Source organism: Mesoplodon mirus, assembly GCF_964341445.2.
Source record: "Mesoplodon mirus genome assembly, chromosome: 10".
Lineage (NCBI taxonomy): Eukaryota > Metazoa > Chordata > Mammalia > Artiodactyla > Ziphiidae > Mesoplodon > Mesoplodon mirus.
Window position 1 is genome coordinate 19355637 of NC_138986.1, and position 122178 is coordinate 19477814.

The 122178-nt window shown below is 36.5% G+C and overlaps 1 protein-coding gene across 3 annotated transcripts; it reads left to right on the forward strand.

Annotated features, from left to right (window-relative positions):
• Positions 1–7910: 7910 nt before the first annotated feature.
• Positions 7911–98200, forward strand: SHPRH (SNF2 histone linker PHD RING helicase; the record flags this gene model as incomplete). Of its 3 annotated transcripts, none has more annotated exons than XM_082634383.1 (30): positions 7911–8074; positions 17852–18515; positions 21097–21226; positions 23093–23311; positions 25842–25920; positions 26562–26712; positions 27874–27982; positions 28586–28842; positions 30320–30979; positions 32263–32514; positions 33336–33414; positions 35285–35448; positions 35566–35822; positions 36975–37096; positions 45041–45129; positions 47250–47342; positions 54628–54735; positions 55707–55849; positions 58942–59115; positions 59431–59493; positions 68034–68259; positions 69980–70123; positions 71247–71348; positions 74106–74177; positions 75680–75868; positions 90252–90344; positions 91059–91145; positions 91928–92106; positions 94624–94704; positions 96012–98200. In XM_082634383.1, the coding sequence occupies exons 2-30, from the start codon at positions 17880–17882 to the stop codon at positions 96106–96108; spliced, it is 5055 nt and encodes a 1684-aa protein (XP_082490509.1). In that variant the 5' UTR covers positions 7911–8074; positions 17852–17879. The 3 variants fall into 3 exon arrangements, with proteins under 3 accessions (XP_082490509.1, XP_082490511.1, XP_082490510.1); XM_082634384.1 differs by lacking the exon at positions 7911–8074 and adding an exon at positions 8121–8482; XM_082634385.1 differs by lacking the exon at positions 96012–98200 and having other exon boundaries at positions 94624–94708.
• Positions 98201–122178: the final 23978 nt, after the last annotated feature.

Sequence of the window (122178 nt, forward strand, 5' to 3'; positions counted from 1 at the left end):
CACAACGTTCTCCAGGTTTGTCCATGTTGCAAATGGCAGGATTTTCTTTTCTTTTAAGGCTGAACTATATATATATTCACATTTTCTTTATCCACTCATCCACTGATGAACACTTTAGGTTGTTTCTATGTATTGAATATTGTGCATAATGCTGCAATGAACCCCACAGAAGTGCAGATATCTCTTCAATATACTGATTTCATTTCCTTTGGTTATATACCCAGATATGAGATTGCGAGATCATATGGTAGCTCTATTTTTAACTTTCTAAGGAATTTACAAGCTGTTTTCCATGATGGCTGTACTAATTTACATTCCCACCAACAGTGTACCAGGGTTCCTTTTTCTCTATATCCTTGCCAACATCTCTTTTGTCTTTTTGATAATAGCCATTCTAACAAGTTTGAGGTAATATCTCATTGTAGGTTTGATTTCCACTTCTCTGATGATTAGGGATGTTGAGCACCCCTTCATCCGTATACCTGTTGGCCATTTGTATGTGCTCTTTTGATAAGTATCTATTCAGGTCCTTAGCCCATTTTTTTTAAACATCTTTATTAGAGTATAATTGCTTTACAATGGTGTGTCAGTTTCTGCTTTATAACAAAGTGAATCAGTTATACATATACATATGTCCCCATATCGCTTCCCTCTTGCATCTCCCTCCCTCTCACACTCCCTATCCCACCCCTCTAGGTGGTCACAAATCACCGAGCTGATCTCCCTGTGCTATGCGCTTAGCCCATTTTTTCATTGGGTTTATTTTTGGGTTTTATTGTTTGCTTGTTTTTGCTGTTTAACTGATTGAGTTATTTATATATTTCAGGTATTATTAACCCCTTACCAGTTATATTGTTTGCAAATATTTTCTCCCATTCTGTAGGTTGCTTTTCCACTCGACTGGTTCCTTTGTTGTGCAGAAACATTTCAGTTTGATGCAATCTCATAGAAAAATAGACAAATCTCATTGTCTGTTTTTGCTTTTGTTCCTGGGCTTTTGGTGTCATATCCAAAAAAATCATTGCCCAGACTAATGTGAAGAAGCTTTTTCCCTATGTTTTAATCTGGTAGTTTTGCAGTTTCAAGAATTATGTTTATTCCTTTAATCTGCTTTGAATTGGTTTTTGTAGATGGTGTGAGAGAAGGGTCCAGTTCTCCCAAAATTTATTGAAGAGACTATCTTTTCCTCATTATGGGTAATTAGCATCCTTGCCAGAGATCGGCTGACTGTAAATGTGTGGATTTATTTCTGGGCTCTCTATTCTGTTACACTGATCTATATGTCTTTCTTATGCCAGTACCATACTGTTTTGATATAGCTTTGTAATAAAGTTTGAAACCAGGAAGTATGATACCTCCAGCTTTGTTTTTTCTTCTCAAGATTCTTTTGGGGGTCCATATGAATATTGGGATTGTTTTTACTGCTTCTGTAAAGAATGTCATTGGGGTTTTGATAGGGGTTGCATTGAATCTACAGATGGCTTTGGGTGGTATGGACATTTTATGAATTCTTCCAATTCATGAACATAAGATGTCTTTCCATTTATCTGTGTCTTCTACAATTTCCATCATCAATGTTTTATAATTTTCAGTGTATAAGTCTATGTCTTTTGTTAAGTTTATTCCTAAGTATTTTATTATTTTTGTTGCTATTGTGAATAGAATTGTTTCCTTAATTTCCCTTTCAGATAGTTTATTGTTTGTGTATAGAAACATGACTGATTTTTGTATTTATGTTGATTTTGTATCCTTCAACCTTACCAAATTCATTTATTAGCTCTAACAGGTTTTGATGGTTGAGACTTTAGGGTTTTCTACATACATAATTATATCATCTGCAAATAGGGATAATTTTACTACTTTTCCAATTTGGATGCCTTTTATTTCTCTTTTCTTATTTCATTGCTCTGGCTAGGACTTCCAGTACTATGTTGAATAGAAGTGGTGAGAGTGGGCATTATTGTCTTGTACCAGATATTCAAGAGAAAGTTTTCATTTCTTCCTCACTGAATATGATATTAGCTGTGGGCTTTTCACATATGGCCTATGGCCTATTTTGTGTTATGGTAAATTCCTTCTATACATATTTTCTTGAGAGCTTTAATCATGAATGGATGTTGAACTTTGTCAAATGCTTTTTCTGCATCTATTGATTTTATTATACAATTATATTAAATACTTATTATACCTTGATATAATTATTATATATTATTACTAGGTTGTTTGAGATTTTTCTTGTTTCTTGATGTAGGCATTTATCTCTATGAACTTCCCTCTAAGAACTGCTTTTGCTGCATCCCATATATTTTGGTATGTTGTGTTTCCATTTTCACTTGTATCAAGGTATTTTTTTTATTTATCTTTCCATTTCTTCTTTAATTCATTGGTTGTTCAGCAGCATGTTGTTTAATCTTCACTTATTTGTAAATTTTCCAGTTTTCTTCTTGTAATTGATTTCCCACCTCTGTGGTGGGAAAAGATGCCTGATATGATTTCAATCTTCTTAAGTTTATTAAGAATTGTTTTGTGGCCTAAGATAGGATCAGTTATGGATAATGTTTCATATGCACTTTAGAAGAACGTGTATTCTGTTGCTTTTGGATGGAATGTTCTGTGTATTTCTGTTAAGTTCATCTGAACTAATGTGTCATTTAAGGCTGATGTTTCCTTAATGAAATTTTGTCTAGATGATTTATCCATTGATATAAATTACTGTATTGCTATTTCTCCCTTTAGTCTGTTAATATATGCTTTATATATTTTTATATATTTTTATATATTTTATATATAGGTGCTCCTATGTTGGGTGTATAAATATTTACAAATGTTAAACCCGCTTGTTGGATTGATCCCTTTATCATTATGTAATGCCCTTCTTTGTCTCTTATTATAGTCTTTGTTTTAAAGTCTATTTTGTCTGATATAAGTATAGCTACCCCAGCTTTCTTTTAGTTTCCATTTGCATAGAATAGCTTTTTCCATCCTTTCATTTTCAGTCTGTGTGTTTCCTTATATCTGAAGTGAGTCTCTAGTAGGCAGCATACAGACAGGTCTTGCTTTTTATCCATTAAGCCACTCTAGGTCTTCTGACTGAGGAATTTAGTACATTTATATTTAAAGCAGTTACTGATAGGTATTTACTTATTGTCATTTTGTTAATTGTTTTCTGGTTGTTTTATAGTTCCTCTCTATTCCTTTCTCCTTCTCTTGCTCTCTTCCTTCGTAATTTGCTAACTTTGTTTAGTGGTATGTTTAAAATCCTTTCTCTTTAAGTTTTGTGTATCTACTATAGGTTTTTGCTTTGTGGTTACCATGAGGCTTACATATAACAACTTACATCTGTAACAGTCTGCATTAAGTTGGTAAGAACTTAAGGCTGATAACGTTCTAAAGCTCTACATTTTTACTCTCCCCACCCAACATTTTTTTATGTTTTAGAAGTTACATCTTACATCTTTTTATCTTGTGTATCCCTTAACTAATGATTGTAGTTACAGTCCTTTATCAGATGAGTCTTTTGCAAATATTTTCTCCCAGTATGTGTCTTGTCTTCTAATTCTCTTGATATTGTCTTTTGCAGAGCAGATTATTTTAATTTTAATGAAGTTCAGCTCATCAATTTTTTTTTCATGGATCATGCCTTTGGTATATTATCTAAAAGTACCATCATCACCATACCCAAGGCCATCTAGGTTTTCTTCTGTGTTATCTTCTAGGAATTTTATAGTTTTGTATTTTATATTTACATCTGTGACCTATTTTGAGTTAATTCTTGTGACGGTAATTTTGGTATTTTTAAGGTATGGAATGGTTTCCAGGATTGGTGTCCCACTTTATAACATTACGCATATGGGAAATAAGGATTTGATTTACATAAACTTGTTTTTTAAGCATCCAGGAATCAATTAGTTCATAAGCTGGAGGTCATTTGCTCAAGTGGTTTCCAAATATCTGTCTTTAAATTGGTTTCACTAGAGGTACCTGAGATGGTTGGATGGATTTGGTTTGTTTTTTAAAAATTAACTCTCAGGAGCTAATAGTCAAGAGGGGAATTTATGGCACATGGACATAATTGATCATTAGATACTACTATCATGCAGTATGTAAAGTATTTAAGTTTAAGAGCCCAAAGAGAAATTCATCAAATTTACAGGATTTAAAGGAAGTGAAACTCATACCTAATTTTGCCATTGTCTCCAAAATTGACCTAAAAAACACACCAGTGCTGATGTCTGAGCATGGTGCTAACCTTCTAGTGGATGGAAGCTTCAGAAAGGTTCTTTTCCTCTGGCAAGCATCATTTTATGCTAACACTACTATGATTAAACTTCCTTGGGATTTTAGGTTCATTCTGAAAGTGCTACATCACATTTGTACTTTAAAATGACGCATGATAGAAATCTTTTAAATATTCAAAAAGTATTTCACTTCTATTTTTGTCAGAATTGCATAATAAATATTACTTAAGTCATAAGCATAGAGAGGCTTATCTACAATATTACTATTCCTTAATGCTCAGAGGCCATATTGACAAAATCAGCTGGAAAAAAATGCAATTATGAAAAGTAACAATTGGGAATGGAGGTGGGGAGGGACTCAGAAGGGTACCAAGGATACAGATTATATTATCTTCATTAATAAACACTGAATACAATCTCATATCTTTCCTTACCCAACAGACCCAACTTCAACTTTCTCCTTGTGCTTACCTAATTTACAAGCATCGCTTTATTAACACCCAAAACAAGTACTTACAAAGAAATGGTGAATTCCCATTTCCTTTTGTCCTGAGTTCATGTCCAATGCAGCATTTTATGTACAGATTCCAAATTTTGCTTTAGGAGAGGCAGAGTTTTCAGTTTGCAGGTTGAGCTTGCAGCAGGGGAGATAGAACAAACTTTGGACTTTGAAATAAATTTGACCTGCAAATCACCAAGGAAAAATTAAAATGAAAGTTAACAGTTAAACCTATCCATGACTAGCCCGAGCAAAAACTGTGAAGTTCTAAACATTGTGTTCAAGTCACACACCTTCTGACCCCCAACGTGGTCAAGCTACAGCAAAGCATGCCCAGTCCCTATGATACCATTTCTTGTTTGTTTGACCTGGTACTCATTCACTTCAACACAGCTGATCACCTCTACCAGCACCAATTTTCCAAAACAATGTTTCTTCCTCTCACTGTTAGTACTACACACACTTTAACAATGGCTTTGGACATTGTGATTCATTCTGAAATAGTGACTTTGCCCTTAATATTTTCATTCTGTCAGGAGGAGGAAAAGCAATCCTAAGACAGATTGGTAGTAAGGAAACTGGAAACAAAAAGTCACTTTTGACAAAAAAGTCATCTTTGGCAAGCCTCAATCACACTGAGTGGCCATCAACTTCACTTCCACAGAGCAGGCAAATATAAGTAGAATATGGAATAAACTTCTCAAGCAATTTTATTAATGATCTTTCTATTAAGGAGTGCTGGGTCTGAATGATCCTTGTTGTTGATATACACTGCCCTGTGTCATCAAGTAATTACACACCTCTTGCCTTCATTTTTCCCATGGCAACCTAGAAAGTTTGGTGAAAATTTGTTCATTTTTATTTGATAGACAACATGACTTAGTAATAAGAGGAAATAGCCTAGACAGAGAATCCAGAGGAATTCTAGATTCTCTTGTTCTCTGAGAGCCAAACTGTGGCAAATCACCAAATTTCTGAGTCACAGATTCCTGTTTAAATGAAAAATTTAAATATCTCATATTATCATTTTAGGATCAAATGGAAAAACAAACATGAAAGGGCTTTGCAAAACGAAGTTCTACTCCTAAATGATCAGTCATGCTTTTCTGCCTCCAAAGGGAGTTAAATTTACATTTACTCATTTACTACCTCTCAACCATTCCTCCTCCTTGAGAACAACTTAAAACATTGTTTTCTAAAATTGATGACCTGAGTTAGGGGCAAGGTTAGAATAAAGCTACTGTCCCCAAAAGGAACTGGATCTATAGCTTTGGCCTAGTGGACCACACAAGGAAGCAAGCGGTCTGACTTCAGCTACATTTACAGTTTCAGGAAGAAGCAGTTGAACTCTATGTACACTGAGTGGTTCCCTGACTGGTTGATGTCTGATCAACTGATTCCCACTTGAGGAATGCTATTAGATCTTTAGCATCTAATGGGTGGATGAACTGAGTGTTGTCAGGGGTGAACAGCTATTTCACAGCTGGGAGCTTCCAGAATGCTAAGGTGCAAAAATGAGCTCTGGTGATTCTAATATGAAAAAACATTACTTCATAGAGAACTTTTCAAAGACTACACAGGGCACTTTGCAAATACAGGATTGAACACACCATTGGAAAATTCAAGAGGAAGAATTTTTTTTAATTGTAAGCACAGGATACTGTATAGAAGTCCATCTCTGTAGGTGAAATTACATCTCCAGACACACAACTGGATCTATACTTTAATATTTCGTACAGGATAACAATAATGTCTATAGAGATTAATTACCCTGATCAAGCTGAACAAAGAGGAAATGATGCTGTGCTTATTTTTAAATATTTCTGCCTGGTACCAGCTGAACTCAGTCAAATTATGAGCTTAATTTTCTGCTCCAATGGTGAAATGTGACATAAAACTATCAAAGATAACCTTTTACAGCACAATAAACGTTTAAATATGGAGTTTCAAATTACACTTCCAAAAGAAAGGCTCCATTATGTCTTGTATCAATACTTAGTAAAAGGATCAGTTCTCCAATGAAGAGGGACTCTGCTTGCCTACTGCTCCAGCACTAGCACTTCTTTTTCAACTTGCCTTACGAAGACTTGGATAAGGTCACTGATTTCCACTGAATTCTACGTGGTTTCATTTATGCAAATGGCTTCTCTTAGGCTATTTTAGAGGTCTAAAGAATAGGGACCGGGCTTCCCTGGTGGCGCAGTGGTTGAGGGTCCGCCTGCCGATGCAGGGGACACGGGTTCGTGCCCCGGTCCGGGAAGATCCCACATGCCTCGGAGCGGCTGGGCCCGTGAGCCATGGCCGCGGAGCCTGCGCGTCCGGAGCCTGTGCTCCGCAACGGGGAGAGGCCACAACAGTGAGAGGCCCGGGTACCGAAAAAAAAAAAAAAAAAGAATATGGACCACTCTGGACTATCTCCGCAGCCAACGGATGCTCCCATAGGCAAGAACTTACTTTTGTCCTTCTGTGATCACACAGGCCAAGACGCCACTCCACAGCATAGTGCTGAGTCCCTATTAGGTACTCAATCATTGAGTGCCCCATGTTCCTGAGGGTTATTTTTCAGGCTCTTGGCCCTGAAGTCTCTCCGTTATGCCAGTTATCTAGGCATAAGCCTACCTCCAAGAAAAGTGGCTACCACTCAGTGAAGAGAAGGAAAAAGACTGAGATATTGGAAGGCCAGCTTCAGCACAATACGTGTAGTTTTTTCCTCATCTTAAAATATTTACTCACATCTCCCTGGAAAGTCTTTTAAAATCACTTTTCTGAGGGAGATAAGCTTCATCCGTAATTAATTAGTGGCTGCTTTCCGGAAACAATTTAAAAGGTGCATTTGCAGAATTCTCTTCTGGCTTTTTATTAAAGCCACAACTCTTAACATCTATCACTCGCTTCAAGCTAATCCCACTCCCTTCCACAGGGAGCTTCGCTCCTTCAGCCGGGAGCCCCGCTCCCTTCTAAATCCGCTTAGAGCCCCGCCTCCTCCGTAGAGGTTCCAGCCAATCCTGTATTCTCCAATATCTTGGTGTCGAGCTATCGCGAGACTTCAACCGTGTCTTTCGAGAGTCTCTAACCGTGTGGACTTGCGCAGAAGACACTCATGAAGCCACTGCCGGACAAAAGGGGCGGGGCGCTCCCACGTGCGCGTTCACCTTGACCCCACGCTCCAGCGCGCGCCCGGCACCTAGGAGCTGTGGTTTCTGGGTCCCCCCGGGAACCGCAACACACACCAGCCTAAGTCGCGCGTGCCTGCCTCAGGCGGATGTTTGCTGGGTGGCGAATGCGTGCCCCGGACCTTGGTGCAGAGAGGCTCTAGGGGCTTGGAGAACGAGTCTAGGTAGGCGCTTGGGTGATGGAGGGTCAGGGGTCAGAGGTCGGGGACGGAAGGAGTCTCTGCACAGAGACGGAGGTCGCAGGGAGGGAGGACTCTGTTGTTCTGGAGTCCTGGAAACTAAAAGGCAGAGAGGGAGCCGCAGCGCGAGTCCCCCCGACCCTTCCCCATCCCAGACGTGTGGGCCCGTGCACCGCCGCGGCTCCCCCGGGACGAGGTGGGGCCGTGGGAAAGGAGACTGTGCTTCTCCCCGGGGGCTGGGGCCTGCAGTGTCTTGTTCGAGCGCCCCGAGGGCTGTGATCGCGCTCCTCCGCCTCGCGGCAGCTTGTTTGCCCGGCCTGCTGGGAGCGATCGGCGCTGACAGCCCTCTTCAGACTCCTCGAACCGCTTTTGAGTCTTTCGGAAGAAAACTGAGTGGGTATCACCATTCGCCGCAGATATGCCCCTGGAGACTTGGAACTGGGCAGCTGCCTAGCTTCTTGGTGGGCGGGGTTGTAATGTAGTAAAGGGGAGGCCGAGGCCAAGTTAGTCTGAAAGTTCTCAGTTGCCTCTGGAGTCATATTAATTACATTCGCATTCAAAACCACCAGTGCACATTGTACACTTTGACTCCGTGGTAGTTGCTAGTTTCCAGAACCAAGGTGTGTTTTCTGATGATTGATGGTCACTGTCAGATAAACAGTATTATTAAATAATGGCCACTAGGCTTGTGTCTTTTTTCTAAGTGACTTGACATTAGCCATGAGGTAAAAATCCTAGATGTTTGGTGTTTTCCTACTTGTGTTTAAATTAACTTGTGGCTTTAACGGAACAAAAAAATAATAATTTTTATTTTTATTTATAAAGTCATTAAAGCTATTTTTTACTATTCGGTAGGGTGATAGCAAGAATGATGAAACTCCCATTAATTGAAATAATCCATAATATCTATACTGTCACCAAAAAGACTAGTTGATTATGATCAGTAATCATGCTGGAAGCAGTGTGGTAGTGAACAGCTGTGGGGTAAGTGTTCCTGTACTGCAAAAGCTGGCACTTCCTGGAGTTTACAAGGTCCACTTAGCCAATAAGCTGGCAGTTGAGAATAAAATAGTTTAGTTTTGAAGGATGCTATACATATGTTTATATATACTCTTCTTGTGCAGCCTAAAGAACTGTACTTACAGGATTATTAAAACAAATCTTTTATTAAGAGTTCAGGCTAGAAAGATTTGGGGGAAACAATCTGCTGGTGAAAAATATTATGAGGGCATTTTCTAAGTATCTGTGACTAACATATGTTCTAGAATTCAGTAGATGAAAATACTCTCAGCCTACTGGAATTATCACTACAGAAGAAGATTGTGGTAATGCTAGGTCACTGAGAACTTTTCACTTATCAGTAGTGATTGGGCTTCACTTGCATAATAAGGCTTACCTTGGACAGCAATATCTCAAATGTATATACTCTTTGTTCCCCTAATAGCCTAAACCCAGGCCTACCGTGGATTTGTGGTAATTCAGGATTGGTATGTGTCTTTTAATGAAGAGCTAATAATTTGGAGAGGAAAGAACCTGAATAAGTTTAATTGATATCCATTTGTTGTATTGTCTTAGTAACTTAACATTTTATGTTTACTCTTCTAGCAATCTATCTTTGTTTTCTGTTAAAGATACAGGTCAGTCAGTTTTCTCTGTCTCATTCTGGGCCAGAAATAGTAAGGAGTAGTTTCACACTACCTATAGTCTTTTAGAATATGGTTAAGAGAGATTTTTCCAGAAAGAAATATGAGTAAAGTACTATCCTAGGTCCTTAAAAAGAGAGAGGGTATTCAGAAAATTACAGATCTTTGGTTCATGTTACTTTGTATCTCATTTCCATCCTGACGCTGACCTGGCATTGTGAGTACAATGCTGAATAGGATACTGTTCCTGCCCAGTTTTCAAGTAGTTCAAAGTCCAACAGTTAAGAACACTGTAACAGTTGGGATCAAGGAGGAGAGGCCCTTAACTCAGCATACCTGGTCATGGAAGGTTTTGTGGGGAGATTAGGACAGCGATAGGCAGAAAAGCATGAAAGGGCATTTCGAGCAAAAGACTTTTTACATCTAAGTGAGGGACAGTAAAAATGTGGTCCATATAGAAAACTGCATATAATCATGTTATACCCAAACACTGATATTTAAGGGGGAGGAAGAAGAAGCAGAATCATCAAAGATGAGATTCCTCTGGTATGAGGAAAACAAGGAGAAGGATTTAGAATTGGAATATGATTAGAGATATATGGAATTTTACCAGTACTTGACTTATTAGCTACCAGTTAACATTATGGTTATAAGTAGCTTTGATCAAATATTATCTTCTTTGGTTCAAGAGTTATCCCTAGATAGAGGTCTGCTAGAAAAAGAGTCAACCAAAACAGGATGGTGGGGTGGAGGGAAGGCAGATCATGAATGTTTGCTCAGTAGAGAACTGAACAAAATAAGAGCCTTGCTAGAAATCCTGGTCTTTATTTTTCTTCAACTTATCATTGTAATTGACAAATACTTCTATAATATTAGAAGAATCAGATTGGAAGCAAACATCTAAAAGAATGTGCAGATTATAGTGGTATATATCACTTAAAAGATACTGGATGAGCCTTACCAGAGAAAAGAACAGAGAGTTGAAGGAATGTATTCTGATTCAATAATATCTCTATTACGAGACTGTTGTAAGAGAAAGGGCACATATTAGCCTCTCTTCGCAATTGATTGGCTCAAAATGGTCATGGATTACTAGAGATGCAGCACCCGTTGAGCAGACATTTCCCATCTATACTATACTTTAGAAAGAAAGAAGTGGATTTTAGTAGGCAGCTGCTAACAATAACGAGGTTTCTCAAACTTGGCTGTATGCTGGCATCACCTAGGGAGCCTAAAAAATAATGGAGGTAGTGCCTGAGCCCTGCCCCAGAGATTATAATTTAATTGGCTGGGGTAGTACCAGGCATCAGGATTTTTAAACTTTCCTCCAGGTGATTCTAATGTAAGTCAAATTTGAAACACACTGATCTGTAGTCCCCCATCCGGCCACTTTAAAGTTCGGTTATTGTAAAATATAGTTTATAGTGTTCTCGGGGTGATGATAATAGCAATGACCACTTACTGAATATGTGCTAAATTTCTGTTGCTGTGCTCTTGTACATACACAAAGAGGCTAGATAATTTGTACGTGCCAAGGCTAGAATTAGAATCTATTGATAGTACTTCAAAGCCCACATTCTCTCCTGTAAACCAGATTGCTTTGCAGATGTGAGACACTTTAGCCAGTTGCTTTGGGGGCTTTTAGAATTAATGGTTCCATAATTACCATGTTACTAATATTACTGTGATTGGTGTGATAGGTTGTGTAACTGGCCCAGTTCCCTCCCCATCCCCTACCTCATATCCACGCTCTTTGCCATGAGCAGTTCCACCGATAAAGAAGTGTAATATATACCCCCACCTCTTGACTTTGAGTCCATCCATGTGCCTTGCTTTGGCCCGTGGAACCTTAGTGGTTTTACCCTGACCAAATACAGAAAAATACTTGTTCGGTTGGATTTGTACTCTTACACCTCAGTCACTGCCATAAGAACGTTCCTGGGTTTGTTTTTTTTTTTCTGGTCCCAGGAGAAGGATGAGGGCTACATTAAGCAGAGCCAAGCTGCTTCTCCCGAAACCTAGCCCAGATCAGCCAACCCTCAGCTAACCTGCAGATCTGTGAGAATAAATTATTGCTGTCTCACGGCAGAGCTTTGGGTGATGCGTTATACAGCATATTTATGACAGTAGCTAACTGATAAACTGGTATAGCCTAACTTCAGCAGAGTGACCCAATTCCAGTATTCCAACCTGTGCTCTGAGGAGAACTGGACACAGAGAAGCACTTAGGTTATTAAGGGCTTCCTATATTATTCTGATCTCTTATCCAAGATAATAGAGACGATAAGATGCTTGAAAAGTAGTTAACTATAGTCAGAGATAGATCACCACCTGCATATTCATAAACCAAGCACTGGTTGAGGGAGTGGAATTCTCATGACTGACTTAGACCAGCAATGTTTGATAGACATTTTGCAATTATGAGAGTGTTCTATATATTTACACTGTCCAGTACAGTAGCCACTAGTCACATATGGCTTTTGAGCTCTTGAAGTGTGGTTAGTGAGAATGAAGAGCTGAGTTCAAATCTTTTTTTAACTTAAAGTTGAATTGCCACAGGAAGCTAGTGGTATCCTTATTGGACTGCACAAACAACTTCCTTGAGACTGTGGAGGAAACCACTCTTCTTTTAAGTCACAAGGCCAACGTGTTCCTAAGTAAGAGAAAGGTTCTGTCAACAAGGAAATGAGGTAGATCTTAGGCAGATAAGTAATATTATTTGTTTCTTTCATGGTTATTGTTCTATTCAGATCTTCTATTTATTGGACCAGTTTTATTCATTACATTTTGTTAGTAAATTACACATCTTATCTAGATTTTTCAAGTTTATTAGAATAAAGCTATTCTTAATATTCTCTTACAGTTTTTAAATCACTTCTGCACCTACTTTTTGTCTTTGCTTTTTAAATTAGTTTTTTTTAAATTAATTTATTTATTTTTGGCTGCATTGGGTCTTCCTTGCAGCGCGTGGGCTTTCTCTAGTTGCGGTGCGTGGGCTTCTCATTACGGTGGCTTCTCTTGCTGCGGAGCACAGGCTCTAGGCACGCGAGCTCTAAGCGCGCGGTAGAGCCACAACTTCAGTAGTTGTGGCTCATGGGCTCTAGAGCGCAGGCTCAGTAGTTGTGGCTCACGGGCTTAGTTGCTCTGAGGCATGTAGGATCTTCCCAGGCCAGGAATCGGACTCGTGTCCCCTGCATTGGCAGGTGGATTCTAAACCACTGCAGCACCAGGGAAGTCCTGCTTTTTAAATTAGTTTTATTAAGGTAAATTACATGCAATAAAATTCAACAATTTTACATATACAATTTGATGAATTTTGACAAATGTGTACAATCATGTGATCACCAGTAGAACATTTCTGTTACCCCAAAGGTTTCCCTTCTGCTTCTTTGCTGTCAGTCACCTCTTACCACTTCCTGGCCCCTGGTAACCACTAATCTGCTTTCTATCACTAGATTTTTACTTTTTCTAGAATTTCGTATAAATGGAATCATACACTATGTAGTCTTTCACTTCTGGCTTCCTTCACTTAGTATAATGTGTTAAAAATTCATCTATGTTGTTATATGTATCAATAGTTTATCATGAGTAGTATTGCATTTGTTTATCCATTCATCAGGTGATGGACATTGGGGTTGTTTCCAGTTGTAGGCTTTTATTAATAAAACTGCTATTAACAAATTCAAATTTAAGTCATTTTTATGATTCTGTGTTTTTATTTCTCTTAGGTAAACGCCTATGAGTGGGATTAATAGGCTGTGTAGAAAATATATATTTAATTTTGTAAGAAATTGACAGACTTTTCCTGTTGAAATGCTGGAGAGTTCAGTTCTAGTTCTTCTACATCCTCAGTCTTTTAAATTTTAATCATTCTACTGGATATGTAGTTTCTCATTGTGGTTTATGGGTTGAATTTGAAATGCCTTAATAACTGATGATGGTGAAGATATTTTCATGTGCTTACAGTATTTGCAATGTATAGATCCTCTTTGGTGAAAAGACTGTTCAAAATTTATGTCCATTTTTTTAATAAGGTTGTTTTTCTTACTATTGATTTGCAAGTTGTTTATAAATTCCACATAGAAATCTTTCATCAGGTATTTGTTTTACTAATATTGTTTCCCATCCGCAGCTTCCCCTGTCATTTTCATAACAATATCTTTTGAAGAGCCAAAGTATTTAATTTCATTAAAGCCTAATTTATCATTTTCTTATAGTCTCTGCTTCTTGTGTCCTATTTAAATTTTTTTTTTTTTTTTTTTTGGCCTAATCCACTGTCACTTAGATTTTTCTCTTCAGTTTTCTTCTGGAAGCCTTACAGTTTTAGCTTTCATATTTCAGTTATGATCCATTTCAAGTTAGTTTTTATGTATGTGGGGAGGTAAAAATCAAGGTTCTTTTTTTTTTTTTTTTGCATAGAGATATCTATTTTTTTTTTTTTTTTTTTTTTTTGTGGTACACGGGCCTCTCACTGTTGTGGCCTCTCCCGTTGCGGAGCACAGGCTCCGGACGCGCAGGCTCAGCGGCCATGGCTCACGGGCCCAGACGCTCCGCGGCATGTGGGATCTTCCCAGACCGGGGCACGAACCCGTGTCCCCTGCATCGGCAGGCAGACTCTCAACCACTGCGCCACCAGGGAAGCCCGAGATATCTATTAAAAGGGATATTCTTTCCGCACTAATTGCCTTTGAATTTCTTTCAAAAATCAATTGACCATGCCATGTGGGTCTATTACAGGACACTTTATTTTGTTCCATTGGTCTATATGTCTATCTTTATATCATTACCACACTGTTTTGACTACTGTCAGTGTAAGTCCCGGAGTCATTGTTAAATCTTTCAACTTTCCTCTTCTTTTTCAAAATTATTTTGACTCTTCTAGTTCTTGGGAATCAGCTTGTCAGTTTCTACAAAAAAAAAAAAAAAAAAAAAAAAAAAGGCCTGTTGGGATTTCGAATGGGATTACTTTGACTCTGTAGATCAATATTGAGGAATTGACATTTGGGCATCTTGATTCTTTCAGTCCATAAACATAGTACATAGTATGTATATCTCTATGATTATACTACTAGGCTCTTTTCTCTCTTTTTATGTAGACTTGACAATTTTCAGAATAAAAAAATTTTTAAGTTATCTTTTAAACAACTGTGAAAACAAGAGAAAGAGACATATTTATGCACATAATTTTCATTCACAATGCTTTTTATTCCATTGTGTAGGTCCAGATTTCCATCTAATATCATTTTCCTTTGTGAGGACTTCCTTTAACATTTCTTGTAAATGTGGGTCTACAAGTGAATTCTCTTGGCTTTTGTCATTTTTTTCACCTTCATTTCTTTAAAGATACAGTCAGCCCTCCATGTCTGCAGATTCTGCATCCATAGATTCAGCCAACTGCGGATCGAAAATATCCAGTAATATAATTTGCTTTCCTAAAATTGCCAGTCAGTTTTTTTAATAACCACCTTTTTGTGTTATGACTTTCTGATTCTGTTTCATGAAAACAATATGTTATCTCCCTGAGGATGTAATGATGTTGACTGTTTTATAAAGTTCTTATTCAGATTGCTCCGTCTGTTTGGGTGAAAGTTTCTTTGTTCATTTATACTCCTGTTGGAGATCCCTTCATGTTTGTTGACTGTGAACTCATCTTTGAGGTTCAGATTCCCCGCTTTACCTTTCATTGTCTCTGCTTATACAGTTTGCTTAAGGGGAGGCTCAGAAGCAGATGTAAGACTTGTTTTCTGTTGTATTCAGTGAGGATGGGAGATTGGTGAGACCTCCATATAGGCAGAGTCCATTGTCATCCGCCTTTTTTTCTTTAGTCAGTGGCAAAGGACATCTTTCTGGTTTAGGCACCGCTCTCACCAGAAAATAGATACCCCCATCACAGCTACCTTGTCTTTGGGAGAAATAGGGCAGGTAAGGGCCTGTAGGTTTCCACTTTATTGTTCCACTATCATCTGTACTGTAGCCCTGGACTCACTTTGGGTTCCACTACCAGGTCCCCCACCACTGAGCATGGCAGCCCGCTTGATGATGCTCCCATCTTTTGTGCTAATACATTCACGCTGTCACTCAGCTTTCCAGTCTGATTCCCTCTGTGTCATCCTTTAGGAATACCTCAAAGCTCCTGGTCAGCTGAGATTTCCCCTTGTTTTGTATTACCTTAAACAGGGCTAGATTTGGAGCAGAGTAATTAAGGATGGGGAGTTAGTGGAGGTAGAGGGATGTAGACTGCTCTGTGTGCTCAGTTTGTCGTCAAGAAACCAAAACACAGCTTATCGTCTGTATTGAATTAAAGACCATGGTTTGATCTATACTTCTTTTATATCCTCTCCTCAAATACAGCACGGTGTTGAATACTTACTGGGGACTCGGCGAATACCTGACTGGATTTTATTTAAAAATGGAATTACTGAGAATATTTCTTTTCTTTGTTTTTCTATATATGTTATATATATATTTTTAACATCTTTATTGGAGTATAATTGCTTTACAATGGTGTGTTAGTTTCTGCTTTATAACAAAGTGAATCAGCTGTACATATACATATATCCCCATATGTCCTCCCTCTTGCATCTCCCTCCCTCCCACCCTCCCTATCCCACCCCTCTAGGTGGTCACAAAGCACCGAGCTGATCTCCCTGTACTATGCGGCTGCTTTCCACTAGCTATCTGTTTTACATTTGGCAGTGTATATATGTCCATGATACTCTCACTTCGTCCCAGCTTACCCTTCCCCCTCCCCATGTCCTCAAGTCCATTCTCTATGTCTGCGTCTTTATTCCTGTCCTGCCCCTAGGTTCTTCAGAACCATTTTTTAAATTCCATATATATGTTAGCATACGGTATTTGTTTTTCTCTTTCTGACTTAACTTCACTCTGTATGACAGACTCTAGGTCCATCCACCTCACTACAAATAACTCAGTTTCTTTTTATGGCTGAGCAATATTCCATTGTATATATGTGCCACATCTTCTTCATCCATTCATCTGTTGATGGACACTTAGGTTGCTTCCATGTCCTGGCTATTGTAAATAGAGCTGCAGTGAACATTGTGGTACATGACTCTTTTTGAATTATGGTTTCCTCAGGTTATATGCCCAGTAGTGGGATTGCTAGGTTTTATGGTAGTTCTATTTTTAGTTTTTTAAGGGACCTCCATACTGTTCTCCATAGTGGCTGTATCAATTTACATTCCCACTAACAGTGCAAGAGGGTTCCCGTTTCTGAGAATATTTCTTAAACTGCACTTGAAGACAAATTTTGTTTATACATCCTTTTTTTTTTTCCCCAGCTACATGGTTGGAATAAATTGGAATAGGCACCAACCATCATTATGACTTTGTGATTTAACTTCCCTGAGTTGTTTTATGCTATGTATAGGAATTGGCTATTATTTTGGGAAACGTAGTTTAGGGCCTACCTTATATAGGCTGCTTTTAGCCCAGTTTCCTCTTTTGAGTTGACAAAGCTTTCTTTTCTTTTTTCCCTATATTTTTAAATTATCTTCTTTTATTGTCTCTGCCTTATTTCCCCTGGTTGCCATCACCACCTTATTTCTTACCCAGCTATCCCTCTTATTCTTTTTATATGCTGATGCACAAAAAGAAATACATTTATATGTTTTCATCTTCCGCTTTTGAAAAAGAAGATATATATTTTAGGGATTTTTAAGTTATGGAAGAGTCAAGTGAAGTTTTGTTAACTCTTTGGGATTATAAAACAAAATTGAAATTCTGTGGTGATGATACGAATCTAAATGTTACTAAAAGTTTTCAAATAAGCACTTCCAGGATATCTGAGAGATTTACCTTACTATCATGCTGCTCATTAAATGTATTTTTAGATTTTATTTTATTTTAAACAACAAATTATCTATATTAAATTTATCTGTAAAAGACCAATAAGACCATTAGAATTTATATGATACATGAGATTATAGTCAATGTGTTCCAAAGCTGTATTTATTTAAAAAATTATCCATTACTTTGTGTGTCTCTGAAGATTTCATGTTATGTATGGGATTATTTTTCTCTGCTGAATTTCTCATCTGGGAGTATTTAAATACTAAAATCCTCTCTTGGAATGCCTACTGTTGCATTTGTCTTCTAGAATTCATATTTACCAAGATAACTTGAAAATGAGCAGCCGACGGAAACGTGCTCCTCCAGTGAGGGTAGATGAGGAAAAGCAACAGCAGCTTCGTTGGAATATGCATGAGGACAGAAGGAATGAACCTCTCACCTTAAGTGATGACGAGCAGTCCTGCCCAGGTTTGGACTCCTCTTCTGCTCACTGCATCATCCTAGATGATAGTCTAAAGGAAGAAGTGTCTCACAAAGATACGAAGAGGTGTTCAGAAGTGGTGAGCGTCTCAAAATCAGTTGAAGAAGAGACTGGTGGCATTTTTTCCCCTTTGTCTCTAAAGCTGAATATTGTGATTTCTCCCTGTCACTTTGATAATTCTTGGAAAGCATTTCTAGGGGAATTAACTCTTCAGCTTCTTCCTGAACAGAGTTTAATTGAAAATTTTTCTGAAAGGAGTTTTACACTGATGAGTTCAGAGTCGAGCTATCAGTTTGTGGTCTATGTTCATTCAGAATGCGAAGATACAGAGAAAAAAGAAAGAGGACTCAACGAGCCAATCAGTATTTGTGACAAAGGTATTCACGTGGAATCATCCTTCAGTGGTGAAATGTTAGAAGATTTGGGCTGGCTGCAAAAGAAGAAAAGAATAAAACTTTACCAAAAACCAGAAGGAAATCGCATTATCAAGGTAAGCAATTTCTGTAGTGTCTTTTAAGGTTCTTTGGCATCAGACAGCCCATTTTGAAATTAACTTAGAAGGAAGGTCTGGAAAGCCAGCAATAAGCCTCTCATTATTAAGTGTCAGAGTACACTTTATTTGGGACATTCAATAACTATAAAAAACGTATATTATAGCTAATCATTTTCAGGCTGTTCTTTTTTCAGCATCTTCCTGATTCGCCCTTTCCAGTTCTACTCTCAGTGACTTGTTTTGGTCCTCGTTATCTCTTTCTCTTCCTGTAGCAATCCTTTAATATTGCCTTTTCAACTCCTTCAATTTCCTTTGTTTCTGGGCTGGTATGATATGAATGCAAATGGAATTCTAGTCTATTTACTGCCTCTAGAATTAATGATAATCTGGCATATAAGTCTCTCCTTGGATAGGCCTTTGTCTCCTTCTCCAGCCTCAACTCTTTTTTTTTTTTTCTTTTGGTGTGTGTGTGTGTGGTTTGTTTGTGTTTTTTACCTTTATGGTTTGGCATCCATGGGGTTTTTTCTGTTTTTTGGTTTTTGGGGGTTTTTTTGCGGTACGCGGGCCTCTCACTGTTGTGGCCTCTCCCGTTGCGGAGCGGAGCACAGGCTCCGGACGCGCAGGCTTAGCGGCCATGGCTCAGGGGTCCAGCCGCTCCGCGGCATGTGGGATCCTCCCGGACCGGGGCACGAACCCGTGTCCCCTGCATCGGCAGGCGGACTCTCAACCACTGCGCCACCAGGGAAGCCCCAGCCTCAACTCTTAATCACTCTGCTTTTTAGTTTGTCCCAGAAAATGCAAATTACTTTGTTTCTTGCAGATACCCTGCTGTCTTTTTGCATCTCTGCTTTTGCTCTCACACTTCCCTCTGCCCGGGTTGTTCCTTCCTCATCCCTCCTAACTCCTGGTCATCGCTTAGTGTTCAGCTCAGAGTTTACTTCACCTGAGGAGATCCTTTCTTAAACTCCATGGATGGTGTTACATGCTCTTCCCCCATAATATCTAACACGCATGCTTATTTTTGCCTTGGTCACCTGTAATGTACTTATATTTTATGTCTTTCCCCCTCACTAGACTATGAAGTTTTTTATCTTCACAGCCCAGTAAAATACCATGTACTAAACAGATTTTCAGTAAATGAATGAATAAATTTACCATTCATTTCAGGCTCTGCTATTCACTAGCCAAGTAACTTTTTGTGAATCATTTAAAGGCCTTAATTTCAGCTTCTTTTTGTACGAAATGTAAACAGTACTCATTCTTTTTACCTCATACAGTTGTGTTGAGAATCGGGTGAGGTAATGTAAGTAAACGTAATTTGTAAACTATGAAGCAGGTTTATATGCCTTCATGCTAGAACTTGAAAAGAAATTCTAAAATGTTAAATTCACCTCTGTTCAGTTGAAAACTGTGTTATACATTTCTCACATTAAAAAACAATTATATTGATAGCCCCATTTATAGTTTCAGAATTGACAGAAGGCACGGAGAAAATTTAGAAGCATTGGATTGTAATTAATTCTTCCCTGAACAGTCTACCTATACAACCAAGCATTCCCTCCCTTTGCTGATAGTGAGTGCCAAAAATTGTGGCTCAGGGATAACAAGTATGTAAGAATTCATGGATTGTATGCCTGTATTCTGTCTACTTCTCCCACCCCCACACCAAATCTTGATCTGTTCTGTCTTCCCTAATCCCAATTTTTATAAACTTTTAAACACTTATTGCTGCTCTAGCAAGCCATCTCTAGGTACAAAGCAGAATATAAGTAGTGAAAAATAATCTTTGCCACTTATTCCTATATAATGCTGGTTGATTCTTGTTCTTTAGTGAAAAAATATGAGAATCTCAGTGATTAGGGAATCAAGCTCAGGATAATACAGGAAAATGAAGGAAACTGTGTTTATTGACTATCTACCATTAGGAAGTTTTAAAGTTGTACTAAGTGGGCTATCTCATATAGGCTTCTCTCCATTTGGGTCAGAATAAATCAATAATTTTGTTTGTTTATTTAGCTCTTAAATATCAATGCCAGTATTAAAATTCAAGTATTTTGACTACAAAACTTCATACTACATTGTTTCACTAGACTCAAGCTACATAACCTTAATCAAGGTCTGTTTTCCTATACATTTTAGTGTTTGATCTAGTAATAGGGATTCCAAAACCTAACCGTGCTTAAGAATCCTGTCATGTGCATCAGAATCTTCTGGGGGAATCTGCATTTTTAACCAGCTTCATTGATTATTCTGATGATCATCCAGTTGGGAAATCATTGACTTGGTTGTTAGAATTGGTGTTCTCATCACAGTCTCCCAGGTTCAGTTCCAGTTAAGGAAATATTTTTTTTCTAGCTACTTAAATGGTGCATCACACATAGTAGGTACTGCATTTGTAGAATGAATTTGTTATTGAAAGTGAAAACATCTAAGGGAGATTTGGTAGGTATATATTTAGTGCTTGTGGGGTAAATACTGTGAATACCTTTAAAAATGATGATGTTAAATGTTTTTCTTATATCCTCAAAAATGGTATAGTACAATCAAAACTATTTTTATGTTGATTAATTCTGTGTAGGTTGGAATTTATCTTTTGGAAGGTGGCCTAGCAAAACTAGATTTTCTGAGTGACGCAAACTCAAGAATGAAAAAGTTCAATCAACTCATGAAGAGAGTGATGGAAAAGTTATACAATTTTATTATTCCAGGTAATATTTAAAGTAAACTTTAAAATTGCTACTACTGAAGAGCTGTGGGCTTTCCCCCAAATCCTATACATAACAACCAGAAAAACAGCTACGAAAACTGTAGTAAAAATTAAACCTTCATAAAATTCCTATATGACAAAATTATACATATCCGAAATACCCCTACTTCTATAATTTTTGTCTTTATTTGCTTAATAATGTGCTTAGCTTTTAGTAATTACTCAAGAAATATTTATGGAGTCAATAGGCAGAATTTAAAGGGATCTGAGCTGATTGGAATTTTTGCGTTATTCCTGTGCTTTTTTATTTTGTCATGGCCAGAGATTCTTGGCTGGCCTTTATTCCACCTCTCCTTTGCAGTCTGACAAATAATCTCAAGACCCTGCTTCCCATAAAGACCAGTTAACTTTGCTACTGTTTCTTGGCAAGATGTTGTATCCTTGGTCAGGACTGCAGTTTCAGAGTTGTCTGCCATTGGTTCCCAAGGGAGAGTGTGGATGGCTTGATGCAGCCCATCAACACTGCTGGAAAAACGGCTCAAATTCTCCAAGTCCTGCTCATGGTGGGTCAGCCTTATTTCAGGTGCAAATTATAGAACATTTTTATACTGGAATATTTGGGAAATCAGTTTCTGAACTTGGTTATTGAATTGTTTCTGCAGTATATTTTTGCAAAGCTTCATAATAACTAATAATAGTAAATCATTTTGCATGTTAAAGACTTAAAAGGAGGAAAATCACTGGTTTTAAAATTGGAAGGAATGCTTTTAAGTACACCTAGAATTTTTAAAGTTATGATAAGAATTCCATTATTCTGCCTTCTAAAAATAATAAAATTTGAACTTTTCAGAGGAAAACTTAAAGGATTTTAAAGGAAAACTTCAAGTTTAGTTATTAACACTAGAGTATAAACCTATACTAACAGTCTGAAATAACCAAGCATATAACTACACATTAACTGTAAACTTTTGAAAATCTTAATATGACATAATTTTTATTGAAAATAGTAAATTATGTATTTTATAGTACAGTTTTTATTTTAGAGCATATGAGGCCTGTTCTATAAATGTGTGTAGGCCTATTTGAAACCTTTCAGTAATAAATCATTAGCTTTAGTTAATGGGGTTTTTAAATTTGTTCAAGAGTTTGAATTTTTTTTTCATGTTGTAGACATGAATCTTCTTCCACAGGGCAATTGTGCCCAACAAATGAGTCTGAAATTCTTACGAATTTGTATTGATGGCTTAAGCCCTTAATCTCCTAATTGGCTGCTGGTGCTGCTACCAAATACCTATCCTTTTTAGCATAAGAAATAGAATGGGAATCCTTGTCTTATTAGACATAGAAAAATTGTCTGCGTTTGGATTTTTTTTATGTTAAGATGTAAAAGTGAAATAAATTATCCTTTTACAAACTGCAAAAGATAATCACATTCAGTTCCTCAGCTGTTTATTAAACATCTACAATGCACAAGGCATGTGCTAGCTGCTCTGAGTAACTATAAAAACAAAAGACAGCCTTTGCTGTCAAAGAGCATTACAGTTCAGTGGGGAAGGGATGAATACACACAAATGATTGTATTACCAGACAGATTGCAATATATTACTATATCCAAAGTATAAGAGTATTGCATGAACACAGAGGAGAGTATTAATTCTGACCAGGGAAAACAAAAGAAAATGTCATGGAAAAAGTATCAGTTGAATTTTCTTGAAGGATGGATGGGTAAATTTTTGATCAGTCAAAAAACATACTAAGCAAGGCCCCAGAAATGGAAGAATGCATGGTATGTTCTTGAAGTAAGAATTGCTTATAGTTATAAATGTGGATGGGGTTGTTTTGAGTACATTTGTTCTTGGATATACAGATGTGTTGGAAGAGGATGAGGAAGATTCAGAGAGTGAGCCAGAGGGACAGGACATTGATGAGCTCTATCATTTTGTGAAGAAAACACATCAACAAGAAACTCCGTCCATCCAAGTGGATGTCCAGCATCCTGCACTGACTCCTGTGTTGAGACCATACCAAAGAGAGGCTGTCAATTGGATGCTACAACAAGAGCATTTCAAAAGCACCCCTGCTAGTGGCAAGTATAAGATGCTTAAAGAAAGGCAAATTGATCAGAGGGATTATATGAGAGAGAGAGGGTAGGGGGAAATTGATCAGTAAACAAATCATATTGAAAACAGGATAGAATGGGTGTTACTATGAACAAAATTATTTTCTAAGAAATCTTTCAAAACTGAAATCTAGAGAAATTCATTTATGAGTTCCCTCATCCATAAAAGTTCAAACTGATTTTTCCAGCCAAAGTAAAGGCTGCCTTGATTGGAATTTTTAAAAACCAAGACATTTTTTACATGCCTTTCCAACTAAGAATTGCTTTTGTAACCTGATCAGATGGAATCTTCCTAATATATGTAAAAGGCTTTACAATTTAATCATGAATGTTAGGGACAGAAAGCAAATTTACAGAAGTGGGAGACTTATGTGTGACTAATCTAATTTTCCTAGGTTTGCATTTATTTTCTTTACTCCACAACATAAATAATAAAATGAAACGCCATCTAGTAAGTGTTTTCATAAAAGTAGTAGATTTATGGGAGTCATATGTGCCACTTCTTTATCATTGTCTTTAAAGGCATGGGCACAAGATGAGATTTTTACATGACTCTAGGAAGTAAAGTGTTAACTATTTCTCACTCTTCCTGTATAGATTTATTTTAATCAGTGATGAATAGCTCTTATTTCTCCCACTTTTTTATCCAACAAATTTTATTTTTTTTAACTTTTTATTTTGGAAGTATCAGTTCATAGCCAATATTATTTCTTCTTCCTCCTCCTCCCCCAATATTTTGAATTATTTTGAAATAATAATCCCACATATTGTATCATGTCTTATGTTAATATTTCAGTTTATTTCATTAAAAGATAAAGGATCTTTTAAACAGATATAAACATATGTACAATGCATTTTAAAACCCAATAATTCCTTAATATCACCAAATCTCTCTCCCTTCCTTCCCTCCTTTCTCTCTATTTCTCCCTCTTATAGTTTGTTCAAATCTGAAACCAAATAACATCCATATATTGGAATTGGTTGCTGTCTCTTAAGTTTCTTTTAGTCCATAGGTTTTATCTCCTCTCTCGTATTTTTTTTCTTATATTTGTTTAAGAAATGGTTGGTTCTGTAGAGTTTACCACAGACTGGATTATTTTTTCTCCAAAATGAAATAATTTTTTTCCACTAAGGAATTTGACTAAGGTGTAACTTACATACAGTAAAATGCACAGACCTTAAGGGCACAGTTTGATAAGTTTTGATGAATCTATGCATCTGTGAAACCAGGAACTCAGTTAAGACATAGAACCAGACTTTTTCAAAAGTAACCACTGGCCACACATGCCTCTTGAGACTTGAAATGTGGTTGTCCAAATTATGTGCCGTAGGTTTAAAATATATACTAGATTTCACATAGTACCAAAAAAAGAATGTGAAATATCTCACTACTAATTTTTATATTGATTGCATATTGAAATGATAATATTTTGATTATATTGAGCTAAATGAAAACAACTATTAAGATTAATTTTACCTGTTTCTTTTAATATTTCTATCATACCGGGCTGACATAAAGTATTTCCATCACCCCAGCAAGTTCCATAATTGCCCAGTCAGTTCTCCTACTTCAACCCCTTCGGGAGGCAACCACTGTCACCGTAAATTAGTTTTCCCTGTTTTTGAAACAAACGGAATGATAAAATGTGTACACTCGGGTGGAGGGAGTTGGCCTCTTTCAACATAATGTTTTTGAGGTTCATCCGTGCTGCATGTGTCAGTGATTCACTGTTTTTTGTCCACAGGCTAGATTTTGTTGGTTAAATCCCATGTGTCATTTAGTAGTTTTTCTGTTCCCTTGGTTCCCATAAATTAAAGCTTCTTATCTTTTAAGTTTTTTCATTTTATAAAACCTAGTGTCTGTATTCCTACTTCATCTATTAATCCCTAAAGAAAGTAACAAAAAATGACTTACCATTTCACTGGTGAGGAGAGACATACTTCCTACTTAGCAGTTGGTTTGAACAACTTAAAATATTAAGGGAAGGGTTAGTGGACGATTCTGGCTGAAATAAACTCAGTACTTCAGTGTTATAGTTTTAGATATTATTTCCTCAGTTAAGCCTTTCCTCCCACTCAGACCCATATAAAAGGTTAGGTCTGATTTATGTTAATGTATTAGTCCAGTATCATATATCTGTTGAGTTATTTAAAGACATCAGGTAACTTTTTGAAGGATTTATAAAAGATAAGCTAATTTTCTTTATTGGGTAAGACTTGGTTATATGTATTAGTTTTCTTTTCCTGTTAATCCTCTGTAATTTGCTATACTTTTTCTGTCTTATCACCTGTTTATATGGAACATATTGGTGCCCAAAGCAAAGGAAGCTAAAGAATAATATCTGAAGAAAAGAATGAGAGGAGTCCTAGCCTTTTTCCCATGTGTATGTGCCTTTCCAGGGTGTCCTGACTGTTAACTCACTTTTATTTTAATGTGATTATCTGGCAGAAAGGAAAACAAACAGAAACTTGTTCTTATGATTATATTTTTCTTTAGAAAACGCCCTGCACTTCCTATGGCGAGAAATTGTTACATCTGAGGGTTTGAAACTCTACTACAATCCATATACAGGCTGGTAAGGCAAAACTTTATGTACTTGATAGTAAAAATAAATATTACAAAAACTGTATGAGATTGGTAGCATAAGTCTTCAGCCTCAGCAGCACCTCAAGAAGGAATACTAAGTCCAGGTCTCATTAGACATTTTTATAGATAGACATAGAATTAATAGCACTTGTAATTTTTCAGTAGATAAATGCAGTATAATAAGATGCATAGTTATTGATATTTAAAGAGATTATAATTCTAGGTAAAAATGTCATCCTATTATGGGCCAGTTCATTAAATTTGTTAATTTCTGTTACCAAAGAGTTTTAGGAATCATTAAATATGACTAGTGAATCAGTAGTTATTGCCATTCTTATTTTTTTATTCACAGATTCATAAAGGTCACAGAAAGAAGGCAGACATGCTTCCTTTTATTTATAGAAGAGAAAAATGATGACAGTACCAATTCTGTTTCTGCAGACTTTAGTTGTCAGCTCAGGCAGTTTTTTGATCACAGTTCTTATATTCATGATCTAGGGATTATAATTGTTGCAACCTAAAATACAATTTTTAAAAGCTTAGCCTCTATGCATTTCTCCCAGTTCTCTTTAGGAACAGTGTAATTTTTACTTTCATTCCTATGATGTGTTTTTCTTGTTTTTTCCTTAGCATCATCCGTGAGTACCCAAATGCTGGGCCACAGTTGGTTGGTGGAATCTTAGCAGATGAGATGGGTCTCGGAAAGACAGTAGAGGTTTTGGCTCTGATTCTGACACATACTCGACAAGATGTCAAACAAGATGCTCTCACTCTTCCTGAGGTAGTAGGAGTACTACAGGGCTTGGGAAAGTGGGGACATATGTTCTCCAAAAGCATCATATATCGAACATTTGCTTGGCACTTAAGTCAACACTTTCAGTTTACTCTGCAACTAATGATTTATATTAGTTGTTAGTTAACTTCAAGTAGGCACAGAAAATGGGATATTTGTGACCTGGAGGGGTTTTTCAAAGTGATATTGACCAACTAGGAAGGCGACATGCTGTCACTTACCAAGCTTCCTTCTAGCTGGCAGAGAAATTCCCTTAGGAAAGTTTTATTAACTTCCTCAAATGTTTTGTCACTACTTCAAGTCTCCGTATTACTGCTAAATATTTTTGACAGCTATTTTTCAAAAACTGCAAATCTCAGATATGTAAATCTTAGAGTCAAATATCAATAATTAGAACTTTGTTACAGGATAAACAGCTTAGCAATTAGATTGCTAGATGAAACAAACTCTGAGTGTTTATTCCAAAATACAATTGTGTTTAAAAATGCAAATTTTAGAGTTTATAAGAAAAAGAAAAAACTTCAGTGAGGCAAATATAGCTCACAGTTCATATTTTTCAATAATGGAATCTGAAATCAGCCTATTTAATCCTGCCGAAATGAGGCCACTAGTTAAAGGCATAACTGTAATTACCTGTAGGGCCCACCATGCTCACAACCTTAGTGGTTATGTGATCTTTTAATAGTGTAAAGTTTGCAAAATTAGCCTTTTGGATTTGAGTAAGGGTTAGAGTAGGGAATGTCTATTTCCTTTGTAGAAAATGAGTTGGAGTATTCAGTTTTAACACTCGGTAACTTCCTTTGGATATTTTCTGTTCATTAGCTGTGTTAATTTTAATTTATTTTGAGAATTATTACAAATTCAGTGGGTTATTACTATTTTAAACAAGGCTTGAAAAGTTAATTTTAGAAGTTTCACACTTAAAATTTAGGTAATTTAAGATAACATGTACAATTTTAAAAAGTGATGGCTAGCTGTAAACTCTGAAATTAAAAATAAGGTTTATATGTGTGCATAACATATTTAGCCCTTTCTGTCATAATTATAACTCTTTTGCATCTCCTTAATAGAAGGAGGGTTTGTCTTGTTAAGCAACTCAGAATACTGAAAACAAAACACTGTGTGACTACTTAATGTTGTTTATATCAGGGAAAAGTGGTGAATTATTTCATCCCATCACATTATTCTGGAGGAAATGTAAAAAACACAAAAACCCAGAATGTGGAATTTGAACCAAAAGAAAAAGTTCAGTTCCCCCGTAAGTATGAAATCTCTTGAAGATAACACCTTTTTACAGTGATCTTTGTTCTAGTTCTTATAATCATTATATAGAGATATCTTGTAATTGTTATGAATAATTGTTTCTACAGTTATTTATACTTTGCATAAAAGTTCAATTACAAGGCATATTATCTTAACAAAAATAAACATTTATTCTTTGGTTTGACTTGGTCCAGACAGTTTTTTGCTTAATTTGTTACATTTAAATTTCTTTAGCTTACAATTTAAATCAGGCTTTGATAAAGAGTAGCTACCTCAATTCTGCTAGCAAATGAATGTTTCCCTTGCTGATGGTAGCATTTATGTAAATAACTGTGAGAAGTTTTTTTTTTATATGTAGTTTTAAATGATAGTTGATTTGTAAGATTAGCAAATTAATGTAATTCTTCCTTAAATTATTAATTATTGAGATAAATTTTTATTACATATTCTTCAAAATGATGATGTACAGACAACATATCTTTAATAAATTTTTGATTTATTTTCTTCTTAACTTGGTCCTCAGTACACATTAAGATTAACTGAGTTTTCTTTTCATTTTAATTGTTTTCACTGAGTTAGCATATCCTTTTGCATTTAGCTACACGTGTGATGATCCTGACAGCTGTTAAAGAAATGAATGGAAAAAAAGGAGTTTCCATTCTTTCCATCTACAAGTATGTCAGTTCTATATATAGATATGACGTTCAGCGGAACAGGAGTCTTCTGAAAAGGATGCTGAAATGTTTAATTTTTGAAGGTCTTGTGAAACAGATCAAAGGCCATGGTTTTTCTGGTACTTTTACACTGGGAAAGAATTACAAGGAAGAGGATATACATGATAAGACAAAAAAGCAGGTAACAGAGCATTTATTAAGTAGCTTTATGTGATGCTTTACAGAATAAGTTGACAGACCCCACCTGTCTGAAGCTCTTACAATCTGGTGATAAAAGAAACAAACATTAGGAAAAATGCTTACGGCTGAGGCGTATGTTTTCTACTTCCTGAATATAAGTTCCATCAGAGTAGCAACTTTATTTTGGTCACCATTAAGCCTGGAGAAGAGTGCATGACATATGTCAGGTGCTCAATAAATATTTATTGAGTGAATTATAAAATTAGTTTGTTAAGCATATTATAATTTAAGATAACTTTTCTTACCCTCATGTTATTGTCAGCAGTTAAAAAAGCATGTTCCATACTTTATAAAAATATTGATACCTTACATTTGCATAGCTCTTTATATACAATGAATCTTTTATATAAGTTTTTATTTTTCCCATGTCATCACCTTATAAAATGTTTATATTTTGTTATAAAACTGCTGCTTTGTGGCCAATAAATTCAGTTTGCTTTTAAGAAAATAGTTACAAATTGGCAAACATAAATCAAGAAAAGACTAATGACAACAATTCAAAATGTAGAGTTACCAGCTTAGCTACTGTGAAATAAATGGCAGACCAAAAAGTTCATTTCCTAGAGCAGGAAGTCTCCACCAGTTTCTCCCCAGCTAGGTTAGAAGACTGCAATGAACTTCTGTGCTTTTAATAATCCTTCTGCTACCCAAAAAAGAAAATCTTCAGTTAATGCCAGTCATTCCATGTTAATGTCATTCATTCCTCTGTTCAACTTTGACTGTGACATCACTTCTAGGAAGCTATTGCTGGCACCTACGTCCCCATCGCAGCCCCTCTCTGTTATATAACCCTCTTATGCATTCCTATAGCGTCATTTTATTTTTTACTGTTGTGTCTTTTCCAACAGACCCCTTTGAGACCAGGAGCTAAATATTCCTCATATATATATCCCCAGCATCTAACATGATGCCTGGCACAGAATTGGCATTCAATAAATAATTGCAGGAGGGTACACATTTAGAAAGCAGAAAGAAAGAAGGAACTTATTTGCTAATTGCAGTAACTAGTAGATTAATTTTCACTTTGTTTAAATGCTATATTTTAATACTTGGTATTTTTATAATTGCCCTAGTTTGTATATTTAGGTATTATAAACTACCAGTCTTTTATTGATTTAGGCAGATGGTAAATTTTAAGTAGTTGATGCCAAAATTAGTAGCTCCCTTTATCTTTCTAACTTTTGTTCACTCCAAATCTTAATGATACAGCAGTAGAGCTTTCTTTTGCTTTTGGAGGGAAAATCAGGGAGGGGAGTTCTTAGAGCAACTTGAAAACCACTGATCAAGAGTGATTCTCCTCAGGGAAGGGGTAACAAAGACTGGCTACTAGATTTTTATGTGAAGCACATGAAGTTGGGCATTTAATTTCAGATATGTCACTCTGTTGAAATAAATTAAATAAATAATATTTTTCATAGGCTGTGGGGAGTCCAAGGAAAATTCAGAAAGAACCCAGAAAACCAGGGAGCAAGGACACAGATTCTGAATACTTGCCATCAAACACCTCTGATGATGATGATGATCCTTACTATTATTACTATAAGGCCAGGAGAAATCGTAGTAAATTGAGGAAAAAGCCTGTTCCATCCACAAAAAAGGAAAAAAGTCAGCTTAACATCAATCTCAACTCACAGGATCACTGTCCAGCTACCGGTGACTCTGCAGTTACTGATGTTACCACATCTGAAAGTACATGTGTCTTTGAAGTCAAGCAAAAACATGCAGCAAAGGACCAAGCTGAATCTCTAAATCCTGTTGGTCATGACATGCCACATTCTAATATCATGGGTCCCTATAATTCCTCCGATTATCACTTTGAGTGCATATGTGGTGAAGTTGACCAGGTAGACCGTAAGCCTCGTGTTCAGTGCCTGAAATGCCACTTGTGGCAGCATGCAAAATGTGTGAATTATGAAGAGAAGAACCTGAAGATTAAACCTTTCTACTGCCCCCACTGCCTTGTTGCAATGGAGCCAGTATCAACAAGAGCAACTCTGATCATCTCCCCTAGTTCCATCTGTCATCAGTGGGTGGATGAAATCAATAGACATGTGAGGTCATCATCTCTTCGGGTCTTGGTAAGGTAGTTTGGACTCTTTAAAGGGATAGGAAAATGTAAATTTTCACTCCATGATAATTTTTATAATGCTTGTCGCTTTGTTTTTTATCCCCAAAATTTAATGAGATAATAATATTAAATCAGAACTTGAAGAGGAAATTGAGAATAAGAAATAGAACCGTAGACTGTTTATTCTTTTCTGACATCAGAAGTTAAAGCACTTTGGATGGAAAGATGAAAGCTTTTGAAAAAAATCTTGATCGTATAAATGAAAAAGTCTTTGTATAAGCGTTTATACTCTTGAGAGAAATGCAATTCAAAGGCAGCATTGTGTAATAGTATGAACTTGTATGATCTTTCAACTTTTAGTTCCAGAATCTTCCTCTGAAGCCTCAGTTACCCCATCTGTAAAATAAGGATTTACTCATTCAACAGATATTTATTGAGTACCTAGTATGTGCCAGGAATTGTGCTAAGTTCTGAAAATAGTACCCCCTCACAGACTTTTTGTGAAGATTAAATGATTTGATAAAGTGCTGGCACATAGTAAGTGGTCATTTAATGTTGTTGTTCACCACTGTTAGTTTTCTTTACTCTCTTTGTTCTTCTTTCCACACAAATGTTATGTATGTTTTCTAGATTTCAGCCACTGTGATAGGCATGGAGAATACAGTAATATGTAAAACACCATCTTTGCCATTGAGGAGCTCTGTTCTGTAGAGTAGGCAAACCCTGGTCTGAATCTTGACTCTACCAGTTTGGAGCAAGTCACTTCATGTTTCTTATGTGTGGGATAGAAATAATAACAACTAACAGGATTATTGTTGAAAGTAGGAGACAAAACTTTGCATGGTGTCTGAAATATAAAAGGCATTCAGTAAATAATAGCTCTTATTGTTCTACTTTTTCACACCATTGTGCTTTTGTACAAGCTATTCCATCTACCCACCTACCTGTAAGTCCTTTTCCCTTTTTCTCCACCTGTGAGGACTCCTAAATATACTTCAAGATCTACCACAAATTTGAATTTCTCTCTGAATTTACCTTCTTAGCCATAGAATTGGCCTTTCCACTGTGAGCCTTCACATTTACTTCACATTTACTATTCCATTCACATTACTTATGTTATTAGTCTTACACACTAAAATGCATCTTTCTCTAGACAGATATAGGATGTTATCTTATAGCATGTATGGTTCTAAACAAATAGAAAGGACTCAGTAAGTGTATAAATAAATGACTATTTCCGTATCTTTGATGTGCCTTTCTGCAATAACTATGTCTATGCTGATTATTTCCTAGGTATATCAAGGAGTGAAGAAAGATGGTTTTTTACAGCCTCATTTTTTGGCAGAACAGGATATAGTAATCATTACTTATGATGTCCTTCGTTCAGAACTAAACTATGTAGATATCCCACACAGCAATAGTGAGGATGGGCGTCGCTTAAGGAACCAGAAGCGCTATATGGCTATTCCCAGCCCCCTCGTAGCTGTGGAGTGGTGGAGGATTTGCCTTGATGAAGCTCAGATGGTTGAATGTCCTACTGTAAAAGTGAGAATTTCTGCAGAACCTTCTGAGGGTTGGGGAAGAGAAAAGGGAGAGGGATTGGAGGAAACTGTCCATAGAAAATTTAATAGTTTAAGTGTAGTTTAACCCACAGCATTGACACTGGCCAAAAGTTTGCCTTTAAACACTCAACATTTGCTTTTCTCTGTGTATGAACTATATAATCCTTAGGAATTATTTTGGTAATCTGTGAATCATTGCTGTAAATGCAATGCACATGTATATTTGAATAAGATGGAAGTTTTTGTGGGATGCAGATCAAAGTATTTAGGGACTTTTATAAGCATTTCTGCTATGTGGAAGGCTCATCATATAGCCTCTGATAACTTTGGCAATTTTTTGATCAGAGAGACCAAATGGTAATAGAAAAATACTACTTTAGAGGACAGAATTTTTATTCAGACTTTGTTGTATGTCTTTATTCTGTCTTCTTTGGCCAGTCTGTAACCTGAATTGAATTTATAGATCATGTCTATTAGCATGGTGGTTCACATCTGGAGGATGGGGTGGTCTAGGGAATGTATCAGTCATTCAGGGGGTATTTTCATTCTACACATACTTGAACTACCTTTCCTCTTTGGAAGGACACATGGTAGCCTCCTGCTAATGAGAACCACTGTACTAGAAGATAGCCCGTTGAATATGACATTCAATATTGAGTGTGATAAGTGTTCGATAAGAGCAGATGCATCTGACCTGAAACAGCTTGTCATGGGCTATTTTCATAAGTAAACATATTCCTGACTTTTGAGTTTTTCCCGTGTCTTTTTTCTTTTCTTTTTTATTTCATATTTCTCTCTCATCAGGCTGCAGAAATGGCTCAGCGCTTAAGTGGGATTAACCGCTGGTGCATCAGTGGCACTCCAGTACAGAGAGGATTGGAGGGTAATGTATGGTTTTCTCACATATTGCGTATATTTGAAAAGCTTAATTTTTTTGAACAAGAAGTATTTTATGTTTAACTTTTGCTCAAATCCTTACTTAAGTGATTATATATGTATTTATATTTGACTCCTAACAGTTTCAAACACTTACCTTTTTAAATGGAATCAAGTGATATTTGTTTGTATATATGAGAATAGATATATGGTGAGCAGTCCCATTGTCCTAATTTGAGCAGTTACTGTGGGTGCTTGAACAGTGTAGGCATAGGTCTGAATTGAACTCAAAGTTCCAAATGGTGAGTAGAAAACAGGAAGAACCTGACAAGAAAGAAAGAATGAAAGAGCCAGAGAGAGAGGAGAAAGGAATTAATTTCACTTGGCCGTGTCTATAAAAATAAGGACCTCCCGCTCACACAATATAACTCATGCTTCTACATTAATCTCATTCATATAACTTACTTTTTCCATAGAACATAGACTGCATTTTTAAAACTTTTGTTCAAGTTGCAAATATTTAAAACTAAAAGTTTAAGTAAATGTTGTTTTACATAATAGATTTCCTGAAAAGCTGTCATTAAAATGCAGTTAAATTATAAAACATAAATATTCTTGAGTCCTGTGGCAAATATTCATCCTCAAAATTTATCATTCTGAAAATTCAGATTTTCATATATTGTTTGTTTCTAGCAGAATAACTTATCATTCTGCTAAAATAAAAATATCAACATCCATTACAATAACATGAAAAACAATTTTTTTTTGATGATTATTTTTAGGGGAAAAAAGTTTGTTAGGAAGATTTTAGGTATATAAATACCTGTGTAATTTTAATAAGTTACATTGTGAAACATATTTATAGAATAATATCAGACTAATTAAAGGGCCAAATTTAGTGGTCTGCTATTACATTGGAAACTGCCCAATTATGATATTTAGGTGTTTATAAGACATCATTCAGCTCAAAAGTTAGCTGAGAAGGTACAGAAAAAAGAAAATGACTATCAAAATTACTTTTTTCTAATTTTAATATTGAAAAATATGAGCAATAATTCCTCAGTTCCCCGGGTAGTTAGTTTATTTTGGTTGAATAAGATGTTGGCAGGTGTTTTGAGCACTTGTCACCATTCAACAAATTTTTTATTAATTTTTTTAAACACCTTTATTGAGGTATAAATGACATAATGAAACTGTAAATATTTAAAATGTAAAATTTATAAATTTTTGACATATGTATTTACCTGTGAGTTTATTTCCGCAATCAACATAATCACCCCCAAAAGTTTTCTCATGCCCAAGTTACCTTAAAAAATAGCCTTTCCCAAATTTCTAGAAATTTAGTTTATCTTTCATCTTTGCTTCCATGATTCGCTGATATTTTTAACACTATGACTCTTGTAATATATCTGTTCTTTTTGTAGTTGTTGCAGTGGGAATGTTAGCCTGACGTGACTTACTATGTTGTATTTGGAAGTAGAAGTCTCATTTGTTTTCTTTTTGTGTTAGACCAGGGTTTCTCCACCTTAGCCCAATTGACATTTAGGGACAGATAATTCATTTTTGGGGGGAGCTGTTCTGGGCATTTTGGATATTGAGCTTTTACACTCCAGATGCTGGTAGCATTCTTGCAATTGTGACACCCACAAATGTCTCCAGACATGGCCAAATGTCTCCAGTGGGCAAAATCGCACCCCTCCACCTCCACCTCAGTTGAGATCCACTGTGCTAGACTGATAGAGATAAATCAGATTTGATGATTTATTAATTAGCAACGTTCATTTTTGCACCATGGTAAAGTCAAAAAATTGTAAGTCGAACCATCGTAAGTTGGGCACCGTCTGTATTCTCAGTGTGCTTTTTTTCTTTCTTTTCAGATCTTTTTGGGTTAGTGGTCTTTCTTGGTATTGAACCTTACTGTGTCAAACACTGGTGGGTTCGACTTCTCTATCGTCCTTACTGCAAGAAGAATCCTCAGCTCCTCTACAGCTTTATTGCCAAGATACTGTGGAGGTCTGCAAAGAAAGATGTGATTGACCAAGTCAGTAGGATAAGTTTTTATTGATTAAGGGTATTAGGGAAAAAAAAAGAAGAAAAGCAGAATTTTGGTAGAAAGTTAAATTTCCAGGTGAAATCTTCTTTTTTCTCCTCTGTATAGATCCAGATACCCCCTCAGACAGAAGAAATCCACTGGCTCCACTTTTCTCCAGTGGAAAGACATTTCTATCACCGTCAACATGAAGTGTGCTGCCAGGATGCAGTAGTAAAACTCAGGAAGATTTCTGACTGGGCTTTGAAGCTCAGCAGCCTGGACAGAAGGACTGTCACCTCCATCCTGTATCCATTGCTGAGGCTCAGGCAGGCCTGCTGCCACCCACAGGCTGTTCGTGGGGAGTTCTTACCACTCCAGAAAAGGTTTTATTACCAATTTTCTTATACTGCAATTGATAATACAGTAGTAATAGACAATATTTAAGCAATTAGCTTCCTAGCCCACAGTTTCATTCAGGGTATTATAACTGAGTTGTCAGCTATTTTTAGCAGTGTGTTGATTTTTCTTTGATATGGAACCCCATTTGTGAAAGAGAATCACATCAAAATTATTTTCACGGTTTTGAACATTTCTTTAAAATTAGAACTGTTGTAGGGTTTTGTTGTTTTTGGGGGGGGGGTGTTTTCTGCTGTACCCCAGATATGAAAGGCTTTTGTTCTTTTTGCATTATATTTTTTGGTTCCCACATCGGGGAATTAGATGAATTAGATTACCATTAAATATTTTTTTATAGTCATGCTAGCTATATTCTTTGATTATTCCTTTCTAATACATTGTTATTTATGCCCACAATACTCTATTGTCCCAGAAACTTTTTTGTTCATCAGACTGTGACTTAAGAACTGGCCTTTTTTTTAGCACTTGATATTAAAAAGATACCCTTTCAGGTGCTGTAAGAAACATAAAGAGGAATTTGACTTTGGTCCTTGCCTTTAAGCAGTTTATGGACAAATAAAGGAGCTGACAAAGATTATAGATCTCTATTACGTAAGGCAAACATGATGTATTTCACAAGAGGTATATATGAGTTGCTATGGACAATTAGAGTATGACAGTAATTTCTATATAAAGTAGTTAATGTTAGACAGCCTTCTGGTGGAAATGGCATTTGAGCTGATCCTTGGAGAATATTCATTTTCTTTACAGATTAAAGAGAGTCAGGCTCTTAGAGGTTAATTAATTTTAGTGCTCGGATGCAGATTCAGTGTTACATTCTCACACCCATACTGTTCCAAGTATATCATGTGTATTTTGTACTTTAGGAAGATTTTCCTAGTTCTGGTCTTCATTGACTGAAATGAGAGAAAGTTAAAGAATGATGGGATCAGAAGAATGCTTGCTAGAACAGTAAGAAGTAATCAAGCTAAAAGTGATAATGGTGAAAATGGGGATAAACAGAAAGATACCGAAGATCACAAAGACTCTGTACAGAGTCTGGTACTCTTGATCTTATGTAATATAATACTGTAACTTAGGATTCTTTCTAGTTCTGAACAATCTCCCTTTTCTTTTAGCACCATGACAATGGAGGAACTGCTGACATCTCTGCAGAAGAAATGTGGAACTGAATGTGAAGAAGCACATCGGCAGCTAGTTTGTGCCCTCAATGGCTTAGCAGGCATCCACATCATTAAAGGTAGAAGGTGATTGCTTTGTTATCTCTGATTCTTCTAAACACTTAATGAGGAAGATTAGTTATAGTAGAAATCACAGTTTCCCAAGAAAGACACTTTCACATGGTACTAATCGTAATTTAAATAGGTTCAGCTTAATGAAGAGCAGTTATACTGAACACTTCAAAAACCTTCAAAGTTTACACATGCTTTCACCAAACATTTCCACTTTTAGAAGTTTTTTTTGGGAAATTATAATGTGAACAAAGATTTGGCAATAAATTATGGATTTTAGTCTATAGTAGTGAACAACTGAAACAACCAAAATGCCTAGAAATAGAAGAATGGTTAAAAGTTAAAATTTGACACATTCAAGTGAATATTGATCATTGATTTACAAAGTAATACTGTTTATAAATTCATTCTCCCAACAAATATTAGAATGTCTGCTGTGTGCTGGGTATGATCTAGGTACTAAAAATAATACAGTAAAATAAAGTAGTCTCTGATCTTGTGGGCCTTAAATTCTTAATAGAGGAAGACAAACAGTTAATCAGATTGAATAGGAAAAAAATAAAATTATCTTTATTTGCTGCAATGTGATTGTCTATGTAGGAAAACTACTAAGACAAATAAATGAGTTTCACAAGGTTGCATAATACAAGATGAATATATAAAAATTTATTATATTCCTATATACTGGGAATGAACAATAAGAAATTATAACAATACCATTCATAGTAGTATCAAAAAAATATGAAATACTTTGACATCAACTTGGAAAAAAGATGTACAAGACACATACAAAAATCACAAAAACATTGAAAAGTACAAATATTGCTGAGAGAAATTAAAGAATACCTAGTTATACCATGTTCATGGATCAGAAGACTTAATATTATTAAGATGCTGATTCATCTCAAATTGATATACAGAGTCAATGCAATCAAAATTTTCCCAAACAAAACTTTTAGCAGGCTGTTTATGGAAGTTGACAAGCTGATTCTAAAATTCACCTAGAATAGTCAAAACAAGTTTGGAAAAGAACAGAATAGTTGGAAGATTTACCTGAATCAACACTTATTTTAAAGCTATAATAATCAAGACAGTATAATACTGGCATAAAGATAAGCAAGTAGACCAATGGAACAGAATAGAGTCCAGAACTAGTCCCACTTATTTATGATCAGTTGATTTTTCAACAAAGACGCAAAGGCATTTCAGTGGAGAAAGGTTAGTGTTTTCAGTAAATGGTACTGGAACAATTAGTTATCCATATTCAAAAAGTTCAACTTTAACTTTGCACTATATAAACAGTTCAAAATAAAGAGGATATTAAACTGAAATTGAAACCATAAAACTTTGATAAGCATTTTTATAAATGCTTATAAAAATACTTATAAAAAATTTCTTCATTTCATAAAGAAATGTATATTGTAAATCATCTATACTTCAATAAGAAAAATACTGACTGATTACATTTTTAAAAAAAGAAATATATAGGTTCTTTCTTTTAAAATCATAGACAATTATAACCTTAGGAAAAGCTACTGTGTGCTTCGGACTTCAGTAGTTAATGCTTCTTCTGTAGGAAGTGGCTCTTTAAAGACACCAGTAACCAAGGACTGATTGAAAGTTACATTCCAAAGTAAAACGGGAAGTCTGTATTCCCTCACAAACATTTCCACAGACAGTTGTATGTCTTAAAGAAAAAATTTGTTCGTTAAATAGAAAACAGGGCCAGGTTTTATTTTGTTCTGTTTGCTTCTTGGTGGGGAGGAGGATAAGAAGCTAGTTGCTTATCTCACAAATATGGTAGTTGACAATCTCTAAATCTCTGGTATTCAAGAAATACCAAGTTTCAGTTCACAAAATGTGAGTCCTTTGTTATAAGCATCTCTTTTTTTTGTTTTAGCCTGTAGGCAGTTTCTGAAACTAGTTTCTGACTCCCATGTGATGCTTTTATGTGATATTTATCCATAAAACCGTTTGCATTTTTTTGAGTTGATGGTGCCTTTTGGTCATTCAGCTGCACCTCTCTCCCCTTCTTCGGGACTGTGACACTGTTTCACTCTTCCTGATTCATTGCTTCCTGGTGGGTGACATCATGATTTGCGAGCAGTCCGATATATAAATAAGATGGTGAGAACTGCCTCAGCAATTCAGTTTCTGTTTGAAAGGAATTAAGCAGTCTCTTTCTGTTTTCTTACATTTCCCCCTACATTGTGTTTTCACAATTATATTAGGCACTAAAGGAGGGCCTCTTTTCACTTTCACTCTATTTCAAAAAACATTTGGTTGAGTCAAAATCTTCTTGGAAATGTACTACCCCATGTGTTATAATAGACCTCTCCTACTATGTACATTTTTATCATGCTAGAATGTATCATTCAGCAATACCTAATAACTACTAATTTTCTAGGAGCATCTCAGGAATTATGGATGCTTCAATCAGCATGTTTTTATTTTTGCTGGTATTAAAGGAGTGTTTATCTAGAAAGTGATAAGAGCAAATCATCAAGCTTCGACCTTCTTGACTATGTAGACATTATATATACATAGGTGTTTTGTGTGCTTTGGTAAGTGAAAATATGTGTGAGATCAATAAAACTTTAATATGTTCAAAAAAAAAAAAAGCGGGTGCAATATAATGTGAAATTTCAGTACTCAGGCCAGATCCCCTGCCAGGACATATCTCATCCAGAGAAATTCCCAGGGATGAAGTCACTCCTTGAAGACAGGATTTTGGAGTGATTCTATTCAGTGCTGTGCCCCCAGAATCTAGAACAGTGTCTGGGTTGTTTTTTGTCAAGGAACAAACTTGAGTTTATTTATGAGTTCTAGTGTATTCTGATTTTAATGTGCCTTTGTTATTTTTGTATGTATGCATACTTTTTAAAAACTGAACACTTACAAGTATAAATAAAAGTTCAAAGTAAAATAGAATCTAACCATGAAGTTAAGAAAAAAAAAACGATAAAACTTTTAGAAGAAAACAAAGGATAAAATGTCTGTGATTTGAAATTAGGCAAAGATTCCTTAGATATAACACCAAAAGGACAATGCATAAAAGAAGAAAAAACTGATAAATTTGACTTCATCAAAATTAACAACCTCTACTCTTGAAGGCACTCTCAAGAGAATAATCACCTGAGTAAGGACTTGTACCTAGAACATAAAAAGAACTAATAAAAACCAATAAGAAGAAGACAGCCTAATGAAAATAGTCAAAATATTCGAACAGACTTCAATAAATATGTAGAGATGGCAAAAAGCTCATGAAAATATTCATCATTAGTCATTGAGTATATGTAAAATTTAAACACCAGGGATACCTCTATGCTCTCATTAGAATGGCTTAAATTGAACAGATAAAATGCTGGTGAGGATGTGGAAACAACTGGAATTCTCCTTCATGCACTGCTTATGAGAATGTAAAACTGTACAGTCAGTTTTCTGTTACTTTATTTACTCATTAGCTCCATTTCCATTATCTCAACTTACTTTTACAGTAAACCTGGAATTAATTCAGTGCCTCTACCTTTCATTCTTTGCAAAAATCATTCATTCTTTGCATAAGTTTATTGTAGACTTTTTCATGATAACTTTTCTGGCTATCTTAAATCAAGTGTTACTTTTTTTGCAACTTCAATGAATCACTAAGTGCTCTTTTCCACAACTATTTCAATTTATTGTAGTTGTAATGTAGTGAGAGATTGTACAGTTTTGTACCTTTTATACAATAGTGATTCTTAGGAGTTTTCTTATAATAATGAGGAAATTACTGATGTAAATGTACCTTTTTATAAAGCTACTTTTAAACCTCTAATAGCTTTGGTTTAGATAATTTGATTTTAGTCTTTCTAAAACTAAGTAGGCTATAGTCCTTGACATCATGTTAGTATTTCATAATGGTGAAGTAATGTACAGTTTTAAGCACTTTTGATAATTTAGGATGTACAGGTCCTTCTTTATTCCTGTATTCCTCACAAAATCTGTGGAGTTAGCTCATCATAGTGTTAGAGCTGGAAAGGCATTTTATGATAAATTCCAGTTCCTTCAACCTTCCCACAAAGATACTAATCTGTTAGTCTACTTGGATACACAGTTATTGAGAAATTTTACCATTTTTCTCATTTACCTATTAAGACCTTAAATAAATCAGTGGCTCAGAAAAATTTATGTTTCAATTTAGCTAGCAGTGTTTGCAAGTTTGGATTTTCTCTAATAATCCTTAATCATCACCATCATCATCAATGCCATCTCATTTGCTCTGTGCCTGTGACTATGTAGTATTCCAGACATCAATCTAAAATCTAAAATGATCTGTGCTTTACAATCCATAGTGAAAGACTAAGGCAACTTTTAATAGAAAATATTTTTGAAACATACTTTCCTTTATTTCAACCTGGAAATAGGCAAAAATTGGGAAATTATCTAATAATTAGTATCAAATACCAGCTTCTCACAGTCCCAAATTAGTTGAGTGGAATAATTGTGATAAAAATCCACAGAATAAGTGACTATCACAGACAATAAATATGTGTGCTTGGTCTTAAAAAATACGGGAATAATGAATATGCTGTTTAAAATATTGTCAGGTCATTAAAATCTAGCCACATATCTGAGAAATAATCATTTTTCTACAAGCATTTTATATTATGCATTAACACCATCATATGTATATATTCTGTTTTATCCTCATAATTACCCAGTAGTTGAGGTGTTACCATCCCTATTTTATATGAGAAAATGAGTTCACAAGACTTAGTTGCTTTCTCAAGATTGCAGCTAGTAAGTGACAGAGAATTGGCCCTGGATCTTTTGATTTCAAATCAGATATTTAATTTTTTTTATTATACTATGTCTGCTTCTTTATCAAACAGGCATTTGTAAACCTCAATATTATACTGTCTGTAGTCGGTTGAAACTCACCATCAAAAATTTCTGAAATGGAGTAATATGTTACTTGCACATGGTCACAATAATAAAAATAAATTTCAGATTTCCCATCTTAATTCTAAAACTGCATTCCTCATTTTATTCTATGTTGTTATGACTCAGAAGCTTAAGTCAGTAAATGAATTTCTTCACTTGGCCTTTTTTCTAGTCTCCTTGTCAGATTTGTTGTCTCTTTTTCCCTGTGGTAAAGTTATGCATAATATGGGAATTGGGGGAAAAGGTTATTCATCTGATCATTTCCAAACACTGTAACACTCCAGCAGGATCAGCATGTAGTTGGCTCCTGTGTGGCAAAATACCGTGCTATGGTGTAACAGGAGGTGCATCACTGCTCTTTTCAGATAGTTTCCACTGTATTCCTTCCTACTGTACTTATTTATCTATGGATGGAAACTATTGCTAATTGTTAAGAGAAATTCCTATTAGAAAGTCCATTAATAAATGGTATGTCTAGTCTTCATTTAATTGTAATTATGAACTTAACTGTGGAGGATTAACTAGTTTTAGTTTCCATGGTTTAACTCAACAGTATGTTAAACAATACACATTTTTAAAAGTAACATTACATATTTAACTTACATAATTTAAACTATTCTAATATTAGAGATCAGATAGTAAAGATCTGACTTCTAAAAGAAATCTAAAATTAATATCAAACTCTAAAGGGATTTGTTTATATTGTATGCAAACATATATATATGATATACAATGTATATTCTACGGTCCTCACTGATGATGGTATTAAAAACATGGTATTATTTCAATTTTGTACAATGTATACATGAAATATATATATATATATATATATATATATATATATATACACACACACACATATATATGGTATAGAAGTGTTTTAGGTTCAGTTTTCTGAGAAAGAAAACTTTTTTCCTGATCATCACATACATTTTTCATTTCTACAGGTGTTTTTTTGGAGAAAATTAGTTTGGCAATATACAACCAGTACAATTTGTTTACCTGGAATTGTTAGTGCCATCAAGTGGCAAAGAACGGGTATTTCCATATTTGGCTTAAACTTGTATAGCTTACTGAATATGCATATTTTTATGTCTTCCCCAGAAAACGTCCTTTTTTTTTTTTTACTAAGTATTAAAAAAAACATAATGACTAGTTCAGTTTCAACTGTTTTTATTATAGTCTAGTCATTGTACCTTCTTTAAAAGGTATAATAATTATGAGGGGAAAATTGTTAAATGAATTATTCTCTATAAATGATAGTATAAATATTAATAGAATCCATATGTCTTTTGAAAAGCTTTAGAAAAATCTTCAAAACTGAAGAGAGTTCATTGTGTGAAGATAATTATGTTACTCCTACATTGTAATGCAATTCTATTATTGCAAAAATAATCTTCTCCTTTATTAAAGTGAATAGAAATTGGATGACTGTAAAGTACTGTGAAAATGTGTGCTTTAGAAAGCTTTATATTAGATAACTGGTAGAATTAGATATAAAGCAGTGGTATAAAAGCAAGTGTTTTGCACAACAATATGAACGAATGTACTTAATGCTACTGAACTGCACTCTTCTAAAAATGGTTGAAATTGTAAGTTTTATTTTATGTATATTTTACCACAATAAAATTTACATATATAAAATCAACTTTAACAAAGAGAGAGAGAGAACCAACAACAAAATTTACAAAGGTGTATATATGGAAAACTCATTATGGCCATGAACAAATTTATAAAGGTATATATATGGAAAACTCATTATGGCCATGAACAAAGTTCTAAATCCATGATATTAATGAAGCTAGTTTAAAGTTAAAAAAAATTAAAATGCAAGTGTATGTGATGATTAGGAAAAAACCTTTTTTCCTCAGCAAACTAAAACCAGAACATCTCTTTACCTTTTTTTCCCCTTGTATTCCATGATTTTGCCACGGTTAGATTTTTATTTTAATTGTATGTATCAATTAACAATTTTGAGTTTTTCCCCAGGCAGCAAGTAACATAGGTTCCATTACTCAAAGCCATTAAAAATGTTTCATCTCTTCTTCATCTCTTTGAAGTCTCATCAAACTTTTTCTGAAAGAACCAGATAATAAGTATTTTAGGTTTTGTGAACCGTAAGATCTGTGGCAACTATTCAGCTCTGCTATTGTAATGCAAAAGTAGCCACAGACAATACATAAATAAGTCAGCATGGCTGACTTCAAATAAAACTTTATTCATGGACCCTGAAATTTAATATCATATAATTTTCACATGTCACAGATATTATTATTTTAATTTTTTCAGGTATTAAAAATGTAAAAGAAAATTCTTAGCTTGTAGACCTTACAAAAATGCAGTCAGATAAGACCCATGGGCCATAGTTTGCCAACCTGTGCTTTGATACTTTTTAAATTACTTTATTTGAATAAGGTGCTAACTATGTATAATAAAAAACAGCATAAATCTCAGACTAATAGTGATTTGTGTGACCAGAAATAGAAAGAATTCCTAAGCTTTTGAAATGTAGTTATTAACTGTAAATCATTCTGGCCAAATACCAATAAGAACAGTTCCTATCAAGAAGAGTGCATTATTTTTCTGAGAATTATGTGTAGGTTGGTCATAATGTTTTGAATATTTGTCTATAAATACATGTAAGTACCCAAATTTGTCCTTAATTTCAAACATCCTAATGACTACTGATTGGTAGTCACTAACTTTAACAAGAAGAAAACCATTTGTTTAAATTAAAAGTTAATTCAGAATTTGTTTTCCAGTATAATTTTAAAACATTGTGTTTGATTGGTGTTCTAGTCTGTGAAATTAACCAACAACAACAAAAAAGGTGCTGTTACCAGTTTTTTTTTTTTACTGGGGCAGTCATATTAATACCAAGTTAAATTCCTTTTCTTAAAAAATAAATTAGTGAATTGTAATCATTGCTATATTTTTACAGTGGGTGTTTTTAGATTATAGATAACTAGATGACATTGGGAACTAAATACATGATTTTCTTATGCTTTAAATATATTTTGATTATTCAGGTGAGTATGCCTTGGCAGCAGAACTGTACAGAGAAGTGCTGCGTTCATCTGAGGAACACAAGGGAAAGCTCAAAACTGATTCACTGCAAGTAAGTAAAAAGTAAAAAGTTTTAAAATATTTGTTTTTTATAAAATAATTTTTCTGAATATTTAAGAGGACAAAGAGTAACAAATGGACTAAGTCATAATCACGGGGGATGAAGCTTGGAAATCATGTTCTTTTAATAAGCACCCAAGGTGATTTGTATATACACAAAAGTTTTAGAATCACTATTCTGTCTGCTCAGGTCAGTATTGGCCACAAGGCTGACTAGATAAGCCTAAGCTACATTAGAAAAGCAGCTCAAAATATTTGTATTTCAAAGAATGGGGTCAGTTTTATCACTTCACATATTAACATCAACATATTTATTCACATGGTATTCACCAAAAAGAAGAGAAATTGAGTTAAACTCAAAAATGAAACTAATAAATGATAATGAAAATGAAAACTAAAGTGATAATAAAAACTATCCAATGATAATAAAAACTATCCAATGATCTTCTAATTTAATTTTTGGAGGTCTTTTAAGGAGATTTGGATATTTGAATTATAACACTTACTTAAGTGTGAAATATCTTCCTCTTTCTGGTTCAGTCCAGTGGATCATATAGACAAGGCTCTCTAGCTAAATGGTAAATAAGGATACTTTTATGAATCTTGGTAAGTTTAGGCTTGAGTCCCAGGTGAGGCTTCTTTTTTACCATTCAGAATCTAAACCTTGGGACCTACATGTTCACCTGTGCCTGAGCAGGTATTAGGGGGAGTGTATGGGGGGAGAGGGAAGAAGAGAGAAAATTAAATACCAGTCTACTTATATTATGCATGGGTAAGGATTACAGAAGGTCATGGACCTTTTAGCAAATGTATTTACCACATGTGAGAAGGAGGAAGTACAAAGATATCGTGCTCCTGAATAAAGGAAACAAAAGTAGGACAGGTAGGTCCAGTATGCCTGAGTTCAAGAGTGAAGAGTAAGCTGTCAATCAGCCTGGTTCTTGCTTTTGAGTCAAGTAACCCCAGCTGCTGATAAAGCATGGTCCACCAAATGTCTTGCTCTGTCAAGTCAGATTAGCCACCCTGCTCTGTTGGGCATGTGTAAGGCATGTGTAAGGGAATGGAGAGAGACAAGTATTCCTCCCAGTTCAGTCCACCACCTTGTGCAGAAAGCAACAGAAGTCCTCTTCCACAAGTGCACACAGAGAAGTGGAGCCAAGTTTCTACCATTTTTTCTTTCATGGTATTTATACTTTTGCTTTTGCTATTAAATCTGATAGTGTTACTGATTATGTTATCTATGAAAGCATGATGAAAAGACCTAAGACATTTGAGGTAGTTCTTCAAAGGTTAACTCTACAAAGATCTGTACCACGGCCCGTAATTTGTAGCCAAACAGAATAAACCCTTATAGTGTCAAATCACTGACACCAAATCAGACCTTACCAGAAAGACTCCTTTCCCATCATCCTTTAGCCTTTAGCTGTATTCTCAAATAAAGACTCAAATTAGATAGAAACTACCTTCACTTTATTTTTTTTCATAGCCCTTTACTCCAAAGGGAGCCTCAAACCAGTCACAGACTCAATACCACAGTGAGATGCCTGGCTTATATTTAATACAGAGATTTAAGATGGAGTTTTCTCCTTTATTCTACACCATCTTCACCTCTAGCTCCTCCGCTTTTCAGCCCTTAAGTTCAACAGATCCAGGTCACAGCCCTGTTTTCTAATGTATTTCATTATCTTTGTTTTTATCATAATATAATTGCTAGGCTCATCCAGACTCATTTCCCAGGAGAAGAGGAATCAAGTCTGTGCAGTCAACCTTTCTACTTTACTGGACTTCCTTGGCATACTCATATTTCCCAATATAGACAAGTGCATGTATAAGAGAAGAAATATACCTATATTACATACTCTGTTAAGTACATAGACATGTTTCATGAAACTGTATATTTTTAATTAGAAATTTATGTAATTATGAGTTAAGATAATTACTATAAAACTGACTCTGAGAAAGTTGGTATTCAAATTGTTTTAAAGGAAAAGAATTCGGTGATTAAATCTTAAATGCGGTGTTAGTGTTCTGTATGCCTTAATAATAGTACGTTCTCCCCTTAGAGTTCACTGCATTGGCTGTCATAATTGTTGCCTTTTGTGTGTTTTATAGAGACTTCATGCTACCCATAACCTGATGGAATTGTTGATAGCCAAGCACCCAGGGATACCTCCTACCCTGAGAGATGGCAGACTTGAGGAAGAGGTAATTATTATTTTTTCATTCTGTCTATAAAAGAATTTTTTTTCACACTTCATGCTCCATCTAACTGATATTTACTAGGGCATATAAAGGTAACCATGTTTTCTCACTGCTTTGCTGTTCTAAACTTTGCCATGGTGATTTTGGGTGGCATAGAATAGCAATACTCCACATTATTTTGTTTCTCTGATGATATGCTTGCAGCTATATGGCAACTGCCTGTTGTAGATATGGCTTTTGGTAGCCAACAGCACAGGATGTAAATAAACAACAAATGAAAAAAGGAAATCTTGTTGATCTCATGACAGATCTGCAAAAGATGTAATTTAGTAAAAATAAAAAGTTTTGTACTTTCTCCACCCTTCAGTATTATTTAAGTCAATAAATAAACTCAAATTTTCAGTTGAATTTCTTAGGTTCTCTCAGAGAAGTTCCCTCTGCAATGAGTATTGCCTCTCGTTAGAAACAGTGTTATTATAAATTATTGTTAATATGCTTATTTTGCCAATTCCCCCATGGATTTTTGCCTTGTTAAAACTCAAAGAGAGGTGGCAAACCTAAAAGCAAAAGAGTAGTAAATATGTTTGAAATGTATTGAACCTGTAAATGAAGCCTTTATTTGAATTAACAGGATAAAAAATGAGATTGTACAAGTATGTACAGCCCTTTCTTGATGCTAGATGGCAGTCTTAAGTGTTGGAAATTTTCAAGTGAAATTTTATTCCCAGTGCAGGCATCTAATCTTATATGTAATTAGTCACTCTGTTTAAATGCCTTCAGTGACAGGAAGCTCTCTGGGAGACAGTCCCATCTATTAGTAGACAGCTCTAATGACCAACTAATTATAGCCAAGGAATTTCAATAGAAATTAATTGGACTTGATTAACTATTTCCTTTCCCATATTAGGGAAGTTTTCAACTATAATCTCTTCAAATATTTTCTCAGTCCCTTTCTTTTTCTCTTCTTCTGGGACCCCTATAATTCGAATGTTGGTGCCTTTAATGTTGTCCCAGAGGTCTCTGAGACTGTCCTCAGTTCTTTTCATTCTTTTTTCTTTATTCTGCTCTGCAGTAGTTATTTCCACTGTTTTATCTTCCAGGTCACTTATCTTTTCTTCTGCCTCAGTTATTCTGCTATTGATCGCTTCTAGAGTATTTTTAATTTCATTTATTGTGTTGTTCATCGTTGCTTGTTTCCTCTTTAGTTCTTCTAGGTCCTTGTTAAATGTTTCTTGCATTTTCTCTATTCTATTTCCAAGATTTTGGATCATTTTTACTGTCATTACTCTGAATTCTTTTTCATGTAGATTGCCTATTTCCTCTTCATTTGTTTGGTCTGGTGGGTTTTTACCTTGCTCCTTCATCTGCTGTGTGTTTCTCTGTCTTCTCATTTTGCTTATCTTACTGTGTTTGGGGTCTCCTTTTTGCAGGCTGCAGGTTCGTAGTTCCCGTTGTTTTTGGTGTCTGTCCCAGTGGCTAAAGTTGGTTCAGTGGGTTGTGTAGGCTTCCTGGTGGAGGGGACTAGTGCCTGTGTTCTGGTGGATGAGGCTGGATCTTGTCTTTCTGGTGGGCAGGACCACATCCGGTGGTGTGTTTTGGGGGTGTCTGTGGCCTTATTATGATTTTATGCAGCCTCTCTGCTAATGGATGGCTGTGTTCCTGTCTTGCTAGTTGTATGGCATAGGGTGTCCAGCAGTGTAGCTTGCTGGTCGTTGAGTGGAGCTGGGTCTTGGTGTTGAGATGGAGATCTCTGGGAGATTTTCGCCGTTTGATATTACGTGGAGCTGGGAGGTCTCTTGTGGACCAGTGTTCTGAACTTGTCTCTCCCACGTCAGAGGCACAGGCCTGACACCTGGCCAGAGCATGAAGACCCTGTCTAACCGCATGGCTCAGAAGAAAAGGGAGAAAGAGAGAGACAGAGAGAGAGAGAGAGACAGACAGAGAGAGAGAGAGAGAATGAAAAGTATGATAAAATAAAATAAAGTTATTAAAATAAAAAAATTATTATTAAGAAAAAAAAATTTTTAAGTTAAAAAAAAAAAAAACGGACGGACAGAACCCTAGGACAAATGGTGAAAGCAAAGCTATACTGACAAAATCTCGCACAGAGGCATACACATACACACTCACAAAAAGAGGAAAAGGGGAAAAAATAATCTATCTTGCTCCCAAAGTCCACCTCCTCAATTTGGGATGATTCGTTGTCTATTCATGTATTCCACAATGCAGGGTACGTCATATTGATGGTGGAGATTTAATCGGCTGCTCCTGAGGCTGCTGGGAGAGATTTCCCTTCTCTTTGTTCGCACAGCTCCCGGGGTTCAGCTTTGGATTTGGACCCGCTTCTGCGTGTAGGTCGCCTGAGGGCGTCTTTTCTTCGCTCAGACAGGACGGGGTTAAAGGAGCAGCTGATTCGGGGACTCTGGCTCACTCAGGCCGGGGGGAGGGAGGGGTACGGAGTGCGGGGCGAGCCTGCGGCGGCAGAGGCCGGCGTGACGTTGCACCAGCCTGAGGCGCGCTGTGCGTTCTCCCGGGGAAGTTGTCCCTGGATCACGGGACCCTGGCAGTGGCGGGCTGCACAGGCTCCCCGGAAGGGAGGTGTGGATAGTGACCTGTGCTCGCACACAGGCTTTTTGGTGGCAGCAGCAGTAGCCTTAGCGTCTCATGCCCGTCTCTGGGGTCCGCGCTGATGGTGCGGCTCGCGCCCCTCTCTGGAGCTCCTTTAAGCAGCGCTCTTAATCCCCTCTCCGCGCACACCAGGAAACAGAGAGGGAAGAAAAAGTCTCTTGCCTCTTCGGCAGCTTCAGACTTTTTCCCAGACTCCCTCCCGGCCAGCCGTGGTGCACTAACCCCTTTAGGCTGTGTTCACGCAGCCAGCCCTAGTCCTCTCCCTGCGCTCTGACCGAAGCCCGAGCCTCAACTCCCAGCCCCCGCCCGCCCCAGCGGGTGAGCAGACAAGCCTCTCAGGCTGGTGAGTGCTGGTCGGCACTGATCCTGTTTGCGGGAATCTCTCCGCTTTGCCTTCCGCACCCCTGTGGCTGCGCTCTCCTCCGAGGCTCCGAAGCTTCCCCCTCCGCCACCCCAGTCTCTGACCACAAAGGGGCTTCCTAGTGTGTGGATACCTTTCCTCCTTCATGGCTCCCTCCCACTGGTGCAGATCCCGTCCCTATCCGTTTGTCTCTGTTTATTCTTTTTTCTTTTGTCCTACCCAGGTATGTGGGGAGTTTCTTGCCTTTTGGGAGGTCTGAGGTCTTCTGCCGGCGTTCAGTGGGTGTTCTGTAGGAGCAGTTCCACGTGTAGATGTATTTCTGATGTATCTGTGGGGAGGAAGGTGATCTCCGCGTCTTACTCTTCCGCCGTCTTCCTCCAATCCCCAATAGAAATTAATTGGAAGGTTGTGACAGGAAAAGAAAAAATGCATCATGAGGAGGAGGGTTCATACTATACAGATGTATTTCCGAGGAGACTGCTTTATCACTTTTGCCTAACTCTCACGGTACATGAAGCCACAGTATTTCAAAGCTGGACAAGATCCGAGAAATCATCTGCTTCAGTCACCTCCTTTTTCAAATGGAGTAACTGAAGCCTAGGGAAGAAAAATGGCTAGTCAAAAGAGTTGTATCTATTCAGTTGACCTCATGAAATTACCACTGTTGTAAATCAAAAATGGTCTAGTATTGGCAATTTCATATGGCTCAACCCACTACTAAGTGGAAGCATTGGGATTTCCATTTCAGTAGTCTTTCCAGTTTTCCTCCCACTGTCCTGTATAGCCTCTGATCATCCCCTCTCTTCATTCATAAAATAGTTTCAAGAGTCAGTTAAGTATTTCAGTTAAATGGACGAAAGTGAAGAATTTTCCTTTTTCCTAATGGTAACTTATAAGAATAAAATTTTTCAGTACTTCTGTTACTTGCAAATAACATGATCCTTCTTGTCTTGAAAAGTCGAAAGAGGAACAATTTTTAAATCCTTTTTGTATTAGTCTTTTACAGTTTCTATAACAAAATGCCACAGACTGGCTTAAATAACAGGAATTTTATTTCTCACACTCATGAACTGGAAGAATTAATATTGTTAAAATGTCCGTGCTACCCAAAACAATATACAGGTTCAATGTAATCCCTATTAAAATTCCAATGGTATTTTTCACAGAAATAAAATGAACAATCCAAAGATTTGTATGGAACTAGAAAACATCCTGAATAGCCAAAGCAATCTTAAGATTAAGAACAAAGCTGCAGGCATTATGCACCCTGATTTCAAACTGTATTGTAAAGCTATAGTAATTAAAACAGTATGGTGTTGACATAAAAGCATACACATAGATCAATGGGACAGAATAGAGAGAGCCCAGAAATAAAGCCACCCATATATGATCAGTTAATTTACAAAAAAAGGAACCAAGATTAGACAATGGGGAAAGGACAGTCTCTCTTTTTTTAATTGAAGTATAGTTGATTTATAATATTAGTTTCATGTACACAGCATAGTGATTCAGTATTTTTGCAGATTATACTCCATTATAAGTTATTATAAGATAATAGCTATAATTCCCACTACTATACAATATATCCTTGCTGCTTATCTATTTTATACATAGTAGTTTGTATCTTTTAATTCCATACCCTTAATTTGTCCCTCCTCTCTTCCCTTTCCCCTTTGGTAACAACTAGTTCATTTTCTACATCTGTGAGTCTGTTTCTGTTTTACACATACATTTATTTGTTTTATTTTTTTAGATTCCACATATAAGTGATATGATATTTGTCTTTCTCTTTCTGACCCATTCACTAAGCATAATATTCTGGGTCCATCCATGTTGCTGCAAATGGCAGAATTTCATTTTTTGCTTATGGCTGAATAATATTCCATTGTAAATATATACAACTTCTTTATCCATTCATCTGTTGATGGGCACTTGGGTTGTTTCCATGTCTTGGCTATTGTAAATAGTGCTGCTATGAACATTAGGGTTCATGCATCTTTTTGTACTAGTGTTTTTATTTTTTTTCCAGCTATATACCTAGGACTGGAATTGCTGGGTCATGATAGTTTATGTTTAGTTTTTTGAGGAACCTCCATACTGTTTTCCTTAGTAGCTGCACCAATTTACATTCCCACCAACAGTATTCAAGGGTTCCCTTTTCTCCACATTATCCCCAACACTTGTTTGTAAACTTTTTGATGATAACCATTCTGATATGTGTGAGGTGATACCTCATTATTGTTATGATTTGCATTTCTCGAATAGTTAGCAGTGTTGAACATCTTTTCATGTGCCTGTTAGCCATCTCTATGTCTTCTTTGGGAAAATGTCTTTTCAGGTCTTCTGCCCATTTTTTGATTGGGTTGTTTGTGTTTTTGATATTGAGTTGTATGTGCTATTTATATATTTTAGATACTAACTCCTTATCAGGGGTTTAGATATTAACCCCTTATTAGGTGATTAGAAAATAGGCAGAGAGGGACTTCCCTGGTGGTCCAGTGGGTAAGACTCCACACTCCCAATGCAGGGGGCCCGGGTTTGATCCCTGGTCAGGAAACTAGATCCCGCATGCATGCTGCAACTAATAAGTCCGCATGCCACAACTAAGAAGTCTGCACGCCGTAACTAAGAGGTCCGCGTGCTGCAACTAAGACTAAAAAGACCACATGCCACAACTAAAGATCCCACATGCTGCAGTGAAGATCCCGTATGCTGCAGTGAAGATCCTGCATGCTGCACCTAAGACCCAAAACAGTTGAAATAAATAAATACATTTTTAAAAAAGAAAAAAAAATAGGCAGAGGATCTGAATAGACATTTTTCCAAAGAAGACATACAGATGGCCAACAGGCACATGAAAAAATGCTCAACATCATTAATCATTAGGGAAATGCAAATCAAAACCACAATGAGATATCACTTCATACCTGTTAGAGTGGCTATTATCAAAAAGACAAGATATAAAAAGTGTTGGTGAGGCTGAGAGAAAAGGGAACCCTTGTGCACTGTTGATGGGAATATAAATTGTTGCAGCCACTATGGAAAATAGTATGGAGGTTCCTCAAAAAATTAAAAATAGGACTATAATATGACCCAGCCATTCCACTACTGGGTATTTATCCGAAGAAAACAAAAATACTAACTTGAAAAGATATATGCACCCTTATGTTCATTGAAGCATGATTTACAATAGGCAATATATGAAAACAACCTAAGTGTCCAATGATAAAGAAGATGTTGTATACATATATGATGGAATATTGTTTAGCCATAAAAAGGAATGAAATATTGCCATTTGTGACAACATGGATGTACCTTGAGGGTATTATATGCTAAGCGAAATAAGTCAGACAAAGACAAATACTGTATGATTTCTCTTATATGAGGAATCCAAAAAAAAAGAAAGAAAGAAAAAGAAAAATAACATGCTCATAGATACAGAGAACAGACTGGTGGTTGAAAGAGGTAGGGCTTGGGTGTGGGAGAAATGGGTAAACTATTGGGTTTTTAAATTTAAATAAATTGAATAAAATTTATTTTAATTTAAAAAAATGTATTTCTCACAGTTCTGGAGGCTGGCAGTCTAAGATCAAGGTGTCAGCAGGGTTGGTTTCTCCTGAGGACTCTCTCCTTGGCTCGTAGATGGCTGCCTTCTCACTGTGTCCTCATGTGGCCTTTTCTCTGTGTACTTGCATCCCTGGTGTGTCTCTCTTTCCTTTTAAGGACACCAGTCATATAGGATTAGGGCTCCACCCTTATCATCTCATTTATCTACATTTACTCATTTAATTACTTTCTTAAAGGCCCTATCTCCAAATACAGTCACGTTGGGGATTAGGACTTCATCGTAGATTTTGAGAAACACAATTCAGTCCTAAAACCCAAAGTATTATTTCTAAACTGAAGTAATTCCCAGAAGGTATAATAACTAAATCAGACAAGAAATTCTAAAATGTATTCTTGTTTTGCCTTATAGTTTGAAATATTACTGTTCTTTCTCCTCCCATTTTTTAAAATTAAAAAATTAGAAACTCGGGGAGCAAATCGTTGGAATTTCTTAAATTAGGTGACTGACAGGTAAATGTGAGTTAAGGTGGCTTACAGGTAAAATCTCTTCAGTATACATCTTATGAATTTCTAGCATGGTTTTTATGTTCTCTACGGTATACTTGTAGAGTTTAATGCTTAAATTGAGTTAAATAGATTAAATAAATAAAGCACACTGTTCTGGAAACATCATACTAAATTATTTTCTTGACCTGAAGTGAAAGTTTATACTTGTTTCCTGTTTCAACACAGGCCAAACAGCTGCGAGAGCATTATATGAGCAAGTGTAATACAGAGGTTGCTGAAGCGCAACAAGCTTTGCTGCCGGTGCAGCAGACCATACGTGACCTCCAGAGAAAGGTATGGCCACCAGTGTGACTTCCCTTATGTTTTTCTCCACATAACATTTTGGTTTTTGTTTTGCTCTGGGGAGAAACTTGAACTTTCTTATTCATCTTGGAATTTTTAGCACCTAGTACAGTACCTGAGCCACAATAAAAACTTATTTGCTGTTAGCAGCGTTAATTGATTGGATGAACATATACATAGATAAATCACCTATTTTGAGGTTATTCTCTTTCATTTCTTTTAAGGTATAATGGGGTTTCCTCTTACCTTCGGTATATAACAAGTTGTCTTTTGAAGAAAGTGAAGACTTCCATAACCTTCTTTTGATCTTAGATGTGCATGTTTCCAAAATCTTTTCTTTTAAGATGTTAGAATATGACAACCATAAGTATTTTCCTTACGAAATATGTGCCATTTGTCATTTCTAAAATTTCTTTTTCATGAAATCAGTAGCAAAGTTTAAAGAGAAGGCTACACAAAATACTTTTACTTTTTGATTTTAACCAGTTACTCCACATTTTATTCTTCCTAATTCATTAATCATTTAGTATTCAAGCATATAATTTTATTAGTTATCAAAGATTATTCATTGAGTAGAATCTAGTTCAGTTAGTCGTGGATAAGCATTATGACTTTATTATGCTGAGAAAGAAACCTGTTACCTTTTCAGATATATAGAGTGAATACTGAATTTTTATTTTGTTTTAGGTATTTTTTTTAGCACAGCTTTGTTATAAATGTATGTAAATAAATTCTCACACTTTCAGAGTAATCATGAAATAGGTGTTCTATTTAGTTATATATGCAGAAGTTGTACTTATTCATTGTATATACAACGTGTATACTTGTCTCCCCACTACTGTGATTCCCTTGAGAGTTGCATCTATTGCTTCCTTTTAATTTTTCACAGAACTCTTTCCAGTGATAGAAACGTTGTGAGTACTAAAAAGACATTAATTGATCAGCTGTTGTCTTGTTTACAGATTCATTCTAATTCTCCTTGGTGGCTGAATGTGATACACAGAGCAATAGAATTTGGTATTGAAGAGGAACTTGTTCAAAGAGTGCGAAATGAAATAACCAGCAACTACAAGCAACAAACTGGCAAGCTTTCTATGTCAGAGAAGTAAGAAAATAGCACAAAACAGAATAGTTATATGAGTAGTCACCCCAAATATTCAGATCATTTGGTATTAAGAGTTACAATTAAAAGTCATAACATATTGTGGTATGAACATCTACATTTTACCTATTGTTGCATATATTTCTAACCAAAATATGAGGTGTGCTTTTTTCCTGTATATTAGTCATTTTTAACTGTTCTCTTTTCAGTGCTTTTTTTTCTATTTTTTAATCTGCTTAAAGTATTTTCTTTGTATCTTTATTGGACAAAGTTGCTTAAAGCCAGCTCTTTAAGCAAAGTTTTGAAACAGACTTTGTTTTGGAGAATTTTTCCCTTGGCGTAAGGCATTCATATTTCCCTATGTCATTCATCCCCTAAGGGCTAAACTCATAGTGCCACAGTGGCCCAGGTTTTATATTATAGAGTCTGCTTTGTCTTCCCCATCTCTCTTCTCAGCAGCAATCACCATTCTTCAAGATAGATAAGTTGGGTTAGTCCTCTTGAAGTAAGAATGGTGAATAATTCTTCCCAGAGAACAAATATACCCTATCAAAAATACCTTCAGTGGTTTAACCCAAAGGAATGTCTGTCTAACGTGGGGAATTTAGGTGTTGCGGCAGAACTGTTGATTCTAGGGAGGGGGACAGAGAGGAGGATCTTTATTGCTTCTCAGATCGTATCGCAGTATAACGTCAGCCTTGGGATTAAAGTTGGTTTTCAGTGAAAAATTTAGTATAAGAATATCTTTGAAATGTTTTAAAGTGTTTTCATTTGCTCTTCTAAAAACTTTTTCAGGTGTCTGCTAACACCCTAAAAAATATGCTACATTTTCTATGTGTCGTTATTAACTTGGATGTACCTTAATGTAATCATCTTTTTCACCATTCAGAATGTGATGAGCTTCTCATTTCTGAAGTATATGCAGTATATTATGCTTTTGAGTGTACTTCCTTTTTCCCTGTTAAGCCCAACAATCACTGTTCCAGGATAAGTTGTCATTTATGTCATGAATTCATCTTATCCAGTTTTAAATCTATGTCCTGATAATGTGTTCTGCCAGCATTGTGGCATCAGCTGATAAAGGAAAATATTTTAAAATATCTTGAACTTGTTTTTCTTAAATCACACAGAAACTCCTTTTTTTTTTTCTTAGAAACTACTTTTAAAAGTTGTAAATCCCCATGTTAGAATATATCCCCTATTAAATGTTTTGAGGTCCCAGGGCTGTAAAAGGACCAACAGGAAACATAAAATGTATAATTCATTACACAAACATGCTTTTAAAAAACATTAGACATAAATAGAAAGTAAGAAAACACATTTTTAAAGTTAATTTTTTTTATATTACATGTATTCAGAGATCATCTTAACACTGCTGCTGTGTTTTTTAATGAGACATATCTCAGACACCAAACTACTTATGTTTGCTTGTTAAAGATTCTTGGGGAAGACTATGTAGCTTGGTGTTAAGAGCACAAGTAGGTTCTCAAGACAGACTGCCTGTGTTCATACCTCAGTGCCACCACTTGTTAGCTCTTTGAACTTGGGAAAGTTGTATAAGCTCTCTCTGCCTTAGTTTCTTCATCTATAAAACCACACAGCATTGTAGTGAGGATTAGTAAATTAATATTTGAAAAGTGCTTACTTAAAATAGTACCTACCATTAGTATGGTGTCTAAGAGCTACCTTCTATTACTATGTTTTCTTCTCTTTCATTTAAAGGACCTGCAAGAGAGAACATGGCTAAGACATGTTAAATGCTGATCTGTGATATTTTTCAGCCCTTACTCACATGCTCAGACCTGAGTTAGTGGAGAGAACTTTTCCAAAGCCACTTCTTCCCATTGGTTCAAAGTTAATTTTCGAAGAGCAGTTTAAATTTGTAATAAATTACAAATAAAAAACTGTGTTTCCTTTTTGTGAGTAGTATTGATACCTAACCTAATTTTAAGTATTGCTAAGTAAATTTTTTTAGAAATTACTGAGCAGCTATTCTATGCCTATTATATATGTTTTTGAAAAAGGGGTATAATCTAATTCTTACCTTCTAAAAGTTAGCTTATTGAGAAGACAAGAGTCATAAATAATTTGAGAAATGTGAGTATGTATAAAAACTAAACGAAGTACTAAAATGAATAATGTTGTTAATAAACTCCATGAACAGAAAGAAACAGATTAGTGTTGTGAAATATTGGGAAAGCCTTTTAGGAAGGAAAGTGGGCTCTTTTGAACAATTTGGAGAGAATGGCATATGGCATTTTAGGAAAAAGGATATACTCCTAAAAAGCAAACAAATCTTGTTTATATTTTTCGTTTTTTAATTTCTTATTATTCTAGGCTTTCGTTTTCCTTTCAAAACCCCGTACACACACATCCATACATTTTTTTTCTTGACTCATTTCATTTATAGTTTATCAGAATGGTTAAGAGCATTGTGTTTGGGTTTAACTTGTGTTTGGGTTCAACTCCTAGCCCTGCCACATAATAACTTTGTATCTTTACTTAAATTACTTTAATTCATTAATCTTCGTCTATAACATGTGCACAGTTGGGTATCTATTGAGGTTATACAGGAAAAGTGCTTGGCAAAGTGCCTGGCATTTAGTAAATGCTTAATAAAAATATATGTGTATATGTATAAGTTCCTTGTAATATGGAATATAATTCTTGGCTACTTTTCTCCTTTCTTCTCAGCTTTCTGCCTCTACTTTTCATCCTATAGTCACCTCTTCGTAGAGCACGGGTGTCAGGGGCACATCTGTAGTCAATCAGTATTAAAAAGAAAGAATGCGGCAATCCTGATTTTTCAAAGACATCAGACACAGAGACATAGATTTTGCACATTGTTTTTTGGTTCTGAGGGCAGGCACTATCAGATGTTTTTGTTATCTTTTGTAGTAGACAACCCAATGTTATTATTCCTTGTTTACTAGTAGATACCAATTGAATACATTCCTAATGTAAACTCACTCAGATGTGACTAGGTAAAATGTTGCAGTTTCTTTAACACTTTGCCAACCACTTATTGAATTTTTAGGAAATTGACCTACTGTTCTTTTCTTTGCTGTGTGTGTGGTGCTGGTGATGGGAATCAGGTTCCATGACTGCAGAGGTCTTCAGTTCTTACTTACAACACATATGGAAGACCTAAGTAAGTTCCAGAAGCAAGTAAGAGATGCTGTAAAAAATCTGGAGGGACCTCCATCTCGTCATGTTATTGAGTCTGCAACAATCTGCCACCTCCGGCCAACCAGGCTTCCTCTCAATTGGTAGGTAATAGGAGAAATCATCCAATGAATGGCATCATTCCATTGAGCTAGATTTCTCCTGAGAGAAGAAACACTGGCTCACATAATAAAACATTTCTCATTTAAATTCAGACAAAAGTACAGATGTATTATTAATCTAACTTAAAAAAAAAAACCTCTCTAGGACCACATACCTGAGGACCACGTATTTTTTTTTCTAAAATGGCATATTTGTTGTAAAGAAAATGTGAAGTATAAAATACTAAGCCTTTTCTAGAAATCACCTGATTGCGTTTATGTTTGTGAATATTTCTCTGATAATTTCTTCTTTTCCAGCTGTGTCTTTTGTAAGGCTGATGAATTGTTCACAGAGTATGAATCAAAGTTATTTTCTCACACGTAAGTTCTCTGATTGATTATTTCCCATCAGGAAAATGAAACATTTTACAAGACTTGGTATTTTAATTTATACAACTACATTTTACTCACAATAACATTTCTTATATTTTTTTCTCTTATCCAGTCAGTTTACTAAACTTCAGCATTTGCCCATTTAACATGCTCAGTTTCACCTGTGCTGACGTTTACCCCCAAATGCTCCTGTCGTGAAGTAACGTGTGCTTGAGGGACGGTTTATGGGAGTACACAGACTGTGCAGTCCAACAGATAATGACCTCAAATCCCTGCTCACGACTATGCACAGATTACTTCTCTAAGCCTCAGGATCCGCATTTGTGAAATGAAGATAATAACACCTCACTGAGTTTTTTTATATATATTAAGTAAGAAAAGGCATATAATTACTTAGCATAGTGGGGTTTTTCAGGGTTTTTTTTTGTTTTTTGGGTTTTTTTTTTATGGTACGCGGGCCTCTCACTCTTGTGGCCTCTCCCGTTGCGGAGCACAGGCTCTGGATGCGCAGGCTCAGCAGCCATGGCTCACGGGCCCAGCCTCTCCTCAGCATGTGGGATCTTCCCGGACCGGGGCACAAACCCGCATCCCCTGCATCGGCAGGCAGACTCTCAACCACTGCGCCACCAGGGAAGCCCTGTTTTTTTAATTAACATCTTTATTGGAGTATAATTGCTTTACAATGTTGTGTTAGTTTCTGCTATATAACAAAGTGAATCAGTTATACGTATACATATGTTCCCATATGTCTTCCCTCTTGTGTCTCCCTCCCTCCCACCCTCCCTATCCCACCCCTCTAGGTGGTCACAAAGCACCTAGCTGATCTCCCTGTGCTATGCGGCTGCTTCCCACTAGCTATCTGTTGTACATTTGGTAGTGTATGTATGTCCATGCCACTCTCTGACTTCATACCAGCTTACTGTTCCCCCTCCCCATCTCCTCAAGTCCATTCTGTACATCTGTGTCTTTATTCCTGTCCTGCCTCTAGCTTCTTCAGAACTTTTTTTTTTTAGATTCCATAAATATGTGTTAGCATACAGTATTTATTTTTCTATTTCTGACTTACTTCACTCTGTATAACAGACTCTAGGTCCATCCACCTCACTACAAATAACTCAATTTCACTTCTTTTTATGGCTGAGTAATATTCCATTGTATACATGTGCCACATCTTCTTTATCCATTCATCTGTCGATGGACACTTAGGTTGCTTCCATGTCCTGGCTCTTTTAAATAAAGCTGCAATGAACATTGTGGTACTTGACTCTTTGAATTATGGTTTTCTCAGGGTATATTCCCAGTAGTGAGTGAATGCTGGGCCTTATGTTACTTATATTTTTAGTTTTTTAAGGAACCTCTATACTGTTCTCCGTAGTGGCTGTATCAATTTACATTCCCACCAAGAGGGTTCCCTTTTCTCCACACCTCTCCAGCATTTATTGTTTGTAGATTTTTTGATGATGGCCATGCTGACTGGTATGAGGTGATACCTCATTGTAGTTTTGATTTGCATTTCTCTAATGATTAGTGATGTTGAGTATCCTTTCATGTGTTTCCTGGCAATCTGTATATCTTGTTGGAGAAATGTCTATTTAGGTCTTCTACCCATTTTTAGATTGGGTTGTTTGTTTTTTCATATTGAGCTGCATGAGCTGCTTGTAAATTTTGGAGATTAATCCTTTGTCAGTTGCTTCATTTGCAAATATTTTCTCCCATTCTGAGGGTTGTCTTTTCATCTTGTTTATGGTTTCCTTTGCTGTGCAAAAGCTTTTTTAAGTAGGTCCCATTTGTTTATTTTTGTTTTTTCCATTTCTCTAGGAGGTGGGTCAAAAAGGATCTTGCTGTGATTTCTGTCAGTGTTCTGCCTATGTTTTCCTCTAAGAGTTTTATAGTGTCTGGCCTTACATTTAGTTCTTTAATCCATTTTGAGTTTATTTTTGTGTATGGTGTTAGGGAGTGTTCTAATTTCATTTTACATGTAGCTGTCCAGTTTTCCCAACACCACTTATTGAAGAGGCTGTCTTTTCTCCATTTTATATCCTCGCCTCCTTTATCAAAAATAAGGTAACCATATGTGCATAGGTTTATCTCTGGGCTTTCTATCCTTTTCCATTGATCTATATTTCTGTTTTTGTGCCAGTACCATACTGTCTTGATTACTGCAGCTTTGTAGTATAGTCTAAAGTCAGGGAGCCTGATTCCTCCAGCTCCGTTTTTCTTTATCAAGATTGCTTTGGCCATTTGGGGTCTTTTGTGTTTCCATACAAATTGTGAAATTTTTTGTTCTAGTTCTGAGAAAAATGCCATTGATAGTTTGATAGGGATTGCATTGAATCTGTAGATTGCTTTGGGTAGTATGGTCATTTTCACAATGTTGATTCTTCTAATCCAAGAACATGGTATATCTCTCTATCTGTTTATATCATCTTTAATTTCTTTCATCAGTGTCTTATAGTTTTCTGCCTACAGGTCTTTTGTCTCCTTATGGAGGTTTATGCCTAGGTATTTTATTCTTTTTGTTGCAGTGGTAAATGGGAGTGTTTCCTTAATTTCTCTTTCAGATTTTTCATCATTAGTGTATAGGAATGCAAGAGATTTCTGTGCATTAATTTTGTACCCTGCTGCTTTACCAAATTCATTCATTAGCTCTAGTAGTTTTCTGGTAGCATCTTTAGGATTCTCTATGTATAGTATCATGTCATCTGCGAACAGTGACAGCTTTACTTCTTCTTTTGCAATTTAGATTCCTTTTATTTCTTTTCCTTCTCTGATTGCTGTGGCTAAAACTTCCAAAACAATGTTGAATAATAGTGGTGAGAGTGGGCACCTTGTCTTATTCCTGATCTTAGTGGAAGTGGTTTCAGTTTTTCACCATTGAGGATGATGTTTGCTGTGGGTTTGTCATATATGGCCTTTCTTACGTTGAGGTAAGTTCCCTCTATGCCTGCTTTCTGGAGGGTTTTTATCGTAAATGGTCATTGAATTCTGTCAAAAGCTTTTTGCTGCATCTATTGAGATCATCATCTGGTTTTTTTTCTTCAGTTTGTTAATATGGTGTATCACGTTGATTGATTTGCATATATTGAAGAATCCTTGCATTCCTGGGATAAACCTCACTTGATCATGGTGTATGATCCTTTTAATGTGCTATTGGATTCTGTTTGTTAGTATTTGGTTGAGGATTTTTGCATCTATGTTCATCAGTGATACTGGCCTGTAGTTTTCTTTCCTTGTGACATCTTTGTCTGTTTTTGGTACCAGGGTGATGGTGGCCTCGTAGAATGAGTTTGGGAGTGTTCCTCCCTCTGCTATATTTTGGAAGAGTCTGAGAAGGATAGGTCGTAGCTCTTCTCTAGCTGTTTGATAGAATTTGCCTGTGAAGCCACGTGGTCCTGGGTTTTTGTTTGTTGGAAGATTTTTAATCACAGTTTCAATTTCAGTGCTTGTGATTGGTCTGTTTATGTTTTCTAATTCTTTCTGGTTCAGTCTCGGAAGGTTGTGCTTTTCTAAGAATTTGTCCATTTCTTCCAGGTTGTCCATTTTATTGGCATAGAGTTGCTTGTAGTAATCTCTCACGATCCTTTGTATTTCTGCAGTGTCAGTTATTCTCCTTTTTCATTTCGAATTCTGTTGATTTGAGTCTTCTCCCTTTTTTTCTTGATGAGTCTGGCTAAAAGTTTATCAATTTTGCTTGTCTTCTCAAAGAACCAGCTTTTCGTTTTATTGATCTTTGCTATCGTTCCCTTCATTTCTTTTTCATTTATTTCTGATCTGATCTTTATGATTTCTTTCCTTCTACTAACTTTGGGGTGTTTTTGTTCTTTCACTGATTGCTTTAGGTGTAAGGTTAGGTTGTTTATTTGAGATGTTTCTTGTTTCTTTAGGTAGGATTGTATCGCTCTAAGCTTCCCTCTAGGAACTACTTTTGCTGCATCCCATAGGTTTTGCGTCATCACGTTTTCATTGTCATTTCTTTCTAGGTATTTTTTTGATTTTCTCTTTGATTTCTTCAGTGATTTCTTGGTTATTTAGTAGTGTATTGTTTAGCCTCCATGTGTTTGTATTTTTTACAGATTTTTTTCTTGTAATTGATATCTAGCCTCATAGAGTTGTGGTTGGAAAAGATACTTGATACGATTTCAGTTTTCTGAAGTTTACCAAGGCTTGATTTGTGACCCAAGATATGATCTGTCCTGGAGAATGTTTCATGAGCACTTGAGAAGAAAGTGTATTCTGTTGTTTTTGGATGGAATGTCCTGTAAATATCATTTAAGTCCATCTTGTTTAATGCATCATTTAAAGTTTGTGTTTCCTTATTTATTTTGATTTTGGATGATCTGTCCATTGGTGAAAGTGGGGTATTAAAGTCTCCTACTATGATTATGTTACTGTCGATTTCCCCTTTATGGCTGTTAGCATTTGCCTTATGTATTGATGTGCTCCTATGTTGGGTGCATAAACATTTACAATTGTTATATCTTCTTGGATTGATCTCTTGATCATTATGTAGTATCCTTCTATGTCTCTTGTAATAGTCTTTATTTTAAAGTCTATTTTGTCTGATACGAGAATACTACTTCAGCTTTCTTTTGATTTCCAATTGCATGGAATATCTTTTTCCATCCCCTCACTTTCAGTCTGTATGTGTCCCTAGGTCTGAAGCGGCGTTCTAGTAGACAGCATGTATACGGGTCTTGTTTTTATATCCATTCAGCCAGTCTGTGTCTTTTGATTGGAGCATTTAATCCATTTACATTTAAGGTAGTTATTGATATGTATGTTCCTATTATCATTTTCTTAATTGCTTTGGGTTTGTTACTGTAGGTCTTTTCCTTCTCTTGTGTTTCCTGACTAGATAAGTTCCTTTAGCAATTCTTGTAAAACTAGTTTGGTGATGCTGAATTCTCTTAGCTTTTGCTTGTCTGTAAAGGTTTCAATTTCTCTGTCGAATCTGAATGAGATCCTTTCTGGGTAGAGTAATCTTGGTTGTAGGTTTTTTCCTTTCATCACTTTAAATACATCCTGCCACTCCCTTCTCTCTTGCAGAGTTTCTGCTGAAGGATCAGCTGTTAACTTTATGGGGATTCCCTTGTATGTTATTTGTTGTTTTTCCCTTACTGCTTTTAATATTTTTTGTTTTTAATTTTTGATAGTTTGATTATTATGTGTCTTGGTGTGTTTCTCCTTGGATTTATCCTGTATGGGACTCTCTATGCTTCCTGGACTTGATTATTTCCTTTCCCATATTAGGGACGTTTTCAACTATAATCTCTTCAAATATTTTCTCAGTACCTTTCTTTTTCTCTTATTCTTCTGGGAACCGTATAATTCAAATGTTGGTTTGTTTAACATTGTCCCAGAGGTCTCTAAGACTCTCCTCAATTCTTTTCATTCTTTTTCCTTTATTCTGCTCTGCAGTAGTTATTTCCACTCTTTTATCTTCCAGGTCACTTATCCGTTCTTTTGCCTCCATTATTCTGCTATTGATTCCTTCTAGAGAACTTTTAATTTCATTTACTGTGTTGTTCATCATTGTTTCTTTGCTCTTTAGTTCTTCTAGGTCCTTGTTAAACGTTTCTTTATTTTCTCCATTCTATTTCCAAGATTTTATACATCCTTACTATCATACTCTGAATTCTTTTTCAGGTAGACTGCCTATTTCATCTTCATTTGTTAGGTCTGGTGAGTTTTTACCTTGCTCCTACATCTGCTGTGTGTTTCTCTGTCTTCTCATTTTGCTTATCTTACTGTGTTTGGGGTCTCCTTTTTGCAGGCTGCAGGTTCGTAGTTCCCATTGTTTTTGGTGTCTGCCTCCAGTGGCTAAGGTTGATTCAGTGGGTTGTGTAGGCTACCTGGTGGAGGGGACTGGTGCCTATGTTCTGGTGGTTGAGGCTGGATCTTGTCTTTCTGGTGGGCAGGACCACGTCCAGTGGTGTGTTTCAGGGTGTCTGTGACCTTATTATGATTTTAGGCAGCCTCTCTGCTAATGGGTGCGTTTGTGTTCCTGTCTTGCCAGTTTTTTGGCCTCGGGTGTCCAGCACTGTAGCTTGCTGGTCGTTGAGTGGAGCTGGGTCTTAGCGTTGAGGTGGAGATCTCTGGGAGTGCTTTTTCCATTTGATATTACGTGGAGCTGTGAAGTCTCTGGTGGGCCAATGTCCTGAAATCGGCTCTCCCACCTCATAGGCACAGGCCTGACACCCGGCCGGAGCACGAAGACCCCATTAGCCACACGGCTAAGAAGAAAAGGGAGAAAAAAAGAAAAAGAAAGGAAGGGAGTGAGGAAGGAAGGAAGGAAGGAAGAAGGAAGAATGAAAGAAAAAGATAAAATAAAATTTAAAAGTTATTACAATAAAAAAATTTTTAATTTTTAAAAATAAAAAAAAATTTGTCATAAAAAAGAAAAGAAAGAAAGAAGCGAGCAACCAAACCAAAAACCAAATCCACTAATTATTACAAGCACTAAAAACTATACTAAAAAAAAAAAAAAAAAGACAGATGGAACCCTAGGACAAATGATAAAAGCAAAGCTCTACAGGCAAAATCACACAAAGAAGCATACACATACACACTCACAAAAAGAGAAAAAGGAAAATATATATATCTATATTTAAAAAAAAGGAAGAGAGCAACCAAATCAATAAATAAATCTACCAATGTTAATAAACTGTAAATACTAAACTAAGATAAACATAAAACCAGAAACAAATTAGATACAGAAAGCAAACCCCAAGTCTACAGTTGCTCCCAAAGTCCACTGCCTCGATTTTGGGATGATTCGTTGTCTATTCAGGTATTCCACAGATGCAGGGTACATCAAGTTGATTGTGGAGATTTAATCCGCTGCTCCTGAGGCTGCTGGGAGAGATTTCCCTTTCTCTTCTTTGTTCACACAGCTCCTGGGGTTCAGCTCTGGATTTGGCCCCGCCTCTGCGTGCAGGTTGCCTGAGGGCGTCTGTTCTTTCCTCAGACAGGATGAGGTTAAAGGAGCAGCTGCTTTGGGGGCTCTGGCTCACTCAGGCCGGGGGTAGGGAGGGGTACGGATGCAGGGCGAGCCTGCGGTGGCAGAGGCCAGCGTGACGTTGCAAGAGCCTGAGGTGTGCTATGTGTTCTCCTGGGGTAGTTGTCCCTGGATCACGGGACCCTGGCAGTGGTGGGCTGCGCAGGCTCCCGGGAGGGGAGGTGTGGAGAGTGACCTGTGCTCGCACACAGGCTTCTTGGTGGCTGCAGCAGCAGCCTTAGCATCTCATGCCCGTCTCTGTGGTCCACGCCAATAGCCGTGGCTCACGCCCGTCTCTTGAGCTCTATTAGGAGGTGCTCTGAATCCCCTCTCCTCACGCACCCTGGAACAATGGTCTCTTGCCTCTTAGGCAGGTCCTGACTTTTTCCCGGACTCCCTCCCAGCTAGCTGTGGCACACTAGCCCCCTTCTGGCTGTGTTCACGCAGCCAACCCCAGTCCTCTCCCTGAGGTCTGAACTCTGAGGCCCGAGCCTCAGCTCCCAGCCCCCGCCCGCCCTGGTGGGTGAGCAGACAAGCCTCTCGGGCTGGTGAGTGCTGGTCAACACCGATCCTCTGTGCAGGAATCTCTCCGCTTTGCCCTCCGCATCCCTGTTGCTGGGCTCTCCTCCATGGCTCTGAAGCTTAACCCGCCCCCACCTCGTCTCTGCCAGTGAAGGGGCTTCCTCGTGTGTGGAAACTTTTCCTCTTTTACAGCTCCCTCCCAGAGGTGCAGGTCCTGTCCCTATTCTTTTGTCTCTGTTTTTTCTTTTTTCCTTCACCCTACCCAGGTACGTGGGAAGTTTCTTGCCTTTTCGGAAGTCTGAGGTCTTCTGCCAGCATTCAGTAGGTGGTCTTTAGGAGTTCTTCCACATGTAGGTGTATTACTGATGTATTTGTGGGGAGGAAGGTGATCTCTACGTCTTCTCTGCCATCTTGAAGATCTCTTCTCTAGCATAGTGTTTGATACATGGTAAATGTTCTATAAAAATGTTAGCTCTTTTTAGTAATACACTTTCTCCAACACAGATTTGAAGTCTTCATCATTGTGTCAGGGATTAAGCTACTTAGTGAGTACATTTAGTAAAATTATTCCTATTTTACAAACATAGAAATTGAGAAAAGAGTAAGTCTGGTTGCCTCAAGAAAAAAAATATCAGCAGTGTACTTTTAGGTCATCTTGTGGTTTTTCTGTTTTATTTTTGCATGGTTGATAGTGGTGGTAATTTGTGTTTTGTGTTATTTTAATTCTCAGAGCAAGATTTTAGCCTGGAATTTATAGCCATTTTTTATTAGGCCAGGTTGCTCTCAAGAAAGCACTTGTCAAATGTATGATACCTCAAGCATTTTCAGAGTTGGTATGGTTTTACCAAAAACTTGCAGGCATGATCTTGTAGACATGACATTGAAAGATGTTGATGAAATTTTTGTTTTTGACCTTGCTTTCCTATTAGCTCTGGTAATATCATTTTTATAGTACTTGTTACCCACTGACAGTAATAACTGTGGTGGTTTCGTTCTCAAATGTCTTCAGAGTCAAAGGCCAGACTGCAATATTTGAGGAGATGATAGAAGATGAAGAAGGACTGGTGGATGATCGAATACCTACCACCAATCGGGGTCTGTGGGCAATAAGTGAGACAGAGCGATCCATGAAAGCTCTGCTATCGTTTGCAAAGTCACATCGATTTGAAGTTGAATTCATTGATGAGGGGAGTACTTCAATGGATCTCTTTGAAGCTTGGAAGAAAGAATATAAGGTAACAGTAATTTAAAACTTCCATCCTATATTAAGAATTCTCCTCCTTTACATTAATTTTAGTTGCTACTTTCCTTTTTCTCTTTTCAGTTTTTAAAAATCTGCTTTAGAAAGTTGAGGTGTCGTAATCTATCTTTCCCTAAAATGTAATGATTGTAATGATGCGTAATAAATACAATAATACTGAACAAATGAGAAGTTTCTGTTTATTAAATTACTAAAAATCATTACTAAAATGAAATTTACATGAAACCTTTTGTTTTTCCTTGAAAGTGTGTTATTCTAGTCTTAGCTTGGTCTTACACTGCTGTTCTCTGAAATCAGAGTGTGGCTTTGTTTCCTTTTTTGTTTTTTTCTTTTGCTCTGTGAATAATAACCAAACACCAACAACCTTAAAGATTGGAGAACATAATAAACATTTCTCAACATACAAGACTAGAAACCATTGCAATTAATAATGCACGAAGGGACTCTTCATATTTATACTTTAATAATTTCATCTCTATGCTTGAGATTCCAGAATTCATTAATTTTGAATTATTGTTTATATGTGGATTTTTTAATCCCTTGTCCTACTTTGCAAGTGAGATGGGTGAGGAAACAAAAGAAGTGGGTTTTTTATTTATAATGTTATATTCCATTTGATATCTTTTATTTTTTTAACCTAAAGTTCTTGCCTTTTAAAGCAGGATAAAAATTTCAAGAAAGAGAAGCTGTGCTGTCTATAATATCAATTCATACATTTGATAGATTGAAGAATGATACTTCTATAGCATCAAAATCATTGGTTCATAACAATTTTTCTCTTCTCACATTACTATTCTAAAAGCAAAAGCTCATTAACACAGTTAATTACAGCAAGTCATGGAAGAGACAATACTATATACAGTGTTCATTTGCCCCTACGTTCTTCCTTTGAGCTCAGTTTAGCCACATGGTCTGTGTCAGAGGAGTGCTTATCATGCAGTTCACCCAGATCGTTGTTCATTTGTTCTCCATAGTTGCAGACTAAACCCTTTAACAATAGTGTAAATGAATGAGCTACTGCTATGCACATCAGTCAGGATCTAACTCAGCATAATGTTAGTTAGTGAAGAAAGTATATCAAAACATTTTATACTGATTGATAGCATTTTTATAAATTTCAGAAACATATAAAACCAGATTATTAAGGATGTATAGATTAGTATAACTCCAGCAAAAAGTACAGAATAATAAATCCAATTCAGAATAGTGGTTACCCCATTGTTGGGGGTTGAAGGAAGAATGTGTGAGGCAAGAGAGTGATGCAGTTGAGAAGGAACACAGGCTTCCTAAGAAACTGGCATTATTCTCTTTCCTAATTCGGATGATGTGGACTCAGTTGTATACTTTAATATTCTCATTATCATATATACATATTATTTTGAGAATGTGAAATATTTTATAATAAGTATTTCTTTAAAAAAATAAAGCAGAGATTCCACCAGTCTAGTATTGATCTGTAAAGATCTTTGGTCCTACCAAGAAATCTTAGGGTATGCTGTGTCCTGTGGAGATTATTCAGTCCCACTTCCTCATCCTAAAAATGGCCCAAGAATTGCTTGTACCTTAGACCCGTAATGAAAACACTGTGTATGTTTTAAGACCTCACTGAAGACTCTTGACCAAGGGACATCTTGGTGGTTTTAACCAGTTTTAATTATGTGCTTTACCACTGTCTGTCTTTTCTGTTCCTTCAGTTGCTTCATGAATATTGGATGGCTCTGAGGAATCGTGTGTCTGCTGTTGATGAACTTGCAATGGCTACAGAACGACTAAGAGTACGTGATCCTAGGGAGCCAAAGCCCAGTCCACCAGTTCCTCATATCATTGAACCACATGAGGTAATTTGCAAATGAATCACAGAAAAGAACACAGCAAATAGATGTCACAAAAATCCAAGTTCCATAGAAGGGATAGAGTCAGGGCAGTGACGTCTTCAATAAGTAAGTGTTTCATATCTGCTCTTCGTTTGAGCCATATGAAGTTGTTTGTTTTTGTAGGCCAGAGATGAGCAATTTCATGTCTAATACATGCTTTGCATTCACTGTTTGGGTGCATTTGCATGTTTATTTGTTTCTCTCCACGTTGCATATTCATCTATTCTTGAGCACCTTTTGTGTGCCAAAACCTAAAGATATTCTTGGTCAGTTTTTAGATGTATGTCCAATTACTTCAGCTTTTTCAGAACTAAAAAAATCTCCCATAAGAACAACCAAGAACTGATTTTGCACTGTTTTCCTGTGCTAATGATGAACAGATATTGACAACTTATCGTCTGTTAAATTCCTCTTTGTATCTCAGAATTAAAAAAATAACTCCACCAACCTTTTTTCTTCATATTAAAAATATTATTTTCTTTAGAATTTGTTTTTATTCCTTTAATCTTTTAAATCTTTTTTTTTCCTATAAAGCTTGGAGACTGTAACTTAGAAAAACTTAGAAATAGTCATTATATACTATTTCACTTCATTTTTAAAATAGAATTCTCAATAAGTTTTAAGTGAAAACAAATTCCTCTTTTTTTTTTCTGTTACGGTATTCTACTGAGGGTGGGGGCACAGAAAGTAGAAGCAGAGAGATTCTTCCCTGGATTTCTTAGAATCACTTCATTTGGATGGCCAAAGTAGCATACCATTTTATTTTTCTTTATCCCATAAATGTATTACTGAAAAATCATACACAAATAGCCTTTGGTTGATTTTTAACCTACTTCAGGTATATAGGGAAGCTTTTTATTTAAAAGAATTCTACATTGAATTTTGTCTTCTATACAGCAAAATATATATATGTTTTGAAATATGTTAATATTATCTAGTATCCCTTTTGCAAATTTTAGTTTTCACATGTAAATATGTTTTCATAAAATAGGATACTTTTTAAGAAAGAATTAAAATAGAAGAATTGTGCATGTTTAATGTAATGTAACCATCTTAGAATAAAGAAGTTGTTTTGTTTCTTTTTTAGGTAGAACAAAATCGTATAAAACTACTAAATGATAAAGCTGTTGCTACATCACAGCTTCAGAAAAAACTTGGGCAGCTTCTTTACCTAACTAACTTGGAGAAGGTATTGTTTTTAAAAGATGCTACTTTTTCCCATACTGTATTATCAATAAACCACTTTATTGACTCCTTTCATTTAATCTATTAGTCCCCTTATTAATGGTATAGGTGTTTTTTTAATCATTCTTTTATTTGTGTTAGTTATGTGAGTCAGAACACTAGCTATGTCTGCAATAGCTACACAGATCACAAAAGAAGATGATATCTATAGAAAATGTTATATAGATAGTGTAAAGGGTATGCAGTGTATAGTATAGCACAATGTAAACAGACTGTAGTTGCAAGCCTTGAATAGTGAAAGTATTACAACATACCACTCAGCAAAGATAAACGCATGCATCCAATAACGCACAGATTTTTTTAATTTGTTTTTTGAAACTGTGTAGTGTGTTTGGAAAGTTGCTAAATAAGAGGACATGGTAATGAATTATTTAATGTAATTCACAACATATTTTCTTAGTAGTAAGCAAAGTACTGTATTAGACATTGATGAATATAATTCCATTTTCGGGCAAGAATAAATGGGAGTGGCAGAGTAACTTATCAGAACAACATATAATAGTAGATTTTTGGATAGGGCAAATGAAGGAAAGCAGTAGACTACAATTGGTCCTGAAAACTAGTACAAAATACATTTAAGTGAATCATTAAATCTCAGCAATGACAAAATGAAAAAGTTGGACATTCTTTATAGGTAAAATAGCATAGTAGTTAAGAAGGTAGACTTTTGGACCTAGATAGTGCAAGTTTGAATCATGATGCCACTATTTTCTGGATATAGGACTTTATTCAAGTTATTTTCTCTTTGTCCCATCTGTAAAATGAGAAAAGTAACACTATCTTGTAGGGCTCTCTTGAGGATCGTATGAATTAATATATGTAAGTGCTGGAGTGTTTACTGGTTTATTAAGCACTTTCTAGGTATTCACTATTAATATTATTATATTATTACTATTATTATAATGATGACTACTATTTTGGCAGGGAAAAAAAGAGAAGAACTTTAAGTCAATCTCGCAAAATGCTAGCGATGGAAAAATAACATTCGGAAAAAAGGTCTTGATATTTCTGGACATGAGTTTTTAAAATATAAGATTTCTGTACTTTAAATGTGAGAGTCAAAATTAAGAGATTGTTGATGATTCTTTTAGTTATGGAACATAAGTTGATATCCTCTATATGTTGAATTATTTTTTTAAATTAAAATTCCAAGGATATAATCTATGTAGGAAAACCCATTTGGCAAAAAAATATTTACTCTATAAATGAAGGAAAATAAGCAATCTGCAAACTACTAAGCATAGGACAAATCCAGCCCATCACCTGTTTTTGTGAATAAAGTTTTATTGGAATACAGCTATACTCATTCATTAAGTATTGTCTACAGCTGCTTTTGTGCTCTAATAGCAGAGTTGAGGAGTTGCAACAGAGATCATATGGCCCACAGAGCCTAAAATATTTACAATCATGCCCTTTATGGAAAAAATGCTAATTCTTACATTAAATAAATTAGAAAAAAAGAGGTATTGTAAATTCTGGTAGATTGTTTACAAAATGCTATAGTAATACCTTCTCTTGCGTGCTTGCTCTTGGTTAATCCCCTCCTACACTGACTCTAGGCTTCGTCAGATGACTTGTTTTTGGCCTTGTGTCACAAACAGAGATTTGAAAAGTCCACGCACTTTGGAATTCTCCCAATCGTGTCATGTTTTGGAACTCTGAGACTATGTGAAGAAGCCCAGGTTACCTTTCTTGAGGAGCAAAAGCCTCAGCTTAGCCCTCTCCCCAGACCAGCTGGCCTACCAACTGCTAGATAGGAGTGTGGGCAGTCCTGGACCATCCAGCCCAAGCCAAATCAGTGTATCCCAAAGTAACCCAGGTGACCTGTAGCATCAGGAGAAATTCATGTTTTATTAGCCACTAAGGTTTTAGGTGGCTTGCTATGTTACCTGAAACAAATCAATAATTAACAGAGGAAAAGAACTTTTTTTAAATGCTGCATACTTTGTAGTTAATGGAATTGTCTTAACCATTAGAACTTCTGAATCCATGCACAATTTAGCTTTTTTTTTTCTGCTTATAAGAGTCAAAGGATAATCAAGAACAATTTAGTAATCTATGAGTCTAATTTACTTTCCTTTATGTTTTCCTCAGTTTTAAAACCTGTTCATTTGATGACTTAATTTGGAAATCTTTCAGTTTTTAAAGAGACTTTGAAAAGCTATTATACTTCAACATAATTTCCAGGCATAGATAGGTCTCAAGTCAGTAATATTTCTGGTTTCTAATTATTTGCTTTGCCTTGGTGAGATTAGAAAAAGGATACGGAGAAGAAATCAGTATTAATAAGGAGTTATGTGAATAAATGCCTCTTCCCAATGTCTTTGTTCCCATGCCAAGTGGACATGCAGAATATCTATTTCTTTATTAAAAAAATATATCTAACATGAAAGTAAAATTTGAGAATTTAGGTAAATTATCTCATATTTTGCTTTTTATTTTGCCTTCTATCATAATCACAAATACAGTAATACGGTAACTTTAACAAACTGTGTTCAAAATTGTGTCCATTTTTTTCTTCACACCTTAAATAAATGTTATTTGTAAATCCCAGGAATGATAGTATTAATATATGAATTATTAGGTCATCTCAATTATTAGATTATTTTAATTGCCAGCATTTACTTTTATAAATGAGTTGTAGAACATGTAACGGCTTTTAAAATATAACTAATATATGTTTTAATTCTTTTTTGGATAGTCTCAGGACAAAACATCAGGAGGTATTAATCCAGAACCTTGTCCAATCTGTGCTCGGCAACTGGGAAAACAGGTGAAATTATGATAAATATTACATGCATTTGTAAAATACTTTACAGTCTTCAAAGGCTTTTACATACAACTCGCCCCACCCTCAAACTTTGCATGCAAGGCAAATACTACCTCTGTCTGAAAGGTAGGGCCAAAGGTTAGCTGACAGGCTTAGTGCCAAATATGTTTGAGCAATGTTTTCCCTTAAGTGATAGGTAAAAACATATTTCTAGAATAGCTCCATCTTTTTCATTAAAGGTGAATAATTTTAAGTATTGCTTCCAGTCACTTGAGTCTGTCAGTTTACCATGGTTATTTGGTACTTGTACAGAAATATAATACGGCATACACAGATTTACTTAAGTTATGACAAAGGTATAGTAACGTAGTTCTTACTTAACATTATTACTGTCTAATAGTACCAGTATTTAAAGCGCAAATAACAGCAATCCTGAGGGAATTCATATGTGATTTTTAGAAGACTATTATATCAAGTATATTTCTTTGTGAATATTAGTATACAAATGTCTATAAACCTAAGGAACTGTATTAGTTTTCCTCAAAGAGATTCTTATTTTTACTTTATGAAATGTGATTTATGATACTATAAGTTCCTACTTTGTATGATAAATAAATATATGTAATATCGGTATATTCACTGCTTTTCAAATTTTGAAAGATAAGTCTGTTACTATTAAATGAGTAAAAGTGTCCTTGGCACTTTTTTCTATGGAGCTGAGAGTAGAAGCCTAAATATATGAGTTCCATATTCTGACCAGCAATAATCAGAAAGAACATATCTTTTAGTTTCCATGATTCATGGAGAAGATAAGATTTTAAAGGATATTTTATTGATAATAAATCTTAAAAGGACAGATTGGTAATGGAGGAGAAGAATAGTAATGTACAGAGACTGGCAATTTCTGTTAAAAATCAGTGATAAAAACATTTTGATAAAAATTACTATAAAAATGGAAAGGATCATGGTGTAAGTAGTTTCTTCTTTGCTTTTAGTTTTGATGAGATTCATGCAACTAGATTGTCTCAGAAATTTTATTATCTTTAACATTTCCATCTCATTTTCTATATAATAAACGCTTTAACATGTGAAAATGTAAATCTGCTTATTACTAAGTTGTGTAGAACATATTGAATATGACATTATGTCCAAATTAATGTTGTAGTCAGTCTATCCTGTTACTCTACTGTGAGAGTGCTAAAGAGTAATTTGCATTTTTCCTAAATGCTGAAATGAGAACACCAGCATCTTACAAAATAATGATGACTGACTATTATCCTCCTATTAGGGTGAACAGAACTAAAGACTATGAAAGCTTAGTCTGGTTGGACTAAAAAAATAGTTAGTTTAAAAGTATAACTTAGTTTTTATGACTTAAAGGATATTTATATCATGAAATAGTTAGGAAATGAAATTATGACTCTCTTCTTTTAATATGTTTATAGATTGGAAGGCATCTTTGATAGCATCTCACTGAGGCATATTCTATGTGTTTTCTTTTTTAGTGGGCAGTACTGACCTGTGGGCACTGTTTCTGTAATGAATGCATTTCAATTATTATCGAACAGTACAGCGTGGGGTCTCACAGGAGCTCCATTAAGTGTGCCATCTGCCGCCAGACCACATCTCATAAAGAAATCTCGTATGTCTTCACCTCAGAGAAAGCCAGCCAGGAAGAGGACATCCCTGTGAAGGTAAAGTCGGTTAAGAACATGTAGATGCAGAGTCAGAGCAAAATAATAGGAACCAGTATCTGGCAGTGAGAGCATCAAAATCAGAACACGGCTGGCCCAGTGACTATGGAGCAACCACTGTTGTCTGTCTGTAGATACACTGCCTGAAAGCCTCAGCTTTACCGTCTACTCGTTCCTCATGGGAGGAACACAAGAAAGCTTTTTCAAACAGAGTGAGTTAGTAATAGTTAAGCCCATCATGGCAAAAAAAGTAACATCTTAGAATTCCAGTCCCTTACTACTTGTGCAGTGTTTCTGTCCATTACAAATTGATAGAGCTCTGGTTAAATTCAAGGTTTCTTTTTCTTCATTCTTCCATTCAGCCCCGGGTATCAGAAAAAAAGATGTGCCCCACCAAATTGAAGGATAAAATAAATTGATTATTGAAGTTAGTGAAGACTGTCATAAGAAGGAGGTAGTGCACGTTTAGACGGCGTGGATTGGTATTTCAGAGTATAGCCAAAACTTCACTTTATTTTCCTAATTTTTTTCCCATGCTTCGTTCAGAACTTTAAGAAATAAGACTATAATTTAAAATCCAAATAGGATCTGTAACTGGACTTTCTGCCTAAGGGGTATTTATTTAATGAGAAGCCTCTACTAGACTTTTTTGTTCTTTGTTTTACTTAAGCATGCTTTTTTTTTCTCTCTCTATAACCAAACTTAGACAAAGGACAACTCAATGTATGAGTATAGTAGGGAATATAGGCCAGAAGGAGTGGTTGGGAGAATGGGGCAGCTGGCTCATAAGCAAGAGGTAGTAGAATATTTTTCATTCATTTCTTCTCCTTCTGGGTCGCTGATGCTCTCTGCTCACTTATTTTCAGGGTTGTATTTTGTGAGTAGAATTAACCACAAGTTGAAGCTGCCAGGAGTTAGGCAGTTGTTAGGATGCTCCCTCCCGAGAACACTGGAGTTCCATTAAACAATATCTAATTGCTATTTATGCCCACTGTCATTTGAGTAAAACCTGAAAATATCATTCACAGTGCTCTCAAGTGTGTTGAGGTAAACAAAATCCCAAAGTTGGGATGAACTTTCATTCATTCATTCTTTCCATACATGTTTACTGGACACATACTGTATGCCAGGCAGTGTTCTGGGCCTCACAGATGCAACACACACTCATGAATAAAACAGGTATGGTTGCTGCCCTCATGGATTTTACATTTTGGCAGTCGGGGGAAGGAGTTTGAGTTGAGGCAGAAAGCACAGACATTAAGCAAATAATTGATGTGATAAGCACTACAAAAGAAAATCAAACCTGGCTTCTCTGAGGGAATGGCAGTTAAGTAGATGTCTAAAGGATGAATTGATCAGCCAACCTAGAGAGAGAGAGGAAGCTGCAAGACAGAAAAAAACAACCAAAAATCCCAGTATGTGAATAGGTCTGAGACAAGAAGAAACTCAAATGGAGCTGAGTAGCTGTGGTGTAGAAAACACAAAGGAGAATGGAATGAAATGAGTCTGGAATCCAAAGAGGGGCCCGATATTGAAGAGCCATCTGAGCATCTGAGAATTTTCTTTTCATGTAAAGAAAGCTATTAACATGTTATATGTTAAAAGCAGAGGAGTATCATGATCAGACTTGGATTTTTAAAAGATTCCTCTTGCTACAGTATGGAAATTAGATTAGCAGGAATAGAAAAGACTAGAGTAGAAAAAAATTTGGAGAGACCAGTTGAGGAGGCTACAACAGTAGTGATGGTGGCTTTGATTAGGTTGGTGGCAGTGGAGATGCAAAGAAGTAGATATATTCAGGAGATGTTTGGAGTAGAGTTGATGAATGAGATACAGTATCAGAGGGGTTGATGAAGAAGGAGATTTCGTAGGTGACCCCTGGTTTCTGATGTGAAAAATCAGGTGGCTAAAAGTACAGTTACTATATAACGTACTTGGAAGAAGGGTACATTTAGATATACTATATTTGAAGTGCCTAAGACATCCACGTAGAACTTTCCAGCAAAGTGTTAATATGTGGAGCTGGAGAGAGAAAATTCAGAGACATTAGCATAAGTGATCTTTGAAGCCATGAAAGTGTATGAGCTGGCCTAAGGAAAGAAACATACAATTTAGCTTCAGATCAGGTCCTGCAGCACTCCATAGCTTTAAAAAAAAAAATGGAATCAAGGGAGAGGAGCTGAAAAAGGAGACCAAGAAAGAGCAACTAGAGGCATAGGCAGTCCTGGAGAACATGCTGCCAACAGAGGCCACGGAAACTCGGCTTCAAGGAGGAGGCGGTTATCAGCTGTATCCCTTGATGCTGAAGGTGGCTCAGCTACAAGATGGACTAATTTGGCTACTGAAGGTCATTGAAAAGGAGCCCTTTCGGTGGAAATGTATTAGCAAAAAACAGATCGGGAGGGAATGAGAATTGAACAGGAAATGAATAGGTCAAGAGAGGAACATGCCCAACTACTTCATAAATTTAGCTGTGAAGTAGAAAAGTGAGTGTCCTAACCAGAAGGGGATATGAAGTGCAGAAAGGCTTTGCGTTTTTTTGTTTTATTCTGTTTAATATAAAAGATTATTGAGCATGTTTAATCTTCAATAGAGAAGAATAGATTGAAGATATAGGAGAGAAAAGGGATAATGCATAATACAAGATTCTTGAAAAGACAGGGAGAGTGTTGATATGTAGAGAGAAAGTAGAGATCTCATTGAAATCGAATAACTAACAGGTGTAGGTTGGGCTATTGCACAACCAAGCTATAAGGGTAGGGGTCCTTATCAGAGAATAGGAGATCTTTTATTATTATTATTATTGAAATATAGTTGATTTACGATGTTTTGTTGGTTTCAGGAGTACAGCACAGTTAATCAGTTATACATATACATATATCCACTTTTTTTTTTTTTAGATTCTTTTCCCATATAGGTCATTACAGAGAATTGAGTAGAGTTCCCTGTGCTATAGATTAGGTCCTTATTAGTTATCTATTTTATATATAGTAGTGTGTATATGTCAGTCCCAATCTCCCAATTTATCCCTTCTCTCCCTTCCCACCCCCGGTAACCATAAGTTTGTTTGCTACATTCATGATTCTGTTTCTGTTTTGTAAATAAGTTCATTTGTACCATTTTTTAGATTCCACATATAAGTGATATCATATGATATTTGTATTAGTCCTTTCCAGAGGGACAGGTTTTCGGTACTCCAGATGTGACTGTAGAAGTGAGTGACTCAAGTGAGGTGGAGGAGAAAAGGTGGTAGAAGCTGAACCAATGAGATCTGAATGTTGAATAGGTGGTCCAAGTGGACGGTATATAATGTCCAGAGTTAGTATACTTTAACCTATTCACCACACAAAGAACTGCTTTCCTTTTCAGTCCCCCTCCCCTTTTCCTCCTACTCTTATAGTTTCTTTCTCCTTTACCTTCCCATAAAAAGTCTTTTTTAGCCTTTTCTTCTTCCCTTTTATCTTTTCCTCTGGCCTCAGGCATCCCAAGGGCCACAGATAGCATTAACGGCCTAAGCAGGGCTGCTGACCCTTAGGCGAAAGCATTCATCAGAGTGTGGGGAACAAGCATAAGAAAGAACTGCTGTGTCAGGCTTCATGCCATAAGGTTTAGGAAGTGATTGCTCTGGCTACCAGTAAACAGCACAGCCTCTATGAAACTGAGTCATTGAGCCCATCAAACCCAAACACCTGTTCATTTTATGGCAGCTTTCCTAGGCACCCAGGAGAGAGATCAGGACAGTTACATTTGCTGTCCTGTTGGGACAGGGATATCTGTACAAATACTGTTTATTATGTTCTGACTTCTTCCTGTCTTTCATGGGTATTGATAAACACATGAATTAATTGAAGGATCTTGTAAAAAAAATTAAAAGCATACAGAATTCACTAAAGTTAATTTATCTTTTTGATGCATAAATACTTACATTTCCTTTTCATTAAATACATGACTGAATATTGTACTTACTATGCAAGCAAGTTTTATCACTTTTCCACATTCTCACATTGCTTCTTGCTACATTAACTTTTGTTTTCTGTCTGCCACTTCTGCCTTCTGCTGCCTGTCACATTTCTGCCACCTTCTCCTTAAAGCATGTGCTTATTGTTTTCTCAGACTCTCACTGTACTCTGACCATCTGAAACTACCCCACTAAATGGTTACATCATCTGTCTTGTAGTTGAGGGATATAAAGATGACTCTATATGAATAATGAAGGCATTATTTTGAAATTTTATAAATATTAGTTCATACTATTCCTAAACTTAGGGGTTCTTTTTTATTGTTGGTTATCCAATCCCTGATTTTTATTAAACACTCCTGAGAATTAATTTTTTATTTCATTAAAGTTTTTATCTGAAATGTTTATTTTACTCTAAGCATTCATGTCAAGGCTCTCGGACATAGCAAACAGTGTAATATCATACATGGTGCTTAATCATATAGCTGATCTATGACAAAAGATATTTGGAGAACATAAAAATAGAATTAAATAATATAAGACATTTTTTTCTACTGGTATTTCACAATGTAAGGAATTCTATTGACTGACCATATAAATAAAATGAGTAAAATGTTCATTAGTGGGTTAGTGGATGCATTTAAGTTAAAGACTGTATCTACCCTAACAGCAGTGTGACAGTATTCCTGAATGACCCTTGGAACCTACTGGGCATTTCACAAAGTAAACAAAATTCCCCCTGCAAGTTCTGACAGCTGCCAGGCATTTTAGAGGGTGAAGTAGGCCTCCTGGCAGAACATATGCCCCACGTGGCCTGTTCCCCGTGTCCTCAGTTTGGCTAGATTTCATACAAAGCATTTTTGTCAGTGGAAACCGTGACCCCATAATGGACATGATTCTTATGTCATAAGTTTCTATCCAGGAGAAAATACATGGATATAGCCATAGCAAAGCCTTCCCACCTGTCCCACACACACCACAGTGCTTCATCTTCTCAAACTTTTGAGTGTCTAATAATCAAGTGGTCTGCTTTTTAAAATAAAGAATTTTTTCAGGATCCATTCCCATAAATTTTAACTCGTTAGATCTCAGATCTGGTCCAGGAATCTACATTTTTAACAAGCAAATCTATTGCTAGTAGAGATGTTTTATACAGCCTTTTTGTAGAGAAAAAAAATACTGTATTTCTACATTAAAACTCTCAGAGAAACCTAGTAATACCATGTGTCATATTCTACTCTGTGTAGAATCCTGTTGTTTCCTTTCTGTTTTTCTCTTTTCTTTTTCTTTTTTTTTTTTTTGACTTTTTGTTCAGTTGATTCAAAGGTGACTTGTGAAGTCTGTCTTGCACTTTCTTAATACAATTAAAATATCTGGGTGGAATAAAACTATAAAATTCTGACTGAGTTTAAAGTTGACATAAAATAATTTGGTAAATATAATCCACAAGTGGTTATATTTAAATATGCTTATCTAAATATTTTCATATAAGATATGTGATATTACCTTATAATATTAACTGGTAAATTAATATTATGTATAATATAATATTAATGTATAGTGTAGTATTAATACATGAATATTAACTGGTAAATTTAGAACACAGTTAAGTGTTTTTGTTAGAAAATGTCATGAATAAATATAATTGCAAAACACCGTCTCTATTCACGAGCCAAGTTAGCTCTTGAACTGTTAGTGAGTCTCATGTTGTAGTTAGCAATAGCTTGCAATAAATTGAACATACAATAAAGGCTTCTAAGATATAAACTATAAGTTATTTTTATGAACACTTTTACTGTGTGGAGTATAAACTCCATTAAAATGTGGAAAAGACATTATTCATGAGGTGAGGACTTTTGTTTCATTCGCTACTGTATCCCTAGTATCTAGAACGATGCCTGGCATGTAAGAGGTACTCAGTGGATGGATGGATGGATGGATGGATGGACAAGTAAACCACTGATTAGTATTTACATATAATATCCCCAAAAACCTTTGGCTCCAAATAAAATTTTTAACTTTTTTGCAATTGCTAACTTTATCTCTTTGAAATAATCATTCAAAGTATTTTAAAGAACAGGATAATATTTTTGTGGCTAAATGCACTTGTAAAATTTCCCACATAGGCTGCCTGGATGGAGTTTCTGTTGAACTTTATTCCAGTAACATGTGAAGAACCCAACCCAGGCATATGCTTGAAAAGTATTCCTACTTTGTGAGATCAATCATACAAGCTGTGTAACTGCACTAAATTTTATCTGTCACTATCAACATGGATTTTTAGCATGGTGGACAGGTGCAGACAGAAATAAAACAATGCTAACAGATCTTACTCAGCAGGAACTACTATGGACAGCACAGGCAAATTGAAAGAGTTAGCTCTGCTTCAAAAGGAAAAGTCCAGAATAAAAGTAATGAAAGTCAGAAAGTACTAAGACAGGAAATGACTTCCTCTATACTAAACAATAGGAAACAGATCAAGTTACAAATCAGCAAGGAAACCTAAAGAAAAATCTATGATCTATCATACAACTGATTAGAGATCATAGTTCTTTTGGTTGGGGGGAGGCAGGGCTAAATTGTGTAAATTTGTCTTTTTTAAAGTGACGTTCTTCAGTTAAATGAATCTTCAAAAAAATCTCTAATCTCAGGATCTTTGATTCTTGTAGTAAGTTTAAAAGATTGCAAAAAAACAATACAAGTAATAACTGGAAGATTTAAATGTTATCCCTGCTCTGTTTCAGATGTGATTGTCCCATTTCTGACGAGGCTGAAACTTCTTCTCCGGGGCAGCTAGCACAGGTTAGGCATCCATTTGACCCTAGAGCAGTGAGAGGTACTGCAGGTACAATAGCATGCAGCACTAGGGTAATGGCATAATTCAGAAGACCAGTTCACTTGTGATAAACACAGTCCCAATTGTATCACTAATGTAGTAAGTTTAAAAGGTCCCAGAATTACAAGCCTCCCACCCATTCCCCTAAAACCCTTATTCTTCTGTAAGAAATCAGGGTAAACAGAAAGTGTAATATTTTTTAGTAGAAGTAATTTGCACAAAAGAATAAAAAATTCAGAATAAAACAAATGGCATACAGTGAAAAGTAATGTTCTCCTTCATTCTTCCTTCTTTGCCTATTTCTATTGCCAATTTCTATTTTTAGTTATAGAGATCACCTCTGTGACTTTCAGTAATACACATAAATTTTGTTTCTTGAAGTACTAGCTGTAGACAGTACCTGCTAATAGTCCTCACTTCAAAAGAGGAGGAAATTACTGCATCTATTCTTCCTTCATTCTTTCTTTTCCCTTCCACATTCTAATTTTTGTTATAGTATCATTTTTATATTATAATGTTTATACTTTCATGTTTTGTTATCTAATTGTAGATGTGACTTCCATATCTAAAAAAAATCAGTAAATGGTGTGTACAATATTATAATATAAATACTTTTCATTATAGAACCAAGCAGAGTGATTGAAGTCATGCAGAAAGGAATGTAATCCTAATCCTCTCTCATTTAAACTTTGCTTTTCAAGGAAGAATCTTCTGAATACCCCAGTGTAGTAGAAGTTCTCATTTTTTTAGCTAGCTTCCTTCATTTCTGTGTCAACCTTATCTGGCACCATTATTCATGTAATCCTCATTCTACAATTCTTTTTTCACTGTGATCTACTGCATCAAGAAATTTTAGCATGATAAGCATGTGAACGGAAAATCAGAGTTTTTACACTTCTGAAAATGACTTCATTCTGCCTTCACTTTAGAGTCATAAGTGACTGGCAACCCCCATACTGTAAGACATTATTTGACATGTTTTATATGTATTAGTGTGTATGTATTTCATATGTGTGGAATATATATAATATATAAACATATATACTAATATATCATATATTAATATATTATAAAGATACATTAAAGATAATATATAAGTATATAGTATCTATAAAATCCCTAAAGATTTAGTCTGCCTGTTGACATAAAGTAGCCTATAAACATGAATATTCTCTCTGATGTTTGATGAAAAATAAGACTCAGTACATTCATCGTCTCCATTGTGTTGACATTTTTCTGATGTTCCTCTGAACACAGTGGCCACTTTAGCCCTTAATTCTGCCAGTGGAGCTGAGCGTGACCATGAGAATCCATATATATTACAAAGAAAAAGGAGTGGGAGAGCAATGTGGACAGATTAGGCAAACAGAGAAGATAAAAGGGGCCAAAGGAAGGACTAGACTGGTGAAGAAGTGATATAACGGGCAACAACCCATTGGTTCAGAGTCATGGATTGCCAAGCCCTGCTTCAGAGTTCCCAGTTTTCAACAATAACTTTCCAGTCATAGAGAGCACTATTTTTCTTTCATTTATATAAATCAAGTAGAAGAAGTGCTTTGCTGCTACAGTTGGGAGGTGCCATAACTGTTCTCCTTCCTTTCCTTCCTTCCCTAAATAAGGAGTCTCAACAGGTAGAAAATAGATGTGAAGGGAATAGGGTGAAGCCAGCTACAGTATGTCTTCTATGCTATACTCATGGATTTTTCCTATTGTTCCCTCCTCTCTCCCCAATAACAAGACTTCAGAGAAAAAAGCAGTACCTCACTCTAGAAGCATTGGTAAAATATTTAGACCTATTTTGGAGGAGAGGGGTTGATCAAAGTCTAAATCGAATACTACTTGATTGCTTAATTAGAATTCTTTGTCTCCTGAATATACAATAGAAACAAAACTGAATTTTCCATCCTTTTAACACATTTAACACATTTAGCTTTTAACTCAAAGTTTAGGTTCTCAGATTTTAACAAGAGCCTGGAGATGTGTAGCTGCTTATTCCAATCAAGTTTAACTCTATGATAAAAAATAAGCTAGTTGCACCTATTTAGCGCAGATAAGAGGCTACGAGACATTTCTGATTTCTAGTTATGCTATTAGACAACCTCTAGGCCAGATTTCTTGAGAAATTCTTTGTTGGCCTTTATTGCTAATGGATCTCTACTGATTTTTCATTGCCTTGACTGCCTGAATGGTCTGGAGCTTTTAACTTTGTACTTAATTTTCCATAAAGGGAAAGACCTATATGTGTAGCTTTGAGATCTAGTTTGGTTTTGTTCATTAAATTACAAGCAAGGGAGCAAAGATCTTCATAAAGAACATTTTGTAAGATTATTTTGTCGTGAAGAAGGAAAATTCCATCCTTTTCCTTCAGTGTTAACTGTTACAATGCTCTTGGCTACTTACCTCATGAGAGGAAGACCAGGAGAGGCACTAACTTGACCTGAGTGGTAGCACTTTATATGTCTCCTTTTGTAGTTCCCTAGTTGGCCTTAGAGAGAACTAGTGCCTCAGAGAGAACAGCCACAAAGATACAGTCAAGGGCGGGCAGAGCACAGATGATGGGTCTTCATTCCAAAGCTGGGCCTTGGTCTTTGATGTTTCAGAAACATGAAGAAAAACCAAGCATTAATCATAGAGAAGGGTTGGTAGATATACATGTGGAAAAACTGAAGAGACTACCAAGAAAGGATAGAAATGAGGAAAAGGACAGGAACTTCAGAAGAGGGCAGAGCTGCTTATAATTAAATCCAGCTCTATCAGCCTAATATATTATGAAATGATCTAGCAGTTTTGGGGGATTTCTCTTCCATGCACCCCCCTCCCTAATTCCAGCCTAACTTTGCATCTGTGTGTTTGCTGATACAGCTAAAACATAAACTGGGTTGGATTAAGGCTGCCAGTGTACCTGTCCTGAGAATATTCATACTCTGTTAACACCTTGCACGGGGACGGACTGATATCTCCGTTTTCCTCATCCATATCTCTTTTGCTTTTTCTGTGATCCTCTCCTATATAGATATAACCCATCTCCTTCCTGTTTTAATCTTTTTAACAAAGTGAATATTTCTTTTCTGTAGCAGTGACCACATTGAGTAGTCGTCTCAGAAACTGACAGATCTGAGCCAAAGTTCATTTATGTATTTGAGGTAGAAAGAAACATTAAAAAGAACAGTAGAATCTGCATAATGCTTATTAAGATGGTATAATAAAGCATTCACTTAAATCGCTTCCAGGCCAGCCCAGCAGTATAAAACCATCCTTTGCTTTTCTCCATATTCTGTAACATGCATTAGACTGTGTGTATTTGAGAATAAGGGAGTATCTTTTCATCATTGTATATTCAGTGCTTAGTGTATTCTTGTCATTTATGTGCACAGAAAGTTTTTGTTGAATGATTTGAATAATCAAACATGAACTTACCTGAAATGCTACAGGGTTTGAGTGATCTCTTTGATCCCTTTTATTACTCTGCTCTTAGACTAACCATGGTCTTTTCAGTATTATTTGGGGACTTTTGCTTTTCACTTGGAAGTGTAAAAACACAAGCAGAAGAGAGAAAAAAAGTTAAGAATAAGGGCCTAATGTGGTAGGTATCTCTGATTCTAAAGGTAGGAAATAAAAGTCCACAGGGTTTGCTGACTTTATTAACCTCTCCTATCACTGCTGATAGGTAGGGGAAAAAATGAGTGTTGATAGACCAGAATGAGGTGGCACCACCCTCCAATTGGTAGCTTCCTTTTAGACCAGTTCCAGTGATTTCATTACACAGTACTAACCCAAAATCCACCTCGGGTCTTCTTTGTGTTAGATTAAATCTGCTCGTCTTTCAAGACTGCTCTTGTCTGAGTCTCTCTAGCTTTTATAATTTTATAATCTCAATTATAAAAGAGATTAATTGCAAGATTTGATTTGCCAGTTAATCATTCTGAATGACCAAAAAAATATGTTGAGAGTTTTTAATTGTATTCTAACCCGCTTTTATTTTTATTTTGTTTATTCATTGTTTTCCTCAGGTGTGTTTGGGATTGAGAAGCCTAAACATACATATTAAAATTTTTTACATTAAGTAAACTGGTTGAGCATATACTATTTACAAAGGACCATGCTAGGCTCTAGGTGATATAAAAGTAAATGCCATTTGGTCCTTGTTTTCAAATAAATATCAACTGATAAATGACAGGAATATACTGTACTCTGAGATATGATATAATATCATATGAAATCATACTAGACAGAATCGTGGCAGGGCAATTAATTGAGGAAAAAGCTATTCTTTTCCAAATAAAATCTCTCATCTTTCCCTTATGAAAGACAAATTTAAATGTCAAACAAACACAGAAAAGTCTAATAAAGTAGTAAAGGCAAAGAATATTTAGTTTTTAAATCCACATTCATCAAGCATTTGTGAGCTACTAAAGCTAATATAATATAGCACTTTTGCTTACATTACTGCATTTAATACAATTAAATGTGAACTACATATAGAAAGTTAGGAAAATATTTACAACATAAATTTAACATGTACATTATATGAGAGGTCCTACAAACCAGTTTTTCTTTAACTTTTGACCAACAGTTCCACATTATATGCCTTTCCAACAAAAATATGTGCACAGGTACCCAGAGCTATAAGTATAAGCATAGTCACTGAAGTATTGTTTGTAAGAACAAAAAAGAATGAAATCAACCTAAATATATACTAATAAACAAATATTTAATAAATTGTTGTATCCTAAATATTGTGCAGCCATTGAGGTGAGGTATATATAAAGGTCCTACATGGTTAAGATTGCCAAGATACAATGTTAAATATAAAGGCCATGTTATAAAACACATTTTAAAATATTTGTGGGGTATGTGTGCATTTTTATAGAGGCTTCTAAAATGCACAAGAAGGTCTAACAGAATAAATGCCAAATTCTTAGTGGTGCTTAGAGAGAGTAAGGCATAAAATAATAGGCTTAAATTTTTTAATCCTAAACTTCTGTTAACTTAGTTGTCCAATGAACATACATTGCTTTTTTGTAATTTTTAATAAGTTATCCAAGGACTTCCCTGGCAGTCCAGTGGTTAAGACTCTGTGCTTCCACTTCAGGGGGCACGCATTGGACGGGTTGGATCCCTGGTCGGGGAACTAAGATCCCACATGCCATGTGTGCGGCCAAAAAAAAAGTTATCCAAAAAGTGTTTGTGCTGTATGTAGCAAATAGGACAGAAACCAGATCCTTATTTAACTTCTATTCAGTTTTTCTCCTACATTTTACTGCCTTTCTTTTTAGAAAGATCAGTAATGCTTTTTAGATTGCTAATCCTTCACTGTCTAGGGCATTAACTTTTCATTTAGCAACACATTATGAATTTTTATTAAAATAGACTCACAGGGCCTCCCTGGTGGCGCAGTGGTTGAGAGTCCGCCTGCCGATGCAGGGGATACGGGTTCGTGCCCCGGTCTGGGAGGATCCCATATGCCGCGGAGCGGCTGGGCCCGTGAGCCATGGCCGCTGGGCCTGCGCATCCGGAGCCTGTGCTCCGCAACGGGGGAGGCCACAACAGTGAGAGGCCCGCATACCGCAAAAAGAAAAAAAAAAAAAAAAAAAAAAAATAGACTCACAAAGGCAGTGTATTTTCAACACAGCATCTTATAACTTGAAGCAACATTTGTAATGATAATTTATGATAATTTAAATGTCTCCAAGTAGTCTAAAATGTGAAATCTTTGGGCAAAACTGCTTTAACACATTGGTCTAACATAAGGATTATGCATTTTGGCTTTGTTTTCAAAAATTGTGTAAGGCATGCCTGCTCAAACCAAGGACCACAGATATATATGAGCCACCCTCTTCTTTCTTCAGTTTTCTCATTCTCAATAGACACTTTCTGTCCATCTGGAAGAAAAGGGTATTAAGGCCATCTCACTCCCCATGTAGCTTTCTGCCAAGCAGAGCTTTGGATTTCCAGACTTCCTTATTGTTCTTCTTTCATAGTAGGAAGTAACTGGACTGGGACCAAATGGTTCAGAATTGTAGCATTTGGAAGGGATCACTGAGAGCTACCACTGAATTGGCCAAATTTTGATAAAAGGGAATATTCTAGTCTTTTCCTTCATAGAGTTAGCACTCTGGTTTGGAATGTTGCTTATAAAAGACTATTCTGTTTTCTTTTGAAATTTTTCTAAGAAGCGGCTTAATTGATAGAAGCATTCACAGTTATCCTGGTATTTCACTTGAAAATATCTTTGAAAATGAGACCTTGCAAGGAACATGGAAGTTTTCTGTCTAAACTACTAAATGATCACATTATGCTAATTTCCTGTTTTCTCTTATTTGAGATAATTTTGCTCTTATTTAATATAATGTTTAGATTGAAGTAGGTCCCTTATACTTTTTAACCTTTCAAGTATAATTGAAAGTCTGCATATCCAGAGAAATAAATGTAGATCCAGGATTTTAATACCAGAATTTTTTAATTTCTCCCATAATTCTTTGTTGGTAACTTTAAAATTAGTAAAGCTTTCTTCCTTGTTTTGTTTATATTTCTACCTTTGAGTGTCTCTTTGTGTAAAAGTAGTAAAGGGGTGTGATTTGAGGAGAAGAGTAGCATGGGAATATTTTTACTTCTTTTTGGTCATATCTGCCCCCCTTGTAGGATAATCTCTGTCATTGTTGTGCTCATATTTAATGTCTCTGAAAGATAACAAGTTATTGGGTATCTACTGTTTGCCAACTATTGGGCCAAACGCTTTGTATTCGTTTTCTCATTTAACCATCACAGCAACCTTTGGAAATAGATGTAATTATCATCCCTGCTTGACAGATAAGAAAACTAAGGCTTAGAAAAGTTGGAATCTATATAACTAAGGAGTTGCAGTACTGGCAGTTGAATTTCGATTTATCTCGCTCAAAATCGCACACGCTTAATCTCCCTGTCATACCATCTCCCAGAGCATTCCAGAAGGAAGACTTTCTCAATGAAGGCTACAAAAACACTTGCCTTATTTCTTCATTTTCTTATTTCTTCACTTTTTCTCATTTTCATACTCTTATCCTGGAAATGGTCATGGAAAATACAAAAAGCACTCTTTCAGTGGTTATCTAGCTTTGTATAAACCTGCTTCCGTCCAAGTGGACGTCATTTGTACCTCTGTCATTGTAGTGCCCTTGTAAGAAAGGATTCTTTGTGGGTTAGATTCTTTACTATTTGCTTACTTTGGAGTTTTGATTCATTATATTCTGAACATTTTCAATGCCATAATATCTGAAATGAAGAGTGTTTTTAATATAAATTCTGCTTATCTAAAGTAACAAAATTTTGTATCTACAAAACCCAGCCACTTAACTAAAAAATCTTATCTTAGGGTCATAGCACTGTATGACTTTCTGGTGTGCATTTTTATATTTGATTCTCTCAGGGTGTAAATCCGTATCTTGTACAGTTTGAGGCTAAAGAAAATTTCCAGCATACAAAATGAAAAAGGATGAACACATACGTACCTATCATATAGTTTTGTTAATAAGTGTTTTATGTTAGTTTTCCATTCCACTGTTATCTAGATTTTATTTAGTAATAATGTGTTTTCTTCTTTGTGTTCAAAGGGCAGCCATTCTACAAAAGTGGAAGCTGTGGTCAGAACTCTAATGAGAATCCAGCTGAGAGATCCAGGGGCTAAAGCACTTGTTTTCTCAACGGTACAATCAACATTTTCATCCTCATCATTAACTCGGAGTGGCTTTCTGTTTCAAATCAGTTTATATCTGAGAAATAATTGTTAATGTTTGCCAAAATATAATTGAGATTTAGAATTACTGATAGATTTCTCCATGTTAGATTTTTTTTCTATGTTAGATTTTTTTTCTATGTCCATTGGGTAGAATTATTTTTAGAGAAATTTGATGATGCTTCACAAGGCAATTCCTATAGCTACATTTCATGTTTTTATATTAATCTTACTTAGGGATTTTCTTATATTAATATTTTTAAATTGGAATCTCTAACCTTGAAAGTCATTTCACGGATGAACTTGGTTAAGGCAAAGAAAAGTAAAATAACCTATTGAATAAAAGGTATTGAGTAAAGCTTCTAGTTTTCATTTTTGGAAGATAACTAACCACATCCATTAAGCACTCTGTAATTTGTTTTCTGTTGTTTATGTTTATCATAATTCATTTACTGAAGACACTCATTTTTCTTATTTTTTTTACCCTATCTTTAACCAGCATTTGATACAAAAAAATCTTTCAGGATAGAACAAAATATATTAATGGTATTATACTTGAAGATTTTGTTTTTGTTTACTTAATTCTGAGGTATAAAGGATATTTTGGTTTAGTCATTTTTCAAATTTTTGTTATATGAAAGCTGTTTGTAAATATTTATTTTCCTATTGTTTTATGTGTTCTTAGTGGCAAGATGTATTAGACATTATTTCAAAAGCTCTCACTGATAACAACATGGAATTTGCACAAATCAGTCGTGTTAAGACATTTCAGGTATGTCAAAAGACTTTACTTATGATTTTTTGGAGTGGATTCAGTTGCAAATTGAAACTGCTCTTAACTAGCTTACTTGCATTTATTGTCTTGTGTCGTATAAACCACAAAAACATGGTGTGACTTCTTGATTAACTATAAAATTAACATTTAAAGGCAAAGTAAAGAAATTGCATTTATTTTCTATCTATTCAGTTATACCCATAGCAAACCATATTTAAAGATCTTCTGATTTGAGGTCTGTTTCTTTAATATAGGAAGAGATGGCCGATGACGCACCTTTTGAATGGTCAGAGGCCTCATGCCCCTGGGATTAAGTTCTAAAATCACTGCATTAGGGCAAACTGCATATGGTTAAACTATGCTTACATCACACTCAGCACAATGACAGGTGCACACCTAAGTGACAAACACCAAAAAAAACATCAAGAGAAAATTTAGTAGATTCATGTCTCTTACCTCACACTCATTCTTGCACATTCTTTCTCTCACTCTCTTTTTCCTCTAAGCTCATATAGTTTAATTTGCATACATCACACATGTATCTTGTGATTCCATTGTATATCATAAAGAACAAGAGAGGTTATGTGACACTTTTTTTTCATAAAGTCAAGCAATAAGTTTATGTTTTCTAAAATTGGTAATTTTACACTTAATTTTCTTAGTCACTACATTTCACAATGACCTGGATACCGTTAGGCATTTTAACATGAGCTACATATAATATACTGCTCTTATTTTTAACTATCCAGCTAAAATGTAAATGTACCTTTCTTTTTTAGGAGAACCTTTCAGCATTTAAACATGATCCCCAAATCAATATTTTGCTGCTGCCCCTGCACACAGGTTCTAATGGATTAACTATCATCGAAGCAACTCATGTTCTCTTGGTGGAGCCCATATTGAACCCTGCCCATGAGCTTCAGGCCATAGGAAGGGTGCACCGCATTGGACAAACAAAGTAAGGGCTAAAGTTAACATCGGTAATATTTGCTCCAGTTTCTAAGATACAGATCAGCATTTAAACTCTTCATTTATGTTCATCATCACCTATTCATTTTTAGTTACTTCCTTATGTATTAAATTTTCAAGTGTTATTAGATGACCAGAAGACATTTTGAGATTTCCAACCCTCCCTCCTCCAAGCAGCAAACCCCAAATTCTCCCAGATTTTTGTCTCCTCCTTTAGAAACTACCCTGATCATTTCATCAAAACAGCTTCTTAAAATACTTAAGACAACTACTAAGTTGAAGGCATCTATCATAACTTTGAGAAGAATTGACTTTTGATTGGCTAAAGTAGCCTGTATTTAAAAGAAGGTATATTTCGTACATGACTGAAAACAAATAGCTTTTTTATAAATTCTTCCCCTTAGGAAAATACAGCCTTCCAGGTCCACTCTAAGAGACAATTAGTTTAGTTTAAGGCACAAAGTAATCCTAATAGTAGATATTTTGTAGTATGTACTACTTTTATTCAAATGTCAGAATGGACAATTGTCCTTTATAAGGCCTCTCAGATGTATTACCTCCTGGATGTTAGATGCTTTGAATTTTTTTTAAATGCATCCATACTAAGCACTCATTAAATAAATATTGATTGAATACTTACTATATGTCAGGCATTAAGCTAGATACTGAAGATTCAAATTGAATAAGACATAATTTGTTTCCCCAAGGAGATCACTATGTGGTACAGGAAACATGATTTGACATATTATAGTAGAGTGTGAGAAAATATAATAGAAGTACTGTGGTAACAAAAGAAGGGAGTGATCTCTTGTGCCCTAGAGAGTCAGGAAAGGCTGCATTAGATTGACTCTTAAAGGAATAATTATTCCAAAGTTGGGCTAGAAAAGGGTGCTCACACAGCCAGAGTTGCCTGTGCAGAAACACAGAGGAAATAAATAACATGATATTTCTAGGGACCCTAAGAAGTGAAATTGCTGGAGTATAAAGTATGAGGAGAGGAGTGGCAGGAGACGAGGTCTTGTATGCCGTCCTCAGAAACGTGGCTTGCTTTGTAAGCAGTGGCTGGGAGAGCAAATGATGACTTTTAACTTCAGGCAAGAAAGAGACATGTTCATCAGGCAAACTATGGCAAAGTAATATAATTGTAATAAATGCAAGCTTGTTCTAAAGTACTACCAAGTAGCATTTAAAACGTACTTATGTCTTACTGGGTTATTGCTTTTTGTTTGGTTTGGGGTTTTGGCAGTGGGGTGAGGGGAGCAGGGCGTTGGTTTTTTTGCTTTTTGGCTTTGTCTTATATCTTTAAACATTGAGTTCTTATTACTGTCTTCTAAAGCATACAGTGGACTCATCCCAGATGTAAGGCCACAAGTCTGAAAAGGCCACTCAACACTGTTCTACAATCCTACTATGCTTCCCTAGTAAATAGATTTTTCTACTTTCTGAGGAGACTCTCTTAAGTCTCCTGTATCTTCCTCCTCCCCTTTGAGGATGATCTCGCCTCATTCAGAGAAAACAGATACAGTCAGATTAGAAGTACCTCATCTTTCCATGACCAGCTTGGGCAGTCTACCTGCATCAATACCCACATAGTTCATTCAGTAAGTTTTTATTGAGCTCCTCCTGTGGGCCAAGCACTGTTCTAAAGTACTTGAGATGCCTTCACAGAGCTTAAACTCCAGTTGTAGGGGGTTGGTAGAGAGACAGATGGTAAACAATAAACATAATAAGTAAAATATATATTATGCTAGGAGCAGGGAAAAGAGGATTGAGAGTGCAGGCAGCTGGGCAGGAAGGCATGGAGGTTCTTATGAAGAAGGTAACAGCTGAACAAAGAAATGTGAAATGAGATAAAAAAGAGAGAAAGTCCTGCAGATACCTGCCATCTCTGCCTCCGCTTTCTGCCTAACAGTCCGTCCTCTACACAGCAGCCAAAAGGACTTCTAAAGTATAACCAGGAATAATTCAAATCATGCATTAAACCCACTGACAGCAAGAATCCAAATTTTTGCCACGTCCTACGAGACCCTTTGTGATTTGACCTCCTTGCCCTTGGTTGACAATATGCTTTGGCCATGCTAGCCTTCTTTCTGCCCCTCAGACATTTTAAGCGTGTGCCAAGCACATTCTCTTCCCAGGACTTTGCATTTATTGGCTGCTTCTTCTACCTGGAAGCCCCTCCCACTGCTCCTTTGCTTATTAGCTGTCTCATCCCCATCAGTCATGCTTCAAGCCATGTGTCAGCCTCCTCATGTCATTGTCTGTACCTGAAAATATCTTATTTTGTGTGTGTTGATTGTGTGTCTCCCCTCAATAGATACTTGTTCATTCAGATTAAATCATTTGTTGTATTCACTGTTGATCATTGCCCCCACCAGCACCTGGATTAGTCCCTGCCATGGTAGATACCAACTGACTGACGAATATAACATATAATATATGAAGTGTGTTTGTTCTAATTTGTTTTAAGGTGTTTTTAAACTTATAATTGTTATGTACCTTCTAGACCCACTATTGTACACAGATTCTTAATTAAAGCAACAATAGAAGAAAGAATGCAAGCCATGCTGAAAACTGCCGAGAGGAGGTAGGTAACAGTTTACTTCAAGTGGACAGAAGTTTTCCTGTTCATAAAAGGTTGTAATAAGTGTGTAGAACTTCTTCACCTAGATGACCACTTAGTCAACCAAAAGATATAAGTGCAAATACTTTTTAAAAGCACGGTATGGCGTTTTACCTCTCCAAAATTTCCCAGTTAGTACTTTGGGCATTCTATATTTGACTTAATTTATTAATAGGGATTGTAATATATAAAAATATTTAAACTGTCCTACTATTAAAGAAACTTCAGTTCAGAGCTTGTATACTTTAAATCACCCATGTGTGTTGGGGGCGGGGGGTGGAGGGAGGAACTATCCTACGTTTCTTTGCCACTCTGGATTACTTTTTAAATGAAATCTATCTTTATGCCCAACCTAAAAGCTTTAGTCTGATAGCTGTAACATGAAATTTAGAGTGCTGCTTGATACATCACACTGGTTAGTCACATGCAGGTAGAAAGGTCTGGACTTAAAACTGGGCTGGTAATTGTGGCATTAATTTCAAAGGCAGAACAGAAGCAGAGAGACCAGAATAGCCTTAATTTTGAAAACTTAAGTTTGGAATCACAAAGCTTCCTAACATTTATTTCCTAATTAATTTTCTTTAAAGTCATTTTGAAACATAAACTAATACCTAACTGAATCCTTGTGAGATAGGTATGATTGGAAGATACACTCAGAAGAGATGATTGCCTTAGAAGGGATTGTTTCCACAGAGGTACTTTGCATAGCAAAGAAGCCATTGGAAACCAGAAATTCTCTTTCATTGGTGGTCTGGGAAAGAAAGGTTACCACAAGAGCTTTTTGCCTCAAACATGAAGGCTTTTTGTTAGTGGTGTTTCCATATGTCACAATTCAGTGCTTATATTTAAGCTGCCTCAATAAAGCAGCAATTAAAAGAGCTGTTGAATTTTTCTTGAAACAAATTAACTTCGGATACTAAGAAGGTAAGTTGTAAGGTGAGAGCTTTAGTACTAGCTGGCAGGGGGTTTGTTTCTTTGTTTTATTAATTGTGCAGAGAAAGACATTTTATGACCAAGTTTGAAAATGGTATATAGAAATCTTCACTAATTTTAACAAGTTGTAATAATGATCCCATTGCCTACTTTCTTCCAGGAGTTTCTTATAACTCAATTACAAAAACTTAGAACAAATATGTTCTTATATAAGAATATAATATTGTACTATTATGTCTTATATTATTATTATAAGACCAGACAGTATATAAGGACAAATATAATAATTTATCCCTTGGGGTTTCTTTCTGATTCTGCTCACTTGCAAAATCCTGCAGTCACACAAACCCATCAGCGAAACATTCCGAGGCCTCTGTCTTGACCGTGGCTGATCTGGCAGACCTATTTACCAAAGAAACTGAAGACCTTGAATGAAGTACACTTGATTCAATCCACAGACTTTAATGTGTTTTAAATTTTTCATAGTTTATAGAATAAAGTTAAACAATCCAATAGATGTCAGTAAACAGTGTTCTTAGTTGAATGAGTTTATTTCTTTTTCAGTTGTACAGTGTCCTAGTAGTTATTGAGTCCTTTCCAATATACTGTTTCCACAATAGCTATAAAGATTTTTAATTTTACACTCCCAATAAAATATTTATTTTTGTTCCAAAGCGTACCTCTATCTGAGGGAATTAAGAGAGGTAATGTGTACTTTTCTTTTGGTAAAATCAGTCTTAAAAAGAGTTAGAATAGGGCTTCCCTTGTGGCGCAGTGGTTGCGAGTCTGCCTGCCAATGCAGGGGACACGGGTTCGTGCCCCGGTCTGGGAGGATCCCACATGCCGCGGAGCGGCTGGACCCGCTGAGCCTGCGCGTCCGGAGCCTGTGCTCCGCGACGTGAGAGGCCCACGTACCTCAAAAAAAAAAAAAAAAAAAGAGTTAGAATAACAGAGGAAGACAACTAGTCTAGTTGTACATGACCTGGTGTACTCTACCAACTAGATCTCAATTTTGAAAGAGCCTTCAGTATCTTTAGCACATGATTCACCAATATCTTATTAGTGATATTTTTAAAAGATGGTGAATTATGTTAACTCCTAGTTCTTTGAGTAGATATAGACTGTAACTCCATAAATAGTAACTTTAGAGTAATGCAACTCCTAACAGTAAGTTAATATTAGGCAATTATTTCTTTTCTCTGTATCTTGCCACTAAAAATCAAAACACTGCACACTTTAAGTATTTCTATTCTATATTAAGTATTATCAGTGTAAGCAATTAACTTTAGCCTTTCTAAGTGTATTAATGTTTACTTTCCTTAAAATTATCTAAACTGCTTTCTCTACTTTTAATTTGTCTTACTGAGTTTTTACATGTTTTAAGATTGATGTATCTGTAAATATTGCAGTGTTTATAATTTCAATTCTTATCATTATAACATGGCAATATGGCAGGGGGTTTTTTTATCGTTATTATACTAAAGTCCTGGATTCTTTTCCTTTCCCATGTTCTCGTGTAACTAGACTTTTAACCACTAATATCTAAATTTATGATAGGATTTGTTATTTCATTCCACTAGTACTTTCCTCAAGGACTAGTATTTGATCTTTGGAGCAAGAGAATGTCATATTCACATAAGCAAATAATTGCAAGTGATAATAACCTAGTGTTTCTTCTTCTGTGAAGAATTAATGGACTTTGAAATTGCTAAATAAGGAGTAGCATTGCTAAATAAGGAGTAGCTTGTTGTATCCTAGCCATTTGATGTAATACAGATGTTCTTGATTTGTTTTCTTTGAGCCTTCAGAGTTTTAAATGACCCTCAGGACTCATTAGCTCCTACTTAGTTGCCCAGAAAACTGTAATAGAAGTATACCCTGGATCACATTTGTCCGAGAGGCTTTGGTGCTTAGTTAAGGTGCATTTTCTTATTCTGGTTTATAGGGTGACATAATTCAACTGAAGAAAACACACACACATTTTTGGTGCTTATTTTCTTCAGTTAAAGGAAGATATACATTGATTCTTTTATATGAAATATTAAACAGAACTATTATTTTTGTAGCTCTTTACATGTCATAAAGAGCTTTCCTATACATTCACGTGTTTAATTTGCCCAACAGTCCTGTGAAGTTGATATAGTTCATATCATTCCTGTTTTAAAGGTAGAGAACTGAGATTCAGAAATATTGAGAAATGTGCCTATGACACACAGCAAGTAAACAGTGGAGCCAAGGTCCCCTGACTGCAAATCTCATGTTCTTTCTCTAAATCATATACCTTGTTGAGATTCAGAAGACCCATGATTATAATTTAATGATGAACATATTTCAGTATTTCTTTTTGTTTGTTTCCTAGTATTCCTTTCTGCGCTACAGTTTTAGGGAAAACAATTTGATATGCTTTAATTTTGTAAAAAGAAAGAAATATAAAAATATAAATGTATAAATATACCTATCTGTATTAGAGAAAACCTGCTCTTATTTATTTCTGTAAAATATTATCAAATAAATATTTTAGTGTAAATTGAAATTTGGGGATTTATTTAATTTCTGATCCATAGAACATACTGCCTGGTTTTTGTTTTTTGTTTGCTTTGGTCCCTCAACAAAAGGTGTCAAAATTGTTTATACCACAGAATCCTATATTTTATAGACATTTATTATTTCTTCAAAACTGTTGTGACACTTCTCCCAAATGATTGTTCAGAACAAATTCAGATCTTGTCCCCACATCTTGGCTGCAAGCAAAGGACTTCTTTGTTTCCTCCTTCCATCATTTTATATTCTCTGAAACATCACTATACTTATAAATAGTTGTTCTTAAATGGGTGCTTTATTAATGAACCAGTGAGAAAAAAAAAATGAGGTAATTCGAGTCCTTAGAGAGCTGAAATGCATTTGGATCTGGGGCCACGTCTCTGTTTAAAGAATCCAAGTGAGCTTACTAGGACTGAAAAGACTTATTTATATACAATGTGACATACATACACCTAATTCCTTAGTCTTTTGCTTCAAACCCAGGTAGCTTTACTATGTCTATTGCAGCTTCAGCTTTTCTCTCTGTATGCGATCCCAGTAGAATGGCTCATGTTTTAGGGATACAGTTTTAAGGATTGGTCCCTTTCATATCATATTAATAACAACAAACTGAAAACTCTCTACATGGATAATTCAACGTATAACCACAAATTCTTAATAAACAATTATCAAACTTAACAATAATTGTCAAAATATTTAGGATTTGAATTTAACAACGCAAGATTAATCATCAACTCAAGTTACCTTGTTAAGTGGACAAAGGAAGAAATGATGTCTTTTAAATCTTCTGCTCTCGTTTACTAGTCCTCCCAAGATTTAGTGTGCTTGAGTTCTTTATGTTTATTAAACTACAGGATAATCTTCGAGAAATGCAAAAATCACCTGTGCTAGAAGACCTAAGGCTTAGTTAAGCTGAATAAAAAGTATCTTTCAGTTTTTCTAGAATTTAAACAAAATCCCACAATTATATGCCATTTCTTAATTTCTAACTGACATACCAATATAAAAATGAAATGTTATTAAAGCAGTACAGTACAAGCAATGTGTTTTAAACCTGTCTACTCTGATAAAGGAAATCTAATCTTCAATGATGCTTCTTCAAAGTGGGATCAATCAACTCTATATTTTATATAATTTACAAGAAATTCCATGTACTTCTGTTACATTGTGAATGTGATATAAACACTGTCACATGTAAGGCTTGAATATGAACCACTTGCAAGCCTTCCTTTAGAGGAAGGCTGTGTGAGTAATTGATAACCCCAAAGGGAATTCAGTTCTCACAGTGGGTATATGGTGTTGCCTCTGAGTTGAATAACAGACAGTATCACATACAGAAAATAGCAGGAGAACTTGGCTGGGACCAAAGTTGGCATCTCCAGCTTTCCCATGCCTTCAGTCAGCCTTTCAGAGACTTGCATACCTTGTCTTTGAAGCTCCCGTACCATCCCTTAACCCTATTCCGTTATTTAATATCAGTGACCCTCAAGACTGATTTTGTCCATTAAAGCTGATTTTGTGGGGGCTTCCCTGGTGGTGCAGTGGTTGAGAGTCCGCCTGCCGATGCAGGGCACACGGGTTCGTGCCCCGGTCCAGGAAGATCCCACATGCCGCAGAGTGGCTGGGCCCGTGAGCCATGGCCGCTGAGCCTCCGCATCCGGAGCCTGTGCTCCGCAACCGGAGAGGCCACAACAGTGAGAGGCGCGCGTACCGCAAAAAAAAAAAAAAAAAAAAAAAAAAAATGTTATATTGAAACCAGATCCTTTGTACTACAGCATATGCTTTTTCCTTGCAAAATAGAAATAAAATTTAACCTCCATTATCTGTGTAATTCTTTGTATGGGTGACTATTATTTTTATTAAATTATTAGGTAACTTTTGTTTTCTGCCTTTCAGATATTCCATACCTTCAGCCTTTACTTAAAGAACTCCCTCTCCAAACCCCTTTGGTATCTTTGTCTCCTAATAAACCTGCTCTTATGTTCCACATCCTTGATAGAGCCTATTCAAGGAACAGTTTTGAGCAAGGACCTATTTTCAACACATGGGATCTTTTCAGATCCGTGATTTGTGTGCCTCACAGTTCTGATCCCTGAACTCTCCGTGTCTTACAGAGCAAACATCTGTGCCCAGACTTCCTTAGAAACTACTTCCTCCTCACTTTATTAATAATTTATTTTGGGTATATCTACTGAGATGACCTGTGCTTATTTTCTTTCAAGACCATTTAATGTATATTTTCCACATCCCTAATTCTGAGCTCAGAATGATAAAGGCACCTTATGCCCCTTTGTTTCCCTGCTTCCCAATCAAATGAGTGCTACACCCAGTTATTTTTTTCCAGACTGTGTGTAAAAATATCCATTAACTAAAATGAAAACACTACTGTTTGTTGACCATACTGAGTATATTTTCCTTTGGCTGTCACAGAATATTGTCTTCTTTGCTCAGTGCAAACCTGTGTTTTAAAAAGGAATGTATTTTAGTGCCTGATCTCGCTCTATTGTATTAGAATGTTTATAAATGATTAGCTAGCTACTAAACTGTTAAAAGCATCATTGTGGAATATTGTTTAATTGAAACTTCCTCAGTGCTTTTCACTTTTTAATTGATAATCAGATTACTGCTTATATGCTGCAGGTGACCGTTTCTACCCTGAACTCATTCAGCTTCCCAGAGAATTGTCTACCAGCATGATACAGTACAAGTAAAGATGTTACATAGCACTTCGCCTTCCTATCAAGTTGTTAACGATGACTCAATTAAGTAGACATCCAATTTATGCAGTGAGTTGTTTTTAAGGGAGGATTACTTTTACTCATGATCTTTCCATATACATACAGCAAAAGATTAGCACGTTTCCTGCTTAAATGGCTGTGGTCTTTCAAGCATCACCATAAAGATCTTTACTGAGTAAACCACTTTTTAATTCTCTCTCCCTTCCTTCCTCTTTGTTCTTTTCCTCCTTGGTTTTAAAACTGTATGTCTAGGTACTGGAAGAGCAGTTTATTCACCATCACGTACAAGGGTACTTATCAGACCCCCACCCAAGTGTCCTAACCTGGAGTCAGTGGGCCCTTGGGAGGAAGAGGTTTCCCAGATGAGCTTCAAAGGATAAGCCCCCCAAATTGTATACAGTCTGCAGTTCCCTGGAGAGAGTTCTGTAGCAGCCCAAACTGACAAAGACATAACCCATATAAACAAAAGGTCTTTAGAGTCCTCAATAATTTTGATGCACATAAAGGTCCTGAGACCAAAATTTTTGAGAACAACTACAGTAGACTATTTTTTAAATTATCTTCAATGTCTCCTCATCGAGAACAAGGCAGGGAATGGGCTAAATTTTTCTAGCCAAGTTTGTGGTAAGTTGCTAATATACACAATTTTATTGATCATAGGCAAAGGCCTACTGTAGAAAGAAGTCTACCCACACAGCGACAGCAAGTCTGGTAGACTGTAGGACAAGGCGTTCCATTTAATTTTGCATCTTACACTTTGTTTTAAAAAAAGTTAAATGGTTGAGGTTGCTGATAACAGCCGACTTTAAACCAAAAGCCATCTCCATATGAATACAAAGTAAACTGATATCCTGTGACTGCTCTATGACCACAGAGATACTTGTCACCTATGATGCTCAGTTTTATGAGGCATTTTGTCTAGGCTGTAATCCCAGTTATCCAATCAAACACTGTTGCTGTGAAAGTGTTTTACAGATATGATTAAAGTCCATAATCAGCTGACTTTAAGGGAGATTATTCTGGATGACCTGGGCAGGCTTGGTTTAATCAGTTGAATGGCCTTCGAAGCAGAAGTGAAACTTCCCAGAAGAAATTCCATCTGTGGACAGCAGTTTCAGCTCATGCCTGAGAGTTCCAGCCTGCCTTTCCTGATAGCCTACCCTATGGACTTGACTTGCCTAACTGGCCTCCACGGTCACGTAAGCCAATACCTTGCCATAAATCCTGGTTTTGTTTCTCTGGTCGAACTCCAACTCATACACTACCCTTGGGGAAGCAAATGGGTGATATGGTTTATGCTACCACTTTTAAATAGCATCGTAATGTTTCTAAGAAAACATACCCCAAAGTGTTTAGCCGTGACTTAAACATCAAAGAATAAAGATGGCACCCAAAAAAAAGGACAGTTTGTGAGTATCATTGGCTCATTAGTGGCCCCTGGTGTGGCATGTACACATTCTAGGGATAGGCAAAGAAATCCATTAAGATGTGGAAAGAAGATATTGGAACTTACACAGAGTGGAGGGTTATTTATAAAGGAGAAATTAAGCTTCGTCTTATTTAATATGCAGATCAACACCAACACCTTTATTCCCATCCATTTATATGGCAGTCACATGTCATCTGTGTAAGTGAATATGGGAGCTACTATACCACCAGGCAAAGAAGGTGTGAAGAATTTCATCCTTATAAGATGTCGGTGGGGAGGAGCTAGTCTACTGAATGCAGAGGAGGACAGGCCTGAAGCATCCAGCGTGATTTTGATTATCCGTGAGAAAGGAAATTTTAAACACAAAATGAGATCTCACAGGAGATAGTGAAATCGTTTCTGAAAGATTTTAAGTACAAGTGAACTTTAAGGCTCTTTTAAGTCTTGTAGATGAAGCACTATGGTATTTTCCATTTTAGATTTTTCTTTCTCCCAGAATACGTGGTGTTAAGTTCCAGAATCTCTTTAGCCAAGTGAATAATAAATAACAAAAAAGGGAGGCTGCTATTTCCTTTTCTAAAAAGTTAGTAAACATACAACTATTTCTTTTTTAAAATTTATCATAGAATTCAGTGAATTCAGTAGAAAAGGCATTGACTCTCTTTGGGTATGCAGTAAATAGTTGCTGAATTTAATTGGTTGGAATAACTGGTAAACATGGTCCACACCAGAGCAGAGTTGTGTGGGTTACTAAAACATCTGCAAACGTCCTGTCCGTTAAAGAGCACTAGCTAATAAACACTGAGAAATAAGTTAACACTTCTCCTATAACTGCACTATTCCTGTGTGTTTAATATTTAGTTGTAAGAAGTGCTGCTGGAATCTGTTCTTTGTGATATCAGGAACGAATTGTTACACTATTATCTCTCTAAGATTGATTGAAAATTGCCTAAAGCTATTTGTTTCTTTTGGACTCCTATGAATCCAGCTGCCAAGAAAAGTGGTGCCTCTGTCCTGAAATCACAAGGCAACAGCGGATCCCAGATATAAAGAAACAGTGAAACCTGCTGAGGAGACTACCATTCAGGATAAGACACTATAGTGTGTCTCTTATACTAGACAAAATCGTGGGTCGTTTTCCTGTTCAGTTGGAGGCAAACTGGACCTTAAAAAGCACTGATATCCGACAATAAAAAGACAAATAATCCGATTTTTAAATGGGCAAAGGATTTTTTTTAATAGAAATATTTTTATTTCAAAACAAAAACATCAAAATCTTAAGAAGTCTAAGAGTTCTATAAAATTACTTCAAAAACCATCATGTATATTTTGTATCGCCACAATATAATATCACTAATCATGTTTGCCCTCAAATACGATTATCAAGTAGTCAGTACAAACAGTAGCCATTTTAACCTTAAGGGTTTTTTTTTTCCAGCTTTAATGAGGAATAATTGACAAATATAATTGTATATATTTAAGGTATACAATGTGATGATTTGATATACATATACATTGTGAAATGATTACCAAAATAAGATAATTAACACATCTATCACCTCACATAATTAACTCTGTGTGTATGTGTGGTAAGAAGACTTAAGATATATTCTCAGCAAGTTTCAGTATACAATACTATATTATTAACTATGGTCATCATACTGTACATACTCATAATTGAAAGTTTGTACACTTTGACATATATCTCCCCTCTGAGAAAGATAAGTGACCAATAAGCACATGAAAAGATGATCAACAGCCTTAGTCACTAGGGAATGTAAATCAAAACCATCAAAACCCTAATGAAGAGGTTGGAGGAGGGGGAGAGAGGAATGAATAAGCAAAGCCCAGAGGATTTTTAGGGCAGTGAAACAATTCTGTATGATGACTACAATGGTGGATACATGCTACTATACATTGTCAAAACCTGTATAGAGTCTATACCACCAAGAGTGAACCCTAATGTAAACTGTGGACCTTGAGTGATAATGATGTGACAAAATAGGTTGTCACATCATCAATTGTCACATCATCAATTGTAACAAGTTACAAATTTACCACTTTGATCTGTGATATTGATAGTGGGAGAGTTGGGGGTAGGTGGAGATGGGTGGGAGGTTTCTGAGAACACTGTACGTGCTGCTCAATTCTTCTGTGAACCTAAAATGGCTAAAAAAAATAAACTCTATTAAAAAAAAAGGACACACAATGAAATACCATTTCACACCCACTAGGATGACTATAATCAAAACAATGACAAGTTTGGGAGAGGAAATGGAAAATTGGAACCCTCCTATAGTGCTGGTGGGAACGTAAAATGGTATAGCCACTTTGGAAAACAGTTTGTCCATTTCTTAAAAAGTTAAACATACACTTACCAGCTGTGCCACTCCTAAGTGTTTACTGAAAAGGATAGAAAACATATATCCATACAATGACTTGAATGTGAATAAATCGGCAGTTCTGCAAATTGTTAAACATAGAGTTACCATATGACCCAGCAATTCCATTCCTAGGACTATTAGTCATCTAGGGCTGCCATAACAAAATACCACAGACTGGGTGGCTTAAACAACAGGAATTTATTCCTCACAGTTCTGGAGGCTAGAGTTTGAAGATCAAGGTGTCCTCACATGGTCTCTCCTCCGTGTGCATCCACCCCTAGTGTCTCTCTTCTTATAAGGACACAAGTCATATTGAATTAGGGCCCTACCCTAAAACTTGTTCTTATCAGCATTATGTACAATATACAAAAGTGGAAATGACACAAATGTCTGTCAGATGATACATGGATAAACAAAATGTTGTATATTTTTACAATGGAATATTATTTGGACACAGTAAAGAAAAACTGTACTGAGACATGCTACAAAAGAATGGATCTTGAAAACATGCTAAGTGAAAGAAACCAGTAGTAAAAATACTATATGCTCCTATTTATATGAAATGTCTAGAATAGTCAAATCTATAGAATCAAAAAAGTACATTAGGGTCTTCCCTGGTGGCGCAGTGGTTGAGAGTCCGCCTGCCGATGCAGGGGACACGGGTTCGTGCCCCGGTCCCGGAATATCCCTCATGCCGCAGGGCAGCTGGGCCCGTGAACCATGGCCGCTGAGCCTGTGCGTCCGGAGCCTGTGCTCCGCAACGGGAGAGGCCACAACAGTGAGAGGCCCGTGTACCGCAAAAAAAAAAAAAAAAAAGTACATTAGTGGTTGCCTAGGTCTGGGGGTGCTGGGGTATGTGGAGTGACTGCTAAGGGGCATGAGGTTTCTTTATGGCATGATGAAAATATTTTAAACTTAGATTGTAGTGATAGTTGCACAATTCTGTGAGTATACTTAAAAAATTGAATTGTACACTTCAAATGGCTGGGTTTTATGGTATATGAACTATATCTCAATAAAAACATTTTAAAACACTTTTTAACACAGCACAAGGGTTTTTTGGTTTTTTAAAAGTCATTTGGCATGCAAAAGCTTTAACAGAGCCTATTCTAGATTAAAATGAGACAGATGGTCTTCAAAATATCAGGCATATTTTCTTGAGAATATTGTACTGGCGGCCTGTGAATCGCATTGATATCTGGCAGCCACAGTTAAAATGTGTGTGTGTGGAGCATCTCGAATAGCTAGCTGTAACTGACACTCAACTGAATAGATAGCCATGGGATTGGAATGAATAAAGAATGCATAGATAAAGTTCTTAGACATGAAACAAAGGTGACTATTATCTTTCAAAGACTCGTTAACCCTCACGATATTCTTAGTAAAGCCTTAATTTGGCACACTTGCCAGTTTCCAATAAAGAATCATATGGTCTTCCAACCCAGCTAATGACTGTAAATCTTATAACTTCAACCTAGTGGGTTCTTCCCATCCTAGAGACGCAATATAGTGCCAGTCTTCCTTTGACACTCAAATATTGAGTTGAACGATTGAACTGTAAGGCTCAACTAAAGGAATGCATTTGTGATGTGAGCTGTGGAATGAGCTATGAGCAATGGCATGAGTCAGGGATTCTCAACCTCAGCATTACTGACTGACATTTTGGGCTAGATAACTCTTGTGAGGAATATCCTGTGCTCCATAAGGTGTTTAGCTGTATCTCTGGCCTCTACTCACTAGATGCTATTAGCATACTCCACCCCCAAAATTATGACAACCAAAAATGCTCCCAGGCATAACCAAATATCTCTGGGGGGTACAAAATTGAGAACAATAAGTCAAGAAATACTTAATCATTTTCCATGGTAATAACACAGACCATGTAGCAAAAGGAAAATTCCATATATTTGACTGTTACTTCACTAGTATAAGCTCTGTTGCTTTGTAATATTAAGAATATTGTGTAATAAGTGGTGTCACTTATATTACAAATTTAGGTGACCATATTATTTGCCAAGTATATTTGAAAGATTGTCATATTTTGCTCTTAAATTTGAATCTGATGTTGAACTGCCAGCATGGAGCCACAGAAAGAATTATATTTGTATTATAGTAAAAGACTGCTCTTGGACACATAAATGGAAACATTTCAAAGCAATTGAAATGTAATTGTATAATTAACTTTGCCATGTAACAAAAGATTTGCTATCCACTGACAGAGAATTTGCAAATACACTCGATGTCTTTATCATTATGGACACCAGCTCATCATGGCAGAACTCACCTTCATTGTCCTTCAAGCCTATCAATTAAATCATCTAAGAAAAAAGGATGTAATCTTGTAAGTTTTGATACATCGTACTTCAAGGGTTTTAAATGTGAATTTACTGCATTCTGAAACTATGGTGTGGACAGCGTCTGTCCACACATTTGAATATGTCATAACATTAATATAATATCACTCTGTGACATTAGTTTTCCCACTAAAAAGTCTTCACCTGCCTCAAGAGGACCATAAGTAGACCTGATGCCTCTGCCTTTAAGAGGCGAGGGTTAAATGGTTCCTAACTTTCTTCCATCCTCCCTCCCTTCTTCCTTACCTCCTTCCTTCCTTCTGCCTTCCTTCCTTTCTTCCTCCTTCCCTCCCTCCCTCCTTCCCTCCCTCCCTCCTTCCCTCCCTCCTTTAATAAGCACCACTGAGACACTAAAGCTAACATCCCCACCCACCCTTTGCAATTATTCTACAGGGAACCATGGACAAGCTATCCTCTCCTATGTGCAGAATGGGAGGATTTACCAAGAACCAACCCCAGAGTTCAAGTTCATGGTATTGGCTACAGATATTCACTAAAGCAATATAAGCTTATAGAAGGAAAGTCTTCTCCCAAAACTTTCAAAAAATGAAATGAATTTGTTAATTGGAATTTTCGTTAACTAATGGTATAAGAATAAAGCTACTGGCTGTTTTTTTTCAGTATCTCATTAAATGGCACTCCATCTTTCCCTTACCCAAGAAAAAAATCTTCTCTCATCCTTCACATCTAATCCATCAGTCCACCTTCAAGATACATCTGGACTCCAACTACTTTTCATCACCTCCACAGCTGCCACCTAGCCCCTGCCATAGTCACTCTTTTTTTTTTTTTTTTTTTTTTTTTTTTGCGGTAAGCGGGCCTCTCACCGCTTCAGCCTCTCCTGCTGCGGAGCACAGGCTCTGGACGCACAGGCCCAGCGGCCACGGCCCAGGGGCCCAGCCGCCCCGTGGCATGTGGGATCCTCCCGGACTGGGGCACGAACCCGCGCCCCCTGCACCGGCAGGTGGACCCCCAACCACTGTGCCACCAGGGAAGCCCCATACTCACTCTTAACTGGATTATTTGACAGCTTCCTAGAGCATTTTCCCAACACAGCCACCAATGTGATCATTTTAAGATATATGACAGATAATGTCCTAGCTCTGTGCAAAATTCTCTCATGGTTATTCAACTAACTCAGAGAGAAACCTAATCCTCATGAAGGCTGGAAGGCCACAGCCGACCTGATCCCCTGCAACCTCTCTGCCCTCAACACCCACACTGCCCCTCTACCTTTCTGTTCCATCCTCAGGGTGCCTCTTTGTACCTGGAGCATTCTCAATCATGCTTCCTCAGGGCCTTTGAAATGACTGTTCCCTCTGTCTGCAATGCTTTCCCCCCAGGTACTTGCATGACCCACTGTCTCACTTCCTTTGAGCCTCTGCTCCAATGTCAGCTTATCAGTGAGGCTGACTTGAGAATTCTACACAAAATTGCACCCTTCCCTTCTACCATGTTATTCTATCCCCCTTATTGCTTTATTTTCTCTAAGCTCTTATCACCATCTGACATATATTCATTTTATACATTTTCTCCATCTTCCTCAATAGAAAATCAACTCCATAAGAGCTGAAATTTTATTTCGTTTACCTCTATAGCCCATTACCTGGTAAAAAGATCAACAGATACTTGTTGAAAGCTTGAATGAATAAAATCGCATCTTACCATATTATAGATGGAGTAAGGATTAGTACCGTTCTAAAGACTTCCCATAGAAACTGTTATTTTTTACCTGAAAGTTATACAATACTATACATCAACAATAACTCATTAAAAAAGAAACTGTTGTCTTTTTATACAAAATAATATTAAAAGCACATAATCTATCTCATTTTTCCATAAAGTAGAATGTGGGATATATTTTAGATAACTATGGATTCCAGTTTTTGGACTCATTGCTACTAATCAAGGCTTTGCCTCATAATCATGGTTTCAGCTTCAGCTATGACATTTATAAATGACTCCCCCTAATTTTTATTTCTCCCCTTTAACTTTCTTTCCACCCCTAAACCTTTATTTTGAACTTGACTTTGAACATATTCAGCAGCACCTAAGTTTGGAGTAAGGCCATCTGACCTCTTGACTTGATCTGATTTTATCATAAACAAGCTGGGTCTCCTTGGACACAATTATTCTCTCAGCTTCTTTGTGTGTAAAACAGAGAGCTGTTTTGAGAATTATGAGAATCATGCTTAACCAAAACCTTTATTTTCTTTACTCCAGCTGGACAGTCTAAAGCTGCATGTGAGTATAAACATTTGTCCCAAGTGGAGAAAAGTCATTGGAGTTGACTGTCTCTAGCTAGTCAAGCAACAAAATTCTATGACTCCTCCATTCCAAACAAGAGCTTCATCTTCACCCTGCTTGCTTTCAGAGTTCTCTTCCTCTCTCACCATTCATCAAGGCTCCAGGCTCTTTATAAAGTTTTTTTTCCTCACTCCATACATACATTCTATTAATTTTATGTGCAAAAGATGTCTCTCAAATAATCATCATTATTCAAATTCACATCTTCATTTCTTCTCATCTCAACTTCCTCCATTCTTCCCATGACTGGGTTCTTTCTGGATTATGGCTCCAAACATGATCAATGGTTCCTCTTTACATATAGAAGAAAGTTAAAATTCCTCCACTTAGGGTTCAAAGTTCTCAGTCATATGGTCCTGAGCTACCCTTCCAACCAACTAACCCATGGTGTTCAATATACCCCATCTGCCCCTCCACCTCCATTCTCATCAGTGAGCTCACTGGTCTTCTGGATTCTCATTGGGTTTGGCCCATGGAAAGCCTGAACAGGAGATTTGAGGGAAGAAGGAGGGTGAGGTCAGGATGTTTCTTCTGCAGGATCCACAAGGACTAGCTGCTTTCCTTCACCGAAGATCACATCTCTCATCCAATGGTCTTTTCCAGTTTCCTGTAACTGTTCCTTCTCTCCTCTCAGGTCTAGTAAACGTGCCCCAGCTCTTACTAGCCTCAGGATGCTCATCCTTTGTGATTTCTCTCCACTGTGCCTAATCACCTTTCAATAGCTCCTTTGTTAAACCTTCCCCAGATTACCCAACTTGAGTGTGTCTTCAGGTATGCTGGGATACCTCCACTTACCCATTCTCTTCTGGTATATTATATTTTAACTACATTGATTATTCCAGGTGCTTAATTGACTGCTCTTCTGAAACAAGGTCTAATTGATGTTCTTTGCCTTTGTACTTTTACCTAGTTAATTTCCTAAGATGGAATAAAAATATCCTTACCCCCAAGATCAAGTAGGATTCATCCAAGGTTTACAAGGCTGGTTCTACATTCAAAAATCAATTAATGTAGTCCAACACATCAACAGGCTAAAGAAAAATCACATGATTATATCGAGATGCTTTAAAAAATTTGACAAAATCCAACACCCATTTATGATAAAAACTCTCAACAAACTAGGAATTGAAGGGAGTTTCCTCAACTTGATAAAGAATATCTACAAAAAACCTACAGCTAACATCATACTTAATGGTGAGAAACTCAAAGTTTTCCTACTAAAATCTGGAACAAGTCAAGGATATGCCCTCTCACCACAGCTTATCAACATCATACTGGAAGTTCTAGCTAATGAAATAAAACAAGAAATGGAAATAAAGTATATAAAGATTTAGGTATAAATCTAACAAAATATATACAAAATCCATATGAAGAAAATGAAAAAAACTCTGATGAATGAAATCAAAGAGCTACTAAATAGATATTCCATGTTCATGGATAAGAAGGCATAATATTGTCAAGTTGTCAGTTCTTTCCAACTAGATCTATAGATTCAATGCAATCCTAATCAAACTTCCAGAAAGCCATTTTATGGATATTGACAAACTGATTCACTTAACTGGCATTTCCTCTGAAAGGCAGATATGATGGTTTCCTTCAGTCTCTCCCAGTGGTAAAACTTAGAAATTTCATGAGGACTTTCTGTAGTATGTCATTCCCAGATTCCTGTTAAGGAATTTTGTCTGAAGATACACCCCCTACCAGAAAATTTCCTCATTTCAAGTCCCTTATTTAAATTTGCTTCACCTATGAAGCAACTTAATTTTATCATCCGTAGATTTCTGACTTTAAATAGAAATCAAGTTAACCAAGAAGAAAGTACAAATGCCAGTCATGTCTTATTTTTTAATCCACATTTGCATCAGGCCTAACAGGGGTTCAGTATCCTGATCTGTCTTATTCTTTGGCTAGGAATGTCCTATATCATTGGTTCTCAAACTATAACACTATAGCCTGCATCAAAATCCCCTGGAGGGCTTGTTAAAACACAGAATGCTGGGCCCTGCCCCTAAAGTTTCTGATGCAGTAGGTTTGGGTGGGGCCCAATAATTTCTAATAAGTTCCCAAATGATGCTGGTCCTTCTGGTACAGGGACCACACTTTGAGTACTGCTGCTCAGTGTGTGCAATGCCTGCAGTATCTCTCTAATGGTGTGTCTCCTTTTTAATTATGAAGACCTTAAGTTCGGGCTTCCCTGGTGGCGCAGTGGTTGAGAGTCCGCCTGCCGATGCAGGGGACACGGGTTCGTGCCCCGATCCCGGAAGATCCCACATGCCGCGGAGCGGCTGGGCCCGCGAGCCATGGCCGCGGAGCCTGTGTGTCCGGAGCCTGTGCTCCGCAACGGGAGAGGCCACAGCAGTGAGAGGCCCGCGTACAGCAAAAAAAAAAAAAAAAGACCTTAAGTTCGTCAGAAATATGATGTGTCAATGTTCCAGTGCTCTATGATGTTATATGATATTGAAATAGAAAGACAAGCTGCATTTGTCTGCCATCCACTTAAAAGGATCAATGCATTGATCTTTCATTGCCACCAAATGAAGTACCACTTCAAAGTGTCTGAAGAATCAACTATAAATAGGATGTAAGAAGTAGAGTAAGACAACTGTCATATGCCTCGGGACAAATACATTTGCCATTTAAGTGCAGGCTTCCCTGGAGAAACACTGAGTGAATGTTAGTGTACTTATGTCAGAAACCTATAATACAAATTCCTTCATGGCGCAGTAAGAAGAAAAAGGATGACATTGAATCTTTAAGCATGGTTGCAAGTTAGCTATGCTGTAATAATTTTGTATAAAGATTTCTCTTAAGATTAGCAGCTAAATAACACACGCTACCAGTAGATTGTGTTTTGACCTGCAACATTCTCTTATGCAGAAATCAATGAAATCATCATCTGTTCCAAAGATTTGATTCAGGTGGAAACTCCAAGATGTTTTTGTTGTTGTTGTTAATGTTGCTGTTGTTTTTACAAAGAATTCCCAGCCTTATAAATATAGGTTTATTTGAAATACATAAATGTGGGGATTTTCCTCCTTGTATAGATATTCTGGGCTGAAAGGGCAAGATGATCCATTCTCTCCTCAGCTGGTGGAGGCTACCACTTTAACAGGGGGAACCACGGCAATCTGTAAAAGTCCAATCCTGTAGGGTCAACCAAGAATACATACTATGCATTTGTTTTTGTTTGTTTGTTTGTTTTTTGCGGTACACGGGCCTCTTACTGTTGTGGCCTCTTCCACTGCGGAGCACAGGCTCCAGACGCACAGGCTCAGTGGCCATGGCTCACGGGCCCAGCCACTCTGTGACATGTGGGATCTTCCCGGACTGGGGCATGAACCCGTGTCCCCTGCATCAGCAGGCAGACTCTCAGCCACTGTGCCACCAGGGAAGCCCCATACTATGCATTTTGAAATTGCCTTGAAGTCAGTTAATGGCTTGGAAAACAGGTAACAGATACTTTTATTGTCTAGATATAAATCTATTAAAGTCAATGTTAGTCTTATTTGTTGAAAGTTAGAATTAACCTATGAAAAATAAAGAAAGTGAGGGGAAGAGATTTATCCTCTTTTTGAATATCTATTGTGACAAGCACGGTTCAGGTATTGTAATTACCTAGAAGCATTCTTTCTAGGTAAAGAATGTTAAGGAGTAATTGAGGCTAAGCAGCACAGAAAATCAGGTTCTCTGGATAGGAATTTACATTCCTTTGAAAGAGCCTGATCATTTAGTGATATCTGTAGCTCCTCAGAAATATCAGGCTCTTCTAAGAATGATACTATATATTAACAACTTCTTTCCAAGCACTGTCTGGAGAAAAATGCTTATTTTCTAGTGACATCATGACATCTACCATAAAATAATCATGCAATCCATTGAAAACACAACACTATTACAAAGTAGGTACTAAGAAGATACTTGAATTATTGTTACAAACAACTTATTATTTGTCTAATGGTGAATAACAAATCACTTCAAGATTTAATGACTTTAAGGGCTTTCCTGGTGGCACAGTGGTTGAGAGTCCGCCTGCCGATACAGGGGACACAGGTTCGTGCCCCGGTCCGGGAGGATCCCACATGACGCGGAGTGGCTGGGCCCGTGAGCCATGGCCGCTGAGCCTGCGTGTCCGGAGCCTGTGCTCTGCAACGTGAGAGGCCACAACAGTGAGAGGCCCACGTTCCGCAAAAAAAAAAAAAAATTAATGACTTTCAAAAATGATAATAATTTATTTAATCTCTCTTGGTTTCTGTGGGTCAGGAGTCTGGTAACCACTCTCGTGAGGTTGTGTTCTGTGGACTGCGGGCACAGTCACTTTAAGGCGTGACTGGTATGTACTGTGTACTTAATCTTTGATATGTAATTGTTTGCTATCTGCTTTATCCCACTAAAATGTAGGCTTCATTCAGGATTTTTCTGTGGGGCGTTTTTTGTACTTTATTCCCAATATTTAGAACAATATTTGGCAGATCATCAATAAATATTTGTTCAACAAATGATGTTATGTTTGGAAATTCTTCCCCATTAACAAACAACATTTTAGAACTTGATCAAATTTTTTGTTAAGAAAAAGGATGATGTCTCATGAAATAGGAGAGGCATTATTATTGAAGAAGAGTAAAAACAAACTATTATGATGCAAGATTTCTAACTTTCTCCTAAAAATAACTCTGATAATTCATTGTAGATATTTTTGTTTCCAAAACGATATTTCAAGAAATCAGCTGTAAGGGTGATTATTTTATAGCAGACTTAAATATATATATATATATATATATATATATATATATATATATATATATATAGTAATGATCCTGACTGCCTAGGCTGTACGTCTTTCTTCACCTTCAGATTGAATTTACCAGACAAGAAACTAGAGGGCTGAGGTGTAAAAAACAAGACTCTTCTAAGACATCCACATTATCTCTCTTTGAGTCTTTACTTTTTGTTGTTGTTTTTGTTTTTTTTAAGAACTCAGTAATGAAATCAGAGCAACTTGATTTCAAATCCATGCTGCTGGATTTTTCAGCTGTGTGATATTAAACAAAGTTTTGGACTTCAGTCTTTCCTCATGGGTAGAAATAAAAATAACAATGTTACTTGATTTTATGGACAGAATTGCATCCCCCTCAAAATTCATATGTTGAAGTCCTAACCCCCAGTACCTCAGAATGTAACTGTATTTGGAGATAGGGTCCTTCGAGAGGTAATTAAGGTATAATGAGGTCATATGTGTTGGTCGTAATTCAATATGCCCGACGTCCTTAAAAGAAAAGGAGATTGAGACACAGACACAAGCATGCACAGAAGGAAGACACAGGGGGAGATGCATCTATAAGCTAAGGAGAGAGGCCTCGGAAGAAGTCAACCCTGCTGACACCTTTATCTTGAAAATCTAGTCTCCAAAACAGTGAGAAAATAAAATTGTGTTGTTTAAGTTACCCAGTCTGACCACAAACTCGGTGGTTTAAAACAATAGAAATGGATTCTTTCCAGGTCTGGAAGCCAGAAGTTTGAAATCAACTTCACTGGCGTGGAATCAAGTTGTTGGCAGGGCTGTACTCTCCCAGGAAGCTCTGGGGGAAAATCCCTTCCTTGTCTCTTCCAGCTTCTGGGGCTTCTGGAATTCCTTGGCTTATGGCTGCCTCACTCCAAGCTGTGCCTTTGTGATCATGTGCCTTCACCTGTTCTGTCTGTATCTTCCCTTTGCCTCTCTTTTATACTGATACTTGTTATTGCATTCAGGGCCCACCAGGTTAATCCAGATAATCTCCCCTTGTCATAACCTTTCACTTAGTTACTTTTATAAAGACCCTTTTGCCATATAAGGTACAAGTTCCAGATTCCAGGGATTAGGACCAGCATCATTGGGAGCCATTATTCAGCCTAATAGGGGGATGCGTTCAGGTACTCACTGAGCGAACACGAGTTGCCTTCCTGTTACCGTTGCATTAGTAATGCTTAATGAACAAGATGTTCAGTGTACGTGCTCATGTTGAGAGATGAAGAGTGGAAAAGAGAACACTGACACTTAAAAACCGTTGCAGAATATTTCTATAGTGACTTCAGTTGTGAGCTTTAGCCTCCTATTTTAAAGTGTTAGAGTTTATATTTTGGAATGGAAATAAATAATTTGAATGTAAAAGTAGGATACAGATCCAGCCAATAAGTGTTGGCAGTCTTTTACTGTTGTACCCAGTCTTGCTATTCAGTATAGGACTTTGCACACCAGAAATCCTGCTCTTTCCCCTCTGCCTATCCTCCCGCCTCAGAGGCACTGAATGACAGGTGACTGTGTGTTAGAGCAGCTCATGTTTGTGTGGGAACAGCACCTTTGACCTCTGAATCTCTGGTGGCAAAGGGCCCAGAAAGGAAGAGGCAACTCTGAGACTCCTTTAACCCTTTTCTGTCACCTGTGGCCTCTTCCCGGGAATCAGAAACCACCAGGTGTGTCCGTGTCCCCATTTGCCCAGCACGTGAGCTTTGCTCCTTTGACTCCCTGAAGGCTACCTAAGGTGAACCCTCTACCACTTTCAAGATGAGGTCAGTGGCTGCTGGCTCCTGGGCTGCCAACAACGTCTGATAATAATAATAATGCCTCCTATTTAGTTTAGTATTTTATACCAAAGAGCACTTTGGGGCAGGTTCTGCCTTCCAGATACTGGAAATACAAAAGCAGAGAAGACACATTTTCAGCCCTTAAGCATCATTTCAACCCAGTTATTTATAACTCATTCAAGCCCCAAAACTCAGGGAGGAGGGTGAGAGAGGTATTACTATGCTCATTCTCCAAATGAGGGAGCTTAGGGTTAAAAGCTTTTTTTTTTTTTAAAAAAAAAAAAAGGTAAAATTGTGACTTTTATACAGACATAAGAATGGACATGCATTAAAGATTTTGTTTAAATCATTCAGTGTGGGAACCAGGCAGATGTTAGAGCTGGTTCAAAAAAGAAGTCAAGGGAATCCCCTGGCAGTCCAGTGGTTAAGACTCTGCGGTCTCACTGCCCAAGGGCCCGGGTTCAATTCCTAGTTGGGGAACTAAAATCCTGCAAGCTGCATGGCCAAAAAAACAAGTCTAGAAGCACATATTTGTGTGGAACAAAGGAAGGAAGTTTGAAGTGAATTGTAGATGGAAGCACAACTGTTCCCACCTCACTCCCCCCCTTCACCCCCCTACGTTGGTGGCAGCAGGAGACTGAAGGAAGTCAATAGAACTCATACCAGACAGGACAGAATTTGTATGCCTGCTACTTACAGCATACAGAGTTGTAAAATTGCTCCCATGGAATCAAAATCAAATAACTCAAGGATATATAGACATACACAGGGTTTCCCAAATAGGGCCTGCATGTGAATCTTAGACTCCCTGGCACCAATTTAGAGACCTCCTGTTCTACACAATCAGGCCTGCTTTGTCTCGAAATGCTCATTGAAGCAGCCAATGTAGCAAGGTGCAACCGAACCCAACTCTTGGGGAGACTGCACAGACTCTCCTCATACCAGGACACAACTCCCTGGAGGGAAGCCAGCTTTGGAATTTGCTCAGACATCCACTGCTTCTCACTGTGGTTGGAATGACAGCTTGAATTAGATTGAAAAGTAACCATTTGTTTCCTTCCAAATTCAGATGGGAAGAGCATAAGAGGGGTCAAAGGCACCAAAATGTGAACATAGAAAGGGGCTTAAGTCAGGGACATGGGATGATCATAACTGTGGGGAAGAAAATAGCCCAGAATAATAAAACTATAGCAGTTTACAAAAACTGTGGCAGTTTATGGTTCTGAACATTCCATATTAGAAATAAATAGAAAAGCATTAAAGTCTCAGATTATGTTTGTGTTTTAAATTTTATTTATTTGATATACTGGGCTGAAGAAAAGGACATTAACAAAAAAAAAGATAGTGCCATTAACAACTTTGCCTACCACTAAAGACCTAAAAATGTGGCAACTCAAAAAGAAACAAATAATCATTTCAGTGTAAACTGTCTCAGAAATCTAGGTCATCATCAAACTTTGGTCTCTTTGGGCTTTTCACTTGGAAAGAATGCCGTGCCTTTTTTAGAAAAGTTGTCTTTATGCTCCAAGCCTTTTAAAAACTTATTCATAAGCTAAATGACTTTATCTCTGCACCAGGTGGCAAAGTGCCGCCTTATTGCAAGAGGCTTTATTGTTTGTTCTGGTTTTTGTTTTGTTTTATTGTAATTGTTGTTATTTTTACTTTAAAAAAATCTTCCCTTTCTTTTTCAAGGATCTTTTTCAGCTTAAAAATGTTTGGCATAAGTAAAAATAGTGAGGGTTATTCAGTAATAAATGTCCTTATGGAATAAATGTGAAGACCCCCAAATTAAGGTCCAAAACAAGGAAAGGTAAACAATGAAGAGTAATGAAATAAGAAGATAGGGTTTCAGGCGACAGCCCTGAGGGATTTGTCTTAAATTATAGTCACTTAACAGCAAGAGAAGAAGAGGTAAATTAATCTGTCAACAAGATGTAAGAATTAACCACTCATACAAAGAAATGCTTTGTAGCTTCATGGAACCATTGCCAGACACTCTTATGATTCAAATTACTCGTATGGATAAATAATAAGTAAAAAAGATTCTCACACAAGATTTTAACACAATCTGTTTAGCAACAATACCCCAATAATACACCATGAGTAATTCTTCAATACCCTGTATCCTACTGACTGTAGGCCCACAACTAGTCACTTAACGAGTCACTAAAAGCAGCAGGAAGCAGCAGCCAGAAGATGCTGCTTGTCTAAGTTACCTTTCTAAAAATACTTTGATCACGTCATCTCCCTACTTAAAAAACCTTTGCTAGCTCCTTGTTGACAGTGGAAATGTCCCAAACTCCTGAACAGGGCACAACTGTCCTTTATTAGCTGACCCAGCTCTACATATCTGGTCCCATCTCAGCCACTGCTATGACCTGTATTGTGCTCTCCCTCCAGATTTGTATGTTAAAGCCCTAATGAAGCCCTCATTGTGATGGTATTTGGAGATGGGGCCTTTGGGAGGTAATTAGGGTTAGATGAGGTCATGATGTTGGGGCCCTCATGATGGGATTAGTGTCCTTATAGAAGAGGCACCCAGAGAGCTTGGCCCCCACCCTTCCTCTGCCAAAGCATGCACCAAGGAAAGCCCACGTGAGGACATAGTGAGAAGGCTGCCATCTGCAAACCGGGAAAAGAGCCCTTACCAGAAACTGAATCAGCTGGCTCCCTGATCTTGGACTTCCCAGCTTCCAGAACTGTGAGAAATAAACTTCTGCTGTTTAAGCCACCAGTCTATGGTATTTTGCCATAGCGGCCCATGCAGACTAAGACAGCCACTTTCTCTTAACAAAACTCCAGTTACACTAAATTTGCTATCCCCTTAACACCTGAGTGCCTTGTCAACATGCTGTTCTCTTTACCTAGAATGCTCTCCTAACCCTTCTCTCTCTTTTTAATAACAGGGGTTATTGCAAACCGACCGCTCACCACTGTCATTTTCATCCACATGGCTTAAAATATTTGTTGCTTATTGAAGGGGCGATACTACTTAAACTCAGGGAATATATTACAATATATTAGCATCTATCCATGCATTTCTTTGGAAACCTGGTCTTATATATCTACTTTTTTATGGCTGGTCTTGGTGAACTTACTTTAAACATGTTATTCTGAAGATTTCTTCTTTGGTTAACCTTTAATCAAAACTTCTGCATTCACTTTTATTATTTTCAAGCCCCAACAGAACTAGTTCTTCATCTAAAAAACCTTCACTCCTGGGCTTCCCTGGTGGCGCAGTGGTTGAGAGTCCGCCTGACGATGCAGGGGACGTGGGTTTGTGCCCCGGTCCAGGAAGATCCCAAATGCCTCGGAGCGGCTGGGCCCGTGAGCCATGGCCCCTGAGCCTGCGTGTCCGGAGCCTGTGCTCCACAACGGGAGAGGCCACAACAGTGAGAGGCCCGCGTACTGCAAAAAACAAACAAACAAAAAACCTTCACTCCTTTACCTGTGCTTCCGTGGATCTTCTTTACACTTTAGTGATAGCACTTACACTGTGGTATTTGATCTGTGTGCACAGCTGTCTCCTTCAGGCTGGTGGGTCTGCCATATGCACCTTTATATCCTCTTCACTAATTCAGGGTCAGACACATAGATGTTGTTCAACGCCTGACATCTTTAGAGCCAAACTCCAGTCTAATGAGATTTAACACTACACAGAGTGTGGTCTTATTCACTCATTCATTCACTGAACCAACATTAACTGAGCACTTACCATGTGCCAGGTACCTATTTGTGCCAGATGCTGAAAATGCCGAGACAAATAAAATATGGTACCTGCCTAGCACTGTAATCCAGGAAAATGGAATAATCACATGCCTTGGTTGCAGGTGAGAGAGGGTTTTCTAAGACACTCATGGAAATAGTTTGATGAAAAATAAAGACAAAATGTTCTGTACTTCTTTAGTAGTCTTACCCAGACATAAAAACTCTATTTCAGAGAGAAATGCAGCACCTCATACATTCTGAACATAACTTTGATACTTGAAACACAAAAGTAATTGTTCAACACTCTCTGTGTAACTGGTAAACTGTGCTAGATGCTGTGAGTACAAACATCACACACAATACTTGTCCTTAAGTACACGTTAATTCATCAATGATAAATGCCTGTTTCAGAAATAATTTTAGCAGTGTAGGGGGTTAATGTTAAGATGCAATTTATATTTAGGTTATAAAAGGTTAAATGTTGTTTAAAGATTAACAGTGGATAAACAAAAATCTATTTTCAACACCATTAATGAGCCTGCAAAATATATTTTTACCATTCAGAAGAACAGAGATAGAATTCAACTTGAGATTCAACAGCAGTTTCTTCTCTTCCTGCCATTCCAACACATGCTGCTATGCTGCTCTTTTTCTTTTCAATTTATTTTTTTCCTCTTCTTCTAATTATGGTATTCACAGCCTGCAAAGCTGAATGGCCATTGTCACCAAAACTTTCAAATTTTTTTATATTGGTTTGGAATCAGAAACATCAATTAGAGACAAATTCTGTAATGTCTATTATCATGTCCTCATTCTAACTGGCATCTTGTACTGCATAGTCGGTGAGCTTTACTCTGGTTGACTTTTCATTTCTTTGTTTTTGTTTTTGTATTTGTATTACAAGTGTCTTTCATTTGTAACTTGAAAATGAAGACACTCCCACATTGCCTTTTGGAACAGAGGCAATTTCTTTTCCAAATTGCTCTTATTATCTCCAGTCATTGGTTTGACTACATGGGTAAGTTATTCTGAATAATAATGAAGTATACTTTATAGTACAAGTAGATCCTGTGTTCATAGCAAAGAACATGCCTGAAAAGAGCACATTAAGTTGAAATGTTGAAAATTTATTTTGATTCTCCCATAGAAACAATGTTATAATAGAGTTCCCAACCAGAGGCCCCATGCCAAAACTCTATAAATGATGCCAAATACCATATTAAATAAAAATAAGTAGTATATCATTTAAAGAGTGTCATTTTTCTAAAGGACATATATATCAACTATAAAAATGCAAAAGCTAAGAGAAAATTGTATTTAATATGACAGGTTAATTAGGTGAGATGAAATTGTTAGTCTTTTGCTGAATTCCAAGTCGGGATTCAAAAGTGATTGGACCTATGTTTTGTTTATGTCTGGTCTTCTATAAGTACATGTACATACAAAAGCTGCCTGGGCAAAAGTTTTGGGTTGCTTTTCATGCTTCTGAAGACTCCCACATTGTAATTTTTGTACCACCAAGAGTATGAGATTCATAGCAATCACAATCACAATGATTAATATCAGATTTGCTTGCGATTATGCTATGAACTATATAGACATACAGGCAAATGAGAAGAGCAAAGTCAGGGTCAACCACAAGTAAGTTCATTTCTGTCAGCCCCATCGTGAAGAACTGTGAAACCCAAACCACACAGCCCTGCAGGCCTCTGTTGCCAGTAGTAGATTGCCGGGTCACACTGTCCTCCAGCATCAGTGTTTTGAGCCTTTAGATTTTCTGTAGTTCTGTGATGCATTTGTTGAGTATTGTAGGGGGAGGAAGGAACAGCAGAGGGTTGCTTTGTTCTGTAACAATTTTATTAAGGTATAATTCACATATAATAAACAGCACACACTTAAATTTTCAGTTTTATAAGTTTTAACATTGAAATACCCCCATGAAACCATAACTATGGTCAAGACAGTGAGCATGTGCATTACCATTACCACGAAAAGTTTCTTCATGCATCTTTGTCATCTATCTCCTACTAAGTCTTCCTAACAGATCTGTTTTCTGTCACTAGAGATTCATCACATTTTCTAGAGTTCTGTATGAATGGAATCAAACAGTGTGCACACTATTTTTTTTTTTTCTTATGGAAGAGAAGACAATGAGGCAGACACGAAGAAGTTATAAATGAAGGAAGGAGCAAGGTGAACTCAACATGATGTGTGGCAAGATCGGATGGTGTGCATTTCACAGAAGCAGTGGTTTGTTTTGTTTTGTTTTGTTTTGCAGTACGTGGGCCTCTCACTGTTGTGGCCTCTCCCATTGCAGAGCACAGGCTCAGCGGCCATGGCTCACGGGCCCAGCCACTCCGCTGCATGTGGGATCTTCCCGGACCAGGGCATGAACCCGTGTCCCCTGCATCGGCAGGTGGACTCTAAACCACTGAGCCACCAGGGAAGCCCGAAGCAGTGGTTTTTGAAGGAGGACTAAAGAAGTG